Source organism: Ranitomeya variabilis, chromosome 6, assembly GCF_051348905.1.
Source record: "Ranitomeya variabilis isolate aRanVar5 chromosome 6, aRanVar5.hap1, whole genome shotgun sequence".
In the NCBI taxonomy this organism is placed as follows: Eukaryota; Metazoa; Chordata; class Amphibia; order Anura; family Dendrobatidae; genus Ranitomeya; species Ranitomeya variabilis.
In genome coordinates, this window is record NC_135237.1 from 141,539,820 (window position 1) to 141,683,998 (window position 144,179).

Below are 144,179 nucleotides of genomic sequence, written 5' to 3' on the forward strand. Positions count from 1 at the left end.
TATACTGTGTGGGCTGTGCAATATACTACGTGGGCTATGCAATATACTACGTGGGCTGTGCAATATACTACGTGGGCTGTGCAATATACTACATGGGGTGTGTTATATACTACGTGGGCTGTGCTATATACTACGTGGGCTGTGCAATATACTACATGGGCTGTGCAATATACTATGTGGGCTGTGAAATATACTACTTGGGCTGTGCAGTGTACTATGTGGGCTGCGCAATATATTACGTGGGCTGTGCAATATACTATGTGGCTGTGCAATATACTACATGGGCTGTGCTATATACTGTGTTGGCTGTGCAATATACTATGTGGGCTGTGCAATATACTGCATGGGCTGTGCAATATACTATGTGGGCTGTGCGATATACTACGTGGGCTGTGCGATATACTGCATGGGCTGTGCAATATCCTACGTGGGCTGTGCAATATACTACGTGGGCTGTGCAATATACTACGTGGGCTGTGCAATATACTATGTGGGGTGTGTTATATACTATGTGGGCTGTGCAATGTACTACGTGGGCTGTGCAATGTACTACGTGGGCTGTGCAATATACTGCATGGGCTGTGCAATATACTACGTGGGCTGTGCAATATACTATGTGGGCTGTGCAGTGTACTACGTGGGCTGTGCAATATATTATGTGGCTGTGCAATATCCTACGTGGGCTGTGCAATATACTATGTGGCTGTGCAATATACTACATGGGCTGTGCAATGTACTACACGGGCTGTGCAATATACTGCGTGGGCTGTGCGATATACTACGTGGGCTGTGCAATATACTACGTGGGCTGTGCAATATACTACGTGGGCTGTGCAGTGTACTATGTGGGCTGTGCAGTGTACTATGTGGGCTGTGCAATGTACTACATGAGCTGTGCAATATACTGCGTGGGCTGTGCTATATACTACGTGGGCTGTGCAATATACTACATGGGCTGTGTTATACACTATGTGGCCTGTGTTATACACTACGTGGCCTGTGTTATACACTACATGGCCTGTGTTATACACTACGTGGCCTGTGTTATATACTGTGTGCATGGGCTTTTATATACTACGTGAGCTGTGTTATATGCTTTGTGGGCTGTTATAAACTACGTGGCTATGTTATATGCTATGTGGGCTGTTATACACTCCATGGGCTGTGCTATATACTTCGTGGCTGTGCTATATACTCCGTGGGCTGTGTTATATACTATGTGGCTGTGCTATATGCTGCGTGGGCTGTGCTATATACTCCGTGGGCTGTGCTATATACTACGTGGCTGTGCTATACACTACGTGGCTGTGCTATATACTACGTGGCTGTGCAATATACTACGTGGCTGTGCAATATACTAAGTGGCTGTGCTATTTACTACGTGGGCTGTTATATACTACATGGCCGGCCGCGAACAATCAGCGACAGGCGCAGTCTGGCCAAATCCTGTGTATTCAATGTATTATTCTAAAATCTTCATAAATAAACTACATACATATTCTAGAATACCCGATGCGTTAGAATCGGGCTACAATCTAGTAGCCCTATAAGGCTGTAAGCTATCACATGACCAGAACAGATTTTTATCCATTGGAAATAAATAATTAGAGATCCTATTGAATGACATTAAGCAAAGATCTTAAAAAACATATTGAATTAAAAAGTATGTTGTAAATAATGTATAACGTTTTATGACAGTAAGGGCTTGTGCAGACGACTGTAATAATGTCTGATTTTTTCCTTGGACAGAGCTGGATGGGGAAAAAAAATCAGCAGCATGTTCAAGTTTGATCCACTATTTGGATCTCACTGGGCCATGCAAGTCAACGACTCCATGGAAAACATCGGACTGAACTCAGGTGTCATCTGAGTGCAGTTTGATTTCCATGGAGTGACACAATGGAGATGATAGAGTAATTTTTTTCTCCATCTTCTCCTCATTCACACCATGATCACACTCAGAGTTTGATTTACATAATCGTCCTGATTCTCTCGGATGAGAGAAAACACTGCCGTGTGACTCTAGCCTAACAATAACTTTTATTTGCTGAAATCAGAATTGCCCTTTGAACTTACAAGTTATCTCTAAAAACTCCCTTCATGCAGGTCTAAGTTAGGAATCTTAATGTAGTGGTGGGGTAATGTACAGGGTGGGCCATTTATATGGATACACCTAAATAAAATCGGAATGGTTGGTGATATCAACTTCCTGTTTGTGGCACATTAGTATATGAGAGGGGGAAAACTTTTCAAGATGAGTGGTGACCATGGCGGCCATTTTGGATCCAACTTTATTTTTTCCAATGGGAAGAGGGTCATGTGAACTGGCATTTTCCCACGTGGGAAAATGAACTGGCATTTTCCCATGCTCCAGAGTTCAGCCCAGGTCAGGCTGTGAGAGTGCGCAGCATCTCATTCATTCACCAGTGGTTTACAGCCGGGGCGATCACACCATCCTGGTTGTAAACAGTATATACCCCAGACATGGATTACTGCGTGGGACACAGCGACAGACAGGTATGGGTATGTTGTTGTTTTTTTAATTTATTTTTATTACAGGAGATCGAGGGCGACGCATGGATTAACTGCATAATAAAGATGGGAAACTGTGTAGTGTTTTATTTCATTAAAATACTTTATTCTTGCTGTGTCTTTATTTAACCTGTAACAACTATAGAATTATTAATGGATAGGTGTCTTATTGACACCTCTCCATTCCTAGCCGGGCTTGATTTCACTTTACAATACAAAGGTTACATTAACCCCCCAAACTATTACCCCATTTGCCACCGCTACAGGGCAAGTGGGAAGAGCGAGGCTAAGTGCCAGAATTGGCGCATCTTACAGATGTGCCTTTTCTGGAGCGGCTGAGTGCTGATGTTTTTAGCCAGGGGGCAATGTACATGGTCCCTTCCTAGGCTATTAATATCAGCCCGCAGCTGTCTGCATAGCCTTTGCTGTTTATTAATTATGGGGGACCCCACGTCATTTTTTGGAGGGTCCCCCATTTTAATAGCCAGTAAAGTCTAAGTATACAACTGTGAGCTGATATTAATAGCCTGGGAAGCTCCATGGTATTACCCCCTTCCCAGGCTATAAACATCTGCCCCCAGCCACTGGCTTTCCCTATGCTGGTTTTGAAAATTGTGCGGGAGCCCACGCCACATTTTTTTCAGTATAATAATCTTTTATTAATTAAATACATGTCCAGTAATTTGCACACACGCTGTACTAATTGTATTTGTCACTGGCATCTATATATCTACCTATTCTAAATGTATTTACTGTATGTAAACCATCTCTTCTATTCTGTCGGCTTCTGCAGTTATTTTACAGAAGCCGGCAAATGAATTACCGGCTTTTCTTCTATCTTTCTGTGCAATATCAATACATATGTGTGTGTTACTGACATGTATATATATATATATATATATATATATATACAGTATATATATATATATATATATATATATATATACATATATATATATATATTCTATCTGTATATTTCTATTCTATTTATTCTATTCTAAACTGTAGGTGTGATTTTTCTGTACACTGCACATGAATTACCGGCTTTTCAAAGGACACCGGTGTGTAAAAAGTGGACAGTGCTGTGCAATTTTTTTCTCGCATCCATTGACTTGCATTAGCAAGACTCGGCTGATAAAAGCAGCAAGTCGCAGCAAGCTGCGATTTCACTCACACGTATACAGGTCCTTCTCAAAAAATTAGCATATAGTGTTAAATTTAATTATTTACCATAATGTAATGATTACAATTAAACTTTCATATACTATAGATTCATTATCCACCAACTGAAATTTGTCAGGTCTTTTATTGTTAAAAGCCTCCAGTTCCTGTAAATTCCTGGGCTGTCTATCATGATCTGCGTGCTTGAGATCTCCTCAGAGTGGCTCAAGGATATTGAGGTCAGGAGACTGAGATGGCCACTCCAGAAACTTCACTTTGTTCTGCTGTAGGCAATGACAGGTCGACTTGGACTTGTGTTTTGCATCGTTGTCATGTTGGAACATCCAAATACATCCCATTCGCAGCTTCTGGGCTGATGAGTGCAAATTTACCTCCAGTATTTGCTAATAATGTTCTACACTCATCTTTCCTTCAACTTTGAGTCCTGTATTTCAGCTGATGTTATTTGTGGGTTTTTCTTTGCATCCCGCACAATTTTCCTGGCAGTTGTGGATGACATTTTTGTTGGTCTACCTGACTTTGGTTTTGTTTCTACAGAGTCCCTGATTTTCCATTTGTTAACAGTTTGAATGCTGCTGACTGGCATTATCAATTCCTTGGATATCTATTTGTATCCCATTCCTGTTTTATACAGTTCAACTACCTTTTCCCGTCGATCCGTTGACAATTCTTTTGCTTTCTCCATGACTCACAATCCAGAAACATCAGTAGCTGAATGAAAGATGCAAGAGTCTGTCCGGATCCCAGAAACTCACTCAGCTTTTATGCACACACACGGATTATAAGCAAACAGGTCACAGGGGCGGATGTTACCTTTAGTAGCCATTCAAACCCATTTGTGTCAACTGCTATGCATGTTAACAGGCCAAAATCACCAGGGTACTTGAACTTTTGATCAGGGTCATTTGGATGTTTTGGGTTGTCATTATGATTTGAAAAGAGAAAACACAGTAGTTTGACAATAAATGGCTTCACCCTACCACTAACCATGAGTGGAGAAAAAGTTTGGGTGTTACCATTCAGATTCTCTGAAAAAAGACCAAGAAAGCAAAAATTCTGCGGGGGTATGTAAACTTTTGGGCACAACTGTATGTATACACATCTCTGCTATACACACACATACACAGGTATGTTTTATATATTCTAATAAATCGCATAAATGTAAGCAGATTGCTCACTGTTGTAAAGTCAATATTGCTTCAAATCCTTTTCTTAATTACTGGCAACTTTGACCCAAATTAGTAGAGTGCTGAGAGGAACACTTGCTAAACTCAAGCTTGTAAATGTAGTAATATAGAAAAAGCCACCCCAGTACATCGATATGATAAAATTCTTTCTTCACTGAAATCAGTTATAACTTAGTACAACGGTCTATGTTGGCTTTCTGGGTCTTACCCTCTTGCTTGAGGGTGTCAATGATGGCCTTCTTGACATCTGTCAGGTCGCTAGTCTTACCCATGATGGGGGTTTTGAGTAATGAACCAGGCAGGGAGTTTTTAAAAGCCTCAGGTATCTTTTGCATGTGTTTAGAGTTAATTAGTTGATTCAGAAGATTAGGGTAATAGGTCATTTAGAGAACCTTTTCTTGATATGCTAATTTATTGAGACAGGTTTTTTGGGTTATCAGGAGTTGTATGCCAAAATCATCAGTATTAAAACAATAAAAGACCTGACAAATTTCAGTTGGTGGATAATGAATCTATAATATATGAAAGTTTAATTGTAATCATTACATTATGGTAAATAATGACATTTAACACTATATGCTAATTTTTTGAGAAGGACCTGTAATATGGCTGAGAAAAATGACGGTGATAGGAGCTGCCCCATAGATTAACATTGGTCCGAGTGCTTTGCGATTTTTTTTTTCTCTCACTCGTCCGTATTCCTCGCTAGTGTGACTCCGGCCTAAGGAAAAGTTTAGAAAGATCAAGTCATAAGTCTTCATGTTTCTACTAGCTAAGATACAGCTGAGTTAATTACTATTCTGTATTTACCAATTTTGGAGGAAAGTATAACAGAACAAGCTTGAAGGAAAGAAACATTATTTCCGCCCTTTGAAGTCTTCCTTTGGTGTTTAAGGGTATGTGCACACGTCCAGATTTCTTGCAGAAATTTCCTGAAGAAAACCGGAAATTTTCTGCAAGAAGTCCGCATTTTTTTTTTTGCGTTTTTTTTCCGTTTTTTTTTCTTGCGGTTTTTTTAGCATTCTGCAAGCGTAATTAGCTTGCAGAATGCAAAAGTTTTCCAAGCGATCTGTAGCATTGCTTGGAAAACTGACTGACAAGTTGGTCACACTTGTCAAACATACTGTTTGACAAGTGTGACCAACTTTTTACTATAGATGCTGCTTATGCAGCATCTATAGTAAAAGATAGAATGTTTAAAAATAATAAAAAAAATAAAAAAATGCTTATACTCACCTGCAGACAGCTGATCTCCTCAGCGGCGTCCGTTCCTATAGCTGGTGTGTGTGCGCAGGACCTTCCATGATGTCGCGGTCACGTGAGTGGTCACATGACCGGTCTCGCGACCACAGGACCGCGACGTCATTGCAGGTCCTTCACCGCACACCAGCTATAGGAACCGAAGCGGCAGCATGCACCTGAGAGGCGGGAAGACATCGAAGGTGAGTATATCACTATTTTTTATTTTAATTCTTTTTTTTTTTACCAATTATATGGTGCCCAGTCCGTGGAGGAGAGTCTCCTCTCCTCCACCCTGGGTACCAACCGCACATAATCTGCTTACTTCCCGCATGGTGTGCACAGCCCCGTGCGGAAAGTATACAGATCAATGCACTCCTAGGTGTGCGGAATCCCTGCAATTCCGCATTTTTAATGAACATGTTTTTTTTTCCGCAATGCGATTTTTTACGCGGAAAAAAATGCAACATTTGCACAAGAAATGCGGAATACACTGTAAATAATAGGAGGCATATGTTAGCATTTTTTTGCGTTTTTATCACGTTTTTATAGCGAAAAAAACGCGAAAAATACTGAACGTGTGCACATGGCCTAACACACTGATACTGTTTGAATTCATTTGTAGACTGCTGTTTGGTAACACTGAATCAATAGATAACGGAAGAGGACAAAGACTAGATTTGATGCACTAGTCAACCATATTGATTGCAGTGCATTAAATGAGCTGCAGCAGACCTAGATTTCAGGATAATTGTCACATTGTCATAAAAAGATTTATTTGAGCAATTTAAAAATAAGCCCTTGAAAATACTATTGACCTGAACCAAATGTGATATCTGTCTAAAGATAGTTTAAAAGGTTAGAGAGCCCCTGAAGAGGAGATAAAACATAGGCGAATACACTGGCAGCATCAATTTTCATGATCCAGTTCTTCTATTAGTACAGAGCTTTGGATAATGGTTACCAGATGTCTCTAGATTATTGAAGATTAGAAACTCAGCCAACAATTAACAGCTTTACGAATTTGAGTCAGATTTAAAAATGGGATGTTATGTGGTATGGCTGCATTGGCTAAGTATTTTACTGAAATTGTAATACTGGAAATTTAGAAAAAAAGTTGTGTATTTTACACTATATAGTAAATGTCTTAAGATAAAAAAAAATAATGCATGTTTTAAAAAAAGCTTTCCTGAAAAAAATGCTAATGCTTTTATCATACATAATTCATTATTATTTTATTGCATGAAATAAGTATTTGATACAATAGAAAAACATAACTTAATATTTGGTACAGAGACCTTTGTTTGTAATTAAAGAGGTCAGACGTTTCCTGTAGTACTTGAACAAGTTTGCACACACTACAGCAGGGATTTTGTCCCACTCCTCCATACAGACGTTCTCCAGATCTTTCAGGTTTCGGTGCTGTCGCAGGGCAACATTAAATTTCATCTCCCTCCAAAAATGTTCTATTAGTTGCAGGTCTGGAGACTGGCTAGGCCACTCCAGGACCATGAAATGCTTCTTATGAGCAACTCCTTAGTTGCCCTGGCTGTGTCTTTTGGGTCATTGCCTCCTCTGGATCATACAGATGATCACTGGCGAACTTCAGACGGGCCTGGACATGTGCTGGCGTGAGCAAGGGGACCCAGCGTGCCCTGCGGGATTTTAATCCATGGCAGCATACTGTGTTACTAATGGTAATGTTTGAGACTGTGGTCCCAGCAATCTTCAGGTCATTGACCACATCCTCTCGTGTAGCTCTGGGCTGATTCTAACCTTTCTCAGAATTATACTTACCTCACGAGGCGAGATCTTGCATGGAGCCCCAGACTGAGGAATTGACAGTCATCTTGTGTTTCTTCCATTTCCTAATAATTATGCCAATAATTGTTGCCCTCTCAGCAAGCTTCTTGCCTATTATCCTGAAGCCCATACAGCCTTGTGCATGTCTAGAATTTTATCCCTGGTGTCCTTAGGCAACTCTTTGGTCTTGGCCATGGTGGAGCGGATGGAGTGTGATTGATTGAGTGTGTAGACAGGTGTCTTTTATACAAGTAACAAGGTCAGACAGGTGTAATTAATACAGGTAATGAGTGCAGAGTAGGAGGGCTTCTTAAAGAAAAACTAACAGGTCTGTGAAAGTCAGAATTCTTGCTGGTTGGTAGGTTATCAAATACTAATTTCAAGCAATAAAATGCAATTTATTTATGTAAAAATCATACAATGTGATTTTCTGTTTATTTATTTTTAGATTCTGTCTCTCCATACTTTGTTTGTAGGTGGGAAAACTGGCAAAATCGGCAGTGTATCAAATATTTATTTTCCCCACAGTGTGTGTGTGTGTGTATATATATATATATATATATATATATATATATATATATATATATATACTGTATTTCCAGTGCTTATTTACCCACTTATCAATATTATCTTTTGAGGACTCACTTTTTGAGAGGTGAGATGTATTTTACATCATCTGGTCAACTTATTAATTGACTTTTATTAACAGGCAGTTGGACTTTCAAGTAACTTTTCAAAGCAAGCTGTGCATGTACATGAAAAATGACACCATTTCTGGTCATTGCACGAGTTGTATCCTGCATTTTAACCAGTTTTCAGGCTCTATATCTTAACCTTTAACCCCTTCAGGACAGAGGACATATATTTAGGTAATCGGCCGTGTCCCTGCATTTCCCCACACTTGATGGTTGATCTGATTCGCCATCAAGTGCCTCCGAGATTCACCTGCGGCTGTTAGCCAGTAAAATGCTGCTGTGAATCACTGACAGTGGCATTTAACACATGCAGGCAGGAAGTGCATCATTGATCCCCCCCACCCAAGGTTCCATAGCAATTAGGTTGGTGAGGGCCAACTGAGGCCTTTATTGTTGGTCACACTCCAAGTATTGCTTTTAACATTTTTCTCCACATGTCACATTTGTTGGAGTACTTTGTTCATTTGGGCTACTTTGCTCATTTAGCTATTAATTGAACATTTTCTGTACCTTACAAATTGCTATATTTGCCACATTTGAACATTGATATATATTTAATTTATGTGACCCATTGATACCTTGTATGTTATTAATATCTCTTTGGCTAAAGAGGACAGGTGTTATTCTTATTACCTATGTGTGTAATTGTTTGGGCTATTGTCCTTTTTAATTGTTTTGAGTACTTTCTGTATATTGCTCTATTTTTGTACTAATGCATATGAATAAATATTTTTCTAGAAGGTGATGTCATTGCATTTACATACTTCTTTTTTCTTTCTTTGTTCATATTTATATAAGGTTGTGTTAGGTTGATCCCAAATTCATTAGGTGGTGCCCCCTTGTCATTTTAATTATTGATCCTGCCCATTAACGCGTCGGTCACACGATTGCCGATTGCCAATGGGTTGTCACATCAGTCCAGGGGTCTGCTGAAGACTCCCATGCCTGACATCACGATTCTCCTGTGAACACTTTCCAATAGAGGATATTTTTTAACTTTTTAAGTTTATAAAAAATAGTAAAAAACCCACAAAAGTTCAAATCATCCCCCTTTGGCTCCATTAAAACTAAAACAATTAAAAAATACACATATTTGGTATCACCGAGTATAGAAATGTCCAATCTATCAAAATATACAAATAATTATTCTGATCGGTAAATGGTGTCACAAGAAAAAAAATCAAAATGCCAGAATTACGTTTTTTTGGTCACTGCAACATTGCAATAAAATACAATAAAAAGCAATGAAAACGTTGTGTCTACCCCAAAATGATATCAGTAAAAATGTCAACTCAGGGTGCAAAAGATAAGTCCTGACACAGCCCCAGATCCCAAAAAATTAGAACATTGCGGGTCTCAGAAAATGGTGACAAAAGCAAATGTATCTTTTTGACAAATTTGGGATTTTTTTTCACCACTTAATTAAAAAAAACTTCAGGTGCTTCACATGAAATTTTGGAATATGGAAGGAAAAATGAACATTTAGCTTTTTTTTCCCCCAAATTGTTTATGCACAGCTATCAGCTGTAGCGTCTAGTCGGACACAGCTTGCTACACAGGATGCAGCAGGGCCACCTTTATATGTTTATCCCAGCACAGAGTATTTTTTAGTTTCAACAGATTTTTATTTATTTTTCCAAAAAGAAAGAAAAAACAAAAAAATTTTTTTAACAACAATAACAAGTTGTTCTTATGGCATATCACTTCTATCTTTTAAGTATATCTTCTCTCAATATTTTACTATATTTAAGACATATTATTTATTGTAATGGGAGAGATAGGCAGGGGAAGGACAAGGAGGGGGGTTAGAAGGGTAAAGGAATGGGTATATCCAAATCTAGGATAAAAACAGGAGTAAATGCTGTATAGTCCATTTTCTAAAAAAAAAACAACAACAAAAAAACAATAAAATAATTTATCTGTTTAAACAGTTATAATTATACTATTACCTATTATTAATTATACCAACTTTATAGCCACCAATAAAACACTATATATTTACTTCTAATTATGTTTCTAATAATTTTACATTAAATAAAACACATTCTTGTATTCCAGGCCTACATTTCTTTTGCAATTGTTAATTCCCCATTTGCAAAGGAGGGATCCTTGTCAGCCATCTGAGGACGTCTCATACTGATAATCTTTTTTTTTTCTTTTTCCCTTTCTCTCTTTCCTTTTCTCCTGTGGTTAGAGAGGACTAGGTGAATGGTGTTGTGAATTGTTTATTCCAGCATTTTTTCAAATACATCCAAATGTGGAATTTAATATTCCAAAATCTGTTGTTTAAAAATGTAGTTTTGTTTATTCAACAACCACTTACGCCAATTATGTGTAGCCCAAAATGGTACTACTGAGTTCAACTCATGTTTAGAAATCATGCCCTCATACAACTACAGTGGATATAAAAAGTCTACACATCTCTATTAAAATGCCAGGTTTTTGTCATGTGAAAAATTTACACCAAGAAAAATAATTTTAGGAGTTTTTCCTTCTCAATCGTACAATTCAACTGAAAAATAAACTGAATTATTTTCGGATGGAAAAATAAAAATGAAAAACTAACATAATGTAGCTGAATAAATATGCACACCCTTAAACTAATACTTTGTTGAAGTACTCATTGATTTTATGACACAATTCAGTCTTTTTGGCCAGCAGTCTATCAGCATGACACATGACTCCCCCGGAAGAAGGCACGTAGCCGAAACGCGCGTAGGGGTGGCGCCGCAGTCCTGAGGTACTTATGCTCCATTAATGTTTATATATTGTTTCTTACTTTGCTTGTTTATGCTACTGGATGCTCTTTACCGCCTGATTTCTATATGATTCTTTTTGTATCAGCATATTCGCCTTGCTTGTGATCAGTATACTCACTATTTGGTATAGCATTGCCCTCGTACCTGCGGCCATGGTGAAATTTCACCTCATAGCATTCCTCCTTATTTTCTATGTATGTTTTTAAATGTAATTTTCAATAAAGAATATATTTGATAGTATCCCTTTGGTATGCAAGGTTTCTATATAGGATTTATATGCTGTGGTTGCATGGGATTTTCTTTTTCTTTTTGTTTTGCTACTTATCCCCCTATATGGGCACAGATATATATTCTTTGTGATACTCTGTGTGTTGTTTATCAATATTGGTTTACAGCATGACACATCTAGAATTGGCAACCTTTGTCCACTCTTCGTTGCAGTAGCACTCCATATGTGTCATATTGTGAGGATAGCTTCTATGTACAGCTCCCTCCTCAAGTCAAGCCACTGATTTTCAATTGGATTCAGGTCTGGTCTCTGGCTGGGCCTTTCCAAAATTTCTTCTGGAAAAGCCATTTTTTTGTTGATTTCAAGGTATGTTTAGGGTTATTTTCGGGCTCAAAAATAACTCTTCAGCTTCAGCTTTTTAGCAAAGACTTAAAGGTTTCGATGCAAACTTGACTGACATATGGAACTGTTCATAATTCCCTTAACATTCACTAAAGCCTCAGTTCCAGCTGCTGCAAAACAGGCCTGAAGCATAATACTGCCTCCATCATGTTGTATTGTGGGTATGGTGTTCTTTCGGTGATGTGCAGTGTTGGCTTTGCGCCAAACATACCTTTAAGAATTATGTCCAAAAGGTTCAACCTTGGTCTCATCAGACCACAACATGTTTTCTCACATGCTTTTGGCAGACTTGAGGTAAGTTTTGGCAAAACATAGGCATGATTGGATGTTTTTCTTTGTACGAAAAGGCTTCCATCTTGCAGCCATACCCGACAGGCCAGACATATGAAGAATATGGGAGATTGTTGTCACATACAGTACATAACCAGTATTTTTCAGAAATTCCTGCAGCTCCTTTGGTGTAGGCCTTTTTGTAGGTTATCAAACCCATTTTTTGTGTCCTTTCCTCAATTTTTTAATTGCATTTTAAAAGGGATGTATAGACTTTTACATCCACTGAATATCAACAGAAAAATAGTTATGAATGATGCAAAACAAAACAATTCTAACAAAATATGCATGGTAATGAAAGCCTCAAGTAATTAAGTGTTTAAGAAAATGTTTAAGCACTTTTTAAAATTTCTAAGTAGGAAACAAAAATTCAAATTTCAAAGTTTAAAGATTAGCTAAACTTACCTTTTTCAAAATGGTGTACAGCTTTGGAAATGGCCTCCAAATCTCTGTAATTTCCTCCCTTCTCGTGTGTAGTGACTCAGTATCATTCTAAATTTGTACATATTTGGAGTACAAATTTGGGCTGTGAAGGAGGATGGGCTATCAAACTAGATGGTTTGTAATTTCCATGGAGCACTGTACTCTTCTTGGTCTAGGTCCTGCATTGTGGGATAAGCTCAACAACTCTCGTGGGAAGCTTGCAGCAGGCAGGCAATGGTGAGCAGGCTGAGGCAATTGTGATTATCCCACAATGCAGGCACTTATCAAGCACTCTGAGCGCAACAGCAGAGCACATTGGGGAAACCACATGATCACAGTAGCTAGCTCGGTACCATACTCCATACTCCAATATGTGCAAACTAAGTTTTTAATACAAGAGAGAAGAAATTACATTGGGGAAAAGCATTTTCTACAAAACTGAAGCCAAATTGCTAATTAAGTCCATTGCAAAGTGTCCTAACTTTCAGTGCTGGATATATTTATGAAAAAATGGGAAGTTTTCTTATTGTTTAAATAAATGAAAGCAATAAGGCTGTGTGCCCATGTTGCGTGTTTTATACATTTCTACCGCGTTATTTGCCGCAGCGGAAACGCATAAAAATGCTTAAAAACCGCATTCCCATGCAATCCTATGGGATTCTGCAGTTTCTATGCCCATGCTGCGGATTTTCTCGCTGCTGAATCTCATAGCGGTAAAATCCACAGCATGTTCATTATTTCTGCGGAATCGCGGCGATTTCACCTCCATAGGATTGCATTGAAACGCTCACTTTACGCATGTGGCTATGCCCACTATGTGTAAAGTGAGCGCTTCATGTGTGGATGGTACCCGGGTCTGGAGGAGAGGAGACTCTCCTTCAGGCCCTGGGATCCATATTTCTGTAAAAAAAAGAATTAAATTAAAAAATATGTATATACGTACCTTCTGATGGCCCCCGGAGTCCTCCAGTCTCTCAGCGGTGTACACGGCGACTTCCGTTCCCAGGGATGCATTGCGCAAAGGACCTGGGATAATGTCGCGGTCACGCGACAGTGACGTCACAAAGATCCTTCGCGCAAAGCTAAAAACGCTTGCAAAACGCTTGTGTTTGCCGCATGCGTTTTACCCGTGACAGGGAGTTGCGGAAATGCTGCGGACATTTCTGCAGCATTTCTGCAACATGGGCACATAGCCTCACAGGCTAAAAGGTTTATGATTTCTAGTAGAAGGGCAAATTGGCATATATTGGTATAGAAGAGCACAGTCAATGAAAGCTAGTTGATTTTTTTTTTAACTGAACATTTTCATAATTGAAACCACATATGTACCACTTAATTAAAAACAAAACATTTTTACACTGAATGGGTGTTTCTTAAAGTGCAAAATTTAAATTTGGTATTTATAGCCGGACACTGCTTTGCATGGAACTCGTGTGACACGAACATTCTCAGGATTCTATTAGGGTATGTTTCCACGGTACGTAAACGCTGCTTGTTTGACGCTGCAGCGTCAAACAAGCAGCGTCCAGATGTTCCTGCATAGTGGAGGGGATTTTATGAAATCCCGTCTCCACTATGCGTGGAAACCCGCACGCGGCGGCCCTGTGACTCCGGACATGCTGCGCGTCTTTTCAGAACGCAGCATGTCCGTACACCTTGCGGGGACGCAGCGTCCCCGCAAGGCATATCACAGGGCCCTATGGCGAGGGGTGCGATGATCCCGGATGTGTACTGTACACATCCGGCACCATCGCGTCCCAGAAAGGGGGCGGGGCTTAGCGCCGAGCGGCTTTGCCGCTGCGGCGATCCCGCCGGCAAGCCGTACCGTGGAGCCATACCCTTAGACATCACTGACTTAAAAGTATTATGATACTGACCTAAAGAAAATCAGGTTAGGAAAGAAAAGAGATAGAACATTCAATGTGTGATTTCACATTCAATGACGTTATTAGACTCAACTTTCTATTTATTTATTTCTGAAGTTTTCACTCAGTTTCCCTCTGTGTTCCATGGTTGCACATTTTTTGGTCGAAGTTTGCTTCACATGAATAATTCTTTTCATGTCAGTCCTTATTTAGAACTGTGATGTCATCACTGTGTGTAATTTGGCATATATTATCTCCTAATTAGTTTTATACTCCATAAGAATATATTCTCTTTGATTGCATTAAAACACCAGAGACAGGTTCCTCTGAGACCACCTCTAACTGACAGGCTGAAACTTACACATACTGGCTACGTTATTTACACTCATAAAAATGTTTATTTCTTTCTTTTTATATTTCAATGTTTGCTTATTGCAAATTATTTTCATACTTGTATAGAATTTACTAATGTATTTAAAAGTTCTGTCTGTTGCCTCAAAGGTGTCATATATTCACAAAAATACTCTACTGATCAAGTCTGGATTGGGATTCTGGGAATCCTCTATTCTGGCTGGCCAGTCAGGCAGCCCTTGCTTATACAAAGAAAAAATTGCACTAATATCAGTCCAGTGAGGTACACTTCTGAGGTTGGAAAGGAAAAAGGACTTGCGGTGACATAATAGTCACATGATTACAGGTCCTTCTTCTAAGAGAGTCTAGAAGAACTACTAATGAGGTAAGAAACTGCAGAACTCTACCTCCAACTGCTATCATCAGCTTTGCTATCTTCTGCCAGTATAACAAGGGTGATACATTTTTTCTGCCAATGGAGTAGGCTGGTTTGGGACAAAATAATACTGTGAGGAAGGTTGGTTTGGAGTGCAATGTTGATGCAAGTCCAAGAGGCATAGGAAGGTGGCAGGCACAATACTTCTAACAATGGGGGAAGGTTTGGGAAGATGAGGTACACAATGCTGCTGCCTTAGGTGGAGAGGTAATATGAGAAGGTGGACACAAAGCATAAAACAGTGAGAAAGCAATGATAATTGGGGAAACAAAACTGCTGACAATGAGGGAAGGGTTGGAAGGTCGGGGGAGCACAATGCTTCCAACAATCTGGGAAGGATCACAATGGTGCAGACAATGGTAGGTGTGTCAAAAGGGGGTACCATGCTGCTGACAAAGGTGGAGGGATGGGGAAGGTGCATACTGCTGCCAAGAGTGGAGGAGTGGTAAGTGGAAATACAATGCTGCTTACAGTGAAGAAAGGGTGGGAAGGTGGAAGGAACAATGCTGTCAACAGTGAATAGGGAAAATGCTGCATATAGTGTTGGATCAGTGGGTAGGGGGATCAATGCTGCAGACGGTAGGGGAGGTATGAGAAGGGATGTCACAATGCAACTCACGCTGGAGAATGGGGACGTCAATGCAGCCAATAATGGAGAAGAGGCAATGGGAAAAAAGTGCAAAAGGGGCAATGCTGCTGCTAGTGGTGCAGCTTTGTGGGATTTGATAGATATTGCTGAGGATGTATTTAATGCTGCACTGTGGTATTTGGAGATATTTTGTGCTGTACTGGAATACTGTATTTGGCTTGGCAGTACGGTCTAAAATGAAAAGTCTTTAGTGTTATACTATAGTGTTTGCCACTTTTGGGGAATTATTTTGTTCCACAGTGTAGTATTTTGTATTTTTACGCAGATGTGTAGTGCTGCAGTGTGGTGTTTCATGCAGCTGGGGAGTTATATTGTGCTGCACTGTTGTACAGTGGCTTGCAAAAGTATTCACTCCCCTTCACTTTTAACCTATTCTGTTACATTACAACACATGTTTTTAATATTTCTGTAATCTGATTTGTGTGTGATGCATCGGTTCTAAATAGTAAACAATGGTGAAGTGAAGAGAAAAAAATATAGACATAAATTTATAGGGTCAAATAACTAAAAATTGGCATGTGCATATACAGCTCTGGCAAAAATTAAGAGACCACCACATCAAAACCCTGACATGGGCAGCCCATTGTCCAGACCCGAGCCCCATTGAAAAACCCTGGAATGTAACTGAGAAGATGATGGATAGTCATAAGCCATCAAACAAAGAAGAGCTGCTTACATTTTTGCTCCAGAAGCAATGTGAAAAACTGGTGGCAAGAATGCCAAGACGCATGAAAGCTGTGATTAAAAATCATGGTTATTCCACAAAATATTGATTTCTGAACTCCTCCAGAGTTAAAACATTAGTATTGTTGTTTCTAAATGATTATGAACTTGTTTTCTTTGCATTAATTGAGATCTGAAAGCACTGTTTTTTTAATTTTGACCATTTTTCTTTGTCACAAAAAAAATACAAAATTTATTGCTTGGAAATTTGGAGACATGCTGTCAGAAGTTTATAGACTAAAAGAACAATTTACATTTTACTGAAAAATTCTGTCTGTACACCCAGTGAGGAGGAACCGCTGTCAGTGCTTCCTAATCTGTATACATAAGGGCTGGTTCATAGAGTTGAGCGAAGTTGTTTGTATTAGGTTCCAAATACGATTGGCAGCGAATATTGGTTTCATAATATTCGTTGAACACAGCCGAACGTCATTAGAGTCAATGGGAGTAGAAATTACGGAATATGTTTGGAACCAAACATCATACATACATTCGGCACAAATAGGGTATGAATATAGCACAAATATGGCAAATTCAGATTATGCGATTCCGAACAAATTCGCTCAACTCTACTGGTTCAGTGTTGTGTATACAGAATTGAGAAAGTAAAAATTTTAATAAACCATGCTTATATTCTCTCTGGGAAGTCTGCCTGTGTGTGACATCAAGCTTCCCTTTCCCACAATCTACATGATCCAGTGCTAACTGTGTACACTGCATTGACATTGTTGAATGTCAGTGCAGGGATAAGTGTGGACTGCCTGGATGTTCTATGAGCAGTTCAGAAGAATTAAAATGGTTTTTCTCAAGTTGCATTAACTAGATAGACAGAATGAAAATCAGCAAGTTTACAGTTGACTTGATTTTTCTGTTTGCTGTCTTTCTCCTTTAAGGACAGTTTTTATCTTTCATAGTGTACATTTGGTTTCCATAAAGATGCTCGGCCACTAGTGCATGCACAGACGCTTCCCGAGCGTGTACAGTAGTTATTTTCAAAGGGAGTGCAGGAGATATCTGGGGGGCAAAAAAGCACCATAGGGTCTTATGACATAAATTTTTCCTGAGTACGCAAATAAATACCCGATATTTGCTCAATAACTACTTTTGAGGCACAGTGTACAGCTTAGAAGGGAAGGAGCAACATATTGGAGTGAAGGTTGTGCTGAAATGGTTTGGGGGTGCCATGTCACATTGGCTAAAGGTACCTTCACACTGACCAACTTTCCAACGATAACGATAGCGATCCGTGACGTTGCAGCGTCCTGGATAGTGATATCGTTGTGTTTGACACGCAGCAGCGATCTGGATCCTGCTGTGATATCGTTGGTCGGAGCTTAAAGTCCAGAACTTTATTTGGTCGTCAGATCGGCGTGTATCGTTGTGTTTGACAGCAAAAGCAACGATGCCAGCAATGTTTTACAATGGTAACCAGGGTAAATATCGGGTTACTAAGCGCAGAGCCGCGCTTAGCAACCGGATATTTACCCTGGTTACCATTGTAAAAGTAAAAAAAAAAAAACACTACATACTCACCTTCTGATGTCTGTCACGTCCCCCGGCGTCCGCGCTGCTGCTCAGAGCTTCCTGCACTGAATGTGTCAGTGTCAGCTGTAAAGCAAAGCACAGCGGTGACGTCACCGCTGTGCTTTAGGGCCGGCGCTTACACAGTGCAGGGAAGCGGACGCCGGGGGACGTGACAGGCACCGAAATGTAAGTATGTACTGTTTGGTTTTTTTTGCATTTACACTGGTAACCAGGGTAAACATCGGGTTACTAAGCGCGGCCCTGCGCTTAGTAACCCGATGTTTACCCTGGTTACCCGGGGACTTCGGCATCGTTGGTCGCTGGAGAGCTGTCTGTGTGACAGCTCTCTAGCGACCACACAACGATGAGACAGTGACGCTGCAGCGATCGGCATCGTTGTCTATATCACTGCAGCGTCGCTTAATGTGACGGTACCTTAAGTCCTTGAGGTGCCGGAACAGCAGAGCCCCTCTATAAGTAACCCCATTATACAAACTATACCTTTCAATTAATTCATCTAGGGGTGCAGTGAACATATTGACACCACATGTGTTTCACAGAATTTATACCATTTGGAGGTGAAGAAAGAATAATTACATTTTTACCACTAAAATATTGTTTTAGCCCGAATTTTGTAATTTTAATAGGGGCTAATAGGAAAAAATGGACCACATAGTTTGTTGTGCAATTCTCCTGAGTATGCCAATACTCTACATGTAATCAAGAACAACTTTTCAGGCACAGTGGAAAGCTCAGAAGGGAAGGAGCGACATATTGTAGTGCACATTTTACTGTTATGGTTTGCTGGTGTCATGACCCACTGGAAGAGCCCATGAGGTGCCAAAACCTCACACCTCCTTCATAAGTGACACCATTTTACTAGCTACACCTATCAATGAATTCACCTATACAGTGATCATATTGTCATGTGTCACAGAATTTTATACCATTTGGCAGTGAAGAAAAATATTTACATTTTTCCAGAAGCAAGCATCCATGGATGTTGCTGAGTGAAAAATGCAAATATGTTATTAAAGTGTCCATACATTGTAGTGCCCATACATTGTGCCCACCTCGTGCTTCTGGAGACACGGATCCCATAAATTAAGCAAGCTCTCTACAGAAATGGCAAACCAGTAAAAGCTAAATGTGGCATAAGAACACTATGGAACTCAGAAGGTAGAGTGGCACATAATTTGCTGGATTTCCTTTGGGTGTCGAGGAGCAATAGCACCTTTCCAGAGTCTCTGTGCTACCAGTAATGTGAAAACCCCTATATTTCCATTGGCATGTGACAGACCTGAGTGGGGAATTTCACATAACACTTAACTGGTGCTCTATGCTGAGCACTTACATTGGGGTTTCCATCTAAATTTCCAAATGACGTCATTCAGATGAAACCCCTGAAGCATCTATTCATTATATTGAGGCAGCAGTGTTACTCTGGACTCTGTCTGGCCTCTGTTCAGCAGTGTTCTTCTTTTCAGAGGTGCACAAAACTGTGGCCGACTATGCTTTTATGCACAATTAAAAAGACGGACAATGCTGGATCACAGGCTAGACATCGTCCACAGTGTCTTTATCTTCCTCATTATATGACATCTTCCACCGGGGAATTAGTCTGAATCACGTATTTAAGAGATTTACACAGGAATCCAGATGCAAGTGCTCAGCGTAGAGAGCAGGCTAAATATGCGCTGAGCCTTACTGTGATCTTTTGAAGGCAGAATGAACAAATCAACAGCAGGTCAAGAATCTGCTCTATTTATTATTACACCGTTCATCATTCAGTATAAGTGATTAGATGATTATATTCTGTGTGATTACAGCGATACCAGATTTATCGTATTTTTTGGACTATAAGACGCTCTTTTTGCCTCCAAAAATGTGAAGGTGCATCTTATAGTCCTGATGTACCTGCTCTAGCTGTGGATTTGGAGGTGGGGGAGCGGCAGCAGGGGAGCAGCGGGTGACAGGAGGCAGGAGCCGGTGGCTGCGACTAACTCACATGGGCGTGGAAAGCAGTGAATATTCACTGCTCTCCACTCCCATAGGTGTGGAATGTATTGAATATTCATTCTTATTAGTAGGGGCTCATGTGAAAAGCTCAGCAGCTGCAGGAAGCCAGAGGCTGCGGCTAATACTCTGCTTGCTATATACACATAGTCCTGGCATGGGGAGCAGTGAGTATTATGGCAGCTGTCCTTGGCTTGTAAGCAGCGCATGATATCCCTGCCATATGCTGCTTACAAGCATAAAGCAGCTGCTGGCATCGATCAAGACATTGCAAGGGCGAGCAGCAAGGTAAGTATAATGGTTTATTTTTTGTGTGTTTGATGGGGACCATGCATACCAGGATGGGGATGGGGCCAGTCATACCAGGATAAGGATGGGGCCATGCATACCAGAATGGATATAGGGTCCCTGCATACCAGGATAATGATGTGGCCATGCATACCAGGACAGAGATGGGGTCCCTGCATATCAGGATAGGTATGAGGGGGCCATGCATACCAGGATGGGAACCATTCATACCAGGATAAGGATGGGGCCATGCATAAAAGAATATGGATGAGGACGAGGTCATGCATACCAGGATTGGGATGAGGGGGCCATGAATACCAGGATGGGAGCCATTCATACCAGGATAAGGATGGGGCCATGAATAAAAGAATAGGGATGAGGAGGCCATACATACCAGGATAGGGATGAGGGGGCCATGAATACCAGGATGGGTATGAGGGGGTTGTACATACCAGGATGGACATGAGGGGGGCATGCATATCAGGATAGGGATGAGGCGGCCATGCATACCAGGATGGTGATGAAAGGCCGTACATTCCAGGATGGGAATGAGGGGGCCACCATGCATACCAGGATTGGGAGGAGGGTGCCATGCATACCAGGGTAGGGATGAGGAGACCATGCATACCAGGTTAATGATGAGGAAGCCATGTATACCAGAGTAGCGATGAGGGAGCCATGCATACCAGGATGGGGATGAGGGGACCATATATATTAGGATAGGGGATATTTTTCTAAATTCCTTCTCTAAAACCTAGGTGCATCTTACAGTCTGGTGCGTCTTATAGTTTGAAAAATATGGTATATCAGTTTTTATGTTTGACTGCTTTAACACTAAAAAAATGTGTCTTGCATTGCTATTTTGAGATCTATAATTTTTCTATATTTCTGCCTACAGAGTCACGTGATGGCTTGTTTTTTGCAGGATGAGTTGATATTTTTATTGGTACTTTTTTCGGGCACATGACATTATTTGATTGTTTTCTTTTCCAATTTTTGGGAGACAGAATAAACAAAAAACAGCAATTCATGATTTTTATTTCTATGCTGTTCACCGTGGGGTAAAATTGATAAGGCAGCTTCAGAGTCAGTATGATTACACTACATTTGAGTATTTTTTTTAATGTTTAGCTGCTTTCATGTCATAAAAACTGAAGTAAAAAGGGATAGGTTTAGCAATGGGTGTGAGCGAGAACCTCTAGCCAAGCCGGCCACGGCACTATCCCGCAACCCTACGGTGCAGCCCGCACTTACCAACTAGTAAGGACGACTGGTACTCTCCACGCTGTGACCATTCCTGCTTCTACACCCAGTAAGTACATTTGTTCACACCATTAAGTATGCCTGCATTACCGGCTACTATCGGGTGGATTATCCTGGGGGGGGGTTGTCCGTATCCATATGTGCACAATGTTTTGAACATTCAGGCTCATTATTTAATTACTGTGTTTGTCCACTTCTTGGACTTTCCAATGGTGGAAGTCATTACGCAGGACACTTACTAGCAGTATTACTCCACAAGCGCAGGTGACCTATCCCTTTTTACTTCAGTATCTATTTCAGACGCGGTGTAGCACAGACCCCGTCATCTCACCAGCTGCTTACTACTTTTTGCTCCCTTTCCCTCGCTGCCTGCTCTATATTAATTTCCCTTTTGTTTTGTCAAGTGCAGCGCCAGTGTATATTATTTCTATCCATGTCATAAAAACTATTTTATAGAAAAAACAATTATTTTTGCATTATTATATTCTGAGAGCTATAGCTTTTTTTATTTCTCCACTGATGGAGCTGTATGGTGGCTAGTTTTTTGTTGGACAAGATGACATTTTCAGCTAAATCATTTTCATTTTCATTCGACATTTTGATCGCATTTTAATCGACTTTTTGTTCAATTATATGATGTAAAAGCATAATTTTTTTTGCCTCGATTTTTCTATGATGTTCATTGAAGGGGTTATTTAGTGTGACAGGTTTATAGATCGGGTCATTCCGGAAGCAGCGATACCAAATATGCTTTTTATTTTTGTTTTTTACTTATTTTGTGATATTTAAAAAAAATATTTTTACATTATTTTTTTTTCAACTTTTTACTTAGTCCCTCTATGGGATTTTAACTTTTATTATCCTGATCACTGGTATAATGCATTGCAACCTACTATACCTGCTAGTGCTGCACTAAAAGATCACCTCTTAGACCACGCTCATGGCATGGTCTAATCAGGCCACGTAGCTGACAGACCGGAGGTCATCATAAAGACCTCGGGTTGCCATTACAGTGATAGGGCCCTCACGATGACGTATAGGTGCATCAAAGGTCATAAGGCTGTTAAAGATGGAAGGTGGATGGAAAAATTAGACAAGATAATGTTCTAATAAGAATTGTGTTGAAAATCTGTTCCTTCATGAGCAAAATATTATCACAATGCAAACAGCAGTTTTATTTATACAGTAATTCAATGAGTGAAATGAGAAAAAATAGAAACACACTATAATATATCTAGAATGAACATCTGTTAGATTTGTTATTAGAGCCTAATTATCTTCTGACCTATCCTATTTTTTTATTTGAAACTGGTGTAGAAATCAGATTCATAGTTATATGAACTGGATAATCCATTATTAATTATGTACTTGTTCTGTAATGAAAGATGACAAATGTATTTATAAGTTTTATTTAATAAAATAATGTTTCAATTCCAAGATCACTTTTAATATGCCAAATTATGCTTCACAGGGTATAAATGGCTATATAATAAGGCATTCATGGCTGGTGGGCTATAAATGACAATACTGATGATAAGAAGCATGAAAATGATAGTAAATTTGACCACTTGCTAACTGTGGATAGATAATAAATAATAACATGAACCACAGTGTTATATGAAGTTGATAAATGATTTCACTTTAAATTGTTGATTTTGGCACGTATATATGTTCTAACCACCTGGGTTGTTCTGTACAGAAATTGCCTAAGGAAACCATGAACAGATTGCTGTGGGCCATGAAGCCAAATTACAAAATTCAAAGTATTTTAAACAGTAAGATTCTATTTCATAGGATTTTTTACCTAATGGGGATTAATCTCACAGTCTGCCAATCCCATCACATGTATTCCCATCTGCCAATTCATAATGCGATGTCTGATTCAATCTTTAATGGTTTACATTGATCATTATATGGGGTTTCCATTAGTAGAGAAACACTTTTAAAGCAGTCACATTGAAAAATATGTATTTTTTAATAAACCTACTTCAAATTAGTTTTCTTTCATTTGCTGCCAGCCTTGTGCATACTCTGTCATCAGTAATGCTGTAGTAATGCTGTCATGCGACCATATTGGCCAATTTTCAAAAGATAAGAATACTATAAATTGTTATAATTTTTCATAGAGCTACAATATTTAGGGTGTTTTTATTACAAATGAAAAACATCCTTAAAGTGAATTACAACCATGAATACAAATTTATTATTCTGACTCCATATCTAAGCAGCAAGTCTAGGGCGCTGAGACACTGTTTCTAGGCTGACTTTTTCACCTTTACTCAAGTGTAATAATGTCTTCAAATTGGTTGAACTCAACTGTAGGAGGGCACGTATGTAGATTCCAAATAAAGATTTATTTTTCCAGCTGAATTTTTGTAACTATGCACAAATACAGCAGGTAAAAAAGACTTTTCTGACCAGAGCTGCAAACATATGGGCTTCTAAGATGGCTGAAAGACAGTAATAAGGAAGAATGGAGAGGAAGGGAGTGGTTACTGACATCAGAGCTAAATCAGAGAGAAACAGGGAGAGAGGAAAGACAAACTTCTAAAGAGAGCAAACCTTATTGCATACCAACGAAACAGCACAATATAACAACACATTGATAATACAATACTGTCTCTGTGATTCCCAAATCATGGGACATGACAATCCCTGTCTGAAATCTTTAGATTTCACGATGATCCATTTTGACGTGATGTCTTCTGATGGTGTCCACCATCGATCTATAACCTGAAAGATAAAAAAACTCACAAGCATACAATAATAACTATAACGGTGTAAGTCCAAATTCCTGTTTGATGGCCAAAACAGTAGGATAATCCAAGTCCAACTGGAAACCCATTTTCGGATTGGGGAAGCTGCAACATGCAAACTCTTCAACCAACACAACAATACAAATGGTGAAAGTTCAATGTCCTAACACAGTTGAGGTATGCTCCCACCATAAGTTGTGTCCAGCAGTAATGCTCTGCTTCAAGTGGTGTTCTCCTTTGACAGAAGCAATACAAGTTCAGTGACTGCGAAAACTCGGGTTGAACCACCTTTCACCACCTTGACTTCCACCTTTCAAGTCTTTCAATCATAGCTAGGCATAACCTTGGTGATAGAACCCATTGGCCACTCATTACGATGAGCTTCTTTATCTTTTAGAAGGACAAGGTCTCCCTCTTGGAGGTTAGGTTTTGCAGACTGCCATTTATGACAGTCTTGAAGCTAGTGCAGGTGTTCAGTTTTCCAATGGTGCCAAAAGACATTAGACAAGTGTTGTACCTGCTTCAACTGATGTCTGTAAATTTCTCTGCTATCAGCTCCAACATTCTGCGTAAGAAGTGTGACCTGAGTAAGAATCATAGGAGCATCAGAGCCTGATGATGTTGTGTCACACACACTGTGGGAAAGACTAAGTGCAACACGAAGGGATGAGGGGAAGGAAGCCCAGACACTAGAGAAAGGAGGGGTGGAGACCCCTAGCAGATCTAGTAACACCCTACCTGGCCTACCATCCCTAAATTGGTTCCTCACCAATTGCCGAGCAGGAAACCTAAGCCCTGTATCTCCCTAGAGCTAAGCTCTGGATAGGGAGGGTGTGTAATAAGCACTAGACAGCCCCCACTGTAAACTAAAGACAAAAAGGAAGACAGACAAGGGGAATAAACTTAGCTTGAGCAGACTCAGAAAGGTAAAACCAAACGTCCTCAAACAACTCCAGAGAGGAAGTTAGCTGACTGCTATAGCTCCAAGCCTTCACAAAGGGAAAATGTGAATATCACCGGTGACTCTCTGCAGCAGACTGGTGATTTATAAACACCCAGGTCCAAGTGTGTCAACTAGAGCCAGAGGGAGGTTGTCGCTGGGTCCAAGAGTCAGAAGTATTAAGGAGGCGTCTGTAATGCCAAACCCAGAGACCTTCTGCAGCCAGATGCAGAGAGACAGTCTGTTGCATTTGACGCACCCTTGACAGTACCCCCCCTTTTACGAGTGGCCTACGGACACTCAGGACTAGGTTTTTCAAGATAAAATGTGTGTAATGAATGAACCAACCTGGGGGTATTCACATATGATGCTGAAACCCGTATCCTTTCCTCTGGACCATAACCCTTCCAGTGCACCAAGTACTGTAGGGAATGACATTGGAGATGAAAATCTACAATCCTTGAAATCTGAAACTCCAGATTGCCGTCAACCATTATTGGGGGTGGCGGCAGAGGTGAGGACTCAAGAGGTTCCAGATATTTCTTGAGCAGAGACCTGTGAAAGACATTGTGGATTTTAAGGGCCTGAGGTAGCTCAAGATGAAACACTTCTGGATTAATGATGACGGTTATTTTATAGGGACCAATAAATCTAGGTCCCAACTTCCAGGAAGGAACCTTCAACTTGATATTCCTGGTAGACAACCACATAAAGTCATTCACATTCAGGTCTGGACCTGGCAAGCGCTTTCTCTCAGCCATACACTACCGTTCAAAAGTTTAGGGTCACCCAGACAATTTTGTTTTTTCCATGAAAACTCATACTTTTCTTAATCAAATGAGTTGTCAAATACATTTAAAATCTAGTCCAGACATTGACAAGGCTAGAAAACAAGATTTATATTTGAAATAATAATTTTCTCCTTCAAACTTTGCTTTCATCAAATAATGCTCCCTTTGCAGCAATTACAGCATTGCAGATCTTTGGCATTCTAGCAGTTAATTTGCTGAGGTAATCTGGAGAAATTTCACCCCATACTTCCAGAAGCCCCTCCCACAAGTTGGTTTGGCTTGATGGGCACTTTTTGCGTACCATACGGTCAAGCTGCTCCCACAAAAAGCTCAATGGGGTTGAGATCTGGTGACTGCGCTGGCCACTCCATTACAGATAGAATGCCAGCCGGCTGCTTCTTCCTTAAACAGTTCCTGCATAATTTGGAGGTGTGCTTTGGGTCATTGTCCTGTTGTAGGATGAAATTGGCTCCAATCAAGTGCTGTCCACAGGGTACTGCATGGCATTGCAAAATGGAGTGATAGCCTTCCTTATTCAATATCTCTTTTACCTTGTACAAATCTCTCACCTTACAGCACCAAAGCAACACCAGACCATCACATTACCTCCACCATGCTTGACTGATGATGTCACTCTTCCAGCATCTTTTCAGTTGTTCTGCATCTCAAAAAATGTTCTTCTATTTGATCCAAACACCTCAAACTTGGATTCGTCTGTCCATAACACTTTTTTACAAATCTTCCTCTGTCCAATGTCGGTGTTCTTTTGTCTATATTAATCTTTTCCTTTTATAAGACAGTCTCAGATACAGCTTTTTCTTTGTTACTCTGCCCTGAAGGCCAGCATCCCAGAGTCACCTCTTCACTGTAGACATTGACACTGGCATTTTTCATGTACTATTTAATGAAGCTGCCAGTTGAGGACCTTTGAGGCGTCGATTTCTCAAACTACAGACTCTAATGTACTTGTCTTGTTGCTCAGTTGTGCAGCGGGGCCTCCCACTTCTCTTTCTACTCTGGTTAGAGCCTGTTTGTGCTCTCCTCTGAAGGAAGTAGTACACACCGTTGTAGGATATCTTCAGTTTCTTTGCAATTTCTAGCATGGAATAGCCTTCATTTCTAAGAGCAAGAATAGACTGTCGAGTTTCACATGAAAGTTCTTTTTTTCTGGCTATTTTGAGAGGTTAATGGAACCAAGAAATGTAATGCTCCGGATTCTCAACTAGCACAAAGGAAAGTCAGGTTTATAGGTTCTCTAATCAGCCAAACCGTTTTCAGCTGTGCTAAGATACTTGCACAAGGGTTTTCAAGGGTATTCTAACCATCCATTAGTCTTCTTACACAGTTAGCAAACACAAAGTAACATAAGAACACTGGAGCGATGGTTGTTGGAAATGGGCCTCTATACACCTATGAAGATATTACATTACAAACCAGATGTTTACCACATTAACAATGTATAAAGTGTATTTCTGAATCATTTAATGTTAGCTTCATTGGAAAAAACTGCTTTTCTTTCCAAAATAAGGGGAAATTTCTACGTGACCCTAAACTTTTGAACGGTAGTGTACGTTTGAACCTATCTCCCATGATCTTCAAATTACTCAGAACCCCCCCGCCACACTGAGGAGAGCGATGAAGCAAAACCTTCCTCTTCAGGAACTCCCGAAGCCCCCCCTGCTAAAAGCACCAAACTGTGCATGGTAACTGTATGCATCAAAAAACGGTGACCTGCCGGTAGACTCTTGCCAATGATTATTTATAGCAAATACTGCCAGCGGTAAGTAAGATGCCCAATCCTGCTGATTTTTGGAGACAAAACACCTTAGGTAAGTCTCCAAATTCTGATTAACACGCTCGGTCTGTCCATTTGACTGGATATGGAAGGCAGAGGAAAAGATCAGCTGCAACCCCAGTCAAGAACAGAACACCCTCCAGAACTTGGAAACAAACTGGGTCCCCCGATCAGACACCACATCGAAGGGAACCTTGTGAAGCTTCACAATCTTATTTATAAACACCTGAGCAAGAATCTTGGCATTTTGAAATGCTGGTAATGCGACCAAGTGAACCATTTTACTGAGCCTACAACCACTAAAACCACAGTCTTGCCTGCAGATACCAGTAGGTCAGTAATAAAATCCATGGAAAAGTGTGTCCATGGCCTGCTAGGAATTGGTAGTGGAAGAGTACCAGATAGACAGGTATGCTATACTTTAAATGCATGCATACACTACAAGCAGATACATGTTCAACCACATCCTAATGCAACCCTGGTCACCAAAAACAACAAGAAATGAGGTCTCCAGTTGCCTTACCACCTAGATGACCATCAAGCACAGAGTTGTGATGTTTCTTAATAACTTTGCGGCACAGATTGGATGGTAAAAATAGCCTTCCTGAAGGGCAGGAGGCAGGGGCATCCCCCTGGCCTCCAACACCTCACCCTACAGCTCAGGGTACAATGATGAAATGACTACCCCTCGAGGGCAGGGTTCTCATGGTCACTGCCACCAGTGAAGCTCCGGAACAAAGCATCATCCTTGACATTTTTTACCCCTGGATGGAAAGTGACAATAAACTTGAACCTAGTAAAAGACAGGGACCATCTAGCTTGCCTAGAGTTGAAACGTTTAGCCGATTGAAGATATGAGAGGTTTTTGTGGTCAGTGATAACACTAATAGAATGGATAGCCCCCTCCAACCAATGTCACCATTCTTCAAATGCCAATTTAATCGCCAAAAGCTCCCTATTACCCTCATCATAATTTCTCTCAGCTGAAGAAATTTTTTTAGAAAATAAAGTGCACGGACGCCATTTACCAGAGGACGGACCCTGATACAACACAGCTCCAACCCCCACCTCTGACATACCAACATCCACAACAAAGGGTAGGGACTAGGGAAACATCAGGATCACTGTGTATAGGGGCCATGGCAAAACAGCTCTTTAGGGAGAAAAAAGCCTGCAGGGCGACATCTGACCATTAGTGTTGAGCATTCCGATACCGCAAGTATCGGGTATCGGATGATATTTGCTGTATCGGAATTCCGATACCGAGATCCGATACTTTTGTGATATCGGGAATCAGTATCAGGATCGATATTAATGTGTAAAATAAAGAATAAAAATAAAAAATATTGATATACTCACCTCTGCGACGCAGCGTGGACCTTACCGATGTAACCGGCAGCTTCTGTTCCTAAGAATGAGCGCTTGAAAGACCTTAGATGACGTTGCGGCCTGTGATTGGTCGCGTGAGCGGTCACGTGACCGCCACGCGACCAATCACAAGCCGCAACGTCATCTAAGGTCTTTCAAGCGCTTGAAAGTCCTTAGATGACGTCGCGGCTTGTGATTGGTCGCTTGGCGGTCACGTGACCACTCACGCGACCAATCACAGGCCGCGACGTCATCTAAGGTCTTTCAAGCGCTCATTCTTAGGAACGGAAGCTGCCGGTTACATCGGTAAGGTCCACGCTGCGTCGGAGAGGTGAGTATATCAATATTTTTTATTTTTATTCTTTATTTTACACATTAATATGGATCCCAGGGCCTGAAGGAGAGTTTCCTCTCCTTCAGACCCTGGGAACCATACAGGATACCTTCCGATACTTGGTGTCCCATTGACTTGTATTGGTATCGGGTATCGGTATCGCCGATATCCGATATTTTTCGGGTATCGGCCGATACTATCCGATACCGATACTTTCAAGTATCGGACGGTATCGCTCAACACTACTGACCATTTAAAAAAATCAGACCCCTTCATTGTCATGTCAGTAAGGGGTTTCACAAATACTGAATAATTTTGGATAAATTTCTGGTAAAAATTAGTAAAGCCCAGGAAACATTCTAGGGCCTTCAGGTTCTCAGGATGGTCCCAATCAAGGATAGAATGGTACATCTAGAAAATTGGAACTGTATTACTGCCATAGAACATTGGTTAAGTGCTATATTACAGTGGAGAAAAAGTATTTAGTCAGCCACCAATTGTGCAAATTCTCCCACTTTAAAAGATGAGAGAGGCCTGTAAATGACATCATAGGTAGACCACAACTATGAGAGTCAAAATAAGAAAACAAATCCAGGAAATCACCTTGTCTGATTTGGCAAGATTTATTTTGCAAACTACGGTGGAAAATAAGTATTTGGTCATTAACAAAAGTTCATCTCAATATTTTGTTATATATCCTTTGTTGGCAATGACAGAGGTCAAACGTTTTCTGTAAGTCTTCACAAGGTTGGCACACAACGTTGGTGGTATGTTGACCAATTCCTCAATGCAGATCTCCTTTAGAGCAGTGATGGGCCTGTCGCCGGACAACACAGACTTTCAACTCCCTCCAAAGAATTCTATGGAGTTGAGATCTGGAGACTGGCTAGACCACTCCAGGACCTTCATATGCTTCTTAAAAGTCACTCCTTCATTGCCCTGGTGGTGTGCTTGGGATCATTATCATGCTGAAAGACCAATCTACATTTCATTTTCAATGCCCTTGTTGATGGAAGGATTTTTGCACTCAAAAATCTCACATTACATAGCCCCATTCATTCTTTCATGTACACGGATAAGTCTTCCTGGTCACTTTGCAGAGAAACAGCCCCAAAGCATGATGTTGCCACCCCCATGCTTCACAGTAGGTATGGTGTTCTTTGGCTGCAACTCAGCATTCTGTCTCCTCCAAACACGACGAGTTTTGTTTCTACCAAACAGTTCTACTTTGGTTTCATCAGACCATATGACATTCTCCCAATACTCTCCTGGATAATCCAAATGCTCTATAGCAAACTTCAGATGGGCCTGGACATGTAGTGGCTTAAGCAGGGGGACACGTCTTGCACTGCAGGATTTGAGTCCCTGGTGGCGTAGTGTCCTACTGATGGTAGCCTTTGTTACAGTGGTCCCAGCTCTATGCAGGTCATTCACTAGGTCCCCACGTGTGCTTCTGGGATTTTTGCTCATTGTTCTTGTGATCATTTTGACCCCACAGGGTGAGATCTTGCGTGGAGCCCCAGATCGAGGGAGATTATGAGTGGTCTTGTGTGTCTTACATTTTCTTACTATTGCTCCCACAGGTGATTTCATCACATCAAGCTGCTTGTCTATTGCATATTCAGTCTTCCCAGCCTGGTGTAGGGCTACAATTTTGTTTCTGATGTCCTTCGATAGCTCTTTGGTCTTTACCAGTTTGGAGTGTGATTGTTTAAGGTTGTGAAGAGGTGCCTTTTATACTGATAACAAGTTCAAACACGTGCCATTACTACAAGTAATGAGTAGAGGACAGAGGCGCCTCTTAAAGAAGAAGTTGCAGGTCTGTGAGAGCCAGAAATCTTGCATGTTTTTAGGTGACTAAATATTTATTTTCCACCATAATTCACAAAATAAATCTTGCCAAATCAGACAAGGTGATTTTCTGGATTTGCTTTTTCATTTTGACTCTCATAGTTGTGGTCTACCTATGATGTCAATTACATCTCATCTTTTTACATGGGAGAACTTGCACAATTGGTGACTGACTAAGTACTTTTTTTCCACACTGCACCACCAGACATTTTCACTGGTGCCTCAAATCTCCAGGGAGCACCACTTTGTACCTTACTATTGTCAACATGACTCTGTTATATGTGGATCCCATGGTGGAGCAGAGAGTCACTTTCTGTCCTCTAGGCCTCAGGATGCTGTACATCTACAACATACAAGAAATCAATGTCCTACTGCAAGTGGTGCAATGATATTACTGCATTGTGCCACCTGGGCCAGCCCTCTATATGTGTAGGTTAGAAAATTCTGATGCTATCGCTGTTGGTGAGCCATTATTATGTGAGTATAAGCTTTCTTTCTGAGGGGAGGACAAGGTTGCCAATATGAATTTTAAAGCTGTTGGGGACAACTATTTTTTAAAGAGGGCACTTATGGTGCATTATTAATGCTTAAAAAGTGTACTTTCAGCCTTATTATTTTTTAAGAAGGCATTCAGAGGGAATTATGTTGTAAAGATGGCACTTGGCTATTATTACATTTTAAAGGTAACATTCAGGATATTATTACATTTTACAGCCATGTCCACACGTTCAGTATTCTGTCAGTATTTTACATTTGTGGTAATAACTCTGGAACACTTCCACTATTATACCAATCAATTTTTTTAACAAATTTTGAGGCTTATGGACCACCTAAATCTACTCAAGGATATGTAAAACTCGATGGATGAGCAATATAATATCCTTACATTTTTTGAGGCTTATATAGCATCGAAATGTACTCCAGACCATGGAATAGTCTATAGGTGAGCAACATAATACCAATACAGTTTAAAACAAGTTTCTTGAGGGTTATCACGAAATGTACTGCAGACCAGTAGTGGGTAAGCAATATAGTACTGATACAATTTTGAACAAGTTTTTTAAGGCTTATATACCACTGAAATTTACCCAAGAATATGTGCAATTCAATGGATTAACAATATAATACCGATTAATTTTTAAACACGTTTTTTGAGGGTTACACTGTGTTCCAAATTATTATGCAAATTGGATTTAAGTGTCATAAAGATTTAATTGTTTTGTTTTTCAAATAAACTCGTGGATGGTATTGTGTCTCAGGGCTCAATGGATCACTGAAATCAATCTTAAACACATGTGATAATTGGTTTTCCAGGTGATTGTAATTAAAGGAAAACTACTTAAAAATGATGTTCCACATTATTAAGCAGGTCACAGTTTTCACGTAACATGGGAAAGAAAAAGGATCTCTCTGCTGCTGAAAAGCATCAAATAGTGCAATGCCTTGGTGAAGGGATGAAAACATTAGAAATTTTCCAAAAACATAAGCGTGATCATCGTACTGTTAAGAGATTTGTGGCTGTATCTGAGCACAAATGTAATTGTGCTGATAAAGGCATAATGAGGAAGATTTCTGCCAGGCAAGTTCATCAGATTAAGAGAGCAGCTGCTAAAAAGCCATTACAAAGCAGCAAACAGATATTTGAAGCTGCTGGTGCCTCTGGAGTCCCTCGAACCTCAAGGTGTAGGCTCCTTTTAAAGGCTTGCTGTGGTGCATAAACCTACTACTCGGCCACCCTTAAACAGTGTTCACAAGCAGAAATGGTTGTATTGGGCCCACACATACATGAAGACTAATTTCCAAACAGTCTTGTTTACTGATAAGTGTTGAGCAACCCTGGATGGTCCAGATGGATGGAGTAGTGGATGGTTGGTGGATGGCCACCATGTCCCAACAAGGCTGTAACGTCAGCGAGGAGGTGGAGGAGTCATGTTTTCGGCCAGAATCATGGGAAACAGCTGGTAGGGCCCTTTAAGGTTCCTGAAGGTGTGAAAATGACCTCTGCAAAGTATATAGAGTTTCTGACTGACAACTTTCTTCTATGGTCTAAAAAGCAGAAACGTGCCTTCAGGAGCAAAATCATCTTCATGCTGACAATGCCCCATCTCATGCTGCAAAGAATACCTCTGAGTCATTGGCTGCTATGGGCATAAAAGGAGATAAACTCATGGTGTGGCCACCATCTTCCCCTGACCTCAACCCTATAGAGAACCTTTAGAGGATCATCAAGCAAAAGATCTATGAGGGTGGGAGGCAGTTCACACCAAAACAGCAGCTCTGGGAGGCTATTCCAACTTCATGCAAAGAAATACAAGCAGAAACTCTCCAAAAACTCACAAGTTCAATGGATGCATGAATTGTGAAGGTGACATCAAAGAAGGGTCCTATGTTAACATGTAACTTGGCCTGTTGGGATGTTTTGGCGTTAAATAGCTTTTTTGTTCAGTGAATGTGACCTCCTAATGCTGCAAATTCCACAAATGAGCATTTTCAGTTCTTTAAAACATATCAAATGTTTAGAAATTCTACTGTGCATAATAATTTGCAACAGTGCATTTTGAGTTTTTATTCATTTTGGAGATTATACTGTTATCATTGGGAGGTTTCTTCAATAAAATTCGATGTATAATCTAACGGGTGATGACTTTTATTAGACTGACTGTCATTTGCACCGACCATTTAGGAAAATCTGATAAAAATGTAATTTGCGTAATAATTTGGAACATAGTGTATATACCAACGAAATGTACCCAAGAAGATGCAATACCGTTTGGATGAGAAATATAATATCAATACATTTTTAAATAAGTTTTTTGAGGGTTATATTGCAACAAAATGTACCAAAGAAGATGTAATACTCTATGGGGATGAGCAATATAATACAGACACATTTTAAACAAGTTTTTTGAGGGATATATACCAACGAAATGTACTCCAGACCACGGAATAGTCTATGGATAAGCAATGTAATAACAATAAAAATTAAAAAATGTTTTTTAAGAGGTTTATATACCATCGGAATTTACCCAAAAATATGTAAAAGTGTATGGATGAGCAATATAATACTGATAAATTTGTGAACAAATGTTTTCAGAGTTAAATAACATGAAATGTATCCCAGAAGATGGAATAGTGTATAGGCTAGAAATATAGCACAGCAAAAATTTTCATGAAAAATGTACCCCAGAACACGGAATAGTTTTGGTGAGAAATGTAACCCAGCTAAATTTAAACCTTTTTGGGAGTGTTATATATCATAGAAATTTACCCAAGATCACATAATACTCTACAGCTGCAAAATTTAACCCAGAAAAATTTGTTGACCCTTTTTTTTGAGTGTTTTATATGACAAAAATGTACCCCAGACCACAAAATAGTGTATGGGTAAGAAATGAAACCCAGCAAAATATTTAAATGCTTTTTTGGAGTGTTATGTATAAAAGAAATGTAACCCAGGCCAGAGAATAGTGTATTGGTAGGAAATATAATCAAGCCACATTTTAAAAGGTTTTTTGCATTGTTATATACAGTCAAAATGTGACAGAAAGCACATACCGTATATACTCGAGTATAAGCCGACCCGAGTATAAGCCAACCCCCCTAATTTTGCCACAAAAAACTGGGAAAACTTATTGACTCGAGTATAAGCCTAGGGAGGAAAATGCAGCAGGTACCGGTGAATTTCAAAATTAAAAATAGATACTCCATACCGTTCATTATGGCCCCATAGATGCTCCACATAAAGCTGTGCCACATATAATGCTCTGCACCGTTCATTATGGCCCCATAGATGCTCCACATAAAGCTGTGCCATATATACAATGCTCTGCACCATTGCCCCATAGATAGCTGTGCCATATATATAATGCTCTGCACCGTTGCCCCATAGCTGTGCCATATATACAATGCTCTGCACCGTTGCCCCATAGATAGCTGTGCCATATATATAATGCTCTGCACCGTTGCCCCATAGCTGTGCCATATATATAATGCTCTGCACCGTTGCCCCATAGCTGTGCCATATAGTGCTCTGCACCGTTGCCCCATAGCTGTGCCATATAGTGCTCTGCACTGTTGCCCCATAGCTGTGCCATATAGTGCTCTGCACCGTTGCCCCATAGCTATGCCATATAGTGCTCTGCACCGTTGCCCCATAGCTGTGCCATATAGTGCTCTGCACCGTTGCCCCATAGCTGTGCCATATAGTGCTCTGCACCATTGCCCCATAGCTGTGCCATATAGTGCTCTGCACCGTTGCCCCATAGCTGTGCCATATAGTGCTCTGCACCGTTGCCCCATAGCTGTGCCATATAGTGCTCTGCACCGTTGCCCCATAGATAGCTGTGCCATATAGTGCTCTGCACCGTTGCCCCATAGCTGTGCCATATAGTGCTCTGCACCGTTGCCCCATAGCTGTGCCATATAGTGCTCTGCACCGTTGCCCCATAGCTATGCCATATAGTGCTCTGCACCGTTGCCCCATAGCTGTGCCATATAGTGCTCTGCACCGTTGCCCCATAGCTGTGCCATATAGTGCTCTGCACCGTTGCCCCATAGCTGTGCCATATAGTGCTCTGCACCGTTGCCCCATAGCTGTGCCATATAGTGCTCTGCACTGTTGCCCCATAGATACTCCACATAAAGCTGTGCCATTGCTGCTGCTGCAATAAAATAAAAAAACACATACTCACCTCTCTTGCCGCAGCTCCTCACGTCCCGTCCCGGCGTCTCCCCGTACTGACTGATCAGGCAGAGGGCGGCGCGCACACTATATGCGTCATCGCGCCCTCTGACCTGCACAGTCAGTGAGGAGAGACGCCAGGAAGACAGAGCGGCGCCCGGCGTGTGGAACGAGGGAAGGTAAATATGACATACTTACCTGCTCCCGGCGTCCCGCTCCTTCCCCCGGACAGCTGGTCTTCGGTGCCGCAGCCTCTTCCTCTATCAGCGGTCACCGGCACCGCTTCATTAGAGAAATGAATAGGCGGCTCCGCCCCTATGGGAGGTGGAGCAGCCTATTCATTTCTCTAATGAGCGGTCCCACGTGACCGCTGAGGGGAAGAGGCTGCGGCACCCGGAGACCGTGGGACAGGCAGGGGGAGCGACAGGAACGCCGGAACTAGGTGAGTATATGACAGTCCTCACCCGCCGACCCCACCACCGATCATGACTCGAGTATAAGCCGAGAGGGGCACTTTCAGCCCAAAAATTTGGGCTGAAAATCTCGGCTTATACTCGAGTATATACGGTAATAATCTATGGATGAGTAATCTAATCCAGAAATATTTTTCAAGCTTTTTGCGAGTGTTACATACCATTGTATTGCAATAATAACCGTGTTATTATTGCATTATGGATGACTCTTTGAATCCATAAAAAAATTTGGAAAGTAAATATTTTGAAAGTGTAGTTGATGTACTTATACAGTTTTAAAGGCTTTGCAGAAAGTGCAAAGCCAGGCAAGAATTATAAGGAGGGTCATCCATGCATCCCTGAAAGGCAATAACTGGCAGGCCTCATTCAAATATTGAATATTAAAAACACTATGTGCTGCTGTCATCTGGTTGTGTGGAGAATTGTGGGCTAATCCAGGATTTGCTCATTTTTATGAGAGTGAGCGTTTTCAGTTGACAGGTGAAAGCGCATGTCTGTTATGACCCCCTGTCAGCACTAAAAACCTGCTAAGCCAAGACGCTAGTGGCAGGGCAGCACAAAACCTCCAAGGCATAGAGGGACAGCTCATGCCAAGTGTCCAGCTTTGACACCCAATAGTTGAAAGTCGCATAGGAAGTAGAGAGTATGCTGGTTTGGTCTTGACCATCTTTAAAAACATTTCCCTCCTTGTCAAAAATACACGGTCAACAGGCCCTTGATGCTGAGCTGGTGTCATGAAATTGGTCCATGCCTTTTACAGTGTACCCCTGCCTATATTGTGTGTCTCCCTGGCCTCTCCTCATTGGTTGGGCAAGAAAGCTTGCCCCCTGTCGCTAGCATTGTCTGAATTTTTACAGCATGTTTTCTAAAATGTCTGTCATGGCTCTGTGGTTGGGTTTCTCGGGATCAGGTACTCCTTCCCTGTTCCCAAGCTCGCCCTGTTTACTTCTGATGGTGAAGGTGCCAGGGCCATGTACCTTGACATAGCTCCTGAATCCATCCACATTCTGTACCCGTCCCCCACCCAGATAAGAGGGGAGTAGTAGTGTACTGTGTACTGTAGTACACCAATCAGACTAACAAGATAATGCAAACATGGGTAAGGAAAAATACAATCAAACAAATATACTCACACATATAACAGAGGAATGCACCAGGGAGTGGAGGATGGGGTTAAACCAAAATAGGGAATTAGCACACACTCAAAACCTAGCAAAAGTCACAGATAAATCTAAATGCCTTCTCCAATAATAGCCAACAACAACCTCCAGCCATACAGCATAAGCTACCTCAGAGTGCAATGAGTCCTAGCCAGGACCCAGTTTATATAGGAGATAGGATTGGCTAACAGTGAAAAGCTGAGAGGCTTAAGGCTCCAGAGCTCTCAACTGAGCAGATTAACCCCTGCAGTGCTAAAATAAATTTACACCGTTTAATATGAAGGGGATGTGCTTCTAATCAGTGCAGGAGTAGGAGAAATCAGATACTGCAGTCGTCTGGCTCCTCTCAGTCGTGAGAAACCCACAACAATGGCTTTTTGGTACGGAACTGTTTTAGAAGACCTTTAATGCAAAGCTATCCTTATATTGTGGATCTAGCAGGATGAACAACCAGTACTCTTTTTTTGGCCAAGCTGAATGTAATGCGAGGGTCACAGGAAAGGCAGAGGTACATAAAGTTGGCTATATTTGCCAAGCTCTGAACAGCTAACACTTCCCTGTCTCCACCATGATAATGACTCTCCATTTCCTCCTCCTCCCTCTGTTCCTCATTATTCTCATAGTCAGCCCATTCACATAGGAGAGACGGGATGAAGGTTGTGTGGCTACTAGCCTCCTTTGCGCTAACCACCAGCTCCTGTTCCTCCTCTTCCTCAGCACCCACCTCCTCATTGTTAACCAATCCGCGTTGATCAGATGAGATGAGGCTGGGCTGGCTAGAATCTTTCTGTGTTATGTCTCCTGTTGTGAACTCTGTTTCCGGGCTCCCTCCTGTGGTCATGAGTGGTACTGTGTGAGTTCTCTCTTTGGGCTCCTTCTGGTGGCTCTTTTTGTTATTTTGCAGGTTTCTGGCAGGATCAGCTGTTTCGTCATCTGCTAGTTAGGTTTCCTATTTAATCCACCTGGTCCTTCATTCCTTGCCTGTTGCCGTTGTATTCAGTGCTATTCTGATTGCTCCTGTCTACATCCGTTATCAGTCTCTCCAAGAGAAGCTAAGTTCTGTTTGCTTATTTTTTGCTCATCTGTGTTCAAGATGTTTCCTAGTATATTATGAGTTTTTGTCCAGCTTGCTAATATGTGATTTCCCTGCTTGCTGGTGCTCTGGGGTGCTGAGTTGCTCCCCCCACATCGTTAGTTGGTGTGGGGGTTCTCGCATTCTCTGCGTGGATATTTTTGCATAGGGTTTTTTACTGACCGCACAGATCCCTTGCTATTTTCTGCTATCTAGCGTTAGCGGGCCTCATTTGCTTAACCTGTTTCATCTCTGCGTTTGTCTTTTCCTCTTAACGCACCGTTATTATTTGTGGGGGGCATCTATATCTCTGGGGGATTTCTCTGAGGCAAGTGAGGTCTTTACTTTCTCTTTAGGGGTAGTCAGTTTCTCAGGCCGTGAAGAGACGTCTAGGATTTCAGGAAACGTTCCACGGCTGCCTATAGTGTGTGCGGTTAGGATCAGGTTTGCGGTTAGTCCAGTTACCACATCCCCAGAGCTCGTCCTATTATTTTCTACTTAGCTGGTTAGATTTGTGATCCTAAGCCACTAGGATCATAACAGTGCAACAGGCCAAAAGTGTTAAATGCATCGCAAAAGTGGGATAAGAGAAATCCTGAGTTCAATTTTTTTTTTCTGCTCTGCAGTCTGTCCTGCTTCTCTCCTCCCCTTAATCTCTGGGTGGCTTTGAGTTCTGCTGCAGACATGGATATTCAGAGTCTGACTTCTAGTGTGGATCATCTTGCTGCAAGGGTGCAAAGCATTCAGGATTTTGTTGTTCACAGTCCTATGTCTAAGCCAAAAGTACCTATTCCTGAGTTTTTTTCTGGAGATAGATCTAGGTTTCTGAATTTTAAGAATAATTGTAAATTATTTCTTTCTTTGAGACCTCGTTCCTCTGGTGATTCCGCTCAGCAAGTTAGAATTGTTATCTCTCTGTTACGCGGCGACCCTCAAGATTGGGCCTTCTCCCTGGCGCCAGGAGATCCTGCATTGCTGAATGTGGATGCGTTTTTTCTGGCGCTTGGATTGCTTTATGAGGAACCTAATCTGGAGAACCAGGCAGAAAAGGCCTTGCTGGCTCTCTCTCAGGGTCAGGATGAAGCTGAGGTGTATTGTCAAAAATTTCAGAAATGGTCGGTGCTTACTCAATGGAATGAGTGTGCCCTGGCTGCAAATTTCAGAGAAGGTCTTTCTGAAGCCATTAAGAATGTTATGGTGGGGTTCCCCACGCCTGCGAGTCTGAATGAGTCAATGGCTTTGGCCATTCAGATTGATCGGCGTTTGCGGGAGCGCAAACCTGCGCACCATCTGGCGGTGTTTTCTGAACAGAAACCTGAGTCTATGCAATGTGATAGGATTCTGACCAGAATTGAACGGCAAAATCATAGACATCAGAATGGGTTGTGCTTTTACTGTGGTGATTCAGCTCATGTTATCTCAGCATGCTCTAAGCGCACAAAAAACTTTGCTAGATCTGTCACCATTGGTACTATACAGCCTAAATTCATTTTGTCTGTTACTTTGATTTGCTCTCTGTCATCCTACTCAGTTATGGCTTTTGTAGATTCAGGTGCCGCCCTGAATCTGATGGATTTGTCATTTGCCAAGCGCTGTGGTTTTATCCTTGAGCCATTACAGTTCCCTATTCCATTGAAGGGAATTGATGCTACACCATTGGCCAAGAATAAACCTCAATACTGGACTCAAGTGACCATGTGTATGACTCCTGCACATCAGGAGGTGATTCGCTTTCTTGTGTTATATAATTTGCATGACGTTGTCGTGGTTGCAGGCTCATAATCCAGTCCTGGATTGGAAAGCTATGTCTGTGTTGAGTTGGGGTTGCCAGGGAATTCATGGCGATGCTCCCTTGGTATCAATTGCTTCCTCTACTCCTTCTGAAGTCCCTGAGTTTTTGTCGGACTACCAGGATGTATTTGATGAGCCCAAATCCAGTGCCCTACCTCCTCATAGGGATTGTGATTGTGCTATAAATTTGATTCCTGGTAGTAAGTTCCCTAAGGGACGACTGTTTAATTTGTCTGTACCAGAGCATGCCGCTATGCGGAGCTATGTAAAGGAGTCTTTGGAGAAGGGACATATTCGCCCCTCCTCGTCCCCTCTTGGTGCGGGATTCTTTTTTGTGGCCAAGAAGGATGGTTCGTTGAGACCCTGTATAGATTATCGCCTTCTAAATAAAATCACAGTCAAATTCCAGTATCCCTTGCCATTGTTGTCTGATCTGTTTGCTCGGATTAGGGGGTCTAGTTGGTTCACCAAGATAGATCTTCGGTGTGCGTATAATCTTGTGCGTATAAAACAGGGCGATAAATGGAAAACAGCATTTAATACGCCCGAAGGCCATTTTGAGTACTTGGTGATGCCTTTTGGACTTCTGTGTTTCAGTCCTTCATGCACGATATCTTCCGAGAATATCTGGATAAATTTATGATTGTGTATCTGGATGATATTTTGGTCTTTTCAGATGATTGGGAATCCCATGTGAAGCAGGTCAGGATGGTATTTCAGGTCCTGCGTGCCAATGCCTTGTTTGTGAAGGGTTCCAAATGTCTCTTCGGAGTCCAGAAAGTTTCCTTTTTGGGCTTTATTTTTTCTCCTTCTTCTATTGAGATGGACCCAGTCAAGGTCCAGGCTATTCATGATTGGACTCAACCTACATCGGTTAAGAGTCTTCAGAAGTTCTTGGGTTTTGCTAATTTTTACCATCGCTTCATTGCTAATTTTTCTGGTGTGGTTAAACCTTTGACGGATTTGACCAAGAAGGGTTCTGATGTGACTAACTGGTCTCCTGCGGCCGTTGAGGCCTTTCAGGAGCTGAAGCACCGGTTTTCTTCGGCTCCAGTTTTATGTCAGCCAGATGTCTCTCTTCCCTTCCAGGTCGAGGTTGATGCTTCTGAAATTGGAGCAGGGGCTGTTTTGTCACAGAGAAGCTCTGATTGCTCTGTGATGAAGCCATGTGCCTTCTTTTCAAGAAAATTTTCGCCGGCTGAACGAAATTATGATGTTGGTAATCGGGAGTTGTTGGCAATGAAGTGGGCATTTGAGGAGTGGCGACACTGGCTAGAGGGAGCTAAGCATCGTGTGGTGGTCTTGACTGATCATAAAAATTTGATTTATCTTGAGTCGGCCAAGCGGTTGAATCCTAGACAGGCTCGTTGGTCGTTGTTTTTCTCACGTTTCGATTTCGTGGTCTCGTACCTTCCTGGTTCGAAGAACGTGAAGGCTGATGCTCTTTCTAGGAGTTTTGTGCCTGACTCCCCTGGAGTTTCTGAGCCGGTTGGTATCCTCAAAGAGGGGGTAATTTTGTCTGCCATTTCCCCAGATTTGCGACGGGTGTTACAGGAATTTCAGGCGGATAGACCTGACCGTTGTCCATCAGAGAGACTGTTTGTCCCAGATAGATGGACCAGCAGAGTTATTTCCGAGGTCCATTCTTCAGTGTTGGCGGGTCATCCTGGGATTTTTGGTACCAGAGATTTGGTGGCTAGATCCTTCTGGTGGCCTTCCTTGTCGCGGGATGTGCGTTCCTTTGTGCAGTCCTGTGGGATTTGTGCTCGGGCTAAGCCTTGCTGTTCTCGTGCCAGTGGTTTGCTTTTGCCTTTGCCGGTTCCTAAGAGGCCTTGGACGCATATTTCCATGGATTTTATTTCGGATCTTCCGGTCTCTCAGAGAATGTCTGTCATCTGGGTGGTTTGTGATCTTTTTCTAAAATGGTCCATTTGGTGCCCTTGCCTAAGTTGCCTTCTTCCTCCGATTTGGTTCCGTTATTTTTTCAGAATGTGGTTCGTCTGCACGGCATCCCTGAAAACATTGTGTCTGACAGAGGATCCCAGTTTGTGTCCAGATTTTGGCGGTCCTTTTGTGCTAAGATGGGCATTGATTTGTCTTTTTCGTCGGCCTTCCATCCTCAGACGAATGGCCAAACCGAGCGAACTAACCAGACCTTGGAAACTTATTTGAGATGTTTTGTTTCTGCTGACCAGGATGATTGGGTGGCTTTTTTGCCATTGGCCGAGTTTGCCCTTAATAATCGGGCTAGTTCGGCTACATTGGTTTCGCCTTTTTTTTGTAATTCTGGTTTTCATCCTCGTTTTTCCTCGGGTCAGGTTGAGTCTTCTGACTGTCCTGGGGTGGATTCTGTGGTGGATAGGTTGCAGCAGATTTGGAACCATGTGGTGGACAATTTGATGTTGTCACAAGAGAAGGCTCAGCGCTTTGCTAACCGTCGTCGCTGTGTGGGTCCCCGACTTTGTGTGGGGGATTTGGTGTGGTTGTCTTCTCGTTATGTTCCTATGAAGGTTTCTTCTCCTAAGTTTAAACCTCGTTTTATCGGTCCTTATAAAATTTTGGAAATCCTCAACCCTGTGTCATTTCGCTTGGACCTCCCAGCATCGTTTACCATCCATAATGTGTTCCATAGGTCTTTGTTGCGGAGGTATGTGGTGCCTGTGGTTCCTTCTGTTGAGCCTCCTGCTCCGGTGCTGGTTGAGGGAGAATTGGAATACGTGGTGGAGAAGATCTTGGATTCTCGTATTTCAAGACGGAGGCTTCAGTATTTGGTTAAGTGGAAGGGCTATGGTCAGGAGGATAATTCCTGGGTTGTCGCCTCTGATGTTCATGCGGCCGATTTGGTTCGTGCCTTCCATGTGGCTCACCCTGATCGCCCTGGGGGTTCTGGTGAGGGTTCGGTGACCCCTCCTCAAGGGGGGGGTACTGTTGTGAACTCTGTTTCCGGGCTCCCTCCTGTGGTCATGAGTGGTACTGTGTGAGTTCTCTCTTTGGGCTCCTCCTGGTGGCTCTTTTTGTTATTTTGCAGGTTTCTGGCAGGATCAGCTGTCTCGTCATCTGCTAGTTAGGTTTCCTATTTAATCCACCTGGTCCTTCATTCCTTGCCTGTTGCCGTTGTATTCAGTGCTATTCTGATTGCTCCTGTCTACATCCGTTATCAGTCTCTCCAAGAGAAGCTAAGTTCTGTTTGCTTATTTTTTGCTCATCTGTGTTCAAGACGTTTCCTAGTATATTATGAGTTTTTGTCCAGCTTGCTAATATGTGATTTCCCTGCTTGCTGGTGCTCTGGGGTGCTGAGTTGCTCCCCCCACATCGTTAGTTGGTGTGGGGGTTCTCGCATTCTCTGCGTGGATATTTTTGCATAGGGTTTTTTACTGACCGCACAGATCCCTTGCTATTTTCTGCTATCTAGCGTTAGCGGGCCTCATTTGCTTAACCTGTTTCATCTCTGCGTTTGTCTTTTCCTCTTAACTCACCATTTTTATTTGTGGGGGGCATCTATATCTCTGGGGGATTTCTCTGAGGCAAGTGAGGTCTTTACTTTCTCTTTAGGGGTAGTCAGTTTCTCAGGCCGTGAAGAGACGTCTAGGATTTCAGGAAACGTTCCACGGCTGCCTATAGTGTGTGCGGTTAGGATCAGGTTTGCGGTTAGTCCAGTTACCACATCCCCAGAGCTCATCCTATTATTTTCTACTTAGCTGGTTAGATTTGTGATCCTAAGCCACTAGGATCATAACAGTCTCCATCCTCACCTGGTCCACATTCAAAGCTTAATGTTTAATTGTGAGCAGCGACTGTTTAAGTAGGTACGGAAGCGGCATTGTTGAGCTTATTATGGTGTCATCACCGCTCTCCCTCTTTGTTGAGTCCTCAAAGTCTTGGAGAACCACACGAAAGTCAGACATTCATGTCTACTCTTCAGTTGTTATTTGCGGAGGCTGAGCAGAATACCAATAGGGGTGTTGCAGCTTATACTCAACCACTGACCTCTACTGCTCACAAATAGTGTTGAGCATTCCGATACCGTAAGTATCGGGTATCGGCCGATACTTGCGGTATCGGAATTCCGATACCGAGATCCGATACTTTTGTGGTATCGGGAATCGGTATCGGGATTAATATCAATGTGTAAAAGAAAGAATTAAAATAAAAAATAGGGATATACTCACCTCTCCGGCGGCCCCTGGACTTTACCGCCGTAACTGGGAGCCGTTGTACCTAAGAATGCGCGCTTGAAGGGCCTTAGATGACGTCACGGCGCTCTGATTGGTCTGTATCGGTCGCGTGACCGCTACGCGACCAATCACAAAGCTGTGACGTCACCTAAGGTCTTTCAAGCGCTTGAAAGACCTTAGGTGACGTCACGGCTTTGTGATTGGTCGCATAGTGGTCACGCGACCGCTACGCGACCAATCAGAAGCTGCGGACGTCTTCTAAGGTATTTCAAGCGCTTGAAAGACCTTAGGTGACGTCACGGCTTTGTGATTGGTTGCGTAGCGGTCATGCGACCGCTACAGACCAATCAGAGTGCCGTGACGTCATCTAAGGCCCTTCAAGCGCGCATTCTTAGGTACAACGGCTCCCGGTTACGGCGGTAAAGTCCAGGGCGCGTCAGATGGTGAGTATATCCCTATTTTTTATTTTAATTCTTTCTTTTACACATTGATATGGATCCCAGGGCCTGAAGGAAAGTTTCCTCTCCTTCAGACCCTGGGAACCATACAGTATACCATCCGATACTTGGTGTCCCATTGACTTGTATTGGTATCGGGTATCGGTATCGGATTAGATCCGATACTTTGCCGGTATCGGCCGATACTTTCCGATACCGATACTTTCAAGTATCGGACGGTATCGCTCAACACTACTCACAAAGCTTTACTGGCTTGTTCAATGTGGAGTTCCAGCACATGGTGATATTGCATACATTTTGGTGAGCTGGCACTTGCATGCACTGTTGCAGTACTGCCAGAGTGGCAGCAGCCTTAACTGACTTGCGGAAATGGGTGCTGACATGGTGTACCTTGGCCAGAAGCTCTGGCAAATCTGGGCAGGTTTTCAGAAACTGATGAACTACCAAGCATGGTATGTGTGAACTTGCCAAGCTTCACAGCCGCCACCAGACTACGACCATTATCATACATGACCATGCCTGGTTGGAGGTTCAGGGGCAAAAACCACAGATCTGTCTGGTCTGGTTTTCCTTTATGTAACTCTGCCACAGTGTGCAGTTTATCTCCTAGACAAATTAGCTTCAGCAGAGCCTGTTGCCGCTTCATTGAGAAAGTGCTGTAGCGTTTCCAGCTTCCGGCTGATGTAAACAACATGTACTGAGATAGCACAATAGATATGGAGTATGAGGAGGAGCAGGAGGTGGTGCAGGAACTGCTGTAGGAGGTGGAGGAAATCCTGATCAAAGTAGGGCCAGCAATGCTTGGTGTCGGGAGCGCATGTGCGATGCCATGGTGTGACTCAGTCCCAGCCTCCACAATGTTCACCCAGTGTGCCATACCTGGCCACAAGTGCTTGTATATATGTCGGTCCTTAAGTGGCCAATCCCAGTAATTAGCAGGAGTAAGGGCAGTAAGTGCAGGAATGATGTTATTCGACACATGCTGGTACACGGCGGGGATGCCACACCGGGAGAAATAGTGGCACCAGGAGACTGAGTACCAAGGGACGGCTGCAGAAATCTTCTGTGTCAAGAATCCAAAATGGCATTTCCATGGCAAGCAACCTGAAAATGTGTCTGTTTAGCCTTTGGGCCTGCTTTGTGGTTAGCTTTCTCTTTTGCTCCAAGGCCTAGGGTATGGACAGCTAAATGCTATTCTGGGACAATGATTTGAAATTGCCTCATGATGGTAAGTCAGAATGTGCAAGGACAGCTACAGGGCAGGAGGCATCTTCTCCAGTGTTTTGGACAGGGGATTGGGAAGCACCTAGCACAGGGAAGGAGGCAGTGGTGTAACCCAATGGTACCAATCATGTTCCCAGGCGTTCAGCCCACCATGGCGGTGGCTAGGTTCTTAGTGGTCAGGCCCCTGCTGATCTTGGCATGGCATAGGTTGCAACTGGCCATTTTGTTTGTCTCAGAGTTGTCTTTAAAAAAAATCCCGCAATGGAACACCTAACTCTTTGACGGAACAATTCAGGAGTGTCGGTGCTCAACGAAAAAGTTGCCCGCCTTCTCCCTCTGGTCACCCCAATGCCTCTTCCTGTCTGTTTCAGTGCTTAACAACAACAAGACTTAGCGGAAATTGTGTCTCATCATCATCTTCCTCTATTTTTTGTGCATCACTAAAGAGCATGTCCTCCTGTCCGTCTTGGAGCATGCAGGTTGGGAGGGCCACAGTCTACAAATGATGTTGTAAAGAGCACCTCAGAGTGTCCTAGTGTTTAATCACCAGTCTCCTGGGACTCAACATGGTGGGAGGAAGAAGGATCAGGGTGAAGATTAAGTGATCTTCTAGACTGTAGGTTGGTGAGGCTGGACCGTGTGGAAGACTGGGTAGTGCTGCCAAGCCTGCTGGAAGCATTATCTGCTATCCAACCAACCACTTGTTTGCACTGTTCTGGCTTAATAAGTGATGTACTGTGCCTCCCTGCAAATGGGAGAGGAACCTATGTCTCATGGATGGCCATGTATCTTGTACTCCAGCAACAGGCGTAGTAGCTAGGGTTGAGCGAAACGGGTCGTTCATTTTCAAAAGTCGCCGACTTTTGGCTAAGTCGGCGTCTCATGAAACCCGATCTGACCCCTGTGCTTGTCGGCCATGCGGTACGCGACTTTCGCGCCAAAGTCGCGTTTCAATGACGCGAAAAGCGCCATTTCTCAGCCAATGAAGGTGAACGCAGAGTGTGGGCAGCGTGATGACATAGGTCCTGGTCCCCACCATCTTAGAGAAGGGCATTGCAGTGATTGGCTTGCTGTCTGCGGCGTCACAGGGGCTATAAAGGGGCGTTCCCACCGACCGCCATCTTACTGCTGCTGATCTGAGCTTAGGGAGAGGTTGCTGCCGCTTCGTCAGAAGCAGGGATAGCGTTAGGCAGGGTCCACTAACCACCAAACCGCTTGTGCTGTAGCGATTTCCACTGTCCAACACCACCTTCGGTGTGCAGGGACACTGGAAGCTTCTTTTTTTTTTTTTCCCTCAGTGCTGTAGCTCATTGGGCTGCCCTAGAAGGCTCCGTGATAGCTGTATTGCTGTGTGTACGCCACTGTGCAAACCAACTGCTTTTTTCAAAGCACATATCCTCTTGTTCCTTCCTTTCTGCACAGCTATCTTTTTTGTTTGTACACACTTTTTATTTAATTTGTGCATCAGTCCACTCCTATTGCTGCCTGCCATAGCTGGCTTACATTACTGCAGGGAGATAGTAATTGTAGGACAGTCCCTGTTTTTTTTTTTTTTTGTGGAAGATTAAGATTGGCATTTCTGCTACAGTGCCATCCCTGTGTGTGCCATCTCTCACTGAGTGGGCCATAGAAAGCCTATTTATTTTTTTCCTTGATTTGTGTTCTAAAATCTACCTCAACACAAAAACACTACATCAATCAGTGGGAGAAAAATATTGGCCTCAGTCAGGGCTTGTGTGCCACTCCTGTGTGTGCCATCTCTCATTCAGTGGGCCATACAAAGCCTATTTATTTTTTTGTTTTTTTTAATATTATTGGGTTTCTAAAGTCTCCGTTAAAAAAAAAAAAAAATACATAAAAAAACAGTGGGAGAGTAATATTGCCCTTTCAGCTTGTGTGCCAGTCTTGACTCCTGGGTGTGCCACCTCTCTCTCTCTAATTGTGGGCCATAGAAAGCCTATTTATTTTTTTGCTTTTTTTAATATTATTTGGTTTCTAAAGTCTCCCTGAAAAAAAAAAAAATACATAAAAAAACAGTGGGAGAGGGATATTGCCCTTTCAGCTTGTGTGCCAGTCTTGACTCCTGGGTGTGCCACCTCTCTCTCTCTAATTGTGGGCCATAGAAAGCCTATTTATTTTTTTGCTTTTTTAAATATTATTTGGTTTCTAAAGTCTCCCTGAAAAAAAAAAATACGTAAAAAAACAGTGGGAGAGTAATATTGCCCTTTCAGCTTGTGTGCCAGTCTTGACTCCTGGGTGTGCCACCTCTCTCTCTCTAATTGTGGGCCATAGAAAGCCTATTTATTTTTTTGCTTTTTTTAATATTATTAGGTTTCTAAAGTCTCCCTGAAAAAAAAAAAAAAACATAAAAAAACAGTGGGAGAGGGATATTGCCCTTTCAGCTTGTGTGCCAGTCTTGACTCCTGGGTGTGCCACCTCTCTCTCTCTAATTGTGGGCCATAGAAAGCCTATTTATTTTTTTGCTTTTTTAATATTATTTGGTTTCTAAAGTCTCCCTGAAAAAAAAAAAAAAACATAAAAAAACAGTGGGAGAGGGATATTGCCCTTTCAGCTTGTGTGCCAGTCTTGACTCCTGGGTGTGCCACCTCTCTCTCTCTCTAATTGTGGGCCATAGAAAGCCTATTTATTTTTTTGCTTTGTTTAATATTATTTGGTTTCTAAAGTCTCCCTGAAAAAAAAAACAAACATAAAAAAACAGTGGGAGAGTAATATTGCCCTTTCAGCTTGTGTGCCAGTCTTGACTCCTGGGTGTGCCACCTCTCTCTCTCTAATTGTGGGCCATAGAAAGCCTATTTATTTTTTTGCTTTTTTTAATATTATTTGGTTTCTAAAGTCTCCCTGAAAAAAAAAGTACATAAAAAAACAGTGGGAGAGTAATATTGCCCTTTCAGCTTGTGTGCCAGTCTTGACTCCTGGGTGTGCCACCTCTCTCTCTCTAATTGTGGGCCATAGAAAGCCTATTTATTTTTTTGCTTTTTTTAATATTATTTGGATTCTAAAGTCTCCCTGAAAAAAAAAATACATAAAAAAACAGTGGGAGAGGGATATTGCCCTTTCAGCTTGTGTGCCAGTCTTGACTCCTGGGTGTGCCACCTCTCTCTCTCTAATTGTGGGCCATAGAAAGCCTATTTATTTTTTTGCTTTGTTTAATATTATTTGGTTTCTAAAGTCTCCCTGAAAAAAAAAATACATAAAAAAACAGTGGGAGAGTAATATTGCCCTTTCAGCTTGTGTGCCAGTCTTGACTCCTGGGTGTGCCACCTCTCTCTCTCTAATTGTGGGCCATAGAAAGCCTATTTATTTTTTTGCTTTTTTAATATTATTTGGTTTCTAAAGTCTCCCTGAAAAAAAAAATACATACAAAAACAGTGGGAGAGTAATATTGCCCTTTTAGCTTGTGTGCCAGTCTTGACTCCTGGGTGTGCCACCTCTCTCTCTCTAATTGTGGGCCATAGAAAGCCTATTTATTTTTTTGCTTTGTTTAATATTATTTGGTTTCTAAAGTCTCCCTGAAAAAAAAAAATACATAAAAAAACAGTGGGAGAGTAATATTGCCCTTTCAGCTTGTGTGCCAGTCTTGACTCCTGGGTGTGCCACCTCTCTCTCTCTAATTGTGGGCCATAGAAAGCCTATTTATTTTTTTGCTTTTTTTAATATTATTTGGTTTCTAAAGTCTCCCTGAAAAAAAAATACATAAAAAAACAGTGGGAGAGGGATATTGCCCTTTCAGCTTGTGTGCCAGTCTTGACTCCTGGGTGTGCCACCTCTCTCTCTCTAATTGTGGGCCATAGAAAGCCTATTTATTTTTTTGCTTTTTTTAATATTATTTGGTTTCTAAAGTCTCCCTGAAAAAAAAAATACATAAAAAAACAGTGGGAGAGGGATATTGCCCTTTCAGCTTGTGTGCCAGTCTTGACTCCTGGGTGTGCCACCTCTCTCTCTCTAATTGTGGGCCATAGAAAGCCTATTTATTTTTTTGCTTTGTTTAATATTATTTGGTTTCTAAAGTCTCCCTGAAAAAAAAAAATACATAAAAAAACAGTGGGAGAGTAATATTGCCCTTTCAGCTTGTGTGCCAGTCTTGACTCCTGGGTGTGCCACCTCTCTCTCTCTAATTGTGGGCCATAGAAAGCCTATTTATTTTTTTGCTTTTTTTAATATTATTTGGTTTCTAAAGTCTCCCTGAAAAAAAAAAAAGTACATAAAAAAACAGTGGGAGAGTAATATTGCCCTTTCAGCTTGTGTGCCAGTCTTGACTCCTGGGTGTGCCACCTCTCTCTCTCTAATTGTGGGCCATAGAAAGCCTATTTATTTTTTTGCTTTTTTTAATATTATTTGGTTTCTAAAGTCTCCCTGAAAAAAAAAAATACATAAAAAAACAGTGGGAGAGGGATATTGCCCTTTCAGCTTGTGTGCCAGTCTTGACTCCTGGGTGTGCCACCTCTCTCTCTCTAATTGTGGGCCATAGAAAGCCTATTTATTTTTTTGCTTTGTTTAATATTATTTGGTTTCTAAAGTCTCCCTGAAAAAAAAAAAAAACATAAAAAAACAGTGGGAGAGTAATATTGCCCTTTCAGCTTGTGTGCCAGTCTTGACTCCTGGGTGTGCCACCTCTCTCTCTCTAATTGTGGGCCATAGAAAGCCTATTTATTTTTTTGCTTTTTTTAATATTATTTGGTTTCTAAAGTCTCCCTGAAAAAAAAAATACATACAAAAACAGTGGGAGAGTAATATTGCCCTTTCAGCTTGTGTGCCAGTCTTGACTCCTGGGTGTGCCACCTCTCTCTCTCTAATTGTGGGCCATAGAAAGCCTATTTATTTTTTTGCTTTGTTTAATATTATTTGGTTTCTAAAGTCTCCCTGAAAAAAAAAATACATAAAAAAACAGTGGGAGAGTAATATTGCCCTTTCAGCTTGTGTGCCAGTCTTGACTCCTGGGTGTGCCACCTCTCTCTCTCTAATTGTGGGCCATAGAAAGCCTATTTATTTTTTGCTTTTTTTAATATTATTTGGTTTCTAAAGTCTCCCTGAAAAAAAAAAAAGTACATAAAAAAACAGTGGGAGAGTAATATTGCCCTTTCAGCTTGTGTGCCAGTCTTGACTCCTGGGTGTGCCACCTCTCTCTCTCTAATTGTGGGCCATAGAAAGCCTATTTATTTTTTTGCTTTTTTTAATATTATTTGGTTTCTAAAGTCTCCCTAAAAAAAAAAAAGTACATAAAAAAACAGTGGGAGAGGGATATTGCCCTTTCAGCTTGTGTGCCAGTCTTGACTCCTGGGTGTGCCACCTCTCTCTCTCTAATTGTGGGCCATAGAAAGCCTATTTATTTTTTTGCTTTTTTTAATATTATTTGGTTTCTAAAGTCTCCCTGAAAAAAAAAAAATACATAAAAAAACAGTGGGAGAGTAATATTGCCCTTTCAGCTTGTGTGCCAGTCTTGACTCCTGGGTGTGCCACCTCTCTCTCTCTAATTGTGGGCCATAGAAAGGCTATTTTTTTTTTTTATTAGTATTTGGTTTCTAAATTGTCCCTGAAAAAAAACATTTTATCTTATTTGGTTTCTAAAGTCTCCCTGAGAAAAAAAAAAAAAATTAGGTGGGAGAATAATATTGACATTAGTGCTTGAGTGACAGTCATGCGTGTGTGTCATCTCTGTGATTTTGTGCCACAGAAAACAGAGTGTGTAACATTGTGCCTGATTTTCCTTGTGGTCTCACCAACCTGTTAAGGGATATAGAAATCATACTGAAGTTATAGCTCACCGTGTAAGTTGTTTGACAGCAACAAATAAAGTTACTTTGGTTAATTTTTTAAAACAATGAGGAAGTCTGGTGCAAGAGGTCGTGGCCGTGGGCGTTCATTGTCAGCTGGTAATGATGGTAGTGGTAGTGGAGCATCAGGTGGTCGTGGGGATAAAAATATTCCACCTAAGTCTGGAGCTGTGGAGCCAGTTTCGTCGTCTGGCTACACAAGGCCTCGAACGCTCTCTTTTCTGGGAGTAGGAAAAACGCTTTTAAAGCCGGAGCAGCAACAGCAAGTTTTGGCTTACATTGCAGACTCAGCCTCTAGCTCTTTTGCCTCCTCTTCTGAAACTGGTAAATGAAAAAGCAGCACGTCGCTTGTGGATGTTCACGGTCAGGGACAAGTCGCTTCCTTGTCCTCCTCAGCAAAAACTACAACAAGAGAGAAGGATGCAGCAGGCAACACAACGGGTCACTCCATGGAGCTCTTTACACATACCGTCCCTGGCTTAGAAAGTGAAACACTTAACAGGCCATGCCCATTACAAGTAGATTCTGACATGGAGTGCACTGATGCACAGCCACAGCCAGAGTACTATGCTGCTCCTTTGACTCAGACCACCACATTGCCCTCTCAGGGTACAGATCCACAATCAGACCCTGATGAGACTATGTTGCCCCGCCACGAACGCTATACCACAGACCGACACAGTGACACAGACGAAGTTGCACACGAGCTCGAAGAGGAGGTAATAGATGACCCGGTTGTTGACCCCGATTGGCAGCCATTGGAGGAACAGGGTGCAGGCAGCAGTAGTTCAGAAGCGGAGGTGGAGGAGGGGCCGCAGCAGGCATCAACATCGCAACAGGTTCCATCTGCCGGGCCCCTATCTGGCCCAAAACGCGTGTCAAAGCCAAAACCTGTTGGAGCACAGCGTTGCCATCCGGTTAAAGCTCAGTCTGCAATCCCTGAAAAGGGATCCGATGCTAGGAAGAGTGCAGTCTGGCATTTTTTTAAACAACATCCAATTGATCAGCGCAAAGTCATCTGTCAAAAATGTTCTACTAGCTTAAGCAGAGGTCAGAATCTGAAAAGTCTCAATACTAGTTGCATGCATAGACACTTAACCACCATGCATTTTCAAGCCTGGACTAACTACCAAACGTCCCTTAAGGTTGTAGCACCCTCGGCCAATGAAGCTAGTCATCAACGCAACATCCCTTCCGTCACTGTAAGGCCACCATTTTCTGCACCACCGGCAGTATCTGTGCAGGTTTCTTTGCCAGCCAAAAGCAGTCAGGGTCAGGGAATCACCAGTTTTGTAGGCGGAAATATTGCATCTAGGGCACCGGCGGAAACAATACCGTCTCCAACCGTCTCTAAGTCTGCCATGTCCACTGGCACACCCGCAAGTTCCACGATCTCCATCTCTCCAGTTCAGCTCACACTACATGAGACTCTGGTTAGAAAAAGGAAGTACTTATCCTCGCATCCGCGTACACAGGGTTTTAACGCCCACATAGCTAGACTAATCTCGTTAGAGATGATGCCCTACCGGTTAGTTGAAAGCGAAGCTTTCAAAGCCCTGATGCAGTACGCTGAACCACGATACGAGCTACCCAGTCGACACTTTTTTTCCAGAAAAGCCATCCCAGCCCTGCACCAGCATGTTAAACAGCGCATCGTCCATGCACTCAGGCAATCTGTGAGTACAAAGGTGCACCTGACTACAGATGCATGGACCAGTAGGCATGGCCAGGGACGTTATGTGTCCATCACGGCACACTGGGTGAATGTGGTGGATGCAGGGTCCACAGGGGACATCAATTTCGGGACAGTTGTGCCTAGCCCACGGTCTAGGAAACAGTTGGCTGTAGGCATTCGCACCCCCTCCTCCTCCTCCTCCTCGTCCTCCTGCAGAAGCTACAGCTCTTCCACAGACCGCAGTCGGCCAACCACTCCATCGGCAGATGACACTGTTGCACACCAGTTGTCCCATTATGGGCCAGCTACTGGCAAGCGTCAGCAGGCTGTATTGGCTATGAAGTGTTTGGGCGACAACAGACACACCGCGGAAGTTCTGTCCGAGTTCTTGCAACAAGAAACGCAGTCGTGGCTGGGCACAGTAGATCTTGAGGCAGGCAAGGTAGTTAGTGATAACGGAAGGAATTTCATGGCTGCCATCTCCCTTTCCCAACTGAAACACATTCCTTGCCTGGCTCACACCTTAAACCTGGTGGTGCAGTGCTTATTGAAAACTTATCCTGGGTTCTCCGACCTGCTCCTCAAAGTGCGTGGACTTTGCTCACATATCCGACGTTCGCCTGTACACGCCAGCCGTATGCAGACCTATCAGCGGTCTTTGAACCTTCCCCAGCATCGCCTAATCATAGACGTTGCAACAAGGTGGAACTCAACACTGCACATGCTTCAGAGACTGTGCCAACAGAGGCGGGCTGTTATGTTTTTGTGGGAGGATACACATACACGGGCAGGCAGTAGGATGGCAGACATGGAGTTGTCAGGTGTGCAGTGGTCTAAGATACAAGACATGTGTCAAGTCCTTCAGTGTTTTGAGGAATGCACACGGCTGGTTAGTGCAGACAACGCCGTAATAAGCATGAGCATCCCCCTAATGCGTCTGCTGATGCAAAGTTTGACGCACATAAAGGAGCAGGCGTCTGCACCAGAGGAAGAGGAAAGCCTTGATGACAGTCAGCCATTGTCTGGTCAGGGCAGTGTACAGGACGAGGTAGCGGGCGAAGAGGAGGTGGAGGACGAGGAGGATGATGGGGATGAGTATATTTTTAATGCGGAACCTTTCCCGGGGGCACTGGAAATTGGTTGCGTGTCAAGGCCGGGTTCTGGTTTTTTGAGGGACACAAGTGACGTAGATTTGCCTGCAACTGCCCCTCACCCAATCACAACCGGAGATTTGACAACTGGAACTTTGGCCCACATGGCGGATTATGCCTTACGTATCCTAAAAAGGGACACATGCATAACGAAAATGATGAACGATGACGATTACTGGTTGGCCTGCCTCCTTGATCCACGCTATAAAGGCAAATTGCAAAATATTATGCCACATGAGAACTTGGAACTAATATTAGCAACCAAACAATCAACTCTTGTTGACCGTTTGCTTCAGGCATTCCCAGCACACAGCGCACGTGATCGTTCTCACACGAGCTCAAGGGGGCAACAGACTAGGAGTGTTAGGGGTGCACACATCAGAAGTGGCGTTGGACAGAGGGGTTTTCTGACCAGGTTGTGGAGTGATTTTGCTATGACCGCAGACAGGACAGGTACTGCTGCATCAATTGAAAGTGACAGGAGACAACATTTGTCCAGTATGGTTACTAACTATTTTTCATCCCTTATCGATGTTCTCCCTCAACCGTCATTCCCATTGGATTACTGGGCATCAAAATTAGACACCTGGCCAGAATTGGCAGAATATGCATTGCAGGAGCTTGCTTGCCCGGCAGCAAGTGTCCTATCAGAAAGAGTATTCAGTGCTGCAGGTTCAATATTAACCGAAAAAAGGACTCGTCTGGCTACCCAAAATGTTGACGATCTAACATTCATTAAAATGAACCACAACTGGATTTCGAAATCTTTTGCCCCACCTTGCCCGGCCGACACCTAGCTTTCCTATGAAAAGCTCTTGCTTGTGAATTACTTTTCTAATGTCTAATTTGCTGCAGCTGATTGTACAGCATACGACATGTTTACACCTCCCTAAATGGCCAAACTCCCCACGCGGGGCCGTGGTATCGCGACTTGGCGCAAGCACCCGTGAGACTGCTGTTTGTCTGAAGAGGTGGGTGTGCTCGCTTTTGGTTGACGGCATTGCTACTGGGTCCGTCATAGTACAATGTAGTGTCTCTGGCGGTGGTGGTGCGCACCCAACGTCAGACACACCGTTGTAACATGAGGGGCCCTGGGGCGGTCCCGCCGGCCTCAAGAGAGTTCCCCCCTCCCCCAGCTCAAACTGTGCTCTACCACGTGCAAAATTATGTCGCACAGCTCCACCAATCTTTAGTCTATTCGCTGACATCATTCAATGTCTGGCACTGACAATACAAATTTGTAGACATCTATGATGCAACTTAAAGTAGTCTGTGTCTGTGTCCTATATTGGCACCATTAAATAGTTACTGCCAAATTACTATGTCAGAAACTCAGAAGATGAGCCCACCCCTGTACCTAAGTATGCCACCTTTTTTTTTTTTTTGGTTGTTTTGCGAGACATTAACATCTATTTATATTTTGGGAGTACTGGGACAGACACTCCTTGCAATACTCCTCCACTGACCACCAAGCTGCCTGCCCGTGTATCCATGTAACCGATGTAAAACAGCCATGAGCCTATTGTTTGTTATTTTAGGCCTTTGATAGCCTGTCTGCGGTCCCTACTTTAAATACTCCTCCACTGACCACCAAGCTGCCTGCCCGTGTATCCATGTAACCGATGTAAAACTGCCATAAGCCTATTGTTTGTTATTTTAGGCCTTTGATAGCCTGTCTGCGGTCCCTACTTTAAATACTCCTCCACTGACCACCAAGCTGCCCGTGTATCCATGTAACCGATGTAAAACAGCCATGAGCCTATTGTTTGTTATTTTAGGCCTTTGATAGCCTGTCTGCGGTCCCTACTTTAAATACTCCTCCACTGACCACCAAGCTGCCTGCCCGTGTATCCATGTAACCGATGTAAAACAGCCATGAGCCTATTGTTTGTTATTTTAGGCCTTTGATAGCCTGTCTGCGGTCCCTACTTTAAATACTCCTCCACTGACCACCAAGCTGCCTGTGTATCCATGTAACCGATGTAAAACTGCCATAAGCCTATTGTTTGTTATTTTAGGCCTTTGATAGCCTGTCTGCGGTCCCTACTTTAAATACTCCTCCACTGACCACCAAGCTGCCTGCCCGTGTATCCATGTAACCGATGTAAAACTGCCATAAGCCTATTGTTTGTTATTTTAGGCCTTTGATAGCCTGTCTGCGGTCCCTACTTTAAATACTCCTCCACTGACCACCAAGCTGCCTGTGTATCCATGTAACCGATGTAAAACTGCCATAAGCCTATTGTTTGTTATTTTAGGCCCTTGATAGCCTGTCTGCGGTCCCTACTTTAAATACTCCTCCACTGACCACCAAGCTGCCTGTGTATCCATGTAACCGATGTAAAACTGCCATAAGCCTATTGTTTGTTATTTTAGGCCTTTGATAGCCTGTCTGCGGTCCCTACTTTAAATACTCCTCCACTGACCACCAAGCTGCCTGCCTGTGTATCCATGTAACCGATGTAAAACTGCCATAAGCCTATTGTTTGTTATTTTAGGCCTTTGATAGCCTGTCTGCGGTCCCTACTTTAAATACTCCTCCACTGAACACCAAGCTGCCTGCCCGTGTATCCATGTAACCGATGTAAAACTGCCATAAGCCTATTGTTTGTTATTTTAGGCCTTTGATAGCCTGTCTGCGGTCCCTACTTTAAATACTCCTCCACTGACCACCAAGCTGCCTGCCCGTGTATCCATGTAACCGATGTAAAACAGCCATGAGCCTATTGTTTGTTATTTTAGGCCTTGATAGCCTGTCTGCGGTCCCTACTTTAAATACTCCTCCACTGACCACCAAGCTGCCTGCCCGTGTATCCATGTAACCGATGTAAAACAGCCATGAGCCTATTGTTTGTTATTTTAGGCCTTTGATAGCCTGTCTGCGGTACCTACTTTAAATACTCCTCCACTGACCACCAAGCTGCCTGCCCGTGTATCCATGTAACCGATGTAAAACTGCCATAAGCCTATTGTTTGTTATTTTAGACCTTTGATAGCCTGTCTGCGGTCCCTACTTTAAATACTCCTCCACTGACCACCAAGCTGCCTGTGTATCCATGTAACCGATGTAAAACTGCCATGAGCCTATTGTTTGTTATTTTAGGCCTTTGATAGCCTGTCTGCGGTCCCTACTTTAAATACTCCTCCACTGACCACCAAGCTGCCTGCCCGTGTATCCATGTAACCGATGTAAAACTGCAGTATTTTGCTTATAAAAAAGAAAATACTGGAGAGATATCAAATGCAGACATTTTAACATTAAAAACAAAAACACATACAACAAAAAACTGGTACAGTACAAAAATTGGCCACCAGCTACAAAAACTTTCTCCTGCAAGTAGTTAACTGAAAGGTTTTTTTCCATTGAAAACACAGATATGGCATCCACCGAGTGTTGTCCTGTCGCGTCTTCTTTATATTATTGCCAAGAAGCTGCAACTGAATAAAGCGGAGCTTCTACCTTCTGCCTCTTATTAACTGCTTTTTTTTAAAAAAATTGTCCACCAGCTACAAAAACTTTCTCCTGCAAGTAGTTAACTGAAAGGTTTTTTTCCATTGAAAACACAGATATGGCATCCACTGAGTGTTGTCCTGTCGCGTCTTCTTTATATTATTGCCAAGAAGCTGCAACTGAATAAAGCTGAGCTTCTACCTTCTGCCTCTTATTAACTGCTTTTTTTAAAAAAAATTGTCCACCAGCTACAAAAACTTTCTCCTGCAAGTAGTTAACTGAAAGGTTTTTTTCCATTGAAAACACAGATATGGCATCCACCGAGTGTTGTCCTGTCGCGTCTTCTTTATATTATTGCCAAGAAGCTGCAACTGAATAAAGCTGAGCTTCTACCTTCTGCCTCTTATTAACTGCTTTTTTTAAAAAAAATTGTCCACCAGCTACAAAAACTTTCTCCTGCAAGTAGTTAACTGAAAGGTTTTTTTCCATTGAAAACACAGATATGGCATCCACCGAGTGTTGTCCTGTCGCGTCTTCTTTATATTATTGCCAAGAAGCTGCAACTGAATAAAGCTGAGCTTCTACCTTCTGCCTCTTATTAACTGCTTTTTTTAAAAAAAATTGTCCACCAGCTACAAAAACTTTCTCCTGCAAGTAGTTAACTGAAAGGTTTTTTTCCATTGAAAACACAGATATGGCATCCACCGAGTGTTGTCCTGTCGCGTCTTCTTTATATTATTGCCAAGAAGCTGCAACTGAATAAAGCTGTGCTTCAACCTTCTGTTCCAAATTACCATTTTTAAAAATGCCATTGGCTGTTCCGGCCTACTAAAGGTGTCTGTCTGCCCCTGCCTGGTGTTGTCCTCAACTGAATAAAGCTGAGCTTCAACCTTCAGTTCCAAATTACCATTTTTAAAAATGCAATTGGCTGTTCCGGCCTACTAAAGGTGAATGTCTGCCCCTGCCTGGTGTTGTCCTCAACTGAATAAAGCTGAGCTTCTACCTTCTGTTCCAAATTACCATTTTTAAAAATGCCATTGGCTGTTCCGGCCTACTAAAGGTGTCTGTCTGCCCCTGCCTGGTGTTGTCCTCAACTGAATAAAGCTGAGCTTCAACCTTCAGTTCCAAATTACCATTTTTAAAAATGCAATTGGCTGTTCCGGCCTACTAAAGGTGAATGTCTGCCCCTGCCTGGTGTTGTCCTCAACTGAATAAAGCTGAGCTTCTACCTTCTGTTCCAAATTACCATTTTTAAAAATGCCATTGGCTGTTCCGGCCTACTAAAGGTGTCTGTCTGCCCCTGCCTGGTGTTGTCCTCAACTGAATAAAGCTGAGCTTCAACCTTCAGTTCCAAATTACCATTTTTAAAAATGCAATTGGCTGTTCCGGCCTACTAAAGGTGAATGTCTGCCCCTGCCTGGTGTTGTCCTCAACTGAATAAAGCTGAGCTTCTACCTTCTGTTCCAAATTACCATTTTTAAAAATGCCATTGGCTGTTCCGGCCTACTAAAGGTGTCTGTCTGCCCCTGCCTGGTGTTGTCCTCAACTGAATAAAGCTGAGCTTCAACCTTCAGTTCCAAATTACCATTTTTAAAAATGCAATTGGCTGTTCCGGCCTACTAAAGGTGAATGTCTGCCCCTGCCTGGTGTTGTCCTCAACTGAATAAAGCTGAGCTTCTACCTTCTGTTCCAAATTACCATTTTTAAAAATGCAATTGGCTGTTCCGGCCTACTAAAGGTGTCTGTCTGCCCCTGCCTGGTGTTGTCCTCAACTGAACAAAGCTGTGCTTCAACCTTCTGTTCCAAATTACCATTTTTAAAAATGCAATTGGCTGTTCCGGCCTACTAAAGGTGTCTGTCTGCCCCTGCCTGGTGTTGTCCTCAACTGAATAAAGCTGAGCTTCAACCTTCAGTTCCAAATTACCATTTTTAAAAATGCAATTGGCTGTTCCAGCATACTAAAGGTGAATGTCTGCCCCTGCCTGGTGTTGTCCTCAACTGAATAAAGCTGAGCTTCTACCTTCTGTTCCAAATTACCATTTTTAAAAATGCCATTGGCTGTTCCGGCCTACTAAAGGTGTCTGTCTGCCCCTGCCTGGTGTTGTCCTCAACTGAATAAAGCTGAGCTTCAACCTTCAGTTCCAAATTACCATTTTTAAAAATGCCATTGGCTGTTCCGGCCTACTAAAGGTGTCTGTCTGCCCCTGCCTGGTGTTGTCCTCAACTGAATAAAGCTGAGCTTCAACCTTCAGTTCCAAATTACTATTTTTAAAAATGCAATTGGCTGTTCCGGCCTACTAAAGGTGAATGTCTGCCCCTGCCTGGTGTTGTCCTCAACTGAATAAAGCTGAGCTTCTACCTTCTGTTCCAAATTACCATTTTTAAAAATGCCATTGGCTGTTCCGGCCTACTAAAGGTGTCTGTCTGCCCCTGCCAGGTGTTGTCCTCAACTGAATAAAGCTGAGCTTCAACCTTCAGTTCCAAATTACCATTTTTAAAAATGCAATTGGCTGTTCCGGCCTACTAAAGGTGAGTGTCTGCCCCTGCCTGGTGTTGTCCTCAACTGAATAAAGCTGAGCTTCTACCTTCTGTTCCAAATTACCATTTTTAAAAATGCAATTGGCTGTTCCGGCCTACTAAAGGTGTCTGTCTGCCCCTGCCTGGTGTTGTCCTCAACTGAACAAAGCTGTGCTTCAACCTTCTGTTCCAAATTACCATTTTTAAAAATGCAATTGGCTGTTCCGGCCTACTAAAGGTGTCTGTCTGCCCCTGCCTGGTGTTGTCCTCAACTGAATAAAGCTGAGCTTCAACCTTCTGTTCCAAATTACCATTTTTAAAAATGCAATTGGCTGTTCCGGCCTACTAAAGGTGTCTGTCTGCCCCTGCCTGGTGTTGTCCTCAACTGAATAAAGCTGAGCTTCAACCTTCAGTTCCAAATTACCATTTTTAAAAATGCAATTGGCTGTTCCGGCATACTAAAGGTGAATGTCTGCCCCTGCCTGGTGTTGTCCTCAACTGAATAAAGCTGAGCTTCTACCTTCTGTTCCAAATTACCATTTTTAAAAATGCCATTGGCTGTTCCGGCCTACTAAAGGTGTCTGTCTGCCCCTGCCTGGTGTTGTCCTCAACTGAATAAAGCTGAGCTTCAACCTTCAGTTCCAAATTACCATTTTTAAAAATGCAATTGGCTGTTCCGGCCTAATAAAGGTGGATGTCTGCCCCTGCCTGGTGTTGTCCTCAACTGAACAAAGCTGAGCTTCCACATTCTGGCTTTCGCCCTATACTATCAGATATTAAACTGCATTTGGCCTACTAGTGTGGTTAGGCCCTTGAAACAGTGTCTGCTGCTCTTGGGTTTGCTACTCCACTGAACAAAGCAATGCCGCCTGTTTAGTCCTGTTACCAATTTTGAACTGCATTTAGCCTACTTTATTCTTTGGCCCTATATCTGTTTCCTCCTCATCCTGCCCATTGCCCAGCCACTGCTAGATGAGTCTGCTGGTACATTGACCTAGACCACTACATTCCCCTTATACTCTACACAGCCAGAATCTGACCCTGCTGAAAGTAAGGTTCCCCTTCCCGCATGTTATACCACCTTACACAGGGACAGAGAGGAAGGTGCAGATGAAAGTGCAGGTTCCTTCATCAGGTGGGGGGGCATACTCGTTGGCGACGTCACTGGCACAGGGCCCCTCAGAGTACGCAAAAGTGTCGCTGCTGGTGGGAGGCGCCCCCGCCATGCAAACACACCGCCATACTTTGAGGGGCCCTGTGCCAGTGCCAATGCGAACGAGTGGGCCCCCCTGCTTGCTCAGGATCACAGCACTTGCAACGTTGAAATACTTACCTCTCCCTGCTCCACCGCCGTGACGTATTCCACGTTTCCTGGGCCCACTAAAACCTTGAACCAGCCCTACCCCCCACAAATTTGCCAAATGACCCCCAATTCCCTATGCCCAACTATTATTATAAAGTTAATTAAGATTGACAAGCTTCAGAAACAAGAATGGATGTTTTTGGCATTAAAATGGGCACTGTAGGTGTTTTCCTGGCCTCCACTCACTGCCGACTATGCTTCCCCATTGACTTGCATTGGGTTTCGTGTTTCGGTCGATCCCCGACTTTTAGCGATAATCGGCCGATTGCACTCGACTCGACTCTGGACAAAATCGGGTTTCACAAAACCCGACTCGATCTTAAAAGAATGAAAGTCGCTCAACTCTAGTAGTAGCAGCTGCAAGGTAAAAAAAAACACAATGGAGCAAACACCAGCTCGGGTTGAGAGATTCCTGGAATAAGTGTGCGATGCACAGAGACTTCAGGCTGGTTTTCAGAGTGAGTAAACTGTGAAAAAAATTGGAAAATCCAGCAACCCCAAAAGTAATAAAACATCACATTTATTGGTAGATTTAAACATGAAAAAGAACAATTAAAAACCTATGATAGTGTAACGGTAAGTGTAAAGTGTTTTGAGCTACAATAGCTCTTAATCATGACAACTAACATACAGGAGCTATGGAAATATATAACATAGAAAATGGGTGTGGAATATACACATCACAAATGTGCTTAATTGCTAACCCTATGTGTACAAAGGAGAAAGGAAGAAAAGGAAAGGGAAGGGTAGGGGGAGAGTGAGTGTGGGGACTCAAAGAAAATATTTCACAAAAATAAGTCAAATACTGCTCAATCCCAAACAATATATTCATAATATGAGAAAAGGGTTATAACTTTCAAAATTATTATATTATTAATAATTAATAGTGATGAGCGAGCATGCTCGCCACTACTCAGTACTCACTCGAGCATCTCACTGCTCGAGCTGCTCGGAGCTCGCCAAGTATTTCTGGGGTTGCTCAGCGGGAGGTCGGTTCCTCTCCCTGAATGTTTGGTGCTCTTTAGAGACCCAATGAACATGCAGGGATTGTCTGCCACACACTGTAATGCCGCAGCCATGTTGGTTGAGGCATTACAGTGATTGGCTGGCCGCACAGTGTCATCAGGTCTATATCAGACCTGGCACTGCCATGCTTGTCACAGTCTACTCCGGAATCAGGCAGTGTAGATAGAGGTGTTGCTGAGTTAGAGAGAGATTTGCTTGTTTCTTAGTTAGTATAGGTATACCACAATATATTATACACATATCCATATCAATGAACAGTCCTTCTGAGGACGAATCCAGCTGCATAGATATCAGTGCTAGGCAGGCAGGTAGGCAGTGTATGTGGCAGACTGTAGTGCATATAGCAAGAGGGTCCATTCCAGTTCTGTCTGCTACTGCTGCTTTTACAGATATTTCTAGACATAGCCCAAGGTATCAGGAGCCAGGAATAATTTTGGCGGGATCTTAATCCTGATTATTTGCTTAAAAAGCAATTCAGAGAGCACAGTTTTTCTGCTCTATTTGCTTGTTGGCACTGCAGAACACAGTCAGATCCTTTCCATATTACAGTGCTAAAAATTCATCTATTTAAAACTGTGGTTTGTCCGTCACATGGATCACATATAAGTGCGCTCAAAATTCTGCCATTTCTGGCCTCCATTTACATTTTGATGCAGTGTGCTAGTGCAGTTATTGACACCAGTTTGCTGTTAAAAATAGTTACCTATAGGCCAGCTATTTAAAATTTTGGTTTGACTGTCACACGGATTACATATAAGTGCACTCAAAATTCTGCCATTTCTTGCCTCCATTTAAATTTTATTGCAGTGTGTTAGCGACTTTATTGACACCAGTTTGCTGTAAAAAATAGTTACCTACAGGCCATCTATTTAAAACTGTGGTTTGTCCATCACATGGATCACATAGAAGTGCGCTCAAAATTCTGCCATTTCTGGCCTCCATTTAAATTTGGTTGCAGTGTGTTAGCGAAGTTATTGACATCGGTTTGCTGTTAAAAATAGTTACCTAAAGACCTAAAGGCCAGCTATTTAAAACTGTGGTTTGTCCATCACACGGATCACATATAAGTGCGCTGAAAATTGTGCCATTTCTGGCCTCCATTTAAATTTTGTTGCAGTGTGTTAGAGAAGTTATTGACACCAGTTTGCTGTTAAAAATATTTACCTACAGGCCAGCTATTTAAAACTGGTTTGTTCATCACATGGATCACATATAAGTGCGCTCAAAAATCTGACATTTCTGGTCTTCATTTAAATTTTGTTGCAGTGTGTTAGAGAAGATATTGACACCAGTTTGCTGTTAAAAAGAGTTATATACAGGCCAGCAATTTAAAACTGTGGTTTGTCCATCACATGGATCACATATAAGTGCGCTCAAAATTCTGCCATTTCTGGCCTCCATGTAAATTTTGTTGCAATGTGTTAGTGAAGTTATTGACACCAGTTTGCTGTTAACCCCTTCCCGACCTTTGACGCAGCGTAAGCATCATGAAAACCTGTGCCAATCCGACCTGTGACGCAGCATATGCGTGATGGTCGGATCGCGTCCCTGCAGGACGGGTGAAAGGGTTAACTCCAATTTCACCCGACATGCAGGGACAGGGGGAGTGGTACTACAGCCCGGGGGAATGGCTTCACCCCCCATGGCTACGATCGCTCTGATTGACTGTTGAAAGTGAAACAGCCAATAAGAGCAATCTGTAATATTTCACCTATGAAAATTGGTGAAATATTACAAACCAGCCATGGCTGATGCTGCAATAGCATCGGCCATGGCTGGAGACCCCGATCTGGGGCCCCCACTGACTGACGGCAGCGATCTGCAGCCGCCATCAGTATTCTGTACCCCTCCGTCCTGTCCTAAGCGCCTTCCTCTCCCCTCTGACCCTCCCCCATCCTCCCCTCCGCCCCCCCGCTGTCCGATCGCACTCCCCATACTTACCTAGTCCCGGTGTCCCTCCCGGTGTCCTTGATCTTCTTGCATGGGCGTCGCCATCTTGGAAAATGGCGGGCGCATGCGCAGTGCGCCCGCCGAATCTGCCGGCCGGCAGATTCGTTCCCTGTACATTTTGATCGCTGTGATAGGTTCTATCACAGCGATAAAAATAAAAAAAATAGTAAATAAACCCCCCCTTTATCACCCCCATAGGTAGGTACAATAATAAAATACAGAAAATATATTTATTTTTGTTTTTCGGTTAGGGTTAGGGGTAGGGTTAGGGTTAAAGGGTAGGGTGTTATGACCTGGTGGTTACGGAGTGGTACTGAGATGACCTGGTGGGTAAAACCAATCATGGACAAGCTCAGAGGAGGTGGCAGCTCTATAGACAGTAATCACCTATATGACCTAGTGATTACGGAGCTGCACTGAAATGACCTAGTGGGTAAAACAAATAATGTACTAGCTCTGAGGAGGTGGTAACTTTACTGACCGCAATCCCTACTCCTAACACCAACACTAGAAATAGCCGTGGAGCGTTCCTATCTCTGCCTAGACGCCTATTCACAGCCTAAGAACTAGCTACCCCTGAAGATGGAAACGGAAAACTATCTCGCCTCAGAGAAACCCCCAAAGAAAAGATAGCCCCCCACAAATATTGACGGTGAGTGAAGAGGGAAATGACAAACTCAGAAATGAAACTAGATTTTAGCAAAGGAGGCCACTACTATCTAAATAGACAGAGAAAGAAAAGGCTACTGTGCGGTCAGTATAAAAACTAAATGTCCACGCAGAGTTTACAAAAATAACCTCCACACCGACTCACGGTGTGGAGGGGCAAATCTGCAACCCCAGAGCTTCCAACTAGCCAGAATATTTCATGATGACAAGCTGGACAAAAGAGACATAACTTAAACTGAACAAAAGGTCATAGGCAGGGAAATACCCAAAAACTAGCAGAACTTATCTTAAGCTGAAATGGACTGGCCAACAGAGAACTTCCAGGAAAGGACTGAATCCACAGGAAGGAACATTGCCAGCTGGCATCCACTACAGCCCAAAGCCCAGTTAAATAACAAACCCAGGGAACCGATTAGTGAAAGCAGCTGCTAAGTTCCACTTGAAACCACCAGAGGGAGCCCAAGAGCAGAACTCCCAAAAATACCATTTGCAAACACAGGATGGAGCCCAAGAACGGAACTCACAACAGTACCCCCCCTTGAGGAGGGGTCACCGAACCCTCACCAGAGCCCCCAGGCCGATCGGGACGAGCCAAATGAAAAGAGTGTACCAAATCGGCAGCATGAACATCGGAGGCAAAAACCCAAGAGTTATCCTACTGGCCATAACCCTTCCACTTGACCAGATACTGAAGTTTCCGCCTTGAAAGACGAGAATCCAAAATCTTCTCCACCTCATACCCCAGCTCCCCCCCAACCAACACCGGAGCAGGAGGGTAAACGGAGGGAACCACGGGCACCACATATCTCCGCAACAAAGATCTATGGAACACATTATGAATGGAAAACGAAGCTGGAAGGGGCAAACGAAAAGACACCGGATTGATAATTTCCGAAATCCTATAAGGACCAATAAAACGAGGTTTGAACTTAGGGGAAGAGACCTTCATAGGAACATGACGAGAAGACAACCAGACCAAATCCCCAACCCGAAGCCGGGGACCAACGCACCGACGGCGGTTAGCAAAACGTTGAGCCTTTTCCTGAGACAATGTCAAATTGTCCACCACATGAGTCCAAATCCGCTGCAACCTGTCTACCACAGAATCTACCCCAGGACAGTCCGAAGGCTCAACATGCCCTGAAGAAAAGCGAGGATGAAAACCAAAATTACAAAAAAAAGGCGAAACCAAGGTAGCAGAACTAGCCCGATTATTAAGGGCAAACTCGGCCAACGGCAAGAAGGTAACCCACTAGCACGAGAACAGCAGGGCTTAGCCCGGGCACAGATCCCACAGGACTGCACGAAGGAACGCACATCCCGTGACAAAGAAGGCCACCAAAAGGACCTGGCAACAAATCTCTGGTACCAAAGATCCCAGGATGACCAGCCAACACTGAACAATGGATCTCAGAAATCACCTTACTAGTCCATCTATCAGGAACAAACAATTTCCCCACAGGACAGCGGTCGGGTCTATCAGCCTGAAACTCCCGAAGCACCCGCCGTAAATCAGGGGAGATAGCAGAAAGAATCACCCCCTCCTTGAGAATACCAGCCGGCTCACGGACTCCAGGAGAATCAGGCAAAATACTCCTAGACACGGCATCAGCCTTCACATTCTTAGATCCCGGAAGATACGAGACCACAAAATCAAAACGGGAGAAAAACAAAGACCACCGAGCCTGTCTAGGATTCAACCGCTTGGCCGATTCAAGGTAAATCAGATTCTTATGATCGGTCAAGACCACAACACGATGCTTGGCTCCCTCAAGCCAATGTCGCCACTCCTCGAATGCCCACTTCATAGCCAACAACTCCCGATTGCCGACATCATAATTATGCTCAGCAGGCGAAAACTTTCTGGAGAAGAAAGCACACGGTTTCAACACAGAGCCTTCAGAACTTCTCTGAGGCAGAACAGCTCCTGCCCCAATCTCAGAAGCGTCAACCTCAACCTGAAAAGGGAGAGAGACATCTGGCTGATGCAACACAGGGGCAGAAGTAAAATGACGCTTAAGATCCTGAAAGGCCCCCACAGCCACAGAGGACCAATTCACCACATCTGCACCTTTCTTGGTCAAATCGTTCAGAGGTTTAACCACAGTAGAAAAATTAGCAATGAAGCGGCGATAAAAATTAGCAAAGCCCAAAAACTTCTGAAGGCTCTTCACAGATGTGGGCTGCGTCCAATCATAAATAGCCTGGACCTTAACAGGGTCCATTTCAATAGCCGAGGGAGAAAAAATGAACCCCAGGAAAGAAACCTTCTGAACTCCAAAAAGGCACTTAGACCCCTTCACAAACAGTGTATTAGCACGAAGAATCTGAAATACCATCCTGACCTGCTTCACAAGAGACCCCCAATCATCGGAAAAAACCAAAATATCGTCCAAATATACAATCATAAATTTATCCAGATACTCCCGAAAAATATCATGCATAAAGGACTGAAACACAGATGGAGCATTAGAGAGCCCGAAAGGCATCACAAGATATTCAAAATGGCCTTCGGGCGTATTAAATGCTGTTTTCCATTCATCACCCTGTTTGATGCGGACCAGATTATACGCCCCTCGAAGGTCAATCTTGGTAAACCAGCTAGCCCCTTTAATCCGAGCAAACAAATCAGAGAGCAAAGGCAAAGGGTACTGGAATTTGACCGTGATCTTATTGAGAAGGCGATAATCTATACAGGGCCTCAAGGAGCCATCCTTCTTGGCAACAAAAAAGAATCCCGCTCCCAACGGTGACAAAGACGGGCGAATATGCCCCTTCTCCAAGGACTCCTTTACATAAGTCCGCATAGCGGCATGCTCTGGCACAGACAGATTGAAAAGTCGACCCTTAGGGAACTTACAGCCAGGAATCAAATTAATAGCGCAATCACAGTCCCTATGAGGAGGCAGAGGACTGGATTTAGGCTCCTCAAATATATCCTGGAAATCCGACAAAAACTCAGGAACTTCAGAAGAAGGGGACGAGGAAATTTACATCAGAGGAATGTCACTATGTATCCCCTGACAACCCCAACTAGTCACAGACATAGATTTCCAATCCAGTACTGGATTATGTACCTGTAACCATGGAAACCCCAGCACAACCACATCATGCAAATTATGCAACACCAAAAAACTAATATTTTCCTGATGTGCTGGAGCCATGTTCATGGCTAACTGTGTCCAGTACTGAGGTTTATTCTTGGCCAATGTAGTAGCATCAATCCCCCTCAAGGGATTAGGACTCTGCAAAGGCTCCAAGGAAAAACCACAGCGCTTGGCAAATTTTAGGTCCATTAAGTTCAGGGCAGCGCCAGAATCCACAAATGCCATTACAGAAAAGGACGACAATGAGCAAATCAGGGTAATAGACAAGAGAAATTTAGGCTGTACAGTACTGATGGTAACCGAACTAGCAACCCTCATAGTTCGCTTCGGGCAATCAGAGATAGCATGAGTAGTGTCACCACAGTAAAAACACAGCCCATTCTGACATCTGAATTTCTGCCGTTCTGCTCTCGTCAAAACTCTATCACATTGCATAGGCTCAGAACTCTGCCCAGAGGACACCGCCATATGGTGCACAACCTTACGTTCACGTAGGCGCCGATCAATCTGAATGGCCAGAGACATTGATTCGTTCAAACCAGCAGGCGTGGGAAACCCCACCATAACATCTTTAAGAGCTTCAGAAAGACCCTTTCTGAAAATAGCCGCCAGGGCATCCTCATTCCATTTTGCAAGCACAGACCACTTTCTAAATTTCTGACAATATATCTCTGCCGCTTCCTGACCCTGACACAGAGCCAGCAAAATTTTTTCTGCCTGATCCACAGAATTGGGTTCATCATAAAGCAATCCAAGTGCTTGAAAAAATGAATCTACATTGAGCAATGCAGGATTCCCTGGCTCAAGGGAGAATGCCCAATCCTGCGAGTCACCACGCAGCAGAGAAATAACAATCTTCACCTGCTGAATGGGGTCACCAGAGGAACGGGGTCTCAGAGCAAAAAACAATCTGCAATTATTTTTAAAATTCAAAAACCTAGATCTATCCCCAGAAAACAAATCAGGGATAGGAATTCTAGGCTCAGAAACAGGAGTTTGAACAACATAGTCTTGGATACTCTGTACCCTTGCAGCGAGATGATCAACACGCGCAGACAGACCCTGAACCTCCATATCAGTACCAAGCTCCTGCACCATCCAAAAATCAAGGGGAAAAAAAAAGACGAAACAAGCAACAAGAAAAAAAAAAACTATGACTCAGAACTTTCTCTTCCCTCTTTTGAGATGCATTTAACACTTTGTGGGCCAGCTGTACTGTTATGACCTGGTGGTTACGGAGTGGTACTGAGATGACCTGGTGGGTAAAACCAATCATGGACAAGCTCAGAGGAGGTGGCAGCTCTACAGACAGTAATCACCTATATGACCTAGTGATTACGGAGCAGCACTGAAATGACCTAGTGGGTAAAACAAATAATGTACTAGCTCTGAGGAGGTGGAAACTACTGACCACAATCCCTACTCCTAACACCAACACTAGAAATAGCCGTGGAGCGTTCCTATCTCTGCCTAGACGCCTCTTCACAGCCTAAGAACTAGCTACCCCTGAAGATGGAAACGGAAAACTATCTTGCCTCAGAGAAACCCCCAAAGGAAAGATAGCCCCCCACAAATATTGACGGTGAGTGAAGAGGGAAATGACAAACTCAGAAATGAAACTAGATTTTAGCAAAGGAGGCCACTACTATCTAAATAGACAGAGAAAGAAAAGGCTACTGTGCGGTCAGTATAAAAACTAAATGTCCACGCAGAGTTTACAAAAATAACCTCCACACCGACTCACGGTGTGGAGGGGCAAATCTGCAACCCCAGAGCTTCCAACTAGCCGGAATATTTCATGATGACAAGCTGGACAAAAGAGACATAACTTAAACTGAACAAAAGGTCATAGGCAGGGAAACACCCCAAAACTAGCAGAACTTATCTTAAGCTGAAATGGCCTGGCCAACTGTGAACTTCCAGGAAAGGACTGAATCCACAGGAAGGAACATTGCCAGCTGGCATCCACTACAGCCCAAAGCCCAGTTAAATAACAAGGCCAAGGAACTGATTAGTGAAAGCAGCTGCTAAGTACCACTTGAAACCACCAGAGGGAGCCCAAGAGCAGAACTCCCAAAAATACCATTTGCAACCACAGGATGGAGCCCAAGAACAGAACTCACAACAGTAGGGTTAGGGTTATGGGTAGGGTTAGGGTTGCACTTAGGGTTAGGGTTGCACTTAGGGTTGCACTTAGGGTTGCACTTAGGGCTAGGGTTGCACTTAGGGCTAGGGTTGCACTTAGGGTTAGGGTTTCACTTAGGGTTGCACTTAGGGCTAGGTTTGCACTTAGGGCTAGGGATAGAATTAGGGTTAGGATTAGGGTTAGGGTTAGAATTAGGGTTAGAATTAGGGTTGCAATTAGGGTTAGGGTTACAATTAGGGTTAGGGTTACAATTAGGGCTTTGGTTGGAATTAGGGTTAGAATTAGGCTATGTGCACATGGTGCGGATTTGGCTGCGGATCCACAGCGGATTGGTCGCTGCGGATTCGTAGCAGTTTTCCATCATGTTCATAGTACCATGTAAACCTATGGAAAACCAAATCCGCTGTGCCCACGGTGCGGAAAATACAGCACGGAAACGCTGCGTTGTATTTTTTGTTATTCTTTGTGCGGATTCCGCAGCATTTTACACCTGCTCCATAATAGGAATCCGCAGGTGAAATCCACACAAAAAACACTGGAAATCCGTGGTAAAACCGCAGGTAAAGCGCAGTGCACAGATTTTTCAAAAATGGTGCGGAAAAATCCGCACACAAATCCGCAACGTGGGCACATAGCCTTAGGGTTAGGGTTGGAATTAGAGTTAAGGTTGGAATTAGGGTTAAGACTAGGGTTAGGGGTGTGTTGGGGTTAGGGTTGTGGTTAGGGTTGGGATTAGGGTTAGGGGTGTGTTGGGGTTAGTGTTGGAGTTAGAATTGAGGGGTTTCCACTGTTTAGGCACATCAGGGGGTCTCCAAACAAGACATGGCGCCACCATTGATTCCAGCCAATCTTGCGTTGAAAAAGTCAAATGGTGCTCTCTCGCTTCCGAGCCCCGACGTGTGCCCAAACAGTGGTTTACCCCCACATATGGGGTACCAGCGTACTCAGGAGAAACTGGACAACAACTTTTGGGGTCCAATTTCTCCTGTACCTCTTGGGAAAATAAAAAATTGTGGGCTGGCTAAAAAATTATTTTTGAGGAAAGAAAAATGATTTTTTTATTTTCACAGCTCTGCGTTATAAACTTCTGTGAAGCACTTGGGGGTTCAAAGTGCTCACCACACATCTAGATAAGTTCCTTTGGCGGTCTAGTTTCCAAAATGGGGTCACTTGTGGGGGTTTCTACTGTTTAGGCACATCATGGGCTCTGCAAACGCAACGTGACACCCGCAGAGCATTCCATCAAAGTCTGCATTTCAAAACGTCACTACTTCACTTCCGAGCCCCGGCATGTGGCCAAATAGTGGTTTACCCCCACATATGGGGTATCAGTGTACTGAGGAGAAACTGCACAACAACTCTTTGGGTCAAATTTCTCTTGTTACCCTTGAAGAAATAAAAAATTGTGGGCTAAAAAATTATTTTTGAGGAAAGAAAACTTATTTATTATTTTCACGGGTCTGCATTATAAACTTCTGTGAAGCACTTGGGGGTTTAAAGTGCTCACCACACATCTAGATTAGTTCCTTGGGAGCTCTCGTTTCCAAAATGGGGTCACTTGTGGGGGAGCTCCAATGTTTAGGCACACGGGGCTCTCCAAACACGACATGGTGTCCACTAAAGATTGGAGCCAATTTTTCATTCAAAAAGTCAAATGGCGCTCCTTCCCTTCCGAGCCCTGCCGTTCGCCCAAACAGTGGTTTACCCCAACATATGAGGTATCAGCGTACTCAGGACAAATTGACAACAACTTTCATGGTCCAGTTTCTCCTTTTACCCTTGGGAAAATAAAAAAATGTTGCTGAAAGATCATTTTTGTGACTAAAAAGTTAAATGTTCATTTTTTCCTTCCTTGTTGCTTCTGCTGCCGTGAAACACCTGAAGGGTTAATAAACTTCTTGAATGTGGTTTTGAGCACCTTGAGGGGTGCAGTTTTTAGAATGGTGTCACTTTTGGGTATTTTCAGCCATATAGAACCCTCAAACTGACTTCAAATGTGAGGTGGTCCCTAAAAAAAATGGTTTTGTAAATTTTGTTGTAAATATGAGAAATCACTGGTCAAATTTTAACCCTTATAACTAGGGTTGAGCGACTTTCATTTTTTTAAGATCGAGTCGGGTTTTGCGAAACCCGACTTTGTCCAAAGTCGAGTCGAGTGCAGTCGGCCGATTATCGCTAAAAGTCGGGGATCGACCGAAACACGAAACCCAATGCAAGTCAATGGGGAAGCATAGTCGGCAGTGAGTGGAGTGTTGTGATCCTAATGGCAGAGGATCTCAGGGTCTTCAGCAAAGTCTGCAAACATAAAAACTAGCTTTTAGGGAGGTGGTAACTGAGCTGACCACATACCTGATCCTAGCCCACAACTAATAGCAGCCGGGGAACGTACCTACGTTGGTTCTAGACGTCTCGCGCCAGCCGGAGATCTAACTAACCCTTTCAGAGAAAATACAGACCTCACTTGCCTCAAGAGAAAGGTACCCCAAAGTAGATACAGGCCCCCAACAAATAATAACGGTGAGGTAAGAGGAAAGGACAAACGTAAGTATGAACTAGATTCAGCAAAGAGAGGCCCACTAAATAATAGCAGAAATATAGAAAGCGGACTTATGTGGTCAGCGAAAAACCCTACAAAAATATCCACGCTGAATATCCAAGAACCCCCGTACCGACTAACGGTATGGGGGGAGAATATCAGCCCCCTTAGAGCTTCCAGCAAAATCAGGAATCACATTATGAACAAGCTGGACAAAAAAGAGAATAATACAAATAACAAAAAAAACAAGAAAGCAGGACTTAGCTTATGTTGCAAAAATCAGGACCAGTAGACAAGAGCAACCAGACAAGGACTGATTACATGGATGCCAGGCAATGGACTAAGACTCCAGGAAGTTTAAATAGAAACACCCAGAGTCTTAACGAACCAGGTGACTACCAACCTGGGGAAAGAGTATCCAAGAGCCATACCGCTAGTGACCACAAGAGGGAGCCTAAAAGTATAGTTCATAACAGTACCCCCCTTTAAGGAGGGGTCACCGAACCCTCACTACGACCACCAGGGCGATCAGGATGGGCAGCGTGAAAGGCACGAACCAAATCGGCCGCATGAACATCAGAGGCGACCACCCAGGAATTATCCTCCTGACCATAGCCCTTCCATTTGACCAGATACTGAAGCCTCTGTCTAGAGAGACGAGAATCTAAGATCTTCTCCACCACATACTCCAACTCGCCCTCAACCAAGACCGGAGCAGGAGGGTCAACAGCAGGAACCACAGGCACAATGTACCGCCGCAACAAAGACCTTTGGAACACATTGTGAATGGCAAACGACACAGGAAGATCCAAACGAAAAGACACCGGATTAAGGACCTCCAAAATTCTATAAGGACCAATAAAGCGAGGCTTAAACTTAGGAGAGGAAACCTTCAGAGGGACAAACCGAGAAGACAACCAAACCAAATCCCCAACACGAAGTCAGGGACCCACACCGCGGCGGCGGTTGGCAAAATGCTGAGCCTTCTCCTGTGACAACTTCAAGTTGTCCACTGTTATGACCCCAATGGCGAGAGTCTCAGAGAAACAAGTAAGTCTGCGACGTACAAAAATCCAGCTCATAGGGCAGTGGTAACTGGGTTGACCATATATCTACTCCTAACGCCAACACTAGCAGTAGCCGGGGAACATGCCTACGTTGGTCGCTAGATGTCTCGCACCAGCCGGAGGACTAACTACCCCTAGAAGAGGAAAACAAAGACCTCTCTTGCCTCCAGAGAATAGACCCCAAAAGTAGGATAGTAGCCCCCCACAAATAATAACGGTGAGGTAAGAGGAAATGACAAACACAGAGATGAACTAGATTTTAGCAAAGAGAGGCCCACTTTACTAATAGCAGAATGTAGTAAGATAACTTATATGGTCAACAAAAACCCTATCAAAATCCACGCTGGAGATTCAAGAACCCCCGAACCGTCTAACGGCCCAGGGGGAGAACACCAGCCACCCTAGAGCTTCCAGCAAGGTCAGGAAACAGATAATATGCAAGCTGGACAAAAATGCAAACAAAAACAAATAGCAAAAAGCAAGAAAGCAGACTTAGCTTAATCAAGCAGGAACCAGGATCAGTAGACAAGAGCACTACAGATTAGCTCTGATATCAACGTTGCCAGGCATTGAACTGAAGGTCCAGGGAGCTTATATAGCAACACCCCTGACCTAACGACCCAGGTGAGCATACAAGGGATGAATGACATACCCAGAGTCAAATCACTAGTAGCCACTAGAGGGAGCCAAAAGGTAAATTCACAACAGTACCCCCCCCCTTAGTGAGGGGTCACCGAACCCTCACCAAGACCACCAGGGCGATCAGGATGAGCGGCGTGAAAGGCACGAACTAAATCGGCCGCATGCACATCAGAGGCGACCACCCAGGAATTATCCTCCTGACCATATCCCTTCCACTTGACCAGGTACTGAAGCCTCCGCCTGGAGAGACGAGAATCTAAGATCTTCTCCACCACGTACTCCAACTAGCCCTCAACCAACACCGGAGCAGGAGGCTCAGCAGAAGGAACCACAGGCACAACGTACCGCCGCAACAAGGACCTATGAAATACGTTGTGGATGGCAAACGACACCGGAAGATCCAAGCGAAAGGATACAGGATTAATGATTTCCAATATCTTGTAAGGACCAATAAAGCGAGGCTTAAATTTGGGAGAGGAGACCTTCATAGGAACAAATCGAGAAGACAGCCATACCAAATCCCCAACGCGAAGTCGGGGACCCACACTGTGGCGGCGGTTGGCAAAACGCTGAGCCTTCTCCTGTGACAACTTCAAGTTGTCCACCACATGCCCCCAGATCCGCTGCAACCTATCCACCACGGAATCCACCCCAGGACAGTCAGAAGGCTCCACATGTCCCGAGGAAAAACGAGGATGGAAACCAGAGTTGCAGAAAAATGGCGAAACCAAGGTGGCGGAACTAGCCCGATTATTAAGGGCAAATTCAGCCAACGGCAAGAAGGTCACCCAATCATCCTGATCAGAAGAGACAAAACACCTCAAATAAGCCTCCAGAGTCTGATTACTTCGCTCCGTTTGTCAGTTAGTCTGGGGATGGAAAGCGGATGAAAACGACAACTCAATGCCCATCCTACCACAAAAGGATCGCCAGAACCTGGAAACAAACTGGGATCCTCTGTCCGACATAATATTCTCAGGAATGCCGTGCAAACGAACCACGTTCTGGAAGAACACAGGAACCAGATCAGAAGAAGAGGGCAGCTTAGGCAAAGGAACCAAATGGACCATCTTGGAGAAACGATCACATATCACCCAGATGACAGACATGCCCTGAGACACCGGAAGATCAGAAATGAAATCCATAGAGATGTGTGTCCAAGGTCTCTTCGGGACAGGCAAGGGCAAGAGCAACCCGCTGGCACGAGAGCAGCAAGGCTTAGCTCGAGCACAAGTACCACAGGACTGTACAAATAACCGCACATCCCTTGACAAGGAGGGCCACCAAAAGGACCTGGCCACCAGATCTCTGGTGCCAAAAATTCCCGGGTGCCCTGCCAACACCGAGGAATGAACCTCGGAAATGACTCTGCTGGTCCATCTAGCAGGCACAAACAATCTGTCAGGTGGACAAGAGTCAGGCCTACCAGCCTGAAATCTCTGCAACACACGTCGCAGATCTGGAGAAATAGCAGACACGATAACTCCTTCCTTAAGAATACCCACAGGTTCAGCGACTCCAGGAGCATCAGGCACAAAGCTCCTAGACAGAGCGTCGGCCTTCACATTCTTAGACCCTGGCAAATACGAGACCACAAAGTCAAAACGGGAGAAAAACAATGACCAGCGGGCCTGTCTAGGATTCAGGCGTTTAGCAGACTCGAGATACATCAGATTTTTGTGATCAGTCAAGACCACCACACGATGCTTAGCACCCTCGATCCAATGACGCCACTCCTCAAATGCCCACTTCATGGCCAACAACTCCCGATTGCCCACATCATAATTTCACTCTGCCGGCGAAAACTTCCTAGAGAAAAAGGCACAAGGTCTCATAGTAGAACAACCAGGGCCTCTCTGTGACAAAACGGCCCCTGCCCCAATCTCCGAAGCATCCACCTCAACCTGAAAAGGAAGTGAGATGTCAGGCTGGCACAAAACAGGCGCCGAAGTAAACCGGCGTTTTAACTCCTGGAAAGCCTCCACGGCAGCAGGAGCCCAGTTAGCTACATCAGAGCCTTTCTTGGTCATATCCGTCAGCGGTTTAACAACACTAGAGAAATTTGCGATAAAACGACGGTAGAAGTTAGCAAAACCCAAGAACTTCTGAAGACTCTTAACTGACGAGGGTTGAGTCCAATCATGAATAGCTCGGACCTTGACTGGATCCATCTCCACAGCAGAAGGGGAAAAAATGAACCCCAAAAAGGGAACCTTCTGTACACCAAAGAGACACTTTGAGCCTTTTACAAACAAAGAATTTTCACGCAGAATCTCAAAAACCATCCTGACCTGCTCCACATGCGAGTCCCAATCATCAGAAAAAAACAGAATATCATCCAGATAAACAATCAAAAATTTATCCAGATACTTCCGGAAAATGTCATGCATGAAGGACTGAAAAACTGAAGGTGCATTAGAGAGACCGAATGGCATCACCAAGTACTCAAAATGACCTTCGGGCGTATTGAATGCGGTTTTCCATTCATCGCCCTGCCTAATGCGCACAAGGTTGTACGCACCACGAAGGTCTATCTTGGTGAACCACTTGGCACCTTTAATCCGGGCAAACAAATCTGACAACAGCGGCAAAGGATACTGAAATTTGACAGTGATCTTATTTAAAAGCCGATAGTCAATACAAGGCCTCAAAGATCCGTCCTTTTTGGCCACAAAAAAGAATCCCGCACCAAGAGGGGAAGAAGAAGGACGGATATGCCCCTTCTCAAGAGACTCCTTGATATATGAACGCATCGCGGTATGTTCAGGTACAGACAGATTAAACAGTCTCCCCTTAGGAAACTTACTGCCAGGAATCAAATCTATTGCACAGTCACATTCCCTATGAGGAGGCAGTGCACTGGACTTAGACTCGCTGAAAACATCCTGATAATCAGACAAATACGCCGGAACTTCCGAAGGCGTAGAAGAAGCAATAGACAAGGGCAGGGAATCTCCATGAATTCCATGGCAGCCCCAACTTGACACTGACATAGCCTTCCAGTCCAAGACTGGATTATGGGTCTGTAACCATGGCAACCCCAAAACAACCAAATCATGCATTTTATGCAGAACAAGAAAACGTATTACCTCCCGATGTTCAGGAGTCATGCACATGGTAACCTGTGTCCAAAACTGCGGTTTATTTTTTGCCAATGGCGTAGAATCAATACCCCTAAGAGGGATAGGATTTTCCAATGGCTCAAGAACAAATCCGCAGCGCTTGGCAAATGACAGATCCATAAGGCTCAGGGCAGCACCCGAGTCCACAAACGCCATGACAGGATACGATGACAGTGAGCAAATCAAAGTTACAGATAGAATAAATTTAGGTTGCAAATTACCAATGGCGACCGGACTAACAACCTTAGTAAGACGTTTAGAGCATGCTGAGATAACATGTGTAGAATCACCACAGTAGTAACACAAGCCATTCTGGCGTCTATGAATTTTCCGCTCATTTCTAGTCAGGATTCTATCACATTGCATTAAATCAGGTGTCTGTTCAGACAACACCATGAGGGAATTAGCGGTTTTGCGCTCCCGCAACCGCCGGTCGATTTGAATAGCCAGGGCCATAGAATCATTCAGACCTGTGGGAATGGGAAAACCCACCATCACATTCTTAATGGCTTCAGAAAGGCCATTTCTAAAATTAGCAGCCAATGCACACTCGTTCCACTGGGTCAGCACGGACCATTTCCGAAATTTTTGGCAATACACTTCAGCCTCGTCCTGGTCCTGAGACATAGCCAGCAAGGCCTTTTCTGCCTGAATCTCAAGATTAGGTTCCTCATAAAGCAAACCGAGCGCCAGAAAAAACGCATCAATGTCAGCCAATGCCGGATCTCCTGGCGCCAGCGAGAAGGCCCAATCCTGAGGGTCGCCCCGTAAAAAAGAAATAACAATTTTTACTTGCTGAGCGGAGTCTCCAGATGAACAGGGTTTCAGGGACAAAAACAATTTACAATTATTCCTGAAATTTCTAAATTTAAATCGGTCTCCGGAAAACGGTTCAGGAATCGGTATCTTAGGTTCTGACATAGGACTTCTGATAACATAATCTTGTATGCCCTGCACACGAGCAGCAAGCTGGTCCACACTTGTAATCAAGGTCTGGACATTCATGTCTGCAGCAAACACAAGCCACTCAGAGGTAAAGGGGAAAAGAAAAAAAAATGAGAGAGAGAAAAAAAAACTCAGAACTTTCTTTCTTATAATCCCGCTTCTGCAATGCATTTAACATTTAATACTGGCCTGGCAAACTGTTATGACCCCAATGGCGAGGGTCTCAGAGAAACAAGTAAGTCTGCGACGTACAAAAATCCAGCTCATAGGGCAGTGGTAACTGGGTTGACCATATATCTACTCCTAACGCCAACACTAGCAGTAGCCGGGGAACATGCCTACGTTGGTCGCTAGATGTCTCGCACCAGCCGGAGGACTAACTACCCCTAGAAGAGGAAAACAAAGACCTCTCTTGCCTCCAGAGAATAGACCCCAAAAGTAGGATAGTAGCCCCCCACAAATAATAACGGTGAGGTAAGAGGAAATGACAAACACAGAGATGAACTAGATTTTAGCAAAGAGAGGCCCACTTTACTAATAGCAGAATGTAGTAAGATAACTTATATGGTCAACAAAAACCCTATCAAAATCCACGCTGGAGATTCAAGAACCCCCGAACCGTCTAACGGCCCGGGGGAGAACACCAGCCACCCTAGAGCTTCCAGCAAGGTCAGGAAACAGATAATATGCAAGCTGGACAAAAATGCAAACAAAAACAAATAGCAAAAAGCAAGAAAGCAGACTTAGCTTAATCAAGCAGGAACCAGGATCAGTAGACAAGAGCACTACAGATTAGCTCTGATATCAACATTGCCAGGCATTGAACTGAAGGTCCAGGGAGCTTATATAGCAACACCCCTGACCTAACGACCCAGGTGAGCATACAAGGGATGAATGACATACCCAGAGTCAAATCACTAGTAGCCACTAGAGGGAGCCAAAAGGTAAATTCACAACAGTCCACCACATGATTCCAAGTCCGCTGCAACCTATCAACCACGGAATCCACCCCAGGACAGCCAGAAGGCTCAACATGACCGAGGAGAAACGAGGATGAAAACCAGAGTTGCAGAAAAATGGCGAAACCAAAGTAGCGGAACTAGCCCGATTATTGAGGGCAAACTCAGCCAATGGCAAGAAGGTCACCCAATCATCCTGATCCGCAGAAACAAAACATCTCAAATAAGCCTCCAGCGTCTGATTAGTTCGTTCCGTTTGGCCATTAGTCTGAGGATGAAAGGCAGACGAGAACGACAGATCAATGCCCATCTTAGCACAAAAAGATCGCCAGAATCTGGACACAAACTGGGATCCTCTGTCAGACACGATATTCTCAGGAATGCCGTGTAAACGAACCACATTCTGAAAAAACAAAGGAACCAGATCGGAAGAGGACGGCAACTTAGGCAAGGGCACCAAATGGACCATCTTGGAAAAACGATCACACACCACCCAGATGACAGACATTCCCTGAGACACCAGAAGATCTGAAATGAAATCCATGGAAATGTGTGTCCAAGGCCTCTTCGGGACGGGCAAGGGCAAAAGCAACCCGCTGGCACGAGAACAGCAAGGCTTAGCCCGAGCACAAGTCCCACAGGACTGCACAAAAGAACGCACATCCCGTGACAAGGAAGGCCACCAAAAAGACCTAGCCACCAAATCTCTGGTACCAAAAATCCCAGGATGCCCTGCCAACACAGAGGAATGAACCTCGGAAATAACTCTGCAGGTCCATTTATCAGGAACAAACAGTCTATCAGGTGGACAAGAGTCAGGTCTACCAGCCTGAAATCTCTGCAACACACGTCGCAAATCAGGAGAAATGGCCGACAAAATCACTCCCTCTTTAAGAATACCAGCCGGCTCTGAGACTCCAGGAGAGTCAGGCACAAAGCTCCTAGAGAGAGCATCAGCCTTCACATTTTTCGAACCAGGCAGGTATGAGACCACAAAGTCAAAACGGGAGAAAAACAATGACCAATGAGCCTGTCTAGGATTCAGGCGTTTAGCAGACTCGAGGTACATCAGATTTTTGTGATCAGTCAAGACCACCACACGATGCTTAGCTCCCTCGAGCCAATGACGCCACTCCTCAAATGCCCACTTCATGGCCAACAACTCCCGATTACCAACATCATAGTTCCGCTCAGCCGGCGAAAACTTCCTGGAAAAGAAAGCACATGGTTTCATCACAGAGCAACCAGAGCCTCTCTGCGACAAAACGGCCCCTGCCCCAATCTCCGAAGCATCCACCTCAACCTGAAAAGGAAGTGAGATGTCAGGCTGGCACAAAACAGGCGCCGAAGTAAACCGGCGCTTCAGCTCCCGGAAGGCCTCAATGGCCGCAGGAGCCCAATTAGCGACATCAGAACCTTTCTTGGTCATATCCGTCAGAGGTTTAACAACGCTAGAAAAGTTAGCAATAAAACGACGGTAGAAATTAGCAAAACCAAAAAACTTCTGAAGACTCTTAACAGACGTGGGTTGAGTCCAATCATGAATAGCTCGGACCTTGACTGGGTCCATCTCCACAGCAGAAGGGGAAAAAATAAAACCCAAAAAAGAGACCTTCTGCACTCCAAAGAGACACTTTGAGCCCTTCACAAACAAAGCATTATCACGCAAAACCTGAAACACCATCCTGACCTGCTTTACATGAGAATCCCAATCATCAGAAAAAACTAAAATGTCATCCAGATAAACAATCACAAATTTATCTAGATACTTCCGGAAGATGTCATGCATAAAGGATTGAAACACTGAAGGAGCATTAGAGAGCCCAAAAGGCATCACCAAGTACTCAAAATGACCTTCGGGCGTATTAAATGCAGTTTTCCATTCATCTCCCTGCCTAATGCGCACAAGGTTGTACGCACCACGAAGATCTATCTTGGTGAACCAACAGGCACCCTTAATCCAAGCAAACAAGTCCAACAATAGTGGCAGAGGGTATTGAAATTTAACCGTGATTTTATTCAGAAGCCGATAGTCTATACAAGGTCTCAAAGATCCGTCTTTCTTGGCCACAAAAAAGAATCCCGCACCAAGAGGGGAAGAGGATGGACGAATATGTCCTTTCTCCAAAGACTCCTTTATATAAGAACGCATCGCGGCATGCTCAGGTACCGACAGATTAAATAATCGTCCCTTAGGAAACTTTCTACCAGGAATCAAATCTATAGCGCAGTCACAGTCCCTATGAGGAGGAAGAACACTGGACCTGGACTCACTGAACACCTCCTGATAGTCAAGCAAATACTCAGGAACTTCTGAAGGAGTGGAGGAAGCAATAGACACCGACGGGGAATCGCAATGAATTCCCTGACAACCCCAACTTGACACAGACATAGCCCTCCAGAACAGGATTATGAGCCTGTAACCATGGCAGACCCAAAACGACCAAATCATGCATCTTATGCAGAACAAGAAAACGAATCACCTCCCGATGTTCAGGAGTCATGCACATGGTCACTTGTGTCCAATACTGCGGTTTATTCTCCGCCAATGGCGTAGCATCAATTCCTCTAAGAGAAATAGGATTTTCCAAAGGCTCCAGGACAAAACCACAGCGCCTGGCAAACGACAGGTCCATAAGACTCAGGGCAGCGCCTGAATCCACAAACGCCATAACAGGGTAGGAAGACAATGAGCAAATTATAGTCACAGACAAAATAAATTTAGGCTGCAAGTTACCAACGGTGACAGGACTAACAAACTTTGTTAGGCGTTTAGAGCATGCTGATATAACATGTGTAGCATCACTACAGTAAAAACACAACCCATTCTGACGTCTATGATTTTGCCGTTCAGTTCTAGTCTGAATTCTATCACATTGCATTAAATCAGGCGTCTGTTCAGACAACACCGCCAAAGGATTAGCGGATTTGCGCTCCCGCAAACGCCGATCAATCTGAGTGGCCAGCGTCATAGAATCATTCAGACTTGTAGGAATGGGAAAGCCCACCATCACATTCTTAATGGTTTCAGAAAGGCCATTTCTGAAATTTGCGGCCAGAGCACACTCATTCCACTGAGTAAGCACGGACCATTTCCGAAATTTTTGGCAATACACTTCGGCTTCATCCTGGCCCTGAGAAATAGCCAGCAAAGCCTTCTCTGCCTGAATTTCAAGATTGGGCTCCTCATAAAGCAATCCGAGCGCCCGAAAAAACGCATCAATATTCGCCAATGCCGGATCTCCTGGCGCCAATGAGAAAGCCCAATCCTGAGGGTCGCCCCACAAAAAGGAGATAACAATTTTAACTTGCTGAGCTGAGTCTCCAGACGAACAAGGTCTCAAAGATAGAAACAATTTACAATTATTCCTAAAATTCCTAAATTTAAATCGATCTCCAGAGAACAGCTCAGGAATAGGAATATTAGGTTCTGACATAGGACTGCTAGTAACAAAATCCTGAATGCCCTGCACACGAGCAGCAAGCTGATCCACACTAGTAATCAGAGTTTGCACATTCATGTCTGCAGCAGAGTTTCAAGCCATTCAGAGATAAAGGGGAAGGAAGAAAAAAAAAAACTCAGAACTTCTTCTTGTCTTTTAATCCCACTTCTGCAATGCATTAACTATTCACTGGCCTGGCTGTTGTGAATTTGCTTTTTGCTCCCTCTAGTGGTTACTAGTTTTTGACTCTGGTTTTTCTGTCATTCCTTTTATCCGCACCTGGGTCGTTAGTTAGGGGTGTTGCTATATAAGGTCCCTGGACCTTCAGTTCTATGCCTGGCAACGTAGTTATCAGAGCTAGTCTGCTGTGCTCTTGTCTACTGATCCTGGTTCCAGTTATATCAGCTAAGTCTACCTTTTGCTTTTTGCTATTTGTTTTGGTTTTGTATTTTTGTCCAGCTTGTTCCAAATCTATATCCTGACCTTTGCTGGAAGCTCTAGGGGGCTGGTGTTCTCCCCCCGGACCGTTAGACGGTTCGGGGGTTCTTGAATTTCCAGTGTGGATTTTGATAGGGTTTTTGTTGACCATATAAGTTACCTTTCTTTATTCTGCTATCAGTAAGCGGGCCTCTCTGTGCTAAACCTGGTTCATTTCTGTGTTTGTCATTTCCTCTTACCTCACCGTCATTATTTGTGGGGGGCTTCTATCCAGCTTTGGGGTCCCCTTCTCTGGAGGCAAGAAAGGTCTTTGTTTTCCTCTACTAGGGGTAGCTAGATTCTCCGGCTGGCGCGTGTCATCTAGAATCAACGTAGGAATGATCCCCGGCTACTTCTAGTGTTGGCGTTAGGAGTAGATATATGGTCAACCCAGTTACCACTGCCCTATGAGCTGGATTTTTGTATTCTGCAGACTTCCACGTTCCTCTGAGACCCTCGCCATTGGGGTCATAACAGTTTGCCAGGCCACAAAAAAGAATCCCGCACCAAGAGGGGAAGAAGACGGACGAATATGTCCTTTTTCCAGAGACTCCTTGATATATGAACGCATAGCGGTATGTTCAGGTACCGACAGATTAAACAGTCTTCCCTTAGGAAATTTACTGCCTGGAATCAAATCTATTGCACAGTCACATTCCCTATGAGGAGGCAATGCACTGGACTCAGACTCACTGAAGACATCCTGATAATCAGACAAATACTCCGGAACTTCCGAAGGCGTAGAAGAAGCAATAGACACAGGCAGGGAATCCCCATGAATACCACGACAGCCCCAACTTGAGACTGACATAGCCTTCCAGTCCAGGACTGGATTATGGGTCTGTAACCATGGCAGCCCTAAAACAACCAAATCATGCATTTTATGTAAAACCAGGAAACGTATCACCTCGCGGTGTTCAGGAGTCATGCACATGGTAACCTGAGTCCAATACTGCGGTTTATTTGCTGCCAATGGCGTAGCATCAATACCCCTAAGAGGAATAGGATTTTCTAATGGTTCAAGAGTAAATCCACAGCGCTTAGCAAATGAGAAATCCATGAGACTCAGGGCAGCACCTGAATCTACAAACGCCATGACAGGATAAGATGACAGTGAGCAAATCAAAGTTACAGACAGAATAAATTTAGGTTGCAAATTACCAACGGTGACAGGACTAACAACCTTAGCTATACGTTTAGAGCATGCTGAGATAACATGTGTAGAATCACCACAGTAGTAGCACAAGCCATTCTGGCGTCTATGAATTTTCCGCTCATTTCTAGTCAGGATTCTATCACATTGCATTAAATCAGGTGTCCGTTCAGTTAACACCATGAGGGAATTTGCGGTTTTTCTATCACATTGCACCGAATTAGGTGTCTGTTCAGACAACACCATGAGGGAATTTGCGGTTTTGCGCTCCCGCAACCGCCGGTCAATTTGAATAGCCAGTGCCATAGTATCATTCAGACCTGTGGGAATGGGAAAACCCACCATAACATTCTTAATGGCTTCAGAAAGGCCATTTCTAAAATTAGCGGCCAGTGCACACTCGTTCCAATGTGTCAGCACGGACCATTTCCGAAATTTTTGGCAATACACTTCAGCCTCGTCCTGCCCCTGAGACATAGCCAGCAAGGCCTTTTCTGCCTGAATCTCAAGATTGGGTTCCTCATAAAGTAAACCGAGCGCCAGAAAAAACGCATCAAGATCAGCCAATGCCGGATCTCCTGGCGCCAGCGAAAAAGCCCAATCCTGAGGGTCGCCCCGTAAGAACGAAATAACAATTTTTACTTGCTGAGCAGAATCTCCAGATGAACAGGGTCTCAGGGACAAAAACAATTTACAATTATTCACAAAATTCCTAAACTTAAACCTGTCTCCGGAAAACAGTTCAGGAATCGGTATTTTAGGTTCTGACCTAGGATTTCTGATAACATAGTCTTGTATGCCCTGCACACGAGTAGCCAGCTGGTCCACACTTGTAATCAAGGTCTGGACATTCATGTCTGCAGCAAGCATAGCCACTCTGAGGTAAAGGGGAAGGAGAAAAAAAAAAAACTCAGAATCTTCTTTCTTATAATCCCTCTTCTGCAATGCATCAAACACTTAATACTGGCCTGGCAAACTGTTATGACCCCAATGGCGAGGGTCTCAGAGGAACGTGGAAGTCTGCAGAATACAAAAATCCAGCTCATAGGGCAGTGGTAACTGGGTTGACCATATATCTACTCCTAACGCCAACACTAGAAGTAGCCGGGGATCATTCCTACGTTGATTCTAGATGACACGCGCCAGCCGGAGAATCTAGCTACCCCTAGTAGAGGAAAACAAAGACCTTTCTTGCCTCCAGAGAAGGGGACCCCAAAGCTGGATAGAAGCCCCCCACAAATAATGACGGTGAGGTAAGAGGAAATGACAAACACAGAAATGAACCAGGTTTAGCACAGAGAGGCCCGCTTACTGATAGCAGAATAAAGAAAGGTAACTTATATGGTCAACAAAAACCCTATCAAAATCCACACTGGAAATTCAAGAACCCCCGAACCGTCTAACGGTCCGGGGGGAGAACACCAGCCCCCTAGAGCTTCCAGCAAAGGTCAGGATATAGATTTGGAACAAGCTGGACAAAAATACAAAACCAAAACAAATAGCAAAAAGCAAAAGGTAGACTTAGCTGATATAACTGGAACCAGGATCAGTAGACAAGAGCACAGCAGACTAGCTCTGATAACTACGTTGCCAGGCATAGAACTGAAGGTCCAGGGAGCTTATATAGCAACACCCCTAACTAACGACCCAGGTGCGGATAAAAGGAATGACAGAAAAACCAGAGTCAAAAACTAGTAACCACTAGAGGGAGCAAAAAGCAAATTCACAACACCTGGCATACTGTTGTGATCCTAATGGCAGAGGATCTCAGGGTCTTCAGCAAAGTCTGCAAACATAAAAACTAGCTCTTAGGGAGGTGGTAACTGAGCTGACCACATACCTGATCCTAGCCCACAACTAATAGCAGCCGGGGAACGTACCTACGTTGGTTCTAGACGTCTCGCGCCAGCCGGAGATCTAACTAACCCTTTCAGAGAAAATACAGACCTCACTTGCCTCCAGAGAAAGGTACCCCAAAGTAGATACAGGCCCCCAACAAATAATAACGGTGAGGTAAGAGGAAAGGACAAACGTAAGTATGAACTAGATTCAGCAAAGAGAGGCCCACTAAATAATAGCAGAAATATAGAAAGCGGACTTATGTGGTCAGCGAAAAACCCTACAAAAATATCCACGCTGAATATCCAAGAACCCCCGTACCGACTAACGGTATGGGGGGAGAATATCAGCCCCCTTAGAGCTTCCAGCAAAATCAGGAATCACATTATGAACAAGCTGGACAAAAAACAGAATAATACAAATAACAAAAAAAAAACAAGAAAGCAGGACTTAGCTTATGTTGCAAAAATCAGGACCAGTAGACAAGAGCAACCAGACAAGGACTGATTACATGGATGCCAGGCAATGGACTAAGACTCCAGGAAGTTTAAATAGAAACACCCAGAGTCTTAACGAACCAGATGACTACCAACCTGGGGAAAGAGTATCCAAGAGCCATACCGCTAGTGACCACAAGAGGGAGCCAAAAAGTATAGTTCATAACAGTGGAGGCCAAGAAAACACCTACAGTGCCCATTTTAATGCCAAAAACATCAATTCTTGTTTCTGAAGCTTGTGAATCTTAATTAACTTTATAATAATAGTTGGGCATTGGAAATTGGGGGTCATTTGGCAAAAGTTGTGGGGGGTAGGGCTGGTTGAAGGTTTTAGTGGGCCCAGGAAACATGGACTACGTCACGGCGGTGGAGCAGTGAGAGGTAAGTATTTCAACTTTGCAAGTGCTGTGATCCTGAGCAAGCAGGGAGGCCCACTCGTTCGCATTGGCACTGGCACAGGGCCTCTCAAAGTACAGCGGTGTGTTTGCACGGCGGGGGCGCCTCCCACCAGCAGCGACACTTTTGCGTACTCTGAGGGGCCCTGTGCCAGTGACGTCGCCAACGAGTATGCCCCCCCACCTGATGAAGGAACCTGCACTTTCATCTGCACCTTCCTCTTTGTCCCTGTGTAAGGTGGTATAACATGCGGGAAGGGGAACCTTACTTTCAGCAGGGTCAGATTCTGGCTGTGTAGAGTGCAGGGGGAATGTAGTGGTCTAGGTCAATGTACCAGCAGACTCATCTAGCAGTGGCTGGGCAGTGGGCAGGATGAGGAAGAAACACAGATATAGGGCCAAAGAATAAAGTAGGCTAAATGCAGTTCAAAATTGGTAACAGGACTAAACAGGCGGCATTGCTTTGTTCAGTGGAGTAGCAAACCCAGGAGCAGCAGACACTGTTTTAAGGGCCCAACCACACTAGTAGGCCAAATGCAGTTTAATATCTGCTACTATAGGCCAAAAGCCAAAAGACTGAAGCTCAGCTTTATACAGTGGAGGACAACACCATGGAGCGGCAGACACCGTTAGTAGGCCCTAACCACCAATTTTTTAAAAAACAGCACTTAATGAGAGCCAGAAGGTTGAAGCTCAGATTTATACAGTTGAGGACAACACCAGGGAGCGGCAGACACCGTTAGTAGGCCCTAACCACTATTTTTTTTAAAAAAGCACTTAATGAGAGCCAGAAGGTTGAAGCTCAGATTTATACAGTCGAGGACAACACCAGGGAGCAGCAGACACCGTTAGTAGGCCGTAACCACCAATTTTTTTTTAAAAAGCACTTAATGAGAGCCAGAAGGTTGAAGCTCAGATTTCTACAGTCGAGGACAACACCAGGGAGCGGCAGACACCGTTAGTAGGCCGTAACCACCAATTTTTTTTTTAAAAAAAGCACTTAATGAGAGCCAGAAGGTTGAAGCTCAGATTTCTACAGTCGAGGACAACACCAGGTAGCGGCAGACACCGTTAGTAGGCCGTAACCACCAATTTTTTTTTAAAAAGCACTTAATGAGAGCCAGAAGGTTGAAGCTCAGATTTCTACAGTCGAGGACAACACCAGGGAGCGGCAGACACCATTAGTAGGCCCTAACCACCAATTTTTTAAAAAACAGCACTTAATGAGAGCCAGAAGGTTGAAGCTCAGATTTCTACAGTCGAGGACAACACCAGGGAGCGGCACACACCGTTAGTAGGCCCTAGCCACCAATTTTTTTAAAAAAGCACTTAATGAGAGCCAGAAGGTTGAAGCTCAAATTTCTACAGTCGAGGACAATACCAGGGAGCGGCAGACACCGTTAGTAGGCTGTAACCACCAATTTTTTTTTAAAAAGCACTTAATGAGAGCCAGAAGGTTGAAGCTCAGATTTCTACAGTCGAGGACAACACCAGGGAGCGGCAGACACCGTTAGTAGACCCTAGCCACCAATTTTTTAAAAAACAGCACTTAATGAGAGCCAGAAGGTTGAAGCTCAGATTTATACAGTCGAGGACAACACCAGGGAGCGGCAGACACCGTTAGTAGGCCGTAACCACCAATTTTTTTTTAAAAAGCACTTAATGAGAGCCAGAAGGTTGAAGCTCAGATTTCTACAGTCGAGGACAACACCAGGGAGCGGCAGACACCGTTAGTAGGCCCTAATCACCAATTTTTTTAAAAAAAGCACTTAATGAGAGCCAGAAGGTTGAAGCTCAGATTTATACAGTCGAGGACAACACCAGGGAGCGGCAGACACCGTTAGTAGGCCGTAACCACCAATTTTTTTTAAAAAAGCACTTAATGAGAGCCAGAAGGTTGAAGCTCCGATTTCTACAGTGGAGGACAACACCAGGGAGCGGCAGACACCGTTAGTAAGCCGTAACCAAAGTTGAAGGCCAAATGCAGTTTAAAATCTGATACTATAGGCCGAAAGCCTAAAGACTGAAGCTCAGCTTTATACAGTCGAGGACAACACCAGGGAGCAGCAGACACCGTTAGTAGGCCCTAACCACCAATTTTTTTAAAAACAGCACTTAATGAGAGCCAGAAGGTTGAAGCTCAGATTTAGACAGTGGAGGACAATTTGAATTAGGGACTGCAGACAGACTTAGTAAGCTGTCCCCTGTGAACCATGCATCCAGCACATTAACCCATTGCGCCGTAATGGACACGTAACCTTCCGTGGCCATGCCTACAGGTCCATGCGTCTGTTGTCATGTGCACCTTTGTACTCACAGATTGCCAGAGTGCATGGACAATGGTGGTGGTGCTGGTGGAGGTCTGGGATGGCTTTTCTTGCAAAAGAAGTGTTGACTGGGTAGCTCGTAGCATGGGACAGCGTAGTCCATCATGGCTTTTTTAATATTACATAAAATAAAGAAATAGGCTCTATGCACTTTAAAATAGGTTCCAGGGGTACACGGGCAGCATTGGTGTGGTCAGCGGAGGAGGAGGATTGCAAGGAGGGACCGCAAACAGGCTTACTAGGCCTAAAATAACTAAAAATAGGCTCAAGGCAGTTTTAAATCGGTTACATGGATACACAGGCAGCATTGTGGTCAGCAGAGGAGGATTGCAAGGAGGGACCGCAGACAGGCTTACTAGGCCTAAAATAACTAACAATAGGCTCAAGGCAGTTTTAAATCGGTTACATGGATACACAGGCAGCATTGTGGTCAGCGGAGGAGGATTGCAAGGAGGGACCGCAGACAGGCTTACTAGGCCTAAAATAACTAACAATAGGCTCAAGGCAGTTTTAAATCGGTTACATGGATACACAGGCAGCATTGTGGTCAGCAGAGGAGGATTGCAAGGAGGGACCGCAGACAGGCTTACTAGGCCTAAAATAAATAAAAATAGGCTCAAGGCACTTAGAGTTATCTCGCAGGGGTACACAGGCAGCATTGTTGTGGTCAGCGAAGGACGATTGCAAGGAGTGTCTGACACAGTTAATACTCACAAAAAATAAATAGATGTTAATGTCTCGCAAAAAAAAAAAAAAAAAGTGTGGCATACTTAGGTACAGGGGTGGGCTCATCTGCTGAGTTTCTGACATAGTAATTTGGCAGAAAGTATTTACTGGTGCCAATATAGGACACTGACCCAGACTACTTTAACTAGCATCATAGATGTCAACAAATTGGTATTGTCAGTGCCAGGCATTGAATGATGTCAGTGCATAGACTAAACATTGGTAGAGCTGTGAGAGATAATTTTACACGTGGTAGAGCACAGTTTGAGCTGGGGGGGGAACTGTCTTGTGGCCGGCGGTACCGTCCCAGGGCCCCTCATGTTACAACGGTGTGTCTGACGTTGGGTGCGCGCCACCACCGCCAGAGACACTTTATTGTACTATGAGGGACCCAGTGGCTGTGCACACCCACCTCTTCAGACAAACGCCACTCTAACGGGTGCTTGCGCCAAGTGGCGAGACCACGGCCCCGTGGGGGGAGTTTTCCCATTAAGGGAGGTGTAAACATGTCGTATGCTGGACAAACAGCTGCTGCAAATTAAGAGATTGGAACACTCAGTAAGACCAGTCCACAAGCAAGACCTTTTTATAGGAAAGCTAGGTGTCAGCCGGGAAAGGTGGGGCAAAATAATTTGAAATCCAGGAGTGGTTCATTTTAATGAAGGTTAGATCATCCACATTTTGGGTAGCCAGATGAGTCCTTTTTTCGGTTAATATTGAACCAGCAGCACTGAATACTCTTTCTGATAGCACACTAGCTGCTGGGCAAGCAAGCTCCTGCAATGCATATTCTGCCAATTCAGGCCAGGTGTCTAATTTGGATGCCCAGTAATCAAATGGGAATGACGGTTGAGGGAGAACATCGATAAGGGATGAAAAATAGTTAGTAACCATACTGGACAAATGTTGTCTCCTGTCACTTTGAATAGATGCTGCAGTACCTGTCCTGTCTGCGGTCATTGCGAAATCACTCCACAACCTGGTCAGAAAACCCCTCTGTCCAACGCCACTTCTGATTTGTGCACCTCTAACACCTCTGCCCTGTAGCCCCCTGCAGCTCGTGTGAGAACCATCACCGGCGCTGTGTGCTGGGAATGCCTGAATCAAACGGTCTACAAGAGTAGCTTGTTTGGTTGCTAATATTTGTTCGAGGTTCTCATGTGGCATAATATTTTGCAATTTGCCTTTATAGCGAGGGTCAAGGATGCAGGCCAACCAGTAATCGTCATCGCTCATCATTTTAATAATGCGTGGGTCCCTTTTGAGGATACGTAAGGCATAATCTGCCATGTGGGCCAAAGTTCCAGTTGTCAAATCTGCGGTTGTGCTGGTTTGAGGGGCAGTTACAGGCAAATCTACGTCACTTGTCTCCCTTAAAAAAACAGAACCCGACCTTGCAACGCCACTAATTTCTGTTGGCCCAGGAGAAGCTTCCTCATTAAAAAAGTACTCATCCCCATCATCCTCCTCGTCCTCCTCCTCCTCTTTGCCCGCTACCGTGTCCTCTACACGGCCCTGACCAGACAATGGCTGACTGTCATCAAGGCTTTCCTCTTCCTCGGCTGCAGACGCCTGCTCCTTTATGTGTGTCAAACTTTGCATCAGCAGATGCATTAGGGGGATGCTCATGCTTATTATTGCGTTGTCTGCACTAACCAGCCATGTGCATTCCTCAAAACACTGAAGGACTTGACACAGGTCTTGTAGCTTCGACCACTGCACACCTGACAACTCCATGTCTGCCATCCAACTGCCTGCCCGTGTATGTGTAACCTCCCACAAAAACATAACAGCACGCCTCTGTTCGCACAATCTCTGAAGCATGTGCAGTGTGGAGTTCCACTTTGTTGCAACGTCGATGATTAGGCGATGCTGGGGAAGGTTCAAAGACCGCTGATAGTTCTGCCTACGGCTGGAGTGTACGGGCGAACAGTGGATATGCGAGCAAAGTCTGCGCACTTTGAGGAGCAGGTCGGGTAACCCCGGATAACTTTTCAGGAAGCACTGCACCACCAGGTTTAAGGTGTGAGCCAGGCAAGGAATGTGTTTCAGTTGGGAAAGGGCTATGGCAGCCATGAAATTCCTTCCGTTATCACTCACTACCTTGCCTGCCTCAAGATGTACAGTGCCCAGCCATGACTGAGTTTCTTTCTGCAAGAACTCGGACAGAACTTCTGCGGTGTGTCTGTTGTCGCCCAAACACTTCATTGCCAATACAGCCTGCTGACGCTTGCCACTAGCTGTCCCATAATTGCACACCTGGTGTGCAACAGTGGCAGCTGCGGATGGAGTGGATGTGCGACTGCGGTCTGTGGACGAGCTCTCGCTTCTGCAGGAGGACGAGGAAGAGGAGGAGGGTGGGCAAACGCCTACAGCCAACTCTTTCCTTGACCATGGGCTAGGCAGAACTGTCCCAATATTGCTGTCCCCTGTGGACCCTGCATCTACCACATTCACCCAGTGTGCCATGATGGACACGTAACGTACCTGGCCATGCCTACTGGTCCATGCATCTGTTGTCAGGTGCACCTTTGTAGTCACAGACTGCCTGACTGCATGGATGATGCGGTCTTTAACATGCTGTGGGAGGGCTGGGATGGCTTTTCTAGAAAAGAAGTGTCGACTGGGTAGCTCGTAGCGTGGTACAGCGTAGTCCATCAGCGCTTTGAAAGCTTCGCATTCAACTAACCGGTAGGGCATCATCTCTAATGAGATTAGTCTAGCAATGTGGGCGTTCAAACCCTGTGTACGCAGATGCGAGGATGAGTACTTCCTTTTCCTAACAAGAGTCTCATGTAGGGTGAGCTGGACTGGAGAGCTGGAGATCGTGGAACTAGCGGTGGTGCCGGTGGACATGGCAGACTGAGAGAGGGTTGGAGATGGTATTCTTGCCGGTGCCCTACATGCAGTGTTTCCTACTACGAACCTGGTGATTCCCTGACTGCTTTGGCCTGGAGACAAAAGCTGCACAGATACTGCAGGTGTTGCGGGAAATGGTGGGGTTACAGTGAGGGAAGGGATGTAGCGTTGCTGACTAGCTTCATTGGCCGAGGGTGCTGCAACCTTTAGGCACGTTTGGTACTCAGTCCAGGCTTGCAAATGCATGGTGGATAAATGTCTATGCATGCAACTTGTATTAAGACTTTTAAGATTCTGACCTCTGCTTCAGGTAGTTGAACATTTTTGACAGATGACTTTGCGCTGATCATTTGGATGTTGTTTAAAAAAATGCCAGACTGCACTCTTTCTACTATCGGATACCTTTTCAGGCATTGCAGACTGAGCTTCTTTAACCGGATGGCCACGCTGTCCTCCAACTGGTTTTGGTTTTGCCAAGCGTTTTTGGCCAGATACGAGCCCGGCAGATGGAACCTGTTGTGATGTTGATGCCTGCTGTGGCTCCTCCTCCTCCGCTTCAGAACTACTGCCGCCTGCACCCTGTTCCCCCAATGGCTGCCAATCGGGGTCAACAACTGGGTCATCTATGACCTCCTCTTCTATGTCGTGTGCAATTTCGTCTGTGTCACCGTGTAAGCCGGTGGTATAGCGTTCGTGACGGGGCACCATAGTCTCCGCTGGGTTTGATTCTGCCTCACTACACTGCGAGGGCAATGTTCTGGTCTGAGTCAAAGGAACAGCATAGTAATCTGGCTGTGGCTGTGCATCTGTGCACTCCATGTCCGATTCAACTTCTAATGGGCATGGCCTGTTAACTGTTTCACTGTCTAACCCAGGAACGGTATGTGTAAAGAGCTCCATGGAGTAACCAGTTGTGTCGACTGACGCATCCTTCACTGTTGTTCTGGGTGAAGGACACAAGGAAGCGACTTGTTCCTGACCGGGAGCATCCACTGATGATGCACTGCTCTGACATTTGGCACTTTCCGAGGAGGAGGCGAAAGAGCTAGAGGCAGAGTCAGCAATGAAAGCCAATACTTGTTCCTCCTGCTCCGGCTTCAAAAGTGGTTTTCCTACTCCCAGAAAAGGGAGCGTTCGAGGCCTTGTGTAGCCAGACGACGAACCTGGCTCAACAACTTGAGACTTAGGTGCTGTACTGCTTTTACCACGACCACCTGATGCTCCACCACCACTACCATCATTACCAGCTGACAATGACCGCCCACGGCCACGACCTCTTCCACTAAACTTCCTCATTGTTTGCAAAACGTAACCAAAGTAACGGTATTTGTTACTGTAAAACAACTTATAAGGTGAACTCAAACTTCTGTAGGATTTATATATATACCTTTATAGGTGCCTGACACTGAAAGGAAAATCAGGCCCAATGTTACACACTAGGTTTTCTGTGCCCCAATAATTTGAGACAGATGGCACACACAGGACCGGCACTCAAGCAGAAATGCCAATCTTAATCTCCCACTATTTTTTTTTTTTCAGGGAGAATTTAAAAAAAAATAAATTAACAGTATGACACACTAGGTTTTCTGTGCCCAAACAATTTGAGACAGATGGCACACACAGGTCCGGCACTCAAGCAGAAAGGCCAATCTTAATCTCCCACTATTTATTTTTTTACAGGGAGAATTTACCCCCCCCCAAAAAAAGGCCCAGTATTACACACTGGTTTTCGGTGGCACACAATGAGAGACAGATGCCACACACAGCAATGGCACAGAGGCAGACTTGCCAATCTTTATCTCCCACTATTTATTTATTTTTTTACAGGGAGAATTTACCCCCCCCCAAAAAAAGGCCCAGTATTACACACTGGTTTTCGGTGGCACACAATCAGAGACAGATGCCACACACAGCACTGGCACAGAGGCAGACTTGCCAATCTTTATCTCCCACTATTTATTTATTTTTTTACAGGGAGAATTTAAAAAAAAAAAAAAATGGCCCAGTATTACACACTGGTTTTCGGTGGCACACAATGAGAGACAGATGCCATACACAGCAATGGCACAGAGGCAGACTTGCCAATCTTTATCTCCCACTATTTAATTTTTTTTTTTTTTTAAGGAACAATTAAAAAAAAAAAAAAAAAAAAAGGCCCAGTATTACACACTGGTTTTCGGTGGCACACAATGAGAGACAGATGCCACACACAGCACTGGCACAGAGGCAGACTTGCCAATCTTTATCTCCCTGCAGTAATCTCAGAAAAGTATGGCAGGCAGCTATAAAAAGGACTGCTGCACACAAAAGTGTGGACAAACAAACAAGATAGCTGTGCAGAAAGGAAGGAACAACAGGATTTGTGCTTTGAAAAAAGCAGTTGGTTTGCACAGCGGCGTACACACACAGCAACGCAGATATCAGGGAGCCTTCTAGGGCAGCCCAATGAGCTACAGCGCTGAGGAAAAAAAAATGTAGCTTCCACTGTCCCTGCAAACAAAAGGTGGTGTTGGACAGTGGAAATCGCTACAGCACAAGCGGTTTGGGGGTGAATGTACCCTGCAAAACACTATCCCTGCTTCTGACAAAGCGGCACCTCTCCCTACGCTCAGATCAGCAGCAGTAAGATGGCGGTCGGCGGGAACACCCCTTTATAGCCCCTGTGACGCGGCAGAAAGCAAGCCAATCACTGCAATGCCCTTCTCTAAGATGGTGGGGACTGAGATCTATGTCATCACGCTGCCCACACTCTGCGTCCACCTTCATTGGCTGAGAAATGGCGCTTTTAGCGTCATTGAAATGCGACTTTGGCGCGAAAGTCGCGTACCGCATGGCCAACCCCACACAGGGATCGGGTCGGGTTTCATGAGACGCCGACTTTGCCAAAAGTCGGCGACTTATGAAAATGAACGATCCGTTTCGCTCAACCCTACTTATAACTTCCTAGCAAAAAAAAATTTTGTTTCCAAAATTGTGCTGATGTAAAGTAGACATGTGGGAAATGTTATTTATTAACTATTTTGTGTCACATACCTCTCTGGTTTAACAGAATAAACCTTCAAAATGTGAAAATTGCAAAATTTTCTAAATTTTCGCCAAATTTCTGTTTTTTTCACATATAAACGCAGAAATTATCGACCTAAATTTACCACTAACATGAAGCCCAATATGTCTCAAAAAAACATTCTTAGAATCGCTAGGATCCGCTGAAGCGTTCCTGAGTTATTACCTCATAAAGGGACACTGGTCAGAATTGCAAAAAATTGCCAGGTCATTAAGGTCAAAATAGGCTGGGTCATGAAGGGGTTAAAAGGCGCGGGGGACTCTCACAAGTAGTGAAAAGTTTGGGAAGATACTGAGGGAGTACCTTGCTGATTGTACCAACGTCTTTTGTGATTCCTCTGTGCCTTATAATTGGGTATCCAAGCTGGACACGTGGCATGAACTGGCCTTGGAGGTCCTGGCCTGCCCTGCCGCTAGCGTTTTGTCAGAGCTGCTTTTTAGTGCTACTGGTGGAATTATAACTGGATAAGTGAATCCGCCTGTCAACTGAAAATGCTGACAGGCTGACTCTTATAAAAATGAACAATGGCTGGATTGGGCCAGACTTCTCAACACTACCAAATGATAGCAGCATAACATAACCTCAAATCTTGCAACTATTTTTGGGAGGTCTATTCCCATGCACCTCTTCACACCCACACATCGGTATACACTACCTGATTATGGCCATTTGCTGTTGTTCTCCTCCTTCTCCTCATCCTCCACCACCATATCACCAGGGTGACCGTGCGTCTGTTCCAAGGGGCATTGGAGTTACTCCAAATTTTTCTTAGCCGTTGCTTCACTGCATAGGCAAACACTATGGGAGACCCACTTCCTAATAATGGGAACATTTTTTCATGAGTCCCTCCTCTACATCTCTTCCAAGGGGCATTGGAGTAAGTCCAAATTTTTGTCAGCCCTTGCATTCACTGCATAGGCAAACAATATGGGAGACCCACTTCCTAATAATGGGAACATTGTTTTCAGGAAGCCCTCCTGTACGTCTCTTTAAATGGGGTTTTGGGGTGCATTATTATTACTATGATTATTATTTATTTATATAGCACCATTGTTTCCATGGTGCTGTACATGAGAAAGGGTTACATACAAATTACAGATATCACTTACAGTAAGCAAACTAACAATTACAGACTGATACAGAGGGGTGACGACCCTGCCCTTGCGGGCTTACATACTACAGGATGGTGGGGATGGAGACAATAGGTTGAGGGTTGTAGGAGCTCCGGTGTTGGTGAGGCGGTAGCTTTAGTAGTGGTGAGGAGGCAGCAGGGTCAGTGCAGACTGCAGGCTTTCCTGAAGAAGTGGGTTTTCAGGTTCCGTCTGAAGGATCCGAATGTGCTTGGTAGTCGGATGTGTTGGGACAAAGAATTCCAGAGGATGGGGGATATTCTAGAGAAGTCTTGGAGGCGGTTGGGTGAGGAGCGGATAAGTGCAGAGGAGAGAAGGAGGTCTTGGGAGGATACATGAGAGATTACGTGAGGGAAGATATTGGGAGATTAGTTCAAAGAACTAAAGTGTGTCCTAGATGTGTGAAGATAACAGTAGAATTAAAACCTGAATTGAACCTGAAGGGAACTGAAGGTAACTGGCCAGTCACTGTAAACAATGTTTCTGTTTATTTTTTACTCTCACACCTATAATCCTTCACTTTATGCTACCTCCCCTAATCCCTACACCAAGTAAGGAACTGTTTATCTCTGCTTAAATCCTCCCCGTCCATCTCACCTCCTCCTCAGAACTGTTCCTTAACATACAATCCTCTGTCTCCAAGCACAGACAGCCCCCTCATGCCCTCTCCTGCTCCCACCTGCTAACACTTTCTCTGCTCCTTCTCACTGCTGGCGATATGTCTCTAAATCCTGGTCCTCCTCACCACATTCCCACAGTCATTTCTACCTCCCATCCATGCTCTATCACAAACTTCCATAACCCCTCTAACCTTATACCCATTCACCCAGCCCCCACTTCCCCAGTCCCACTAACTGGAGCTCTGTGGAATGCTCGCTCTGTCTGCAACAAGCTTTCCTACATCCATTATCTTTTTGTTACTACCAAACTTTCCTTCCTCGCCATCACCGAAACCTGGCTCACCCCTTCTGACACAGCCTCCCCTGCTGCACTCTCTTACGGTGGCTTCCACCTTTTTCACACACCCCGCCCCAGCAGCAAACATGGCAGAGGAGCTGTCAGATAACTGCTCCTTCACCCCAATCCCATTGCCACCCTCTGTCACCCTCCCTTCCTTTGAGTTGCACTCCCCCTCCAACCTCCAACTGGCTGTCATTTACTGCCCCAGGGCCAGCCACCACATTCTTTGACCACTTCACCACCTGGCTACTTCATTTCCTTTCCGCGGACATCCCTACTATCATCATGGGCGACTTCAACATCCCCATTGACACTTCCCTCTCAGCTGCCACTAAACTTCTATCTCTCACTTCCTCCTTCGGCCTCACTCAATGGTCTTCTACAGCCACCCACAAAGATGGTCACACACTGGACCTTATCTTCACTCGCCTCTGCTCCCTATCTAACCTCCCTAACTCACCTCTTCCTCTCTCTGACCACAACCTTCTCACATTCTCTTCCCTCTCCACTCCATGTCTACAATCCCCACCCCACAAACTTTCACACCCTCGCAGAAATCTTAAACATCTTGACCTACATTCATTCTCTGAATCGCTCCTCCCTCTCACAGATATAAGTTCCTTACACAATGCGGATGACGCTGCGGCTCTATATAACACCACAATAGCTGTAGCTTTGGAATCTGCTGCCCCACTTACACATACCAAAGCTCGCAAAATCAACAGACAGCCCTGGCACACCAGCCTGGCCAAAGAACTGAGGGGAGCTTCCAGGGCTGCTGAGCGCAGATGGAAAAGATCCCACTCCAACGAGCACTTCATCGCATTCAAACAGTCCCTCACTACCTTCAAGACCACACTCGCCACAGCTAAACAAACCTACTTTTCATCTCTCATATCCTCCCTGTCTCACAACCCTAAACAGTTATTCAACACCTTCAATTCTCTCCTCCGTCCCCCAGCACCTCCTCCCTCCCCACTTATCTCAGCTGAAGACTTTGCCTCATTTTTCAAGCAGAAGATTGATAACATCAGAGACCGCTTTGGTCAACAACCCCCAGAGCCCTTCCTCCCGACTTCCCAGCCCTCCACCTCCAAAACCAACTTCTCCACCATTACAGATGATCAACTCTCCACTCTACTCTCAAGATCACATCTCACCACCTGTGCACTTGACCCGCTCCCATCCCACTTCATCCCAAACCTCACCACAGTCTTCATCCCAACCCTAACCCATCTCTTCAACCTATCACTAACAACTGGTGTTTTCCCCTCAAGCTTTAAACATGCCTCCATCACACCTATCCTCAAAAAGCCTTCTCTTGACCCATCCTCTGTATCTTGCTATCGCCCTATATCACTTCTCCCCTATGCCTCCAAGCTACAGGAACAACACGTCTACCTTGAACTGTCCTCCTATCTCTCGTCTTGCTCCCTGTTTGACCGCTGATAATCTGGCTTCCGGTCACACCATTCCACTGAAACTGCCCTAACTAAGGTCACCAATGACCTCTTAACCGCCAAGAGCAAGCGACACTACTCTGTCCTCCTCCTCCTCCACCTGTCGGCTGCCTTTGACACAGTGGACCATTCCCTATTATTACAGACCCTCTCATCCCTTAGCATCACAGACTTGGCCATATCCTGGATCTCATCATACCTAACAGACCAGAAATTGAGCGTCTCCCACTCACACACCACCTCCTCACCTTGCCCCCTATCTGTCGGAGTTCCACAAGGTTCAGTTCTAGGGCCCCTGCTCTTCTCCATATACACTTTTGGCCTGGGACAGCTCATAGAATCTCATGGCTTTTAGTATCACCTCTATGCTGATGACACACAGATCTACATCTCTGGACCAGATATCACCTCCCTACTAACCAGAATCCCTCAATGTCTATCCGCTATTTCATCCTTCTTCTCTGCTAGATTTCTGAAACTTAACATGGACAAAACAGAATTCATCATCTTTCCCCATCTCACGTGACCCCCCTAACGAACCTATCCATCACAGTAAATGGCTGCCCACTCTCCCCAGTCGCACAAGCTCGCTGCCTCGGGGTAATCCTTGACGCTGATCTCTCCTTCAAACCACATATCCAAGCCCTTTCCACTTCCTGCCAACTTCAACTCAAAAATATTTCACGAATCCGTACATTCCTCAACCAAGAATCTACAAAACCCCTAGTCCATGCCCTCATCATCTCTCGCCTTGACTACTGCAACCTCCTGCTCTGTGGCCTCCCCTCTAACACTCTTGCACCCCTCCAATCTATTCTAAACTCTGCTGCCCGACTAATGCACCTGTCCCCCCGCTATTCCCCGGCCTCTCCCCTCTGTCAATCTCTTCACTGGCTCCCCATTGCCCAGAGACTCCAGTACAAAACCCTAACCATGACTTACAAAGCCATCCACAACCTGTCACCTCCATACATCTGTGACCTCGTCTCCTCGTACTTACCTACACGCAACCCCCGATCCTCACCTCACAAGATCTCCTTCTCTACTCCCCTCTTATCTCCTCTTCCCACAATTGTATACAAGATTTCTCTCGCGTATCACCCCTACTCTGGAACCCTCTACCACAACACATCAGACTCTCGCCTACCGTCGAAACCTTCAAAAAGAGCCTGAAGACCCACCTCTTCCGACAAGCCTACAATCTGCAGTAACCACCGATTGACCAAACCGCTGCATGACCAGCTCTATCCTCACCTACTGTATCCTCACCCATCCCTTGTAGATTGTGAGCCTTCGCGGGCAGGGTCCTCTCTCCTCCTGTACCAGTTATGACTTGTATTGTTTAAGATTATTGTATTTTTTTTACTATGTATACCCCTCCTTACATGTAAAGCACCATGGAATAAATGGCGCTATAACAATAAATAATAATAATAATAATAATAATAATAAAGAAATATGGAGGGGACAGGTTATGGATGGCTTTGTAGGTCAGTATTAGTAATTTGAACTGGATACGCTGAGGGAATGGGAGCCAGTGAAGAGAATTGCAGAGAGGGTAAGTGGAGGAGTAGCGAGGAGGGAGATGAATTAGTTGTGCAGCAGAGTTAAGGATGGACTGGAGAGGTGCAAGGGTGTTAGCAGGGAGGCCACAGAAAAGGATGTTGCAGTAGTCAAGGCAGGAGATGATGAGGGCATGCTTGTGCATTTTAGTAGATTGACGGTTGAGGAAAGGATGGATTCTGGATTTATTTTTGTTCTTGAGGTGACAGGAGGTGGTCCTAGAACAGAGCCTTGGGGGACTCCAACAGAGAGAGGCTGGGATGAGGAGGTAGTGTTGGAGTGGGAGACATTGACTGATGCCAAAGGCGGAGAGGATCTGTAGTAGGAGGCAGTGGTCAACTGTGTCAAAAGCAGAGGACAGGTCTAGAAGGAGGAGTACAGAGTATAGTCTGTTAGCTTTGGCTGTAAGTAGGTCGTAAGTGATTTTTGTAAGGGCTGTCTCAGTTGAGTGATGGGGGTGGAAACCAGATTGTAGATTGTCAAAGAGCAAGTTAGATGAGAGGTGGGAGGAAAGTTCAGCGTGGACGTGCTGCTCCTGGAGTTCGGAAGTGAATGGGAGCAGCGATATTGGGCGATAGCTGGACATAGCTGTTGGGTCGAGGGTTGGCTTTTTAAGGATAGGCGTGATTGTGTCATGTTTGAAAGCAGAAGGGAAGGTGCCAGAAGTTAGTGATAGTTTGAAGAGGTGGGTTAGGGATGGGATAAGTGTGGTGGTGAGGTTGGGGAGGAGGTGGGATCGGATGGGGTCAAGCGCACAGGTGGTGAGGTGCGATTTGGAGAGGAGACAATTAAGCCCCCCTTCAGTGATCTTGGAGAGGGAGATTATAAGGGTTTGGGCATTGGTCTGGTATACAAAGGGGTTGTGGTGGTTGAACAATGAAGACTTGCCTTGTTTTCTCGATCTTATTTTTAAAGTGTGTGGCAAAGTCCTCAGCAGAGATGAGGCAGGTTGGAGGGGGCAGTGGGGGGTGGAGGAGGGAGTTAAAGGTTTTGAATAACTGTTTAGGGTTGTGGATAGGGAGGATATGAGAGTTGTGAAGTAGACCTATTTAGCAGAGGTTAGAGTAGATTTAAAAGCGAGTGTTGCCTGTTTGAATGCAGTGAAGTCATCTTGCGAATGTGTTTTCTTCCAATGCCGCTCTGCAACCCTGGACAGTTGCCAGAGCTTTTTAGTGGTGTTATTGTGCCAGGGTTCTCTATTGATACGTTGCACTCTTCCAAGAAAGAGAGGGGCGACCGTGTCAATAGCTGATGCAAGAGTAGGATTGTAGAAAGCAGTGGCAGTGTCTGTGCCGTGGAGTGAGGATATGGATGCCAGTGGTAGGATAGAGTCAGAGAGCATGTGGGAGTCTAGGTGTGCAAGGTTTCATCCAAATTTTGGGCAGCCCTGCCACTCACTGCATACGCAATAACAGTATAGGTGTTTAATAATGGGAGCAACAAAGCATAGCCAGTTGATGGCTCTCTAAGAATAGTGAGGGACGACTGCTGGCCCTTTAAGAATAGTAAAGGCCATCTGATGGCCCTATGAAAATAGGCTTTGTGACTTTCAGAGTCCCTCCTTCATAAATGAAGCATAATGTGTCTGATGATGTGTCACATACCACATGGCCAGATAAGGTTGTAAAATGTTAAAATTACATTTCCCAGTGAATGCATTTGTCTTGGTTGAAAGCAATGCTGAAGTTCAAAAACGCATTAAAAACGCTACGTGTGAACATAGCCCAAGGTGTGGAGGAGCATTTTTGTTTTTGGTTATTTATTTTGTCTTAACATATTTCCCATTAAAATCCATTTTGGTTTAGTTTTTGTATGTTTTATTGTGAGTCTGCAAAAGTGGCGTAAGACTCTGACAACATTATTCACAGCAGTGACCAGGGAGTCAGAAATGCTTTCAGGGGTCTTCCCCATGCTCTTCCCATGTCATTTGAGCACTGTTCCCATCGATTTCTGCAATTTCTAGTCCATCTGCAGACCACCGGGGGGCCACCGGAAAAATGCTCGAGTTTCCCATAGACTTACATTGGGCTCGTTGCTCGGGTCAAGCACCTGAACATTCCAATTTGCTCGACCCGAGCACCCGAGCATTTTAGTGCTCGCCTATCACTACTGACACATCTGCAGGTTATTTTCAGCTTCAGTTTCCATTTCACAGGCAGACAGGGCTGCCATATTATTGCAACACAGCAGAGCTCAGAGAGAAGAGAAAAATGTGTATGTAAGAAGACAAATTTCAGTTCTCCTGCTTTGTGTTAGTTACTTGTCTCACACTGGTAACTCCCCATTTTACTTAAAAGAAGCTCTGGAGGAAGAGTTATCTTCCAGGCAACATTCTCTCCATAGCCTTGAAGAGGTCATTTACATAAAATCATAAGAGATGATTTCTCAACAAGACATATGATATGAGGCACACAGGTAGGACTTTTTTTAGCAGTCTATAAACTATATGCCCATATTAATAGTTTAGATAGGTCAAATGTCAGACTCCCTTTAAAGCCTCTAAAAGCAAACTAGCTAGGTGGATTCTCTTATTCCGCAAATAGGGCAGTTCCAGGAGACCTGAAAGCTCATTGTACTAGGGCTTTTCAACTTCCTGGGCAGGAGAAGCGGATTTCTTCATTGAGCAAATATATATTTTGGGACATGGTCCTCATATTGCACCTTCTATAGGCACTATAGGCTTGATTTGGGATCTTCTGCTGATCTTTCCTTTCAGAGAAGGGTTCAACAGGTTGTAGTCCCTCCCTAAGTTTAACTTTTTTCTGTAAATTTCACTGTGGTGCTGTCATGCATGATAACACTAGTCAACGCAACTTTTCTGGCAAAAGGTTTTAAAACATATTTTAAGTCAATTTTGGCCGCTGATTACGAATATGAACTCCGTTTTTGGCTATCACATCAGAATTTCGAGATATTTTTAATTTTTAATGAAAATTACTCCTAATGTTTTATGATAAAAACACATGATTTTCGATACTACATTTTGTATATTTTTAATCAAGGAATAACAAAGATTACAAAGTATATGTGCAGCAAATCAAATATACTTACAGAATTAAACTACAAAATATAAAAACAGATATATATGGCACACAGATGAATGACAAATGGCAGTTATTTGAACTTTCTTTTCTTGGCTGATCTGTGATGTACAGCTTCTGGGTTGTCTCTCATCAAGCTCCAGCAATAGTCAGCCATCATATGTGAGTCCCACCGGCCTTGATACCGTTCTTCCATTGTTTTAATGTCCTGATGAAAACGCTCCCCTTGTTCCTCGCTCACATCCCCAAGGTTCTCTGGAAAAAAGTCCAAATGGCTGTGTAAATAGTGAATCTTGATACTCATTCTACATCCAAGATTTTGCAGACTCATTAGTAGCTCTTCCACAATCTCTTCATAGTTGTCTACTTTCTTATTCCCTAGAAAATTCTGCACCACGTTACAAAAACAGCTTTCAGGTCTCCTGGAACTGCCCTATTTGCGGAATAAGAGAATCCACCAACTAGTTTGCTTTTAGAGGCTTTAAAGGGAGTCTGACATTTGACCTATCTAAACTATTAATATGGGCATATAGGTTATAGACTGCTGAAAAAGTCCTACCTGTGTTTTAGTCTTCCACAGTGTTATTTCTCATTATTACACATGACTTAATTTATGGACATCTATGGTTTGATTTATTTGCCTGTGTGGATTGGATGGGTTGTTACCGGCATCTGGTGAGAATTTCATGTCAATAGAACCTTTAGAAATATATTTACATAGAAAATTGGTGAAGTGTTAAATACTTCCTCTGTACATACTGTATATACTCTATATAAACACACATGCAAAACATATATAAAAAAAATTTTTGTTCCAGTTTTTATCTTTAAACTTGAACGAAATGTTCTTATAAGATTTCCACAGAACACTGTTTGAAGATTAATAATTAACCTGACGATATAGTATTGAACAGGAACTCTTGAAATTCTAAGTACATCAGACCAAAGAAAATTAAAGCAGCTTTTTCTTTTACCCTTACTCTCAGTGTAATGTATTCATATCTCAATAAATGATCTGCATGTGGATTCACATTTGGAAGCGGAGTAATTAGCAGGTTTATATAACATAGTGAATATTTTGAACACTTTAGATAACAAATGCAGAATGCTTTATTTGGATAAAATCATAGCCCATATGCTTGCAATTCAAATATGCAATTAATTTTTGCTTCTTATGGCGCCTATGGCATTTTTATTATAATGGGCCTGGGAACGTGAATATGTAAAGTCACAACATGATTCTTAAGCTAGGATGAGATAGCTTAACCCCTTTACCCCCAAGGGTGGTTTGCACGTTAATGACTGGGCCAATTTTTACAATTCTGACCACTGTCCCTTTATGAGGTTATAACTCTAGAACGCTTCAACGGATCTTGGCGATTCTGACATTGTTTTCTCATGACATATTGTACTTCATGATAGTGGTAAAATTTCTTCAATATAATTTGCGTTTATTTGTGAAAAAAATGGAAATTTGGCAAAAATGTTGAAAATTTCGCAATTTTCCAAATTTGAATTTTTATGCCCTTTGTCACACAAAATACTTAATAGGTAACATTTACCACATGTCTACTTTACATCAGCACAATTTAGGAAAAACATTTTTTTTTTGTTAGGGAGTTATAAGGGTTAAAAGTTGACCAGCAATTTCTCATTTTTACAACACCATTTTTTTTTAGGGACCACATCTTATTTGAAGTCATTTTGAGGTGTCTATATGATAGAAAATACCCAAGTGTAACACCATTCTAAAAACTGCACCCCTCAAGGTGCTCAAAACCACATTCAAGAAATGTATTAACCCTTCAGGTGTTTCACAGGAATTTTTGGAATGTTTAAATAAAAATTAACATTTACATTTTTTTTACACAAAATTTATTTCAGCCCCAATTTGTTTTATTTTACCAAGGGTAACAGGAGAAAATGGACCCCAAAAGTTGTTGTACAATTTGTCCTGAGTACGCTGATACCCCATATGTGGGGGTAAACCACTGTTTGGGCACACCGCAGAGCTCGGAAGTGAAGGAGCCCCATTTGACTTTTCAATGCAAAATTGACTGGAATTGAGATGGGACGCCATGTTGTGTTTGGAGAGCCCCTGATGTGCCTAAACATTGAAACCCCCACAAGTGACACCATTTTGGAAAGTAGACCCCCTAAAGAACTTATCTAGATGTGTGGTGAGCACTTTGACCCACCAAGTGCTTCACAGAAGTTTATAACGCAGAGCCGTAAAAATAAAAAATCATATTTTTTTCACAAAAATTATCTTTTCGCCCCCAATTTTTTATTTTCCCAAGCGTAAGAGAAGAAATTAGACCACAAAAGTTGTTGTGCAATTTGTCCTGAGTACGCCGATACCCCATATGTGGGGGTAAACCACTGTTTGGGCGCATAGCAGAGCTCGGAAGGGAAGGAGCGCCATTTGACTTTTCAATGCAAAATTGACTGGAATTAAGATGGGACACCATGTTGCGTTTGGAGAGCCCCTGATGTGCCTAAACATTAAACCCACCAACAAGTGACACCATTTTGGAAAGTAGACCCCCTAAGGAACTTATCTAGATGTGTTTTGAGAGCTTTGATCCCCCAAGTGTTTCACTACAGTTTATAACGCAGCCGTGAAAATAAAAATTCTTTTTTTTCACAAAAATGATTTTTTAGCCCCCAGTTTTGTATTTTCACAAGGGTAACAGGATAAATTGGACCCCAAAAGTTGTTGTCCAATTTTTCCTGAGTACGCTGATACCCCATATGTGGGGGGAACCACTGTTTGGGCGCATGGCAGAGCTCGGGAGGGAAGGAGTACCATTTGGAATGCAGACTTAGATGGATTGGTCTGCAGGCATCACGTTGCATTTGCAGAGCCTCTAATGTACCCAAACAGTAGAAACCCCCCACAAGTGACCCCATATTGGAAACTAGACCTCCCAAGGAACTTATCTTGATGTGTTGTGAGAACTTTGAACTCCCAAGTGTTTCACTACAGTTTACAACGCAGAGCCGTGAAAATAAAAAATCCTTTTTTTTCCCACAAAAATGATTTTTAGCCCCCCAAATTTATATTTTCCCAACGGTAACAAGAGAACTTGGACCCCAAAAGTTGTTGTCCAATTTGTCCTGAGTACGCTGATGCCCCATATGGTGGGGTAAACCCCTGTTTGGGCGCACGGGAAAGCTCGGAAGGGAAGGAGCACTGTTTTACTTTTTCAATGCAGAATTGGCTGGAATTGAGATCGGACGCCATGTCGCGTTTGGAGAGCCCCTGATGTGCCTAAATAGTGGAAAATCCCCAATTCTAACTGAAACCCTAATCCAAACACACTCCTAACCCTAATCCCAACGGTAACCCTAACCCTGACACACCCCTAACTCTAATCCCAACCCTAATCCCAACCGTAAATGTAATCCAAACCCTAACCCTAACTTTAGCCCCAACCCTAACCCTAACTTTAGCTCCAACCCTAGCCCCAACCCTAACCATAACCCTAGCCCTAACCCTAGCCCTAACCCTAACCCTATCCCTAACTCTAGCCCTAACCCTGACCCTAACCCTAACCCTAGCCCTAACCCTAGCCCTAACCCTAAACCTAGCCCTAACCCTAACCCTAATGGGAAAATGGAAATAAATACATTTTTTTAATTTTATTATTTTTCCCAAACTAAGGGGGTGATGAAGGGGGGTTTGATTTACTTTTATAGCATTTTTTATAGCGGATTTTTATGATTGGCAGCCGTCACACACTAAAAGACACTTTTTATAGCAAAAAAGTTTTTGCGTCTCCACATTTTGAGAGCTATAATTTTTCCATATTTTGGTCCACAGAGTCATGTGGGGTCTAGTTTTTTGCGGGACGAGTTGACATTTTTATTGGTAACATTTTCGGACATGTGACAGTTTTTGATCGCTTTTTATTCCGATTTTTGTGAGGCAGAATGACAAAAAAACAGCTATTCATGAAATTCTTTTGGGGGAGGCATTTATACCATTCCACGTTTGGTAAAATGGATAAAGCAGTTTTATTCTTCGGGTCAGTATGATTACAGCGATACCTCATTTATATCATTTTTTTATGTTTTGGTGCTTTTATACAATAAAAACTATTTTATAGAATAAATAATTATTTTGGCATCGCTTTATTCTGAGGACTATAACTTTTTTCTTTTTTCTTTGATGACACTGTGTTGTGGCTTGTTTTTTGCGGGACAAGATGACGTTTTCAGCGGTACCATGGTTATTTATATCCGTCTTTTTGATCGCGTGTTATTCCACTTTTTGTTTGGCAGTATGATAATAAAGCGTTGTTTTTTGCCTCTTTTTTTTTTTCTACGGTGTTAACTGAAGGGGTTAACTAATGATATAGTTTTATAGGTGGGGTCGTTACGGACGCGGCGATACTAAATATGTGTACTTTTATTGGGTTTTTTTAAAAATTTAGATAAAGAAATGTATTTATGGGAATAATATATATATTTTTTTTTCTTTATTTAGGAATTTATTTTTTTTTATTTTTTTTTTACACATGTGGAAATTTTTTTTTAAACTTTTTTACTTTGTCCCAGGGGGGGACATCACAGATTGCTGATCTGACAGTTTGCACAGCACTCTGTCAGATCACCGATCTGACTTACAGCACTGCAGGCTTACCAAGCGCCTGCTCTGAGCAGGCACTTGGTAAGCCACCTCCCTCCCTGCAGGACCCGGATGCCGCAGCCATCTTGGATTCGGGCACCTGCAACGAAGAGGAGGTAAGAGACCCTTGCAGCAACGAGGGTCTCTCCAATGACTTTGTGTAAAGGGATTAACATCTCATCGGGCAGATAGAAGTTCATCAGTATACACACAGAACTCTCAGTTTAATCAACAGATTTTATTTAGCGTCAATGGTATTAATGAATTAAAAGCACCAGATGATGGCAACCAACCAGCCAATGCCCTTCCTGAGGGATAAATACAATTAATTCAAAGTGTTTTTTTCAGAGTAATACATACCAGTAGTAAGAGATGAAAGCCAGAAATATTCAAGTTTACATGCAACCATAGTAACCCCTTCTCATATACAGCACCATGGAATCAGTGTTGTTCTAAAATGAAATAATTAGAATAATTACATAGAGGTAACTTGATGGCGTCATATATAAATGTAGGAGGTAGAAAAATAATTGAATTTGTCCCTACCATTGCACGATCATATATACCTTGTGGTATCAGGCATTGATACAGTACTGGCCTGTTGAAATGCAGTCAGAAACAGCTGTTTAGTAGAGATGAGCCACCTCCCTAGTGTTCAGGTTCGGTTCGTCGAACAGGGAGGTGTTCGACAAACTATTCGTCGAACGTTCGATGAACACCGTCGAACCCCATTGAAACCAATGGCAGGCAAACACAAACACATACAAAAACATGGAAAACACATAGAAAACACCTTAAATGGTGTCCAAAAGCTGACAAACTGCTCAGAAGACACAACAAACACATGGAAAAGTCACAATTACATATAGTCATGCGAAAAGAAAAGAGGTGGAGGAGTAAAAGGAGGAGGAGACACAGATATAGGCATGTCATGCCCTTCTAAAATCAAGAAAAGCTGGAGTATAAATCTAAACTCACTCTACCAACACCCAGATGTCTTGACCAAAAAAATAAAAAAAGAAATATCTTTAGGTAGAATGGCAGCGGGTCCATTCAGAACACTTTCCTTAGAAGACATAGTGGTACCCCCGTTGGGAGTTGTGCCAAAAAATGAACCCAATACATTCAGACTAATCCACCATTTGTCATATCCAAGGGGCAGGTCAGTAAATGACAACATAGACGCGGAACCAAGTACAGTACTATGTACTGTACCTCCTTTGACGAGGCAATCAGGCGGGTCAAGAAGTTGGCAAGGGGCACCCTAATGGCCAAAACAGACATTGAGGGGGCGTTCCGGTTACTATCTGTGCCTCCGAATAGTGTCCTCCCATTGGGCTGCTTCTGTGAAGGAGCATACTACATAGATCGCTGTTTGCCCCTGGGGTGCTCCATATCCTGCTCACTATCTGAGGCGTTTAGTTGCTTCCTCGAATGTGTCGTCATGGACGTTTGTAAGGCGGCACATATTATCCATTACCTCGACGACTTCTTATCCCTGGGCCCAAAAGATTCGCCACAGTGTGAAAACACATGGTAGTCCACCTGTGAGAACGAGAGAGCTGGAGGGAGAGTGGACACCCCAGAGCCGAGGGGTTAGATTGAGAAAGAAAGAAGGCGGTGTAGCTTGCTTCATGGGTGGGGTACTCTGCTGAGTAGCAGAAATTGCTACTAGGCCCAAAAGGATTTCCTGGGCCAGATGCTGTTACAAAATAGTAGTTAGGTAAACAGGCGGTGTAGCTTGCTTCATGGGTGAAGTACGCTGCTGAGTAGCACCAAATTCTACTAGGCCCAAAAGGATTTCCTGGGCCAGATGCCGTTAAAAATAGTACTTAGGTAAACAGGCAGTGTAACTTGCTTCATGGGTGAAGTACGCTGCTGAGTAGCACCAAATTCTACTAGGCCCAAAAGGATTTCCTTGGCCAGATGCCATTACAAAATAGTAGTTAGGTAAACAGGCGGTGTAGCTTGCTTCATGGGTGGGGTACGCTGCTGAGTAGCACCAAATTCTACTGGGCCCAAAAGGATTTCCTTGGCCAGATGCCGTTACAAAATAGTAGTTAGGTAAACAGGTGGTGTAGCTTGAATCATGGGTGGGGTACTGTGCTGAGTAGTACAAAATGCTATTAGGTACAAAACGATTTTCTGGGCTAGATGCAGTTAAAAATTAGTAATTAGATCAACAGGCGGTGTAGCTTGCTTCATGGGTGGGGTACTCTGCTGAGTAGCAGAAATTGCTACTAGTCCCAAAAGGATTTCCTGGGCCAGATGCCGTTACAAAATAGTAGTTAGGTAAACAGGCGGTGTAGCTTGCTTCATGGGTGGGGTACGCTGCTGTGTAGCACCAAATTCTACTAGGCGCAAAAGGATTTCCAGGGCTAGATGCCGTTACAAAATAGTACTTAGGTAAACAGGTGGTGTAGCTTGCTTCATGGGTGGGGTACTGTGCTGAGTAGCACAAAATGCTATTAGGTACAAAACGATTTCCTGGGCTAGATGCAGTTAAAAATTAGTAATTAGATCAACAGGCGATGTAGCTTGCTTCATGGGTGGGGTACTCTGCTGAGTAGCATAAATTGCTACTAGGCCCAAAAGGATTTCTTGGGCCAGATGCCGTTACAAAATAGTAGTTAGGTAAACAGGCGGTGTAGCTTGCTTCATGGGTGGGGTACGCTGCTGAGTAGCACTAAATTCTACTAGGCCCAAAAGGATTTCCCAGGCTAGATGCCGTTACAAAATAGTAGTTAGGTAAACAGGCGGTGTAGCTTGCTTCATGGGTGGGGTACGTGTTGTGAATTCTGTTCTCGAGCTCCCTCCTGTGGTTATGAATGGTACTTCGGTGAGTTCTGTTCATGGACTCCCTCTGGTAGCTGTGCGTGGAGCTGCTGGTTCTGAGATTCCTTCTCCAGCTAATCTCGTTCAGGCCTTGGCTGGCTGCTCTATTTAACTCCACTCAGATCTTTACTTGATGCCAGCTGTCAATGTCCTAGTACTGGTTCAGTTCTCTTGTATCTTTCAGATGAGCTGTCTATTTCAGCAAAAGCTAAGTCTCTGCTAGCTTATTTGTTACCACTGTGTTTTTGGCCAGCTTGCTATTATTATTTAATCTTGTTAGCTGGAAGCTCTGGGATGCAGAGTGGCACCACCGCGCCGTGAGTCGGTGTGGTGGTTTCTTTTACACACTCTGCGTGGTTTTTTGTTAGTTTTTTATGCTGACCGCAAAGATACCTTTTATATCCTCTGTCTGTTTAGTTAGACTGGCCTCCTATGCTGAAACCTATTTCATTCCTGTGTTTGTGAATTCCATCTTAACTCACAGTCAATATATGTGGGGGCTGCCTATTTCTTTGGGTAATTTCTCTGAGGCAAGGTAGGCTGTATTTTCTATCTTTAGGGGTAGTTAGCTCTTAGGCTGTGAAGAGGCGTCTATGCAGAGTCAGGAACGCTCCACGGCTATTTCTAGTTGTTGTGATAGGATTAGGGGTTGCGGTCAGCAGAGCTCCCACTTCCCAGAGCTCATCCTGTATTGCTAGTTTGCTCATCTGGTCATTTCTAGTGCTCCTAACCACCAGCCAAACATAACAGTACAGCTGGCCAACAAAGTGTTCATGCATCTCAATAGAGGGATAAGAGAAGTTCTGAGACCATTTTTTTCTCTCTGCAGTGTGTTTTGTATTTCTTTTCCCCTTAACCTCTGGGTGGTTCAGGACACAGGTGTAGATATGGACATTCAGGGTCTGTCCTCTTGTGTGGATCAACTCACTGCAAGGGTACAAAGCATTCAAGATTATGTAGTTCAGAACCCGATGTTAGAACCCAGAATTCCAATTCCTGATTTGTTTTCTGGGGATAGATCTAAGTTCCTAAATTTCAAAAATAATTGTAGACTGTTTTTTGCTTTGAAACCCCGCTCCTCTGGTGATCCCATTCAGCAAGTAAAAATCATTATTTCTTTGCTACGTGGCGACCCTCAAGACTGGGCATTTTCCCTTGCGCCAGGAGATCCTGCATTGTGTAATGTAGATGCGTTTTTTCTGGTGCTTGGATTGCTTTATGATGAACCAGATTCAGTGGATCAGGCAGAGAAAATTTTGCTGGCTTTGTGTCAGGGTCAGGATGAAGCGGAGGTATATTGTCAGAAGTTCAGAAAGTGGTCTGTGCTTACTCAGTGGAATGAGTGTGCCCTGGCGGCAATTTTCAGAAAGGGTCTTTCTGAAGCCCTTAAGGATGTTATGGTGGGATTCCCCACACCTGCTGGTCTGAATGAGTCTATGTCCTTGGCCATTCAGATCGATCGACGCTTACGTGAGCGCAAAAATGTGCACCATTTGGCGGTGTTTTCTGAGCAGAAGCTTGAGCCTATGCAATGTGATAGGACCTTGACTAGAGCTGAATGGCAAGAATACAGATGTCAGAATGGGCTGTGTTTTTACTGTGGTGACTCCACTCATGCTATCTCTGATTGTCCTAAGCGCACTAAACGGTTCGCTAGGTCTGCCACCATTGGTACTGTACAGCCAAAATTTCTTTTGTCCGTTACTCTGATTTGCTCTTTGTCGTCCTATTCTGTTATGGCATTTGTGGATTCAGGCACTGCCCTGAATTTGATGGACTTGGAGTTTGCCAGGCGCTGTGGTTTATTCTTGGAGCCCTTGCAGTATCCTATTCCATTGAGAGGAATTGATGCTACACCTTTGGCCAAGAATAAGCCTCAGTACTGGACTCAATTGACCATGTGCATGGCTCCTGCACATCAGGAGGATATTCGCTTTTTGGTGTTGCATAATCTGCATGATGTGGTCGTTTTGGGTTTGCCATGGCTACAGGTCCATAATCCTGTATTGGATTGGAAATCAATGTCTGTATCCAGTTGGGGTTGTCAAGGGGTACATGGGGATGTCCCATTGTTGTCTATTTCATCTTCCCATCCTTCTGAAGTCCCTGAGTTCTTGTCAGATTACCGGGATGTATTTGATGAGCCCAAATCCAGTGCCCTACCTCCTCATAGGGATTGCGATTGTGCTATTAATTTGATTCCTGGTAGTAAGTTTCCGAAAGGCCGACTGTTCAATTTATCTGTGCCAGAACACGCTGCAATGCGGAGTTATATAAAGGAGTCCTTGGAGAAAGGGCATATTTGCCCGTCGTCGTCACCGTTGGGAGCAGGGTTCTTTTTTGTGGCCAAGAAGGATGGTTCTCTGAGACCTTGTATAGATTACCGCCTTCTTAATAAAATCACCGTCAAATTTCAGTACCCTTTGCCGCTACTGTCTGATTTGTTTGCTCGGATTAAGGGGGCTAGCTGGTTCACCAAGATAGATCTTCGAGGGGCGTATAACCTTGTTTGTATTAAACAGTGCGATGAATGGAAAACAGCATTTAATACGCCCGAGGGCCATTTTGAGTACTTGGTGATGCCATTCGGGCTTTCTAATGCTCCATCTGTGTTTCAGTCCTTTATGCATGACATCTTCCGAAAGTACCTGGATAGATTCATGATTGTATATTTGGATGATATTTTGGTCTTTTCGGACGATTGGGAGTCTCATGTGAAGCAGGTCAGAATGGTGTTCCAGGTCCTTCGTGCTCATTCCTTGTTTGTGAAGGGGTCTAAATGTCTCTTTGGAGTTCAGAAGGTTTCATTTTTGGGCTTCATTTTTTCCCCTTTTACTATCGAGATGGACCCTGTTAAAGTTCAGGCCATTTATGATTGGACTCAGCCTACTTCTGTGAAGAGCCTTCAGAAATTTCTGGGCTTTGCTAATTTTTACCATCTCTTCATCGCTAATTTTTCTAGTGTTGTTAAACCATTGACTGATTTGACCAAGAAAGGTGCTGATGTGGTCAATTGGTCCTCTACGGCCGTTGAGGCTTTTCAGGAGCTGAAGTGTCGTTTTTCTTCTGCCCCTGTGTTGTGTCAGCCAGATGTTTCGCTCCCGTTTCAGGTCGAGGTGGATGCTTCTGAGATTGGAGCAGGGGCTGTTTTGTCTCAAAGAGGTTCTGATGGCTCTGTGATGAAACCATGTGCTTTCTTTTCTAGAAAGTTTTCGCCTGCTGAGTGCAATTATGATGTGGGTAATCGAGAGTTGTTGGCTATGAAGTGGGCGTTTGAGGAGTGGCGACATTGGCTTGAAGGAGCCAAACATCGCGTGGTGGTCTTGACGGATCACAAGAATCTGACTTATCTCGAGTCTGCCAAGCGGTTGAATCCTAGACAGGCTCGATGGTTGCTGTTTTTCTCCCGCTTCAATTTTGTGGTTTCGTACCTTCCGGGTTCTAAGAATGTGAAGGCTGATGCCCTTTCAAGGAGTTTTGTGCCTGATTCTCCTGGGGTTCCTGAGCCTGCTGGTATTCTCAGAGAGGGGGTAGTTCTGTCTGCCATCTCCCCTGATTTGCGGCGGGTGCTGCAGGAGTTCCAGGCTGATAGACCTGACCGTTGCCCAACGGAGAAGCTGTTTGTCCCTGATAGATGGACTAGTAGAGTTATCTCTGAGGTTCATTGTTCGGTGTTGGCTGGTCATCCTGGAATCTTTGGTACCAGAGATTTGGTGGCTAGATCCTTTTGGTGGCCTTCCTTGTCACGAGATGTGTGTTCTTTTGTGCTGTCCTGTGGGACTTGTGCTCGGGCTAAGCCCTGCTGTTCTCGTGCCAGTGGGTTGCTTTTGCCCTTGCCGGTCCCGAAAAGGCCCTGGACGCATATTTCCATGGATTTTATTTCGGATCTCCCTGTCTCTCAGAGCATGTCAGTTATCTGGGTGGTTTGTGATCGCTTCTCTAAGATGGTCCATTTGGTAGCTTTGCCTAAATTGCCTTCCTCCTCTGATTTGGTTCCATTGTTTTTCCAGCATGTGGTTCGTTTACATGGCATTCCGGAGAACATCGTGTCAGACAGAGGTTCCCAGTTTGTTTCAGGATTTTGGCGGTCCTTTTGTGCTAAGATGGGCATTGATTTGCCTTTTTCTTCAGCTTTCCATCCTCAGACAAATGGCCATACTGAACGAACCAATCAGACTTTGGAAACATATCTGAGATGCTTTGTTTCTGCTGATCAGGACGATTGGGTGTCCTTCTTGCCTTTGGCTGAGTTTGCCCTTAATAATCGGGCCAGCTCGGCCACTTTGGTTTCGCCTTTTTTCTGTAATTCTGGTTTCCACCCTCGTTTTTCTTCAGGGCAGGTTGAGCCTTCGGACTGTCCTGGTGTGGATTCCGTGGTGGACAGGTTGCAGCAAATTTGGACTCACGTAGTGGACAATTTGACATTGTCCCAGGAGAAGGATAAACATTTCGCTAACCACCGTCGCTGTGTTGGTCCCCGACTTCGTGTTGGGGATTTGGTTTGGTTGTCGTCTCGTTTTGTTCCTATGAAGGTTTCGTCTCCTAAGTTTAAGCCTCGTTTCATTGGTCCTTATAAGATTTCTGAAGTTATTAATCCTGTGTCATTTCGTTTGGACCTTCCAGCTTCTTTCGCCATCCATAATGTGTTCCATAGGTCGTTGTTGCGGAGATATGTGGCTCCTATGGTTCCCTCCGTTGATCCTCCTGCCCCGGTGTTGGTTGAGGGGGAGTTGGAGTATGTGGTGGAGAAGATTTTGGATTCTCGTATTTCGAGATGGAAACTTCAGTACCTGGTCAAGTGGAAAGGTTATGGTCAGGAGGATAATTCCTGGGTAGTTGCCTCTGATGTTCTTGCTGCCGATCTTGTTCGTGCCTTTCATTTGGCTCGTCCGGAGCAGCCTGGAGGCTCTGGTGAGGGTTCGGTGACCCCTCCTCAAGGGGGGGTACTATTGTGAATTCTGTTCTTGAGCTCCCTCCTGTGGTTATGAATGGTACTTCGGTGAGTTCTGTTCATGGACTCCCTCTGGTGGCTGTGAGTGGAGCTGCTGGTTCTGAGATTCCTTCTCCAGCTAATCTCGTTCAGGCCTTGGCTGGCTGCTCTATTTAGCTCCACTCAGATCTTTACTTGATGCCAGCTGTCAATGTCCTAGTACTGGTTCAGTTCTCTTGGATCTTTCAGATGACCTGTCTATTTCAGCAAAAGCTAAGTCTCTGCTAGCTTATTTGTTACCACTGTGTTTTTGTCCAGCTTGCTATTATTATTTAATCTTGTTAGCTGGAAGCTCTGGGATGCAGAGTGGCACCACCGCGCCGTGAGTCGGTGCAGTGGTTTCTTTTGCACACTCTGCGTGGTTTTTGTTAGTTTTTTATGCTGACCGCAAAGATACCTTTTCTATCCTCTGTCTGTTTAGTTAGTCTGGCCTCCTATGCTGAAACCTATTTCATTCCTGTGTTTGTGACTTCCATCTTAACTCACAGTCAATATATGTGGGGGCTGCCTATTTCTTTGGGGAATTTCTCTGAGGCAAGGTAGGCTGTATTTTCTATCTTTAGGGGTAGTTAGCGCTTAGGCTGTGAAAAGGCATCTAGGCAGAGTCAGGAACGCTCCACGGCTATTTCTAGTTGTTGTGATAGGATTAGGGGTTGCGGTCAGCAGAGCTCCCACTTCCCAGAGCTCGTCCTGTATTGCTAGTTTGCTCATCTGGTCATTTCTAGTGCTCCAAACCACCAGCTAAACATAACAGGTCCGCTGCTGAGTAGCACCAAATTCTACTGGGCCCAAAAGTATTTCCAGGGCTAGATGCCGGCCGTTACAAAATAGTACTTAGGTAAACAGGTGGTGTAGCATAGCTTGCTTCATGGGTGAGGTACTGTGCTGAGTAGTACAAAATGCTATTAGGTACAAAACGATTTTCTGGGCTAGATGCAGTTAAAAATTAGTAATTAGATTAACAGGCGGTGTAGCTTGCTTCATGAGTGGGGTACTCTGCTGAGTAGCAGAAATTGCTACTAGGCCCAAAAGGATTTCCTGGGCCAGAGGTCGTTACAAAATAGTAGTTAGGTAAACAGGCGGTGTAGCTTGCTTCATGGGTGGGGTACGCTGCTGAGTAGCACTAAATTCTACTAGGCCCAAAAGGATTTCCCAGGCTAGATGCCCTTACAAAATAGTAGTTAGGTAACCAGGCGGTGTAGCTTGCTTCATGGGTGGGGTATGCTGCTGAGTAGCACCAAATTCTACTATGCCCAAAAGGATTTCCAGGGCTAGATGCCATTACAAAATAGTACTTAGGTAAACAGGCGGTGTAGCTTGCTTCATGGGTGGGGTACTGTGCTGAGTAGCACAAAATGCTATTAGGTACAAAACGATTTCCTGGGCTAGATGCAGTTAAAAATTAGTAATTAGATCAACAGGCGGTGTAGCTTGCTTCATGGGTGGGGTACTCTGCTGAGTAGCATAAATTGCTACTAGGTCCAAAAGGCTTTCCTGGGCCAGATGCCATTACAAAATAGTAGTTAGGTAAACAGGCGGTGTAGCTTGCTTCATGGGTGGGGTACGCTGCTGAGTAGCACTAAATTCTACTAGGCCCAAAAGGATTTCCCAGGCTAGATGCCCTTACAAAATAGTAGTTAGGTAACCAGGCGGTGTAGCTTGCTTCATGGGTGGGGTATGCTGCTGAGTAGCACCAAATTCTACTATGCCCAAAAGGATTTCCAGGGCTAGATGCCATTACAAAATAGTACTTAGGTAAACAGGCGGTGTAGCTTGCTTCATGGGTGGGGTACTGTGCTGAGTAGCACAAAATGCTATTAGGTACAAAACGATTTCCTGGGCTAGATGCAGTTAAAAATTAGTAATTAGATCAACAGGCGGTGTAGCTTGCTTCATGGGTGGGGTACTCTGCTGAGTAGCATAAATTGCTACTAGGTCCAAAAGGCTTTCCTGGGCCAGATGCCATTACAAAATAGTAGTTAGGTAAACAGGCGGTGTAGCTTGCTTCATGGGTGGGGTACGCTGCTGAGTAGCACCAAATTCTACTAGGCCCAAAAGGATTTTCTGGGCCAGATGCCGTTAAAAAATAGTACTTAGGTAAACAGGCGGTGTAGCTTGCTTCATGGGTGGGGTACACTGCTGAGTAGCACCAAATTCTACTAGGCCCAAAAGGATTTCCTTGGCCAGATGCCATTAAAAATAGTACTTAGTTAAACAGGCGGTGTAGCTTGCTTCATGGGTGAAGTATGCTGCTGAGTAGCACCAAATTCTACTAGGCCCAAAAGGATTTCCTGGGCCAGATGCCGTTAAAAAATAGTAGTTAGGTAAACAGGCGGTGTAGCTTGCTTCATGGGTGGGGTACGCTGCTGAGTAGCACTAAATTCTACTAGGCCCAAAGGATTTCCTGGGCCAGATGCCGTTAAAAATAGTACTTAGGTAAACAGACGGTGGTTGACCCGGCCCACTAAGCTGCATTGTAGCACAGTGAGCATCCCACTGCAACTTATGCCTCATATCCATGTGACGGTTCATGCATGAAGTACTCAAGCTAGTGATTTTTTGGCCTCTACTGAGATTTTGTTGACAAATCTTACAGACAACATGAGTTGGGTCATCCATTGCGATGTCAAAAAATGCCCAGGCTATGCAAGGCTGAGAGCGCGTGCGACCTGAAGAGCCACCACGACTTGGAGACTTGGGAGCTGTGAGGAAGCAAGTGCGATTGGGGGCTGGAGTAGTTGTGATGTTGAAGTTGACATGGAGGAGAGCCCACTTGAATGAGCACTTGATATCTGTTCAAGCACCTGCTGTTTTTGTGCCTCATCTGGAATTTTTGGCGATGCTTGTAGCGATGGTCGTAAGAAAGGGATCATATCAGATTGGCCACGAAAAGAAGTAGACATCTTACTTTGGCTGGAAGATGGTCTTTCTTCTGCAGATGTTACTGTGGCTTTACCACCTACCCCACGGACACAACCTTTTTTTCCCTTTCCAACATGCCTATTCCCCTTTCCACCAGCAGCAGGCCATTTGCCACTCATTTTAGTGCTTAACTAATTGGCAACTCTGTATCTGTAGTTGTTGGCACAACAACCGATGGATGAAAACCAAGCAGAACTGAGTGGCCAAACTGTGGTACTAGGCCCAAAACTATTAACTGGATTAGATGCAGTAAAAATTGAGATACACAGACTGTATAGTTTATTTCACAGGCTGGCCACTCTGCTGACGTGCAGACACTGCTCCTAGGCCCAAAAATATTAACTGGATTAGATGCAGTAAAAGTTGAGATACACAGGCGGTATAGTTTGTTTCACAGGCTGGCTACTCTGCTGACGTGCAGACACTGCTCCTAGGCATTAAACTATTAACTGGATTAGATGCAGTAAAAATTGAGATACACAGACTGTATAGTTTGTTTCACAGGCTGGCTACTCTGCTGACGTGCATACACAGCTCCTAGGCCCAAAACTGTCAACTGGATTAGATGCAGTAAAAATTGAGATACACAGGCGGTATAGTTTGTTTCACAGGCTGGCTCCTCTGCTGACGTGCAGACACTGCTCCTAGGCCCTAAACTATTAACTGGATTAGATGCAGTAAAAATTGAGATACACAGGCAGTATAGTTTGTTTCACAGGCGGGCTACTCTGCTGACGTGCAGACACTGCTCCCAGGCCCAAAACTATTAACTGGATTAGATGCAGTAAAAATTGAAATACACAGGCGGTATAGTTTATTTCACAGGCGGGCTACTCTGCTGACGTGCAGACACTGCTCCTAGGCCCAAAACTATTAACTGGATTAGATGCAGTAAAATTGAGATACACAGGTGGTATAGTTTGTTTCACAGGCGGGCTACTCTGCTGACGTGCAGACACTGCTCCCAGGCCCAAAACTATTAACTGGATTAGTTGCAGTGAAAATTGAGATACACAGGCGGTATAGTTTGTTTCACAGGCGGGCTACTCTGCTAACGTGCAGACACTGCTCCTAGGCCCAAAACTATTAACTGGATTAGATGCAGTAAAAATTGATATACACAGGCGGTATAGTTTGTTTCACAGGCTGGCTACTCTGCTGATGTGCAGACACTGCTCCTAGGCCCAAAACTATTATCTGGATTAGATGCAGTGAAAATTGAGATACACAGGCGGTATAGTTTGTTTCACAGGCGGGCTACTCTGCTGACGTGCAGACACTGCTCCTAGGCCCAAAACTATTAACTGGATTAGATGCAGTGAAGTGTAGTTAGATTCACAGGCGGGCTACTCTGCTGATGTGCAGACACTGCTACTAAGCCCAAAACCCCCAAATGATTTACTGGGTTAGTTGCAGTAAAAATTGAGATACACAGGTGGTGTAGCTAGCTTCACAGATGACTATCAGACAATACTACTAGCCGAAAAGGATTGGCTGAGCTAGAGTACACCAAATGCTGTGACTAACACTTGCACAGCACTGGCTCAGACCTGCCTGGCAAACAGTGCTATGAACTGCTGTAACCTAACCTGAAAAGGGCTGATATTACAACTAGTCCCGACTCCTCCCGACTCCCTAAACCTATCTCTCTGACAATTCACTCCAAAAATCACTCTTAGTCTGTATAGCGCCCACAGCAGCAGCGGTGCCGTCTAACACTAAGCTGCAGCAGTGAGGAAATGGTGGCAACAGGGCAAATGGCTGGTTCTTATAGGGCAAGGACATGTGACATACACAGCCAATGACATGCCCATGCTTGTGTGCATCACATGCACATTGCTGTGTGTGTGTGCACTGCTGATAGGCTGAGAGACTGCACCGCCCCTCTGTAAATGCGGGAAAGAAGAAAAAATGACACACAGCTGGTTCGGCTTCCTCACAGGATCGCCATGGAAGAACCTCTGGCACTGTTGGACAGAGACACAGTGTAATTCCACACACAGCACCACGTTCCCTGTCATCCTCACACTCCGAGGCCAGTCTACAGCCATCGGTAGCACAGGTATGGGAGAAAAGGCACCCATACTCGGCAAACCACCCCCGAGCACAGGCTCTGAATGCTGCCATTGCAAAACTACTGTCCCTTGAAATGCTATCATTCAGGCTGGTGGAGACTGACACCTTCCGTAACTTCATGGCATTGCCAGTCCTACAATACAATGTGCACATTCGCTTTTATTTCAGCAGGCAATCCGTCCCTGCCCTGCAAAAGCATGTGGAGGGAAAAATTAAACATGCGCTACTAAATGCTATCAGTAGCAAGGTCCACCTGACCACCGATGTTTGGACCAGTAACCATGGACAGGGACGATACCTTTCCCTCACTGCCCATTGGGTAAATGTTGTGGAGCTGGGGACAGATCTTGAGAGTGTTTCTGTACGTGTTCTGCCAACTCCAAGGATTGCAGGAATCCAGTCTGTACACATTGACTCCTCCTCATACTCCAGTTCCTCTGAATCACCGCTGCAGGAGCCATCACAGCCTACCTCCACATGGACCCGTGAACACTTACATGTTATGACCGATATGAGCACAGCCGTGGCCAAACGTCAATAGGCCGTATTGAAATGAATTTATTTGGGGAATCGAAGCCACACAGGAGCTCTGGAATGCCATCAAGCAGGAGAGCGACGTGAGATTTGTGCCAGCGAGTCTCCAGCCAGGCATGGTAGTGTGTGACAATGGCTGAAATCGGGTGGCAGCTCTGGGCCTAGGCAACCTCACTCACATCCCATGCCTGGCACATGTGCTAAACTTGGTCGTGCAGAATTTTTTGAGGGACTATCCGGATCTTGATGCACTGGTGCACAAGGTCCACCTAGAGTGCACTTACTTGCGGCTTTCCAGCATGGCAAGATCGCGTATTGCAGCTCAGCAGCACCGATTCCGCCTTCTGGAACATCGCATCATAGACGACCAAGCAGGTGGAATTCAACGTTATATATGTTGGAGCAGTTGTGTGAGCAGCAGGCAGCAGTAATGGAGTACCAGCTGCGTCAGGCGCAAACAAGTTGCACTGCGCGTCGTTCACACTTCACCACCACTGAGTGGGCCTCTATGAAGGATATCTGCCACGTTTTGCATGCCTTCGATGATTCCACGTGGATGGCGATTGCAGATGATGCACTAGTCAGCATGACTATCCCCCTTATCTGCCTGCTTGAAAAAGCACTGCAAGCACTAAGGGAGGAGTTTGTGGAAGAGGTGGAGGATGAGGAGTCACAAACGCCATCTGCTTCTGGACAGTCTGCGCAACGTGGCTCCTCACAAAGGCCTAGGCAGGGGACACTTTGTGAGGAGGATGAGGAGGAGTCAATGAAGGAGGAAGACATCTCTCCAGAGGAGGGAGTTACACAATGCTCTAGTAGTCAGTATGTAGAGCGAGGGAGGGGTGATGCAGAGCAGGCAGAGATGACGCCTCAAGCAGGGGACAGCGTTTCTTGGCCAGTTGGCAGTCTGCAGCACATGGTTGAGTTCATGCTGCAGTGCCTGAGAAACGACCGCCGCATCGCCCACATTCTCAACACGGCTGATTATTGGGTGTACACCCTCCTAGATCCGCGCTACTGTGACAACTTACAAAGCCTCATAACACCGTTGACCCGGGAGCGTAAAATGCGGGTGTACCAAGACACACTGGTGCATTCCATCATGTTCTCCATTCCAACCGAGAGCAGTGCTGCTAGTGCTTTACAAAGCAGCTCAGTGCGTCAAGGCAGTGGAGGAAGCTCTACACAAAGAGGGAGCAGAAGCAGCGCCTCAGCACAAGGCAAGACCAGTATGGCCCAAATGTGGCAAAGTTTTGTGTCCCCGCCACAAATGTCTACACCATCACAGATGGCTCCAGTCAGCAGGAGGCAACGTTTCCGTCCGATGGTGACAGACTACATGTCTTGCCCTCTCAGTGTACTCCCAGATGGCTCTTCCCCCTCAAGTTTTGGGTCTCTAAGCTGGATACATGGCCAGAGCTTAGCCAGTATGCATTGGAGGTGCTGGCTTGCCCTGCTGCTAGTTTATTATCGGAACGCATCTTTAGTGCCGCAGGTGGTGTACTAACAGACTGTCGCATGTGACTATCCTCCGATAATGTTGACCGGCTTACTTTTCTGAAAATGAACAAGGCCTGGATCTCGCAGGATTTTGCCACTCCTCTTCCGGATTAAATAATTGGTTGGCAACAGTATCCAGGTCTCCTGTTGTGTTCATGTTTCTACCACCTGAATTGTAATCCCTGGGCTCCAACACTGCCAGTTGCTGCTCAGAAGTGCCATCTGCACAGTCAACACATAACCAAGTGTTATTGGGTTTCAGTAATGTCAGCTGATCCCCTGCTGTGTATCCGGCTATTTCTCCTGCTCCGTCAACACTCACACTACAACAGATATTAAACTTGCTCCAATTAAGCCTCAGCCTACACTCTGCTTCTCCTGGATTTCCTGGGCTCCAACACTGCCAGTTGCTGCTCAGAAGTGCCATCTGCACAGTCAACAGTTGCTCCTCTGTTATTGTGTTTCAGTAACGTCAGCTGATCCCCAGCTGTGTATCCAGCAATTTCTCCTGCTCCGTCCACACTCACACTACAACAGATATTAAACTTGCTCCAATTAGGCCTCAGCCTACACTCTGCTACTCCTGGATTCCCTGGTCTCCAACACTGCCAGTTGCTGCTCAGAAGTGCCATCTGCACAGTCAACAGTTGCTCCTCTGTTATTGGGTTTAAGTAAAGTCAGCTGATCCCCAGCTGTGTATCCGGCAATTTCTCCTGCTCCGTTCATACTCACACTACTACAGATATTAAACTTGCTCCAATTAGGCCTCAGCCTACACTCTGCTTCACCTGGATTCCCTGGGCTCCAACACTGCTAGTTGCTGCTCAGAAGTGCCATCTGCGCAGTCAACACTTGCTCCTTTGTTATTGGGGTTCAGTAACACCAGCTGCTCCCCTGCTGTGTGTGCGGCAACTTCTCCACTCTGGTTCTAGCATTGACCCTGGGTTCCAACACCACCAGTTGCTGCTCAGAAGTGCCATCTGCACAGTCAACAATTGATGCCGTGTTATTGGGTTTCAGTAATGTCAGCTGATCCCCTGCTGTGTATCCGGCAATTTCTCCTGCTCCCTCCACACTAAGACTACAACAGATATTAAACTTGCTCCAATTAGGCCTCGGCCTACACTTTGCTTCTAGCATTGACCCTGGGCTCCAACACCACCAGTTGCTGCTCGGAAGTGCCGTCTGCAAAGTCAACAGTTGCTCCTCTGTTATTGGGGTTCATTAACGCCAGCTGCTCCCCTGCTTTGTGTGTGGCAATTTCTCCACTCTGTTTCTAACATTGACCCTGGGCTTCAACACCACCAGTTGCTGATCGGAACTACCGTCTGCACAGTCAACACTTGCTGCCGTGTTATTGGGTTTCAGTAACGTCAGCTGATCCCCTGCTGTGTATCCAGCAATTTCTCCTGCTCCCTCCACACTCACACTACTACAGATATTAAAGGGAACCTGTCCCCCCCAGGTGTATGTAATTAAAAGAGCCACCTTGTGCAGCGCTAATGCTGCATTTGGACAAAGTGGTCTTTTAGCTATGGTCCTTGCACACGCTGAACTAAACACTTATAAAATGTGTTCCCTCATACCGTGAAAGTCCCGGATGCGGGACTTTCCTTCCTAATCATATGCGGCACATTCATCATTCATACCCCCTTGGCGCCGTGGCATGCGCTTAGGGATCAGCTGACACCGCACAGTCTGAAGAAGGTGGAAGGAGATGAGTGAGAGGTGAAGATATGCACTGTGCATGCCCATAAATCCCAGCCCCGCAGTGTGAATAAATCAGAAGACACTGCAGGACGGGATCTCGGGCAGCGCGGCCGCACAGGCGCAGTCAGCCTTACATCAAATGATGTCAGAAGACGGGCAGCGCTAACTGTACATGCTTAAGGGATAACATAACAGCACAGGCTCCGGGACAGATTCAAACAACGCTGAGGAGGCGGCGTCCGGCGCCAAGGGGGTATGAATGACGGCTGTGCTGTGTCTCATTAAGAAGGAAAGTCCCACCTCCGGGATGGTTTCACGGTATGAGGGGCACATTTTATAAGTGTTTACTTCAGCATGTGCAAGGAGCATAACTAAAAGAGCCACCTTGTGCAGCATTAGTGCTGCACAAGGTGGCTCTTTTAGTTACAAACGCCTGGGGGGTGACAGGTTCCTTTTATACTTGCTCCAATTAGGCCTCTGCCAACACTCTGTTTCTCCTGTAATCCCTGGGCTCCAACACTGCCAGTTGCTGCTCGGAAGTGCCGTCTGCACAGTCAACACATGCTCCAGTGTTTTGAGGTTCAGTAACGTCAGGTGATCCCCAGCTGCATCAGGCGCAAACAAGTCGCACTGTGCGTCGTTCACACTTCACCACCACTGAGTGGGCCTCTATGAAAGATATCTGCCACGTTTTGCATGCCTTCGATGATTCCACGTGGATGGCGATTGCAGATGATGCACTAGTCAGCATGACTATCCCCCTTATCTGCCTGCTTGAAAAAACACTGCAAGCACTAAGGGAGGAGGTTGTGGAAGAGGTGGAGGATGAGGAGTCACAAACGACATCTGCTTCTGGACAGTCTGCGCAACATGGCTCCTCACAAAGGCCTAGGCAGGTGTTGTGAGTTCCGTTCTTGGGCTCCATCCTGTGGTTGCGAATGGTATTTTTGGGAGTTCTGCTCTTGGGCTCCCTCTGGTGGTTTCAAGTGGAACTTAGCAGCTGCGTTCACTAATCGGTTTTCTGGCCTTGTTATTTAACTGGGCTTTTGGCTTTAGTGGATGCCAGCTGTCAATGTATTTCCTGTGGATTCAGTCCTTTCCTGGAAGTTCTCTGTTGGCCAGTCCATTTTCAGCTTAAGATAGGTCTGCTACTTTTTGGGTGTTTCCCTGCTTATGACCTTCTGTTCAGTTCTATTTATGTCTCTTTGTCCAGCTTGTCATTATGAAATATTCCGGCTAGTTGGAAGCTCTGGGGTCGCAGATTTGCCCCTCCACACCGTGAGTCGGTGTGGTGGTTATTTTTGTAAACTCTGCGTGGACTTTTAGTTTTTATACTGACCGCACAGCAACCTATCCTATCTCTGTCTATTTAGATAGTGTTGGCCTCCTTTGCTAAAAAATCTAGTTTCATTTCTGAGTTTGTCATTTCCCTCTCACTCACCGTCAATATTTGTGGGGGGCTATCTTCCTTTGGGGGTTTCTCTGAGGCGAGATAGCTTTCCGTTTCCATCTTTAGGGGTAGCTAGTTCTTAGGCTGTGCAGAGGCGTCTAGGCAGAGTTAGGTACGCTCCACGGCTATTTCTAGTGTTGGTGTTAGGAGTAGGGATTGCGGTCAGTAAAGTTACCACCTCCTCAGAGCTAGTCCTACTTTTGTTTTACCCACCAGGTCATTTCAGTGCTGCTCCGTAGTGAGTCCATGATTGGTTTTGCCCACCAGGTCATCTCAGTACCGCTCCGTACCCACCAGGTCATAACAGTACAGCTGGCCCACAATGTGTTAAATGCATCTCAAAAGAGGAAAGAGAAAGTTCTGAGTCATTTTTTTTTTTTTTTGTGTTGCTTGTTTGGTCCTTATTTTTCCCCTTGATTTTTGGATGGTGCAGGAGCTTGGTGCTGATATGGAGGTTCAGGGTTTGTCTGCGCGTGTTGATCATCTCGCTGCAAGGGTACAGAGTATCCAAGACTATGTTGTTCAAACTCCTGTTTCTGAGCCTAGAATTCCTATTCCTGATTTGTTTTCTGGGGATAGATCTAGGTTTTTGAATTTTAAAAATAATTGCAGATTATTTTTTGCTCTGAGACCCCGTTCCTCTGGTGACCCCATTCAGCAGGTGAAGATTGTTATTTCTCTGTTGTGTGGCGACCCGCAGGACTGGGCATTCTCCCTTGAGCCAGGGAATCCTGCATTGCTCAATATAGATTCATTTTTTCAAGCACTTGGACTGCTTTATGACGAACCCAATTATGTGGATCAGGCAGAAACAATTTTGCTGGCTCTGTGTCAGGGTCAGGAAGCAGTAGAGATATATTGTCAGAAATTTAGAAAGTGGTCTGTGCTTACAAAATGGAATGAGGATGCCCTGGCGGCTATTTTCAGAAAGGGTCTTTCTGAAGCTCTTAAAGATGTTATGGTGGGGTTTCCCACGCCTGCTGGTTTGAACGAATCAATGTCTCTGGCCATTCAGATTGATCGGCGCTTACGTGAACGTAAGGAGGTGCACCATATGGCGGTGTCCTCTGGGCAGAGTTCTGAGCCTATGCAATGTGATAGAGTTTTGACGAGAGCAGAACGGCAGGAGTTCAGACGTCAGAATGGGCTGTGTTTTTACTGTGGTGACGCTACTCATGCTATCTCTGACTGCCCGATGCGAACTAAGAGGGTTGCTAGGTCGGTTACCATCAGTACTTTACAGCCTAAATTTCTCTTGTCTGTTACCCTGATTTGCTCATTGTTGTCCTTTTCTGTAATGGCATTTGTGGATTCTGCCGCTGCCCTGAACTTAATGGACCTGGAATTTGCCAAGCGCTGTGGTTTTTCCTTGGAGCCATTGCAGAGTCCTATTCCCTTGAGGGGGATTGATGCTATGCCATTGGCCAAGAATAAACCTCAGTACTGGACACAGTTAGCCATGAACATGGCTCCAGCACATCAGGAAAATATTAGTTTTTTGGTGTTGCATAATTTGCATGATGTGGTTGTGCTGGGGTTTCCATGGTTACAGGTACATAATCCAGTGCTGGATTGGAAATCCATGTCTGTGACTAGTTGGGGTTGTCAGGGGATACATAGTGACATTCCTCTGATGTCAATTTCCTTGTCCCCTTCTTCTGAGGTTCCTGAGTTTTTGTCAGATTTCCAGGATATATTTGAGGAGCCTAAATCCAGTCCTCTGCCTCCTCATAGGGACTGTGATTGCGCTATTAATTTGATTCCTGGCTGTAAGTTCCCTAAGGGTCGACTTTTCAATCTGTCTGTGCCAGAGCATACCGCTATGCGGACTTATGTAAAAGAGTCCTTGGAGAAGGGGCATATTCGCCAGTCTTCGTCACCGTTGGGAGCGGGGTTCTTTTTTGTTGCCAAGAAGGATGGCTCCTTGAGGCCCTGTATAGATTATCGCCTTCTCAATAAGATCACGGTCAAATTCCAGTACCCTTTGCCTTTCTGATTTGTTTGCTCGGATCAAATGGGCTAGCTGGTTTACCAAGATTGACCTTCGAGGGGCGTATAATCTGGTTCGCATCAAACAGGGTGATGAATGGAAAACAGCATTTAATACGCCCGAAGGCCATTTTGAATATCTTGTGATGCCTTTCGGGCTCTCTAATGCTCCATCTGTTTTTCAGTCCTTTATGCATGATATTTTCCGGGAGTATTTGGATAAATTTATGATTGTATATTTGGATGATATTTTGTTTTTTTCCGATGATTGGGAGACTCATGTGAAGCAGGTCAGGATGGTATTTCAGATTCTTCGTGCTAATATACTGTTTGTGAAGGGGTCTAAGTGCCTTTTTGGAGTTCAGAAGGTTTCTTTTCTGGGGTTCATTTTTTCTCCCTCGGCTATTGAAATGGACCCTGTTAAGGTCCAGGCTATTTATGATTGGACTCAGCCCACATCTGTGAAGAGCCTTCAGAAATTTTTGGGCTTTGCTAATTTTTATCGCCGCTTCATTGCTAATTTTTCTACTGTGGTTAAACCTCTGACCGATTTGACCAAGAAAGGTGCAGATGTGGTGAATTGGTCCTCTGCGGCTGTGGAGGCCTTTCAGGAGCTTAAGCGTCGTTTTACTTCTGCCCCTGTGTTGCGTCAGCCAGATGTTTCTCTCCCTTTTCAGGTTGAGGTTGATGCTTCTGAGATTGGGGCAGGAGCTGTTCTGTCTCAGAGAAGCTCTGATGGCTCTGTGTTGAAGCCATGTGCATTCTTCTCCAGAAAGTTTTCGCCTGCTGAGCGTAATTATGATGTCGGCAATCGGGAGTTGTTGGCTATGAAGTGGGCATTCGAGGAGTGGCGACATTGGCTTGAGGGAGCCAAGCATCGTGTTGTGGTCTTGACCGACCATAAGAATCTGATTTACCTTGAGTCGGCCAAGCGCTTGAATCCTAGACAGGCTCGGTGGTCTTTGTTTTTCTCCCGTTTTGATTTTGTGGTCTCGTATCTTCCAGGATCTAAGAATGTGAAAGCTGATGCCTTGTCTAGGAGTTTTTTGCCTGATTCTCCTGGAGTCCGTGAGCCGGCTGGTATTCTCAAAGAGGGGGTGATTCTTTCTGCTATCTCCCCTGATTTGCGGCGGGTGCTTCAGGAGTTTCAGGCTGATAGACCCGACCGCTGTCCTGTGGGGAAATTGTTTGTTCCTGATAGATGGACTAATAAGGTAATTTCTGAGATCCATTGTTCGGTGTTGGCTGGTCATCCTGGGATCTTTGGAACCAGAGATTTGGTTGCCAGGTCCTTTTGGTGGCCTTCTTTGTCACGGGATGTGCGTTCCTTCGTGCAGTCCTGTGGAATTTGTGCTCGGGCTAAGCCCTGCTGTTCTCGTGCTAGTGGGTTGCTTTTGCCCTTGCCTATCCCTGAGAGGCCCTGGATGCATATTTCCATGGATTTTATTTCCGATCTTCCTGTGTCTCAGAAGATGTCTGTCATCTGGGTGGTTTGTGACCGGTTTTCTAAAATGGTCCATTTGGTACTTTTGCCTAAGTTGCCTTCCTCCTCTGATTTGGTTCCTTTGTTTTTCCAGCATGTGGTTTGTTTGCATGGTATTCCGGAGAATATTGTGTCTGACAGAGGTGCCCAGTTTGTTTCTAGGTTTTGGCGGTCCTTTTGTGGTAGAATGGGCATTAATTTGTCTTTTTCTTCGGCATTTCACCCTCAGACAAATGGACAGACGGAGCGAACCAATCAGACCTTGGAAACCTACTTGAGATGCTTTGTGTCTGCTGATCAGGATGATTGGGTTACCTTCTTGCCATTGGCCGAGTTTGCCCTTAATAATCAGGCTAGTTCGGCTACTTTGGTTTCTCCTTTTTTTTGCAATTTCGGTTTTCATCCTCATTTTTCTTCAGGGCAGGTTGAGTCTTCGGACTGTCCTGGGGTGGATTCTGTGGTGGACAGGTTGCAGCGGATTTGGGCTCATGTGGTGGACAATTTAACATTGTCTCAGGAAAAGGCTCAACGTTTTGCTAACCGCCGTCGGTGCGTTGGTCCCCGGCTTCGGGTTGGGGATTTGGTCTGGTTGTCTTCTCGTCATGTTCCTATGAAGGTCTCTTCCCCTAAATTCAAACCTCGTTTTATTGGTCCTTATAGGATTTCGGAAATTATCAATCCGGTGTCTTTTCGTTTGGCCCTTCCAGCTTCGTTTTCCATTCATAATGTGTTCCATAGATCTTTGTTGCGGAGATATGTGGTGCCCATGGTTCCCTCCGTTGACCCTCCTGCTCCGGTGTTGGTTGAAAGGGAGCTGGAATATGTGGTGGAGAAGATTTTGGATTCTCGTCTTTCAAGGTGGAAACTGTTGTGGATTCTGTTTGTGGGCTCCCTCTGGTGGTTACTGCTGGTACTGGGTGACTTTGGTGGGTTGCAGCCTTTGGTTTCCACCTGTCCATCAGAGGCTGGGTGTTTCCTATTTTACCTGGCCTTTCTGTCATTCCCTTGCCGGCTATCAATGTATTCAGATGTGCTCTGTTTGGTTCCTGCCTACCTGCTCCCAGATCTTTCAGGATAAGCTAAGTGCTGATTTTCAGTTGTTTGGTTTTTTGTCCAGCTTGCTTATTATGTCTCTATTAGTGTTGAGCATTCCGATGCTGCAAGTATCGGGTATCGGCCGATACTTGCTGTATCGGAATTCCGATACCGGGATTCCGATACTCTTGTGGTATCGGGTATCGGGTATCGCAACAACATTAATGTTAAAATGTGTAAAAGAGAGAATAAAAATAAAAAATATCGCTATACTCACCTCTCCGACGCAGCCGGGACTTCAGCGAGGGAACCGGCAGCGTTGTTTGTTTAAAATTCGCGCAATTACTTGGTTACGTGAATTCCCGGCTTGTGATTGGTCAGGTCGGCCACGTTGCCGGGACGCGGACCAATCACAGCAAGCCGTGACGAAATTACGTCACGGCTTGCTGTGATTGGTCCGCGTCCCGGCAATATGGCCGCCCTGACCAATCACAAGCCGTGACGTCACGGGAGGCTGGACACGCGCCCATTTTAAAATGAGCGCGTCCAGCCTCCCGGCTTGTGATTGGTTGACCGCGGCGCAACCAATCACAAGCCGTGACGTCACGGGAGGCTGGACACGCGCCCATTTTAAAATGAGCGCGTCCAGCCTCCCGGCTTGTGATTGGTTGACCGCGGCGCAACCAATCACAAGCCGTGACGTCACGGGAGGCTGGACACGCGCCCATTTTAAAATGAGCGCGTCCAGCCTCCCGGCTTGTGATTGGTTGACCGCGGCACAACCAATCACAAGCCGTGACGTCACGGGAGGCTGGACACGCGCCCATTTTAAAATGAGCGCGTGTCCAGCCTCCCGTGACGTCACGGCTTGTGATTGGTCAGGGCGGCCATATTGCCGGGACGCGGACCAATCACAGCAAGCCGTGACGTAATTTCGTCACGGCTTGCTGTGATTGGTCCGCGTCCCGGCAACATGGCCGACCTGACCAATCACAAGCCGGGAATTCACGTAACCAAGTAATAGCGCGAATTTTAAACAAACAACGCTGCCGGTTCCCTCGCTGAAGTCCCGGCTGCGTCGGACAGGTGAGTATAGCAATATTTTTTATTTTAATTCTTTCTTTTACACATTTATATGGTTCCCAGGGCCTGAAGGAGAGTTTCCTCTCCTTCAGACCCTGGGAACCATCAGGAATACCGTCCGATACATGAGTCCCATTGACTTGTATTGGTATCGGGTATCGGTATCGGATTGGATCCGATATTTTGCCGGTATCGGCCGATACTTTCCGATACCGATACTTTTAAGTATCGGACGGTATCGCTCAACACTAGTCTCTATGCTAGCTGGTTGCTCTAGTGGACTGAGGTTCTCCCCATGTGCCATGAGTTGGCACATGGGTTCTTGTAATCTCAGGATGGTTTTTTGATTAGGGTTTTTTGCTGACCGCTCAGTCCCCTTTTGTATCGTTCTGCTTTCTAGTTTACAGCGGGCCTCAATTTGCTAAATCTATATATATCATCTCTATGTGTGTGCCTTCCTCTCATTTCACCGTCAATACATGTGAGGGGGCAACTATATCTTTTGGGGTTCATTCCTCTGGAGGCAAGTGAGGTCTTTATTTTCTCTGCAGTACTAGTTAGCTCTTAGGCTGGTGCGTGGCGTCTAGAACCAACGTAGGCACGCTCCCTGGCTATCTCTAGTTGCGTTTGTCAGGCGTAGGGCAGCGGTCAGCCCAGGTTCCATCACCCTAGAGCTCGTCCGTTATTTATTTGTACTTTGCTTGTCCTGTGCTATCCCTAGCCATTGGGGATTCATGACAGTATAGCCGGCCCGCAAAGTGTTAATTGCTTGGGCTGAAGCAGGAGAAATAGAAGTGTTTAAGGGAAATTTTTTATTTTTTTTTCCCTTCAGAGTTTTGCTGCCTAGCCCTTAATTGCTGTCTAGCTGCTTCTTACCTCCTCTTAACCCTTGAATGGCTCTGATCTTAGCTGTTTAACATGGATGTCCAGAGTTTGGCTTCCAGCCTGAGTAATCTCGCGGCAAAAGTTCAAAACATACAGGATTTTGTTGTTCACACTCCCATGTCTGAACCTAGAATTCCTATTCCAGAGTTCTTTTCTGGAGATAGATCTACCTTCCTGAATTTCAGGAACAATTGTAAATTGTTTCTTTCTTTAAAATCTCGCTCCTCTGGAGACCCTGCTCAACAGGTCAGGATTGTAATATCTTTCCTGCGGGGCGACCCTCAGAATTGGGCATTTGCATTGGCACCAGGGGATCCTGTATTGCTCAGTGTGGATGCGTTTTTTCTGGCATTGGGATTGCTCTATGAGGAACCCAACCTGGAGATTCAGGCTGAAAAGGCTTTATTAGCCCTCTCTCAGGGGCATGATGAAGCGGAAATATATTGTCAAAAATTTCGGAAATGGTCGGTGCTTACTCAGTGGAATGAGTGCGCCCTGGCTGCAAACTTCAGAAATGGTCTTTCTGAGGCCATTAAGGATATTATGGTGGGGTTCCCTACGCCTACAGGTCTGAATGAGTCTATGGCTATGGCCATTCAGATTGATCGGCGTTTGCGGGAGCGCAAACCCGTGCACCAGTTGGCGGTGTCTTCTGAACAGGCACCTGAGACTATGCAATGTGATAGAATTCAGTCCAGAAGTGAACGGCAAAATTATAGGCGGAAAAATGGATTGTGTTTTTATTGTGGTGATTCAGCTCATGTTATATCAGCATGCTCTAAACGCACAAAAAAGCTTGATAAATCTTTTGCCATTGGTACTCTGCAGCCCAAGTTCATTTTGTCTGTGACTCTGATTTTTTCACTGTCTTCCATTTCCGTTGATGCCTATGTGGATTCGGGCGCTGCCCTGAGTCTTATGGATTGGTCATTTGCTAAACGCTGCGGTTTTAGTCTGGAGCCTCTGGAAGTCCCTATTCCTCTGAAGGGAATTGACTCTACACCATTGGCTATGAATAAACCGCAGTATTGGACACAAGTGACCATGCGCATGACTCCCGTTCATCAGGAGGTGATTCGCTTCCTTGTACTGTATAATTTACATGATGTACTAGTGCTGGGTCTGCCATGGTTACAAACATAATCCTGTCCTGGACTGGAAAACAATGTCTGTGTTAAGCTGGGGATGTCAGGGGGTTCATAATGATGCACCTCCGATTTCTATCGCTTCATCTACTCCTTCTGAGATCCCTGAGTTTTTGTCTGACTATAGGGATGTTTTTGAGGAGCCCAAGCTCAATTCGCTCCCTCCTCATAGAGATTGTGACTGTGCTATAGAATTGATTCCTGGCAGTAAGTTCCCTAAGGGTCGTTTATTTAATCTGTCACTGCCAGAGCATACTGCTATGCGGAATTATATTAAGGAGTCCTTGGAAAAGGGACATATTCGTCCATCTTCGTCCCTTCTGGGAGCAGGTTTTTTTTTCGTGGCAAAAAAAGATGGTTCCCTGAGGCCTTGTATAGATTATCGCCTTCTGAATAAGATTACAGTCAAATATCAGTATCCATTGCCATTATTGACTGACTTGTTTGCTCGCATTAAGGGGGCTAGGTGGTTCACTAAGATAGATCTTCGCAGTGCGTATAATCTGGTGCGGATAAAACAAGGTGATGAGTGGAAAACCGCATTTAATACGCCTGAGGGCCATTTTGAGTATTTGGTAATGCCTTTTGGACTCTCCAATGCTCCGTCAGTCTTTCAGTCCTTTATGCACAATATTTTCCGTGAATATCTGGATAAGTTTATGATTGTGTATTTGGATGATATTTTGGTGTTTTCTGATGACTGGGAGTCTCATGTTCTACAGGTCAGGAAGGTGTTTCAGGTTCTGCGGGCCAATTCTCTGTTTGTGAAGGGCTCAAAGTGTCTCTTCGGAGTCCAGAAGATTTCTTTTTTGGGGTACATTTTTTCCCCTTCTACTATTGAGATGGATCCCGTTAAGGTTCAGGCAATTTGTGACTGGACACAACCTACATCTGTTAAGAGCCTACAGAAGTTCTTGGGGTTTGCTAATTTTTATCGTCGGTTCATTGCAAATTTTTCCAGTATTGTTAAACCTTTAACTGATTTAACTAAAAAGGGTGCTGATGTTGCTAATTGGTCTCCTGCGGCTGTGGGGGCCTTTCAGGAACTTAAGCGCCGGTTTTCTTCTGCTCCTGTGTTGTGTCAACCAGATGTTTCACTTCCTTTTCAGGTTGAGGTTGATGCTTCCGAGATTGGAGCGGGGGCGGTTTTGTCACAGAGAAGTTCTGATGGCTCGGTGATGAAGCCATGTGCATTCTTCTCTAGAAAATTCTCGCCCGCCGAGCGCAATTATGATGTGGGTAATCGGGAGCTTTTGGCCATGAAGTGGGCATTTGAGGAGTGGCGTCATTGGCTTGAGGGTGCTAAACATCGTGTGGTGGTCTTGACTGATCACAAGAATCTCATTTACCTTGAGTCTGCCAGGCGTTTGAATCCTAGACAGGCTCGTTGGTCGTTGTTTTTTTCTCGTTTCAATTTCATACCTGCCAGGTTCAAAGAATGTGAAGGCAGATGCTCTTTCCAGGAGTTTTGTGCCTGACTCTCCTGGAGACTCTGGGCCTACTGGTATCCTGAGGGATGGGGTAATATTGTCCGCCGTATCCCCAGACTTGCGACGTGCATTGCAGGAGTTTCAGGTGGATAAACCGGATCGTTGTCCACCAGAAAGACTGTTTGTTCCGGATGATTGGACCAGTAGAGTCATCTCCGAGGTCCATTCTTCTGTGTTGGCTGGTCATCCTGGAATATTTGGTACTAGAGACTTGGTGGCCAGGTCTTTTTGGTGGCCTTCCTTGTCTAGGGATGTGCGTACCTTTGTGCAGTCTTGTGAAGTGTGTGCTCGAGCTAAGCCTTGCTGTTCTCGGGCTAGTGGGTTGTTGTTATCCTTGCCCATCCCGAAGAGGCCTTGGACGCACATTTCCATGGATTTTATTTCTGATCTCCCGGTTTCACAGAAAATGTCTGTTATCTGGGTTGTGTGTGACCGCTTTTCTAAGATGGTTCATTTGGTGCCCTTGCCTAAGTTGCCTTCCTCCTCTGAGTTGGTCCCTTTATTTTTTCAGAACGTGGTTCGTTTGCATGGGATTCCGGAGAATATCGTTTCTGACAGGGGATCCCAGTTTGTGTCTAGATTTTGGCGGACGTTTTGTGCCAAGATGGGCATTGATTTGTCTTTCTCGTCTGTATTCCATCCTCAGACGAATGGCCAGACGGAGCGAACTAATCAGACCTTGGAAACTTATTTGAGGTGTTTTGTTTCTGCTGACCAAGATGACTGGGTTGCTTTTTTGCCACTGGCCGAATTTGCTCTTAATAATCGGGCTAGTTCTGCCACGTTGGTCTCTCCTTTTTTTTGTAATTCGGGGTTTCATCCTCGTTTTTCCTCTGGTCAGGTGGAGTCTTCGGATTGTCCTGGAGTGGACATGGTGATGGACAGGCTACATCAGATTTGGAATCAGGTGGTGGACAATTTGAAGTTATCTCAGGAGAAGACTCAGCAGTTTGCTAATCGCCGTCGCCGCGTGGGTCCCCGACTTCTTGTTGGGGATTTGGTGTGGTTGTCTTCTCGTTTTGTCCCTATGAAGGTCTCTTCTCCTAAGTTCAAGCCTCGGTTCATCGGTCCTTATAGGATCTCGGAGATTCTTAACCCTGTATCTTTTCGTTTGGATCTCCCAGCATCGTTTGCTATTCATAATGTGTTCCATCGGTCGTTGTTGCGGAGGTATGAGGTGCCCGTTGTTCCTTCGGTTGAGCCTCCTGCTCCGGTGCTGGTGGAGGGAGAATTGGAGTATGTTGTTGAGAAGATCTTGGATTCTCGTGTTTCCAGACGCAAACTCCAGTATTTGGTTAAGTGGAAGGGTTATGGTCAGGAGGATAATTCCTGGGTGGTCGCCTCCGATGTTCATGCGACTGATTTGGTCCGCGCCTTCCATAGAGCTCACCCTGATCGCCCTGGGGGTTCTCGTGAGGGTTCGGTGACCCCTCCTCAAGGGGGGGTACTGTTGTGGATTCTGTTTGTGGGCTCCCTCTGGTGGTTACTGCTGGTACTGGGTGACTTTGGTGGGTTGCGGCCTTTGGTTTCCACCTGTCCATCAGAGGCTGGGTGTTTCCTATTTTACCTGGCCTTTCTGTCATTCCCTTGCCGGCTATCAATGTATTCAGATGTGCTCTGTTTGGTTCCTGCCTACCTGCTCCCAGATCTTTCAGGATAAGCTAAGTGCTGATTTTCAGTTGTTTGGTTTTTTGTCCAGCTTGCTTATTATGTCTCTATGCTAGCTGGTTGCTCTAGTGGACTGAGGTTCTCCCCATGTGCCATGAGTTGGCACATGGGTTCTTGTAATCTCAGGATGGTTTTTTGATTAGGGTTTTTTGCTGACCGCTCAGTCCCCTTTTGTATCGTTCTGCTTTCTAGTTTACAGCGGGCCTCAATTTGCTAAATCTATATATATCATCTCTATGTGTGTGCCTTCCTCTCATTTCACCGTCAATACATGTGAGGGGGCAACTATATCTTTTGGGGTTCATTCCTCTGGAGGCAAGTGAGGTCTTTATTTTCTCTGCAGTACTAGTTAGCTCTTAGGCTGGTGCGTGGCGTCTAGAACCAACGTAGGCACGCTCCCTGGCTATCTCTAGTTGCGTTTGTCAGGCGTAGGGCAGCAGTCAGCCCAGGTTCCATCACCCTAGAGCTCGTCCGTTATTTATTTGTACTTTGCTTGTCCTGTGCTATCCCTAGCCATTGGGGATTCATGACAGGAAACTTCAGTATTTGGTCAAGTGGAAGGGTTATGGCCAGGAGGATAACTCTTGGGTTTTTGCCTCCGATGTCCATGCTGCCGATTTGGTATGTGCTTTTCATTTGGCTCGTCCCGATCGGCCTGGGGGCTCTGGTGAGGGTTCGGTGACCCCTCCTCAAGGGGGGGTACTGTTGTGAGTTCCGTTCTTGGGCTCCATCCTGTGGTTGCGAATGGTATTTTTGGGAGTTCTGCTCTTGGGCTCCCTCTGGTGGTTTCAAGTGGAACTTAGCAGCTGCGTTCACTAATCGGTTTCCTGGCCTTGTTATTTAACTGGGCTTTTGGCTTTAGTGGATGCCAGCTGTCAATGTATTTCCTGTGGATTCAGTCCTTTCCTGGAAGTTCTCTGTTGGCCAGTCCATTTTCAGCTTAAGATAAGTCTGCTACTTTTTGGGTGTTTCCCTGCTTATGACCTTCTGTTCAGTTCTATTTATGTCTCTTTGTCCAGCTTGTCATTATGAAATATTCCGGCTAGTTGGAAGCTCTGGGGTCGCAGATTTGTCCCTCCACACTGTGAGTCGGTGTGGTGGTTATTTTTGTAAACTCTGCGTGGACTTTTAGTTTTTATACTGACCGCACAGCAACCTATCCTATCTCTGTCTATTTAGAAAGTGTTGGCCTCCTTTGCTAAAAAATCTAGTTTCATTTCTGAGTTTGTCATTTCCCTCTCACTCACCATCAATATTTGTGGGGGGCTATCTTCCTTTGGGGGTTTCTCTGAGGCAAGATAGCTTTCCGTTTCCATCTTTAGGGGTAGCTAGTTCTTAGGCTGTACAGAGGCGTCTAGGCAGAGTTAGGTACGCTCCACGGCTATTTCTAGTGTTGGTGTTAGGAGTAGGGATTGCGGTCAGTAAAGTTACCACCTCCTCAGAGCTAGTCCTATTTTTATTTCACCCACCAGGTCATTTCAGTGCTGCTCTGTATTGAGTCCATGATTGGTTTTGCCCACCAGGTCATCTCAGTACCGCTCCGTACCCACCAGGTCATAACAGGCAGGGGAAACTTTGTGAGGATGAGGAGGAGTCAATGAAGGAGGAAGACATCTCTCCAGAGGAGGGAGTTACACAATTCTCTAGTAGTCAGTATGTAGAGCGAGGGAGGGGTGATGCAGAGCAGGCAGAGATGACGCCTCAAGCAGGGGACAGCGTTTCTTGGCCAGTTGGCAGTCTGCAGCACATGGTTGAGTTCATGCTGCAGTGCCTGAGAAACGACCGCCGCATTGCCCACATTCTCAACACGGCTGATTATTGGGTGTACACCCTCCTAGATCCGCGCTACTGGGACAACTTACAAAGCCTCATAACACCGTTTACCCGGGAGCGTAAAATGCGGGTGTACCAAGACACACTGGTGCGTTCCATCATGTTCTCCATTCCAACCGAGAGCAGTGCTGCTAGTGCTTTACAAAGCAGCTCAGTGCGTCAAGGCAGTGGAGGAAGCTCTACACAAAGAGGGAGCAAAAGCAGCGCCTCAGCACAAGGCAAGACCAGTATGGCCCAAATGTGGCAAAGTTTTGTGTCCCCGCCACAAATGTCTACACCATCACAGATGGCTCAAGTCAGCAGGAGGCAACGTTTCCGTCCGATGGTGACAGACTACATGTCTTGCCCTCTCAGTGTACTCCCAGATGGCTCTTCCCCCTTAAGTTTTGGGTCTCTAAACTGGATACATGGCCAGAACATAGCCAGTATGCATTGGAGGTGCTGGCTTGCCCTGCTGCTAGTGTATTATCGGAACGCATCTTTAGTGCCGCAGGTGGTGTACTAACAGACCGTCGCATGTGACTATCCTCCGATAACGTTGACCGGCTTACTTTTCTGAAAATGAACAAGGCCTGGATCTCACAGGATTTTGCCACTCCTCTTCCAGATTAAATAATTGGTTGGCAACAGTATCCAGGTCTTCTGTTGTGTTCATGTTTCTACCACCTGAACTGTAATCCCTGGGCTCCAACACCGCGAGTTGCTGCTCAGAAGTGCCATCTGCACAGTCAACACATAACCAAGTGTTATTGGGTTTCAGTAACGTCAGCTGATCTGTTGTGAATTAGACTTTTTTGGCTCCCTCTAGTGGTTACTAGTGATATGACTCTGGGATTTCCTTCCCTCTGTCTGCACCCAGCTGGGTCGTTACTTCAGGGGTGTTGCTATATAAACCTCCTGGAACCTTAGTCCAGTGCCTGGCATCGGTGTTATCAGACACATTCTGTTTGCTCCTGTTTGCTGGTCCTGGTTCGTGTTAAATTAAGCTAAGTCTTGCTTCTTTGTTTTTTGGGTTATTTGTTTGCTATCATTTTTGTCCAGCTTGTACTAAATGTGATTCCTGACCTTGCTGGTAGCTCTAGGCGGCTGGTGTTCTCCCCCCGGGCCGTTAGACGGTTCGGGGGTTCTTGAATTTCCAGTGTGGATATTTTTGATAGGATTTTTTGCTGACCATATAAGTTATCTTTCTATATTCTGCTATTAGCTAGTGGGCCTCTCTTTGCTAAATTCCTAGCTCATTCTTATGTTTGTCTTTTCCTCTTACCTCACCGTTATTATTTGTGGGGGGCTTCTATCCAACTTTTTGGGGTATTTCCTCTGGAGGCAAGAAAGGTCTTTCTTTTCCCTTCTAGGGGTAGTTAGCTCTCCGGCTGGCGCGAGACGTCTAGGATCAACGTAGGAACGTTCCCCGGCTGCTGGTATTTGTGGTGCTAGGATTAGTTATATGGTCAGCCCAGTTACCACTGCCCTATGAGCTGGTTTTCTGTATTTACTGACTTAGCATTATTCCTGAGACCCTCTGCCATTGGGGTCATAACAGTGTGCCAGGCCAATATTGAATGTTTAAAGCATTGCAGAAGTAGGATAATAAGAAAGGAAATTCTGAGTTTGTTTTTTTTTTCCTTCCTTCTCTTACTCCCCTTTACCTTTGAGTGGCGTGTGCTTGCTGCAGACATGAATGTGCAGACCTTGATTACAAGTGTTGACCAGCTGGCAGCTCGTGTGCAAGGTATACAAGATTTTGTTACCAGTAGTCCTATGTCTGAACCTAAAATACCTATTCCGGAATTGTTTTCTGGAGATCGATTTAGGTTTAGGAATTTCAAGAATAATTGTAAATTGTTTCTTTCTCTGAGACCCCGTTCATCTGGAGATTCTGCTCAGCAAGTTAAAATTGTTATTTCTTTTTTACGGGGCGACCCTCAGGATTGGGCTTTCTCGCTAGCGCCAGGAGATCCGGCATTGGCGAATATTGATGCGTTTTTTCTGGCGCTCGGATTGCTTTACGAGGAACCCAATCTTGAAATTCAGGCAGAAAAAGCCTTGCTGGCTATTTCTCAGGGTCAGGATGAAGCTGAAGTGTATTGCCAAAAATTTCGGAAATGGTCCGTGCTTACTCAGTGGAATGAGTGTGCTCTGGCCGCAAATTTCAGAAATGGCCTTTCTGAAGCCATTAAGAATGTGATGGTGGGTTTCCCCATTCCTACAAGTCTGAATGATTCTATGGCGCTTGCTATTCAAATTGACCGGCGTTTGCGGGAGCGCAAAACCGCTAATCCTCTGGTGGTGTTGTCTGAACAAACACCTGATTAAATGCAATGTGATAGAATTCAGACTAGAAATGAACGGAAAAATCATAGACGTCAGAATGGGTTGTGTTTTTACTGTGGTGATTCTACACATGTTATATCAGCATGCTCTAAACGCCTAACAAGGGTTGTTAGTCCTGTCGCCATTGGTAATTTGCAACCTAAATTTATTTTGTCTGTGACTTTAATTTGCTCTTTGTCTTCTTACCCTGTTATGGCGTTTGTGGATTCAGGTGCCGCCCTGAGTCTTATGGATCTGTCATTTGCCAAGCGCTGTGGTTTTGTTCTTGAACCGTTAGTAAATCCTATTCCTCTTAGAGGTATTGATGCTACGCCATTGGCGGAAAATAAACCGCAGTTTTGGACGCAGGTGACCATGTGCATGACTCCTGAACATCGGGAGGTGATTCATTTTCTTGTTCTGCATAAAATGCATGATTTGGTCGTTTTGGGTCTGCCATGGTTACAGACCCACAATCCAGTCCTGGATTGGAAGGCAATGTCTGTGTCAAGTTGGGGCTGTCAGGGAATTCATGCTGATTCCCCGCCGGTGTCTATTGCTTCCTCTACTCCTTCGGAAGTTCCTGAGTATTTGTCTGATTATCAGGATGTATTCAGTGAGTCCAGATCCAGTGCTCTGCCTCCTCATAGGGACTGTGACTGCGCCATAGATTTAATTCCAGGTAGTAAATTTCCTAAGGGAAGATTATTTAATCTGTCAGTACCTGAGCATGCCGCAATGTGTTCATATATCAAGGAGTCTCTGGAGAAGGGGCATATCCGTCCATCCTC